This window comes from Alligator mississippiensis, chromosome 7 (genome assembly GCF_030867095.1).
Source record: "Alligator mississippiensis isolate rAllMis1 chromosome 7, rAllMis1, whole genome shotgun sequence".
Classification (NCBI taxonomy): domain Eukaryota; kingdom Metazoa; phylum Chordata; order Crocodylia; family Alligatoridae; genus Alligator; species Alligator mississippiensis.
Genome location: NC_081830.1, coordinates 44609610 through 44752443, shown reverse-complemented (window position 1 = coordinate 44752443; position 142834 = coordinate 44609610). Strand labels below are relative to the sequence as shown.

The window sequence follows — 142834 nt, the reverse complement described above, 5'->3', positions numbered from 1 at the left end:
TGGATTCCAGGTGAGACTTAAGATGCTTGTTCAAAGTTCTAAGTCAGTGATGCTCAGCCAGGGTGGCGGGGCACCCTGGGGTGCTGCAGGATCATTTGAAGGGTGCACCAAAGTGTGAGGAGATAAGCCAGATGTGAGGAGATAAGCAGTTAAGAACAGGCTCCGGCTCATCCTTGCCTGGACATTCTCCTGCCCACACTGCAAGAAGATAAGCACTCTAGTAAATAAAGTAGTTTTTTAAACAGGGTGCTGCTCAATTCACAACATTTATGGAGGAGTGCCTCAAATTTAATGATTTGTGAACCACTGCTGTAAATGATTGGGACAAGGATCTGTCTGTTCAGACCAGCTCTCCTCCCTGCCACAGCTACAACTGTAGAGGCACTCATGTTGCTACACGTTGGGCACATCTACACATTCATTAAGTTTAGTACCTCTAATATGCAGTATTAGATAAAGGCACAGTAGGCGCGCTAATGCGCAATTGTAAAGGCAAACGTATTTTTTGCGATGCTTAATGCACGGTAGATTAATTCTACTGCATACTAGTGCATTAGCACAGTGTTTGCCGTGACACGTTAATACACAGTAGAACAGTCCACTAGGATATCTTGTGTAGATGTGCCCAATAATTAGGATATCTAGGATATCTATCATTAGGATATCTTGTGTAGATGTGCCCAATAACTTGCAATTATTAAAGGGCATTCTCTCTGCTGAGCCTCAGACATTGAAATACCACCTCCCCTTGGTCCCAAACAGACTAATGTTGTTGACATCAGAGAATACTACAAGGCCTATCTCTGCCTAGGGAGGGAGGGGCAAGTTTGGGACATCTTCCTGGTGAATTGTATCTGGACATGTTCCATCCCTCCATGTCAAAGAATAACTGCAGGCTTTCTGAATTGGCTGGATTGTTACTTTTTGGCCTACATGCCCAGAGCCCAGGCTGAGTGCTTTACTGTGCTATGAACTGACAGAAAGAAAGACATTTTACAAAAGAATATATTTCTGCTGAAATGTATACCTCCCCTCCATAAGTCACCCCATCTAACCAGTAACCAATTCCCCATGTTCATGCCAGACTCTCATCCAGTTCATCCTCATGACTTCTCTCCATAGAAGAAAAAAGATGGAAGCTAGGGCTCTAAGCACATTCTCTCACCCCCTTTCAACTTATCTCAGCCTGCTCCCTCTTCACGACTGTAACTCAAGTGCTTCTTGAGAGAGTCTACATATTAGAAAACATTAAAGTTTGGTCTCTCATCACTGGAGTGTGGTATAGGGATATTACAGTTATAAACCAGGTATTCATTAATCAGGTAATAGGTTTATCAACATGCTTTTTTGAGTAAGGAGAGAAAATCAGAGTAATTAATATTAATTCTGAAGAACGTCCTACTTCCAGATTAGCCATGCTGAGCTACCTACTTAAAAACGGAGGCTAAAAGCCACAATTCATGTGATTATTTGATGCCAATTAGTAATAATAAATGAAAAAAATGTTACTGCTGCAAGGACAATGTGAGAGTAAAATGAATGTCTATGGTGCACAATTGAAAAACATAATTATATGTCCTTACAGACGTGTGTGTGTGTGTGTGTGTGTATACACACACACACTTAATATAAAAGGTATTAAGTCTGATGCATGTTGATCACCTGCCATTTTAATAGGAATGCAAGCACCGATCCTGATTTGACTTAATCCAATTTTGCACTAGGTCCCCTGGTTTAGAAGGGCCTACTCCTAATTTATGCCACTGTGAACAAGTATAAACACATGCCCATTGCTTTTTCACACACAGATTATTCATCTGTCCCCTTAAATAATGTTAGGGCTGAGTCTATGCTCTAAAAAGGTGCGTCTTTAGCTTGATGTGCCCTAGAATTAGGTAACCTGGACCAAAATAGGAGTAAAGCCTTCAAGGTAATTTTGGAGTTTAGCAGCTGATGTTGAATTTGAGCTGTTAAGTTGAATTAAAACCTAAACCGCTTTATAGATATGGGTGGGGTAAAAGGAGCTAGTGCCCACAGCCAAACAAAAGCCATCATCTTTCTCAGGGGAGGGTCATTAATTTCTTCTCTCCATTATACCCATTAGACATGCAGGCAAATTGTAAGTGGACCTTCTAAAACCTGTAAGACTGTATCTCATCAAATCCAGCCATGACAGACTTCACTGCCAGCCATTTCTCAGACAGCTGAGGTAGGCCTACACTATAGCAATAGAGCAGGTATAATACATACCTGGGCTAGCTTGGAACTAGTTAGCCCCGGTACTGCTAGCAGTGCAGTTCTGGCAGCATGGAGCTCAGCGGCAGTTTTTGCCACATACTGAGCTCTGTTCTGCCATAGCTATGCTGCCAGCAGTTCCCAAGCAAATTAGCTGCATGCTACCTCAGGTACATCTACAGAAGCTGCGTGTGCGCCCTGAGCCCACTTCTGTTCCACTGTTCATGTTTCTCTCATAGATTAAAGAATGAGAACTCTATTGCAACACGAGAGTCATCAGTGTCTTAAATCTGGGATATTACTGAAATATTCCTTTAGCGAATGAAGCCAGCAACAGCTACCTGTATTATAAGCAACAGTAGTTGGTTAAGAATGTCCTATGAAAGAGCAAGGCCAGGGACACAACATTATCGCAGTAAATTACTCAGCCAAGCAAAGAGGACACAGAGGTTTATCTTTTTTTCTAAAAGGTGTTAGAAATCTTCTTCAGGTATAGAAGAAAAATCACGCTCCTCCATACACATAATGAGGACCACAGAGCTTTTAAAATTGACTGGAAATAATATTGTGTTGCTCCACTTTTTTGCAGGATAAGATTTCTTCTTACCATCTTTCTGCTTTGCCCTATCTGTTCTACACTCTTGAATTTATCTCCTTAACACTCCTATAGCATTCTGGTTTAATATGGTAGCAGCCTGCCCCCTAATGAGCAACAATTTGCTAAGATTACTTATCATCAGCTGGTCCCTTTCTTTAATCCTTAACCTGCCTCCTTCTCTACAGAGCAGGGAATTTGTTCACTTGCATGTTTGCTTGTTTAAGTAGGAATTACATGAATAGGTCACTCATTCATTAGGTGGTAACAGGACAAAAAAACCTCAACCCTGAAGTTCCAATATTGCAAACAGAGTATCATTGTGTTACCAACACATGAAGTGTACCTTGTAAAGACAAATAAATTATAGACTTTAAAATACTGGATCATAGAAACTTCTATTTACAAACTATATTAAACTGTGGATAAATTTGTTTGCAATGAAAGTGAGACTTCAAGAGCTCTGGGCTGATAGAGGCCTTCATTGAAAGATTTTTTTTCAGTTTTCCCCATGTGACCCTAGCAATACACTTCAATTAGAACTTGGCTTGGGGCCTGATCACAATCTCTTTATAATGAATGGGGGTCCTCCAAGGGGCTTTGGATCAAGTCCTTAAGCTGCAGACAAATACCAGGGTCAACTCTGAACAACTCAGATTTTCTTTTAAAATGTTATTGGCTCATCAGAAATTTCTGATTTGTTAACTGACACAATCTGCCTGTAATGGTGAAACTGTCTGTTTTTTTAAGACATATTAAACTGGCTTAGCCTACCTGTGATTTCTGAGATGCCCAAAAAGCTTATTAGGTATCCTAGTTTTTTTCATCAGTGTTGTAACTCTTCTGTTATGAATGGATTCTCTGCAAAACCTGAAGAATTAATTATTTTTGTCACATACACAAGAAAACTTGCAGTCAAAACATACATTTGTAGAAACAAGGCACTCTAAAACAACATCAGGGACGGAAGTTACACACAAACTGGTTTAAGGGATCAGAAACTGGTTTAAACCTTTAACAGAATATAAGTTCAGTACATATAGACCAGTTTCAAAATGGCTGAACTGGTTTAAGATAAACTTTGTTCAGTGTTGTATCACACTTAACTGATTTGGGTCAAACCAGTTTATGAAACTTCTGTCCCAGGCCCCTTCATGGCTTAAGTTAAATCAGATTCCCCCAGCATCCCAGCATGCTCTGCAGCCCTGGACTGAGCTGTGCCGTCTGCTCCAGAAAGCAGAGCCAGCCCTGCCCCTCTGCTTTCTAGCCAGAGCAGGGGCAGGGCATGGCCAGATGCCAGCCAAATGCCAGCCTGGCATGGCCCCCTGAGGCAAAGGGGGCAGGGAAGAGGCTTATTCCCTCCTCCCTCCCTTTTCCCCCTGGGGCCCAAGCTGGGGTCTGCCTGGCCAGGATGAAGCAGCCCCTGTCAAGCATCTCTCCTCCCACTTAACCATGCCCCCCACTGCTGCTCATTAGCCTGAAGCAAGTGGGAGGGAGTGGGATTTAATCCCCCCCTCCCTTCTTTGTCCCAGTGGCGTGGACCCTGGCCGGGGTTTGCCTGTTTTGGTGCGAGCAGCAGAGGTGGCGACCAGAGCTGGTAGACCCCAGATGTGGTCCCCCCATGGGAGAGGGGACAGAGGGGGGATGAATCCCCTCCTAGTCCCCTTCACTGTGCTGGCTGGTGTCTGGCCATGTCCCTACCCCTGTGGCTGAATCGGTGACGGTGGGAGAGCCCTGACAGAGGTGCTGTGCCCCAGCCAGGCAGACCCTGACTAGGGTTCATGCTGCTGGGACTGGGGAGGGAGTGGGGGATTAAATCCCGCTTCCTTCCTCTGTTCAATTTAGGCTGCTGACAGGGCTGGCCATGCCCCTCCGCCACTAGAGTGGGCGGGGTGGGAATGTTTGACAGTGACTGCTCTGGGGTCCACAGGGGAGAGGGGAGGGAATGGGGGGAATAAGCCCCCCTCCTTGCCCCCTTCACATTAGTGGGCCATGCCAGGCCAGTGTCTGGCTGGGGGCTGTCCATGCTCCTTCTCTCCCCCCGACCAACAACTCCAAAAGCCAGGCAAGGGCTGGTTCCTTTCTTCCCCTCCAGGCACACCCTGGCTGGGGTCCCTGCAGGCCGGGGTGGGGGTTTTAAACCCCTCCCCAATCATACTCAAGCCTGCAGAGGCCTGGCCACACACCCTACCTCAGGTGACCTTCCCCCCACCCAGCTACTGTGGAAGGAAAGGAAGGGCTTGCTCTAGAGGCCACCCCCAACCTTCTGGCCTGAGCCACTGCAGGCATGTGGCTGCATTTCTGAAATCAAAAGTGACTATTTTTTCACCTGCAAATCAGTTAAATCAACACAAGTTACATTAACCTGCAAAGATTGAATCAATTCAGGCTCGGGCTGTTTGAATGTCTGTACTTAGCCCAGAACTCTCATCGACTCCACAGAAGCAGAATTCAGTCCACAGTGAAAGAGTGCTTTTGACTGTCTCCTATTTAAACTATCAGTAAATAAATAACTGAGACAGAAGAACAATAATTAAGGGGAAAGTGAATGCTAAGATGGGGGTACTTCAGACTCTCCCTTCATAATTATATGTACATACATTTTTTATAATTTAAAACCAGGCTCTCATTTTCTCAAATGTGAATAATTATGTAGCCTGGGTATACACAGGTTTGTACTTCCCCCTCCAATTGAGGAAATTATTGGCAGGGCAGTGTGTTGTGAAGGGACACAACAGCCCAGCGGCTGCATCTGTCCCCTATAGAGGTCCAGTCAATCAATTACTTAACTATATACAGATTTATTATTACAACAAAACCATTAGGGGGTAAGAACATAGATTTTATATATATATATATATATATATAAATCTATCTATATCTCTATATAGATAGATAGATATCTATGTACAAATTTACAAAACAATAAACCCCATTATATATATACACATACATACACATATACATACACACACCCAGTTATCATTTAAAAAAACAGATGAACAATAGAACAAACCAGACCAAAGGATATTGATTGGGCAACCTTATAACGCTATTCATATACAGACTATTACTTCAAATTATTCACATAAACTGTAAAGCACTGTCCACACATGTAATCAGCAGTTCTTAGACAACCTAGGTGCCCTCCAGGGCAGGAGCCCCACTCCCAAGGTATCACTACAGGAAAGGAGGTGGGGGGAAAGAAAAAGGAGAGGAAGACCCCAAAGACTCCTAAGCTTCCCTGCTATCACCCAGGAGGGGCCCATGTGGTGCACATTCACAAGTCTCCCCTGTGGGGACCCTCTCTCCAGGGTAACTTACTACTCCACAGTCCTGGAGGGTCGTGTCTTGTTCTCCAGGTCAAGCTCTGTTACCTGCTTGGTTTTCCTGCAACCTGACTGTTGCTGCCGTCCTGGCTTAGGGCCACATGCACTGCTGTGTGTAGTGGGTGCTTCGCCTTGTGCTAGGGGTTGGAGGGCTGGACAGCCTTGTTCAGCACTGGGGCTCAGTCTGTTCCCAGACCCTCTAGGCAGCATTGTCTGCACTGAGCTGCTGCCTTGTGTCAGCAGCTGTAGACCCGAGCCACCTCAAGTGGCTCTCAGGGTCTCTCACCCTCCATGCAGCACCTCCTGCACCAAGCTCTCAGCCTTGTTCTGGGGGTTGAGGACCTGAACCACCCCAGGGGCTCCAAAGATCCTGCTCCATGCACCGGCCTTTGCACCTTGTCTCTGGCTGCGTGCCAGAGATTGCAGACCCGAGCCACCTCACACAGTTCCCACGGTCTGGACACCATGCTGCACACTGAGAGCCTAACCACTGGAGCCATCCGCCGCTTCCTTCTGATAGAAGTCTTCAGGGGCTCTTCCTAGGCTACTAATTTACCCTGCTTCACAGTTCTCCTCAGCTCTTCTAAACCCCACTCTTCTCTGTCCCCTCTTCTAAACCCCACTCTTCTCTGTCCCCAACGCATCCGCCCCTTGTGCTGGGCACGCAGCTCCTTTTATACGCTCCAGGGCTCTGCCCCTGAAGTCTTCCAGACCTGATAATTTACAGTCTTCAATCAGTTCTGGAGGAGCTCTTCTCCCCTCCCCTCCCCTCAGGAAAGGAGCGTGATGTTCTCTTGCTGCCTCCTGACTGGTGGATGGGCTCCACCAATCAAAACAGCAGCATCTCAAGCCTGAGACTCAACCCAAGCTCTGAAAGGTAAGCCCGCTACAATTAATTTATGCTTTGAATTTATAAAATAAGGAATGCCTCCTTATCTGTCCTCAGTTGTTATCCTGACTATAATAAAGCAAGCTGTGGATTTATCAAAAGAGACCAAACAATGTGCAACTCTGGAACCAATTCGGTATAAATAGGGATTCTGGTATTTAATTTAAACTGAAAATAAGCTAGCTGATGAAGATTTTTGTTGTAGGGAGGAGGGGAAGGGAGAAGGAACAACTGAGGACAAAATTAGAAATTTGCAAAAGATATTTTAAGCACCCATCAGAAGAATTCATAGATTCATAGATCTTAGGGTCAGAAGGGACCTCAATAGATCATCGAGTCTGACACCCTGCATAGGCAGGAAAGAGTGCTGGGTCTAGATGACCCCAGCTAGATGCTTATCTAACCTTCCCTTGAAGACCCCCAGGGTAGGGGAGAGCACCACTTCCCTTCGGAGCCCGTTCCAGACCTTGGCCACTCGAACTGTGAAGAAGTTCTTCCTAATGTCCAGTCTAAATCTGCTCTCTGCTAGCTTGTGGCCATTAGTTCTTGTAACCCCCGGAGGCGCCTTGGTGAATAAAACCTCAACAATTCCTTTCTGTGCCCCTGTGATGAACTTATAGGCAGCCACAAGGTCGCCTCTCAACCTTCTCTTGCGGAGGCTGAAGAGGTCCAGGTGCCCCAGTCTCGCCTCATAGGGCTTGGCCTGCAAGCCCTTAACCATACGAGTGGCCCTTCTCTGGACCCTCTCCAGGTTATCTACATCCCTCTTGAAGTGTGGTGCCCAAAACTGCACGCAGTGTTCCAACTGCGGTCTGACCAGCACCCGATAGAGGGGAAGTATCACCTCCTTGGATCTGTTCATCATGCATCTGCTGATGCACGATAAAGTGCCATTAGCTTTTCTGATGGCTTCGTCACACTGCCGACTCATGTCCACTAGGACTCCAAGATCCCTTTCTGCTTCCGTTCCACGAAGCAGGTATTTCCTAGGCGGTAGGTATGCTGGACATTTTTCCTCCCTAGGTACAGCACTTTGCATTTCTCCTTGTTGAATTGCATTCTGTTGTTTTCTGCCCACTTGTCCAACCTGTCCAGGTCTGCTTGTAGTTGTTCCCTGCCCTCCAGCGTGTCCACTTCTCCCCACAGTTTTGTGTCATCCGCAAATTTGGACAGAGTACACTTCACTCCCTTGTCCAAGTCACTGATGAAGATATTGAAGAGTATTGGTCCAAGGACCGAGCCCTGCGGGACCCCACTACCCACACCTTTCCAGGTCAATACCAACCCATCCACTACGACTCTCTGGGTGAGACCCTCTAGCCAATTTGCCACCCACCGGACTGTGTAGTCATCCAAGTCACAGCCTCTTGTTTACCAGTATGGTGTGGAATACTGTATCGAAGGCCTTTCTGAAGTCTAAGTATACGACGTCAACCCCTACTCCTGTGTCCAGGCGTTTTGTAACCTGGTCATAAAAAGAGACTAGATTAGTCGGGCATGATCTACCTGCTACGAACGTGTGCTGGTTTCCCCTCAGCATAATTTCTCCTGCTGGGCTCTCGCAATTGTGAGCCTTGATAATTTTTTCGAAGACTTTGCCTAGGATGGAGGTGAGACTGACTGGCCTATAGTTGCCTGGGTCCTCCTACCTCCCCTTCTTGAAAATGGGGACCACACTGGCCCTTTTCCAGTCCTCCGGGACCTGGCCCGTGCGCCATGAGTGTTCAAATATTCCCGCCAGTGGCTGTGCAATGACGTCAGCCAGTGCCTTCAGTAGCCTCGGATGGAGCTCATCCGGGCCTGCCGACTTAAAGGCATCCAGTTCCTCGAAGTGACCCTGCACCATCTCAGGGTCTACGCTTGGTAGTCTGGCGCCTTGCTGCTGCCTCTCTACAACCCCAGTGAGAGACTTGTCGTGTCCCTCACTTAGGAACACAGAGGCAAAGAACTCGTTAAGGAGTTCAGCCTTGTCCCCCCTGTCCGTCACCAATTGCTTCTGCCCATTTAGTAGGGGTCCTTTTCCACCCTGGGCCTTCCTTTTGCTCCCTATATATCTAAAAAACAAATTTTTGTTATCCTTAACTTGGGATGCCATCCTCAGCTCCATGGTAGCTTTGGCCCGTCTAACTGCCTCCCTACAAGTGGGAGCAGAGGAGGTATACTCCTCTTTGGTAATCTCTCCCCGTTTCCACTTTTTATATGCTCCCCTTTTAGCCCGCAGTCTGCCCTGGATTTCTCTAGCCAGCCAAGGAAGCCTTCTGGCCCCTTTCCCTCTTTTTCCTCACATCAGGATCGTCTCCCTCTGTGCCCGAAGGATCATTTCCTTAAGGTACAGCCACCCTTCCTGGGCTCCCATCTCTTCAAAACTCCTACTCTGCAGTGCATCCTTGACTAATCTCCTGAGCTCCTTGAAATCAGCTTTCCTAAAGTCTAGCACTTTCACCCTACTAGTTACCTTACCCACTCAACGTCTTATGATGAATTCTATTATTTGGTGATCACTGTCCCCCAGGTGACTACCAATCTGTAGGTCCCCTACCATATCATCCCCTGTTGCCAATACCAGGTCCAGTATGGCATTCCCCCTAGTGGGACCGTGTACCTCCTGCGTCAGGTGGAGGTCCTGTACGCAGGATAGGAACGTGCGTGAATGGTGGGACTTTGCTGTCTGCATCTCCCAGCAGATGTCTGGGTAGTTTAGATCCCCCATGACTACCGCCTCCTTAGTTTTTATGGTCTCTGAGAGCTGCCTCAGGAGCCCCAAATCTAGTTCTTCCCCTTGGTGTGGGGGTCTGTAGCAGACCCCTACCACCAAATCCCTTTCTCCTTGCCCCCCATGTAACCTAACCCACAATCCTTCTACTTTCTCCTCCTTCAGTTCCGTCTTGTTAAGGGTCGAAGTATATTGCTCATTGACATAGAGCGCAACCCCTCCCCCTTTCTTCCCCACCCTGTCCTTTCTGTACAGCCTATAACCTTCAATGTGTACCGCCCAGTCGTGGGAAGAATCCCACCAGGTTTCAGTTACCCCACTAAGTCGTATGTGTTTTCTGCAAGCAGGAGTGCTAGTTCATCCTGCTTGTTCCCCATGTTCCTAGCATTAGTATATAGGCACTTGAGTCCTGTGACTGGTGACTTTTTTGCCCCCCAGCTCCGATTCCCAAAGGGCCCCTTATTGCTTACCTGCTTATTGCTTACCTGTGCTGTATTGCTGGCTGCCCCAATTCAGTCTTGTTCCTGCTCCCAATCACATCTTTTCTTGCTCCCAATTTGCATTTTACTTTGTAGTCATGCATAGCAGCATCATCTTAAATGTGGGCTTTCTGGTGTAGTTACAGGTAGAATAGAAAACTAGAACACCAAAAATAAATGTAGCAATGCAGCATGTTTCTTAACTGTGTCCTACTGTTTCCTCCCCTTCTTCATTTGTGTATTTATTACAACTTGTTGGAAACTTGAATATCCAATCTACAAGAAATCCAATTTTTTCATCCTAACTAGTAACACAAAAACAACATTTCCAAATTTCCCATGGAATAAAAATGTTAAAAAATCTATTTGGGAACTATTTAATTCAGTGATCCCCAATTAGGGTGCCTCAGGACCCTGGGGTGCCTTGAGAACTTTTAAAAGGTGTCTGGATCTTGGGTTACAGGAGAGCAGCAGCCAGAAACCCCCAGAAGCTCTGGTCCTCAACCCCCAGAACAAGCAGGAAGAAATTTAGATTGGAGATTAGGAAGAACTTTCTGACTATGAGGATGATTCTGCATTGGAGCAGAGACACTGTGGAGTCTCAATCCCTGGAAATTTTCATCACCAGATTGGAGACACTTGCCTGGAATGGTTTAGTTAGGGTCAATAAGGCTCAGCTTCCAGCTATTGAGGAGTTGTGTCAATACTGAGCAACTGAAAATTGAGTCTTTGCTGCTGTCACTGTTCTCTTCCCCATTTACCCCCTCCATCTCCCATTCAACACAGCTGCCCACCAGTTACAAGCTGTGCTGAGGTCCCATCCAGGGAGTGTGGGCCAGGCGAAGTGGTGGTGGTGCAGACATAACTTCCAGCTGACCCGCCTTAGCATGGGCACAGACAGAGGCAAATATATCCAGCTCCACAGGCTGGATCCAGCCCATTGACAGTATGTTGCCAACCTCTGCAGTAGACTATAAACCAACAGTGTGCTCTTGTTGCAAAAAAGCCCAACAACATCCTGGGTTGTATTAACAGGAGTGTCACTTGCAAATCAAGGGAAGTGATTCTTTCACTCGATTCAGCACTGCTGAGACCTCACCTAGAGTACTGTGTCCAGTTTTGCACCCCACACTTCAAGAAAGATGTGGACAGATTGGAAAGTGTCCAGTGCAGGGCAACCAAAATTACTGGGGGCCTGGGAGGCAAAATCTATGGGAAAGGCTTGAAAGAATTAGGGTTATTTAGTCTGGAGAAGAGAAGATGGGCGGGGTTAGGGATTTGGTAGCAGTCTTCAAATGCCTAAAAGGTATTTGAGGATGGATTCATAGATTCATAGATGCTAGGGTCGGAAGGGATCTCAATAGATCATCGAGTCCGACCCCCTGCATGGGCAGGAAAGAGTGCTGGGTCTAGATGACCCCAGCTAGATGCCTATCTAACCTCCTCTTGAAGACCCCCAGGGTAGGGGAGAGCACCACCTCCCTTGGGAGCTACTCTAACTGTGAAGAAGTTCTTCCTAATGTCTAGTCTAAATCTGCTCTCTGCTAGCTTGTGGCCATTATTTCTTGTAACCCCCGGGGGTGCCTTGGTGAATAAAACCTCACCAATTCCCTTCTGTGCCCCCATGATGAACTTATAGGCAGCCACAAGGTCACCTCTCAACCTTCTCTTGCGGAGGCTGAAGAGGTCCAGGTGCCCCAGTCTCGCCTCATAGGGCTTGGCCTGCAAGCCCTTAACCATACGAGTGGCCCTTCTCTGGACCCTCTCCAGGTTATCTACATCCCTCTTGAAGTGTGGCGCCCAAAATTGCATGCAGTATTCTAACTGCGGTCTGACCAGAGCCCAATAGAGGGGAAGTATCGCTTCCTTGGATCTGTTCGTCATGCATCTGCTGATGCACGATAAAGTGCCATTAGCTTTTCTGATGGCTTCGTCACACTGCCGACTCATGTCCACTAGGACTCCAAGATCCCTTTCTGCTTCCGTTCCACCAAGCAGGTAATTTCCTAGGCAGTAGGTATGCTGGACATTTTTCCTCCCTAGGTGCAGAACTTTGCATTTCTCCTCATTGAATTGAATTCTGTTGTTTTCTGCCCATTTGTCCAACCTGTCCAAGTCTGCTTGTAGTTGTTCCCTGCCCTCCGGCATGTCTACTGCTCCCCACAGTTTTGTGTCATCCGCAAACTTGGACAGAGTACACTTCACTCCCTCGTCCAAGTCACTGATGAAGACATTGAAGAGTATCGGTCCTAGGACCGAGCCCTGCGGGACTCCACTGCCCACACCCTTCCAGGTTGATACCGACCCATCTACTATGACTCTCTGGGTGTGACCCTCCAGCCAATTCGCCACCCACCGGACTGTGTAGTCATCCAAGTCACAGCCTCTTAACTTGTTCACCAGTATGGTGTGGGATACCATATCGAAGGCCTTCCTGAAGTCTAAGTATATGATGTCAACCCCTACTCCTGCGTCCAGGCGTTTTGTGACCTGGTCATAAAAAGAGACTAGATTAGTCAGGCATGATCTACCTGCTACGAACCCGTGCTGGTTTCCCCTCAGCCTTGATAATTTTTTCAAAGACTTTGCCTAGGATGGAGGTGAGACTGACTGGCCTATAGTTGCCTGGGTCCTCCTTCCTCCCCTTCTTGAAAATGGGGACCACATTGGCCTTTTTCCAGTCCTCCGGGACCTGGCCCATGCGCCACGAGCATTCAAATATTCCCACCAGTGGCTGTGCAATGACGTCAGCCAGGGCCTTCAGTACCCTCGGATGGAGCTCATCTGGGCCTGCTGACTTAAAGGCATCCAGTTCCTCCAAGTGACTCTGCACCATCTCAGGGTTTATGCATGGATGGAGGTGGACTTTCCTCTGGGGCCATAGGACACAAGACTAGGAGCAGGACTAAGCCTCAAACTGCATCAGAAGAAATTTAGATTGGAGATTAGGAAGAACTTTCTGACTATGAGGATGATTAGGCATTGGAGCAGAGAGACCATGGAATCTCAATCCCTGGAAATTTTCATGACCAGATTGGAGACGCTTGCCTGGAATGGTTTAGTCAGGGTCAGTCCTGCTTTGAACAGAGGTCTGGACTGTGAGGTCTCTTCCAGGCCTGCTTTCCTGTAATCCCGTGTCACAAGGTTCCACACAATATTAGCATTGCTAGGCGTACAAACACAATTCACAAGATGAACCCATAGATTTCAAATAGGAACCCAGTTTTAAAAACATTCTGATCTGTTGTGATCTTTCTGCATTTTTTGCAACAGAATTACTCTATTATTTTTCTGCACTCAAAAAAGATTGAAAACTTAGGAGCAGGCGTTTTTCAATGGATGCCTCAAATCCAAAATGAATGAGAACCCATGGTTTAATTGTTTTATTTTGATAATGTGGATTCACTTTTTGTCACTTACATGGTATGGTAAATGCATATCACATAAGGTTATAAATTCACCAAAATAAAAAAAAAGTTTATTATCAAAGGAAATTTAACGTTTACGTTATCAAAGGACATTTCTGATTTTCCCATCTAACATTTTGTTGAGGTGACCATATTCCTGCAAAATGTTTCAGTTTTAATTGAACTATATCTTCTGATGAAAATCTACTTTCACTTATTACCATGTTTGAACTTACACCCATCCTGCAAATGCTGAAGAACATACAGAATTTTTTACTTACAAATAGTCTCATTGAGGTCCATGTGACTATTCATGTGAGTAAAATTACATGTGTGTATAAATAAGGGTTTGTAATTACATGATCTTCAACATTAGGATTTAGATCCTTTATTCAAAGACTGATCTTCAAAATCCCTCCTAGCCGCCTATGTCTGATATATATATATTAGTGCCTACATTTTCAATATTCAAGTTTCCTAGGTATCTGAAATGTTGCTTCTGAGGTTGCTCAGATCCCCTGGCTTTTTAGCATGGTTGAGTAGCTTGGCACCTATCTCCACACTGATGCCCAGTCAGGATCCTCAGGCTAAATCCCCATAGATGCCCAATCTGGTAGGCAGACAAGGTTCTTTGGGTAAATCTGATATCTTGGGTATACTCAGAGCACATTTAAGGCACATTGACAATGAGCTCCACACACAGCAGCTCTAGCCCCTTTCATTCAAAAATTCAGCCAATAAAGTAAGAGGGGGAAAATGCATAAATAGTGCTTTGAGCAGAGGCAGGAACCCAGGCCTTATGTGTTCCAGATGAGTGTACCAATCACTAGTCTATAGAGCAGGGGTGGGCAATTATTTGGGCCCAGGGGCCACAATGGGAGTTTTGACAAATTGTCGCAGGCCAGGTCGGCACTTCCCGCCCACTGCAACAACTCACCAAAACTCCCTGTGTGGGATGGGGCCATGGGTGGAGAACAGTGTTCAGGAGCAAGACAGGCAGGGGAGGCTGGGATCCCAGGGTGGGATTGTGGGGCAGGTGGGGGGCTGCCTGGGCACACACATGTGTACACATGTGTGGGTGGGGATCTGTCTGGGCACTAGGTCCTGGGAGTAGGCCAGGTGAGGAGAGGAAGGAGGGGGTCTTGGCCCCATGTGGAGTGTCACAGGGCAGCCGCGGGCTGGATCAATTGGTGGGCACCCCCTATAGGCCCCCTCTAATCAGTTGGTGGGCCAGATCTGGCCCACAGGCCATATTTTGCCCACCCCTGCTACAGAATTATGCTCTCACTCCCTCATCCAATGCATTGTAAATTCTGTTTTGCAAGGTGGCTGTGCTTAAATGGGCAACATACAGAGTTCTTCCCCTCCCCATCCTGCCCCATGATAGGTTAGGGCACTCCCCTGGAATGTGACAGATTTGGAATGGACAGCCTCATGGTGAGGGGGGCATTGAATCTATGTGGCACCAGCTGCTCTGCCATATAAAGGACTAGAGAACCCCTCCTGTGTTTTTGAAAAGGATGGAGGAAGTTTCAGGCTGGCAATCCCAGTCTGACAGATGTGCCTGCCTGCAGTCCAGAGTTAGATGTCTAAGCCCCCCTACAACAAGGGCTAAATTTAAGACTTACTTCCCCTTCCATCATTTTCTATGAGCTACCTTTGTCAGCATCTGCTCAGCATGTTGTCTGTTGTGAAGTCTATTCTAAGATACCTGACTTCCTCCATGAATGTATAAGGGGTTTAAATGTCTTGCTCAGCAGTGGATTCTACTGCAGAGACCAGGAGCCTAAGAGTTAATTTTTGCTCTCTCGCCCTGATTTTCCAAACCCTTAAGCACATGTATAACTTTACATCATGTCCATTGTTTTCAGTATGGTGCCGCTCAGACAAAGTGATCTGACAATGCACAATTAAGTTTGCAAGGTCTCAGGGCCTTTGGTGCAATACCCTGCTACTAGATCAGTTGAAGGGGTACTGTATATTATAGGAACTGGGGTCCTGTTACTACAGTAGTAAGGTCCACCCATATAATTCTAATATTCTATGTATCTTTCTAATATTCTTCAAACAGAAGAGTTCAAGTTTCTTCTGGTTTATTCTTTTTTCTTACATACTGTAGTTGTCAACAAATAAAATTAAGAATTTAAAACAGTGAGTACAGAGAGGGGAAAACTACACTTCCCAGAGTCCTCTAAGAAACCAAACACCAGTTCTGCATCTTCAAAAAGCAGTTGGTTGTGTTGGAGCACTTCTTAAGAGACGGCTGCTTGAGTTGGAGCTCTTTAGCACTTCAGGTATGCTTAATGTATGAAGGAAGTATCTCTAAATGTGAATGACTAATTAGTTTGATAGTTTTTCTACCCTAATATGGGGTCAAAATACCTGACAGACTTTCACTGATAGGGAGAAAGCCTTCCCTTCATTTCTCTTTATGGGACTGGTAATCTTGATGTATTTTGCTCATTAGCAAAAAGGCCGTTTTGGATCTCTGAACCTTATCAGCAGTCAATGAATATTGAGAGTAACCACAAATTTGAGAGAAAGGAGTGAGAAGAGAGTAGGTGAAGTAATTAGGCAGCTTTAGAAAATAAAGAATGAGATGACTCCATCTGAAAAATATGGAAACAATATGGAAAAATATGGATTTCTTTAATCTTTTCAGTTAAAAAATTCCAAGCTCAAGAACAGTGTTTCTTTTCAATCAGTGCTGTCATAAAATTAATTACATGGAAAGTACTGAAAGTAACAAAATAGATGAGAAGACAGTTACTTGAAAGAAATAAGCCTATTTGTCTTCACTAGCTAATCGAGCTGATACAAAAAAGCCCTTAGTAATTCTGCAAAAAGCTTAAGCATTTCAAACTTGACTTCATTCCAAAGTGCTTGAAACTGCTGATTTCCACTGGTTCTAAAATGTTCACAGTATTTACAATATGTTGACATGTATCAAAAACAAAACTGAGTTGGGTTTTCTGATAAACTAATTTGGGCACCCCAATGTTAAAATATAGACAAAGCAAGATTTTCTTATGACAAAGTTTTGATAGCGTTGAAAGGTTTTTCAAATAATGTCTGTTTCTGAAACAGGCTGTTTTTCAGAATACAAAATTTGCATTTGAAGGGGGAAAAAAGACCAGTTGTACTATCTAATCTTTTTGATGCCAAAAAAAGGGTTCTGCACTGAAAAAAAACTGCCAGGGAGAGAGTTGTTACACAGCTTTCTGGATATTGCCAAAGCTATGCAACTTTAGTTATGCTGTTTCTGCTGTTAAAGGGATATAGCATGAGGATGGTAAAATAGATAAGATCTTAGGCCCTGAGCCTGCAGTAAATTGTAGTGATATGGACTACTACTCTCAGAGTAAGGTCATTTGACTCCAATGAAGTCCTGCTTAGGCAGAGAAGTCTGCCTCACATGACCTTGGGGGCCTCCAGTAGAACTGAAAGTTGGACATAGTAAAGGATTATGCCAACTCTCACAAAAGAAAAACTGTTTGTGGGTGGTGTCAGCGTGTGATTTCATAACGTTACATGGTGTGATGGAATACTTTGAGATGAACAAATGCTAGAGTCACACTGTAGATGAAAGATCCTCTGTGAAGGACACTGAGATCTGACACATTATAAATTGGCTTCAACCTGAAAGCGATGTAACTTTGTTTTTAAGACTTTCATGGAAATGTTGACTCACTGACAGTGTCCACATGTAGTATTGTTCTTTTAGAGATTTATTAAAATGTTTAAGGAATACCCTAGCTCTGAAACAGAGTAGACGAAGGTGGGAAATAAAATTGCCTGTCACTTAGTAAGGTTCTTCAAAACTTTGTTTTAATGTAAAATGTTGATTCTGTTCGCACACATTCTTAATTTTACTTGTATGAGTTGCAAAACATAAGATGTATGTGAAAGTGTTAGGAAGATCAAGGCTTTAGACATTACAACAAAACTATTTTGTCCTGCTTTATTTAGCAACCATTTTGTTTGACTGTGTTTCTAGTAAGAAAGGAGCCAATGTGGTTGTTTCTGTGCCTGTGCACTAGAATTGGTGATGATATCAGCAGGGAATGTGTGCTGCTATAGAAATAATGGACCTGATTGATCATTATTATATATCAGTGTATCAGGAGTAACTTCCTGTATTGATATGAGTGGTTGAAACCCTTAGAAAACTAAAGTGGGAAGAGACTCTACCCCAAACTTAGTACACTCTGCAGCAAAGCAAGAGGAGACTCATATGTCATATTTTAAAGTAGTAAATGACTTTTTTCAGTTTACTTTTAAATAATTCGGCGACAAAAGGCAGTGCATAAAGGGAAAGGGAGGAGTTTAAAACTGGACAGTATTCCTCAGATGTTTATAGCCGAAGTCAAAATAATTGAGTGGCATCCCTTTAAAATTAGTATGATCTAGTGATGCTTTTAGATGTCTGGAAAGCTATTATTAACAAGCTTGCTCCATGCAAGAAATATCCCTCTACTTCCCCAAAAAGTTGACTGCTTTAAAGTAACCTTAAGTCTGAGGATTTAAGTTCACACAGACCAAGACATTTAGAAGTTAAAGTTCCCACAACACGTTAACATAGGCATGCTCTCCGGAACTTTTAGTTAATATTTGCTTATCTACCTGAGAACAAACCAAAAATTAGATCTGCATAGGTATACCTCTGCATCCACACAAACCTAGATGAAGAAATTGTGCTTCCCACTGTCCTTTGGAATTAAATCCATTACAGAATGTTACTTATATCATAGAAAATGCCTACTTATTACTGAAATATCAGAGCACCTAATGCACAATAATGAATTTAGCTTTAATACCCTCATGAGGTGGGGAAGTAGTATTAACCTCATGTTACAGACAGAGATTGAAAGTACTGGTTGATTTTTTTTTTCTGTTGCTGCCCAACTAATGCAGCCATTCCACCTGTGAAAGTGAGCGTAAAGACTGCTGTCATACCAGATTGCTCCACTCTTGCAGGTGATAGTCTTAGACACCTGCTCACTTCTCTTTTCACAGATGTAAATATTTACACAATGTGCCTTTCAGCTCTAAACTTCTATGAATCTGTGGGAGTAGGCCCTGTGTATGTCATTCATCCTCTGAGCCACTCTGAACTCCAGCCAACCTCCAAAGATGATGGGGACCAAGAGGGCAGGCAGCACCTCTGTTGGGCTCCTACGTGATTGTAAGTCTCATGTTCTCCATCTGCAACAGCTAAGGAGATGGAAGGGATGGTGTGTTCTACCTGCTAAGGGGAATTAAATGAGCAGCCCATTTAAATGCAGGTAACTTGAAGTAATACATGAGCAAAGCCTTGAATGCTGGACACTTCACAATCTGTATTTAAGACACAATTTATTTTGACAAGGTGTAAACTGAACAGCAGATGAGCCACATGCTGACTGGGGGGTGTAACAGGGAACCCTAGCCCTGTCACCCGAAGACAGGTCTGCTCCTTTAAGGCCTGAACTTTCTGGGTGTGGAGTACTGGTGAGGAATGGGGTTAAAGGCCGAACCTGTCCAGCTAGTCAGCTGACCAGAAGGGGCAGGCCAGGACTATAACCCTGGGCAGAGTGGCAGTGAAGGCCAGCAGCCAAGGGGGAAGGAGAGCATCTCAGAGCTCCAGGAAGAGGCTTGGTGGGCAGTCCAAAGCCAGGAAGAGGGGAACTATGGAAGCCCCAGAGAAATGACAGCCGCACCGCAGCAAGGACTGGAGCTGATGGTGGGGAGCTGAAACACGAACCCTGCAAATGCAAGCTGACATACCGCTTTCCTTACTCACATTTGTGGGTGGCAGATATTGCCCAGGGATGGGACTGTTTATTTTTCTTTTGGTTATCAAATAACACCAGTGGTTTGGGCGAGGCTATTAGGGGAAGGAGGAGGCCTCCTTTTTGGGGCCCACTATGGAGCGGAGACCCTGGTGCCAGTGAGGACGTGGTTTTTGGGGGTACATAGACCCCGGTGCTAGTGGGGGTGTAGGATTTTAGGGTGCACTGACCCTGGCACCTGAAAACATGATCTTAAAAAGACTGGGGAGTTCTGGTGCACCTAGGGTGCAATTTTATTTATTTTTTTGTTGGACTGGGAGAGTGCAAGTTTGGGGCTGTCCCCTGGCCTTGAGCTTGTGCCCCCTTGGTTGTGGGGCTGGTGGCTGGGCCTCTGGGACAGTGGGGCCAGCCTCTAGATTGGAGCAGGAAAGGGGGTCACAAGCCACAAGACACTGGAAAAGGCTAGAGCCTTGGAGTCAAACCCTGTGTGGTGGGTTTAGACGGGGAGGCCTAGCTAGAGAAAGACAAGGGTCAGGCCCATGTAGACAAAAGGCCCCAACATACAAAAAAGTATGACAGGCAGTCTCCCGCTCGCAAGAACATCATCATCATAATTTTCTATCGAGACGTGGCAGGCGAGAAGAGGGCGGGACATAAGAACTTCAAGGAAGACTCCAAGGGTGCCCCACGTAAGGTGCGGATTACCAGAGAAGATGGCCCTGGGGAGGGCGACCTGTTACAGGGGGAACCCTGCTCTTCCGCAAGAGGGCTGCATTTTGTAACTTTGCAGACAGGAGCACTTCTAGTCTCAGTGTGTGGACCCAGTAGGGCACGGTTCGTTGAGGAGATAGGATATTATTAAACCAATGGAGTAGCTGGAATAAAGTTCTTAACAAGCTTTGGGGCACAGCCCAGGGTCTACCTCACTGAGTCTAACTGTGAATAGTTGGCAGGGTGCGGCAGAGTCACGAGCTTGCCTGTTTCTCCCGCAAACTCTTGATCCTGCACCTGACCGACCCCAGCCTGGCAGGCAAGCTGCTTGAGCCCCTGCCGACAAACTCGGGTGACGGCGGGAGCAATGGCCGTGGCCCAAGGGCCCGGAGCCCCCTCCTGCTGCCGGCAAACGAGTGTGTGTCCGCAGCTCCGGAGCAGTTGCTGCTGCTGTTGCTTCACCCGCCGCGCTGCCCTTGGGCTGGAGGGAGCCTGGCCCCGGGCGGCGGGGCGGGGGCGGGCGAGCGAGCTCCTCTGCCTCATGTCCCTGAGGGGCCGGAGCCCGGCCAGGCCCGGCTGCCCCGCACCGCACCGCACCTGCATCCGCGGGACCGCGTCGGCGCCGGGCCAGTGCCCGGGTCACCAAGCAACGGAGGGGCAGAGAGGCGGGGCCGCCCGAGACGTCAGTAACAGCAGGGGGGGGGCCTATCGGGGCCACCAAGGCCGTGACGTAATCCCTGCCCCCCAGCCGCGCTCTGCTCTGCCCCCCACCTCCGCAAGCAGGTCCCCGCGCGGGTGAGCTGAGCTGAGCCGGGCCGGGCCGGGCCGGGCCGGGCGGAAAAGGAAGGTGCGATGGAGGGGACGCTCCGGCGCTGACCCCGCTCCTGGAAACATGGTGTCGCACGTGAGGCTTATGTAAAATGAAGGACACTCCCCGCAGCCAATGGGGGCGGGGGGCGGCCCAGCCCCGCCCCTTCCGCATGCAGATGAGGCGTCGGCAGAGCCAATAGGCGACGTGGGGGCGGGTTCTGTGGCCGCGGTCACGTTTCTGACTGTATGAAGTGGGATCTGTGGCGAGCGGCGAGGGCTGGTGAGTGCGCGCGGGGGCTCCCGGAGCCGGGCCGGGCCGGAGCGGGGCCTGCCTGGGGGCGCGGGGTCGGGGTGCGACAGGGCCCACGCGGCCGCTGCTGGGGGTCCGCGCCCTAGAGGCGGCGCGGGGCTGCGGAGGGCTCGGCCGCGGGGGCGGGGCTGAGTGGCCGCGTCCTTCCCGGCCTGGAGATGCTCTGTCCCCCGCGGGCGGCCGCTCCCGCTGCTGCGCTTTCTAACCAGCCTGTCCGCGTGTGCGAGCGCCGGGCGCAGTCGGGTGGGTCCTGCCGCCCGCCGTCGCCTCGGGGAAGGAAGCGGCTCAGACAGATGGTGCCGCCGGGTGCGGGCAGAGGGCGGCAGCAGCTCTGCCGAGACGCTGGCTTAGCAGGATGTCAAAGGAAATTTGCGTTGTTAAGTTCCCGAGGGCTCGGGCTGCCCCGTGTGTTTTTGTCTCTAAAACGCGTAACTCCGAGCTCTGCGGTCACACGCGTGTGAGCGCTTCCCCGGGCGCCGCCTGGCACTCGGGTTAGTCCGGGCCTCGCCGTGCGGCACTGCTGCATGCACCGCCTGGCCCGAGCTTGAGCAGGAGACGAATGCTGCTTAAAAGCCCAGGGCACTGCCAGTGCTGGCCTGTTTGCCATCCTGAAACCAGCCCCTCACTTTCAACTGGTTGAATTGCTTGACAGCTGTTTTCCATTCACTGTGCTTATAGGGAGTGCATTTACAATAATGGTTAGGATGTGACTGCATGACAGCAGAGGTTCTCAACTTTTTTTTATTATTATTCCTGAGGCAGCCCTCTTGGTTTTCATGAACTTATAGGTTGCAGAGGGAAAAGTAGAGCGATTCTCCTGTTGTAAAGAGCTGAGACTACAGTAGGTCGGATTGTTTTGGGCGTTACAGATTCCTATTTTAAATCTGGGTTTATTTTCTGATTCATACAGAGGTGTTTGCACACCTAAGAGTGCTAATATTGTGTGACACCCTTCAAAGGATCTCACAGCAGCCTGGTCAAGAATCATTGAGCGAAGTGGTGGTTTTGTAAACCTAAGTGAAGCCAGAAGCCTGGCCTTAAAACATTATGCTTCTAGTCTGAGGAATGGGAATTTGCCCTGTTAACACAAAGCAGATTTCAAAGTTGTTCCTGTCTGTGAAGCCAGAGACTTTGAAGTGAGGGGACATCTATGTGCACAGAAGACTTGGCCTTTATCACTTATTTGTATTATGAGTGTTCCCCTGCATCCCATGAGGACCCACTCATTATTCCAGTTACTGTACAAACAACATAGGAAGCATAGGTGACGTGTAAAGGGGGTATGGGGGGCATGTGCCCCTCCCCTGAGATTGGCCACCTTCGGCTTCTGTGTGGTCACTGCTCGTCACCCCTTCCCTCGCCAGCATCTGTGAGTGGTCCCCGCTTACCACCTCCCACCCCCCTTGCTGCCAACACTGCTATTGGCACCTGCAGGTGGTCCCTGCTTGCTGCTGTGGTGCCCTTCCCCCCCCTCCCCCCCCAGTCTCAGGAGGCACCAGTTGTTTATGATAGGAAGTACCTTGAAAAGCAGAGGGTCTAAGTCAGGGGTGGGAAAAATACTGCCCATGGACTATATCTAGTCTGCCAAGGGAATTTGTTCTGCCTGCAATGGGTCCTTCTGTCCTGCCTGTCCCAGGGGCAGGGGGCAGCCCAAGCTGTAGTGCACGTGGCCTATACTGCTGCCCCCAGGTGCGCAGCAGGGCTGGGGTGGTGTGGTGGCCTGACATGCTTCCTGGCTGTCACTGCCCTGGACCTGGACCTGGGCACCCCAGCCCGTCCACCCCACACTCACCATTGCGGGTGGGACCTGTGCGGGCAGGGCAAATGGCTGGGCAGATGGGATGGGGCTGTGGACAAGCAGGAGGCAGAGCTGGGATCACAGGGCAGGATCATGAGGTAGTAACAGTGAGGGCCTGGGGTCAGGGGTAGAGCCGTAATCTGGCCACATCTCTGATGGGTCTTTGTCCGTTCCCTTGTGCAGCAGTGTTTTACTAGGGTACTTTCTCCAGATCTGAGGGTTTGAGAAAGGAGAGGGTGGATTGGCCAGGGGATGAGACTTAACATAGATAAGGCCAACGTTTGATTTCCACACCCTTCTCTAGAGCCACAGCCTGTCTACCAGAGGTTGATAGTGCAGATGCCATCTTGTGTAGGTATTTACACACTATACAGTGCTGATTCTGTTTGGTACCTTTAAAAGGAGCCTCCTGCTACCATTGTTGAGAACCAGGGAGTTACAGAGTAGACAATGACTGAAGGATTCTGTGTACAGAAGCCATTTATATAGTTAACAGATATGCAGATTAATTTGATGTAAGCTGTAGGTAACAAAGTTGGACTGGCATTGTTTAATGCAGTTTAGTGAATTATGCATTTATCTGCCATGCATACCAGTGTGTTGCATTTTTTTTATTTATTATTTTTCACTCAGTAATCTAATGACCAGGGTGTTTCATACTTAAATAAACAAAAAAGACCTCTTGCCTCCTTTCTACCACAAAGGTCCTTCTTTTTAAAAAATAAGGCTTTGTTTTTGTTTACTGTGGTTTCAAATAACACACAATGCTATTATTACTGAAATAGTGTGGAAGGGGGCATTGTCTGTGTGCGTTTGATCATTTAATAAACTCATTTTTGCTATTCTTCATCTACTTCATGTAGACCTCATAAAATAGAAAGAGAAGGAACCTGTAAGGGCTTCCAGAACGGAACTTGTTGAAAGGACTTGAGTGGCATCTTAGGCTGTTTGTTTGTTTTTATTACACTTATAAATTGACTAGATTTCAGTTGTCAGTGTGTCTTGAACCACCGAGTATGTTTGCAGGTGACATTACTCAAAGCAATAAATAGCTCTGCGTCTGCTTCTAAAGGATGTTGAGGACAAATCCTCAAGGACACTATGATAATTTTGACAGTGAGGCCATAAGTGTGTGTTGAAATGCAAGTAAGTTAAAATTTGGATGTGGAGCTTTGCCAGACCAGAACTTGTTGTGACAGGTTCAGTCATACCAGCAAAGACTTGCTTTACTTGGATCCTGATTCTTTATTAGTAGAGTTAAGAAAGTATTGAGTGTAGGCCTCAATAGGGTATAAAAATCAAGTCTTTAAAAAGCCAGGAGTTAAAACATAAACTAAGTTATTTGTCAGTTAATGTGTTAACCTCTTCAAAAATAATAGTGAAATATGTTATTAAAATTGTGTCTGCATGTGCAAGAAGTACTAGGAATTAATGTCTGCCTTCCCTTGAATTAAACTTTAAAATTAACTTTTCACGGAAACTGTTATACAAGTGAAGGTGACCAAAATTGTTGTTGTTAAAACTCTGCCAATTTCTTAAGTGTAAATAAGAAAGCAGAGGCTTGTGTCTCCCAGCAGAGGTCGTTTTATTGCTAGATCCCATTTGGGTGTTTTGGGTGCTACTAAAATGAGTGACAGTCTGAGTTTTGATTAGAAACTTAATCTCATCATAGTGATGATTTCCTCTGAATAGAATTATATTTCATTTGTTTAATGTCTTAGCTAAAAACTGGTAAATAAGTGTGGATATATCCTGAATGTGACCTGGCTTTTTCTCTGATTTCTTATCTGATGACCAGAAAGTCTAAATTGCATAGTCTAGGTTGATACAGTATTTAAAAGAAACTAGTTACTTTCTATGTTTTCATTTTGTTTTGTTTAAATGCACTTTTAGAAGTCTAAAAAGAGCTTTTCAGTAACACAAAGCACCTTTTTTCCGGTCAGTCATTTGTTTAATTCACAGTACCTTTACACTACTGTCTCAAGAGCTGTTCTAATAGGCCCATGTTAAAAGGGAACAGCGTGATCATTTGAAACTGTTGTGTGCTTGTGCCAAATATTATACTATAGAAAAGTTCCTATTTCCAGAACTGCCTGGTTACCTAGTAATTATAATGCATAGTAACATAACAATTCAGATGTTATAAAAAACTTGTCCTTCAGATTTTGATTCAATGAAGTAAATCCATAGAGGGTTATTTTGGGTTTTGTTGTTGGGTTTTTTTTGGGGGGGCAGGGGTTACCATGTTGCAATTTTAGATTCTGCATGCAGAGTATACACAAGAAGCACTGTTGGTTCTGAAAAGTAGCTTGAACATTTTAGAAGCTGAATTGTGTTATTAGATGTACTATCTGATCTCATCTGTGTGTGAGGGAGAATTGTCTACCTGTGCTGGACTTTGTATTACAGTTTTATTTTTTGTTACACTGTATTCAAGGTAGCAAAGGAAATTTGACATGGGAGAATATGATGATGTTACATTTTTTTTGTTTGATTTAATGTTTAAGGGTCCAGAACTTTTTCACCGCCATTACAATATCCATTTCAAACTCATTTTTGTTCATAATGAAGTCCCTTGATTTATTAAATTGGAGATGCCCTATGTGCAGCCTTGGCTGCAGATCAAATATGTCATTCAGTGGTAGGGAAGGTGTGGCTTCCCTGGGAAACAGACTGTTCTCTTGTCTTCTTCTTCAGCTTCAGGCAGGCAATTTTTTTTTCCTAGCTGTAGGAAAAAAATACAGGGGACAGAAAAAGATGGTCTCCAGGCTGTCTGGGATTCTCCTCCTCATAGTTACTCTTTGTGCCCTAACTGGGAAATAATTGGATACTTCAAGTCTCCTTTGACTTGCTGCTGATTAAGTACCTGCCTGAAGATATTCCTCTGCTGCGAAGAGCCAAGGCCAAACAAATGTGTGTGTTAGGACATGGTTTCTTGTAGCCCCCTTTTTATGAGTAGTATCAACATCTCATCAGGGCCATGTCCTCAGTTTGACAGTAGAGCCCTGCTTTTTGTGCGCGTCTAATCCAGAGGATTAAATGATCATTGAGTTTCTTTCCAGTCCTGTGGTTCTGTAGATGTACCCAAGCTATTAAACTGCCTGATTGGGGAGCTGAGATCAGTCCGATGTAGTCTAGTTGTGGCAGCACAGAGTTTACCATGGGCTAGTTTACTTTTTCTCCAGGAGGTTTTGCAGTGCTGAGTGAGCTCTATGCTGCTATAGCTGGACTGAAGTAATGCCAGGACTATACCTTGGTAAGGGAGTTTTGTCTCTTAATGATACATCTGTCCATCTCTTACCTGAACTGCAAGTTCGTATAGTCTTTTTTTTTTTTCCTATGGGATCACAAGCCAAGGAAACAAATGGCTTGCCTTGTTGCAAAGATGACCAAAGATATTTTGTTATAGACCTTTAATTTCCGCATCAAAATGTTATAAAAATTTGCATACAGGTAGCACCGGTAATTCTGGTTGGAAAACCTTGCTTCTCCAATTTTATTGAGTACAAAGACTTCCCATCTGCTTTTCATCCAAAAGGGAGGTGATATTACAAGTGTCATTCATGCCTCAGAATCCAGATAATCTGTGTAGTTTCCTGGCTATTAAACCCCTGAAACCAAAGGGAAGGTGCAGAAACTATAATGTCCATAATTTTTTGTCTTCCAAGAAGAAGCTTAGCAGCTCAACTTCAACCTGGCCCCTGAATGTGCTGTCAGTTGATACTAGGAAAAGGGTTTCATTATTGTATCTGCATGAGTACCACAGATTTTTGAAATTCTTAGAGATGGACTTGATTGATGCCTGGCAGTTCAAGCATTTGGAGATCAAGGGTATTTGACAAAGCAGCAGCTTGGTTCAGCAGGCAGGTAGTAGATTTCATCTTTTCAGGTGTCCAGAATTTTGAAAGTTACTTCTGTTGTCATTGTGTTTTGGGAGGACTTGGTTCTTCTCTGAGATTTTACCTTGCTTCCAGTGTCATTAGGGCTCCTCTGTTGGAACAAGTCATGACGTTACTTTCTAAGCATTACAAATAAAGCCTTTTTGATAGCAACCAGTTCTTAGGTTATCGTAGATGGGAGATCTTTTTCCTGAAGCCACAATACTGCACCTTCTTAAAATGTAAAGTGGTGCTCGGAACTAACGATGCCTTAATAATAAAGGTTAACTCCAGGATTTAAGGGCTGTTGGAAACTGCCGTTCTGGTCAGGTTTGTGATGTCCCAAAGGGAAACTTAAAGCTGTGGAGACATCAATCATGTATCTTTAGGGTGCATGTTCACTGCACAACTTTAATTCAGAAACTCAAATGTGCTTTTCTGCTGTTATCCCATGTCCAAGGAAAAGAAGCCTTACATTACCTTGACCACCTGGAAGCTTCTAGTTGTAGAATACAAGTACCAATATCAGAGCTCACTTCCTTGGAGCTGTTGTTACTTCATGGGAAGAAAAATAGTGCATTTCATATTATAAGGATATACATAAAGCAGCCATAATTACTGATACCATCCCTAGATTCTACAGGCTGAACAGTGAGGCATCTGATGCTGCCTTTGGTCTATGGGTGCTTCTCATTACAGTAACTCAGTAAATGTTAGAGGAACGTTTTTTGTTCTTTTATTTTTTATCCCATTTCACAACTATGTATAGTTGTATATGCTTTTCAAGCGGGTACTTCTGTGAAAGTCCAAATGTTATCATAGGAAAGTAGGGCTGGAAGAGACCTTACAAGGTCATCTAGTCCAGTCCCCTGCTCAAGGCAGAATCATCCCTGACTAAACCATCCCAGCTAAGCATCTGTCTAACCTGTTCTTGAAAACTTCCAAAGGTAGAGATTCCACAGTTTCTCTAAGTAGCCTGTTCCAAGCATGACTGTGCTTGTAATCAGAAAGTTCTTCCTAATCTCTAATTTAAACTTTCTTTGCTGAAGCTTGAGGCCATTGTTCCTAGTCCTGTTCCATGTGGCCACAGAGCAAAAGTCCATCTCCATCCTATAGTTCTAACAGCCTTTCCTTTCAAGTCTTGCCTTTCAGGCCCCCATTCATTTTTCTTGGTCTGTGTTGGACTCTTTCCAGTCTGTCCACATTATTCCTTAAGTGTAGAGTCTAAAATTGGTCATAGCACTCACAGGTGAGGCTGCACCAGTGCTGAATAGAACAAAAGTATTGTTTCCCTTCATTTGTAAGTGACAGTCCTGTTAATATAACCCAGTACACTATTGGCTTTTTTGTTTTGCAACAAGAGCAAGCTGCTGGCTCAGATCCATTGCAACCGCCCCCATTAATTTCTCCAAATCAAATTTGAAGTCTCCAAATCGATTCGAAGAGATTTGAAAACTCAGCCATAGATACGGCTTTATTTTTTTTTTTTTCTACATACCTCAAGGTACCAGGCGTGGCTTGTGAACTCTGAGATGGTGGAGAGGATGAAGCATTCCATGGGAGCGTGGTGGAGGTCCCCCATGCGCTCAGCAGCAGACCCGGAAGCAGACCAGAAGTACTTTCGGTCCACTTCTGGGTCTGCCATGGAGTGCACTGGGAGCCCTCCACACCCTCCCCCCGGCTCAGAGACTGGTGCCTCCTGGGTCTGGGGGGGGTACTGGGGGTCCCCCTGTGGCCAATTGCCAGGCCACGGGGCGGGTCCCCTGTGTGCTCAGCGGCAGACCCGGAAGTGGACCAGAAATACTTCCAGGCCACTTTTGGGTCCACTGCTGAGCGTGAGGGGGGACCCCCTATGATCCTGTAGGATACTCCATCTGCCCCACTATCTCAGCGTTTACAAGCTGCGCCTAGTACCTCAAGGTATGTAGAAAAACCATACAAAGCTGATCTCTGATTCTCCGAATCAGAATCGAATCTTCAGATTGGGCTGAATTGAATCGAGACAGTGATTCAAGTCAGCGAATCAAATCACTATCCCCCAGATAGGGCCATATCTGAATTGTATACTATCCTCTTTGCACACCCCTACCCATCATCCAAGTTATTAGTGAAGGTTTTAAAAAATACTGAACTCATGATAGACTCCTGGGGACCCCCACTTGTTGGCTCCTTCCAACAGTTTGTGGACTTTATAACAAACTGCAGATTTCATTGCAAACGCAAATAGAGGCAGTCCTTGGACTTGCGACACAATTGGTTCCTGAAAACTGCGTCTTATGTCGAAACGTTGTAACTCGGAGCCAATTTTCTCATACAAAACAATGTTATAAATGGGGGGATCAGTTCCTGAACCAAGGCCGGATACCCTATTTTCACCAAAAATACTCCAGAATTTTGTACTCGATCAGTTATACATGAGTAATATAGCTACATTAATATATTTATATTGTAAATAGCAATCATATCGATTTGGAAGGACTTCTTTGAGGTGACTGCTGGACTTTTTGAAGGGCTCTTGGTTGGAGTCTTCTCAGGAGTCTTGGCTGCAGGTTTTTCTGGAGTCTTGTCTGCTTTTTTAAAGAAAGTGTCCAAGGAAGTTTGGACAGATGTTCTCCAGGGAGATGAGTGACTCAGCAAACTTGTTCGCTGGCATGGCATTGCATTGGATCAAGTATTGTAAGTCGAAACTGGCAATGTGAAGTTGAAACAGGATGTCAATTTATAAACGTTGCAAGTGTGAAATGTTGTAACTCAAAACGTTGGAAGTCGAGGATTGCCTGTAGGAACATTTACTTGCACTTGACCTGGAAATTTCTCTTTTTTGGTGGGGGAGGGTGGGGGGAGTAATGCAATCACAGGTTCATTCTTTTCTAAATAGTCATAGTAATTCCTTTCTTTTCCCAAATAATTGAATTCCATGATTTCCTGCAGGATAGTTTTGTGTGGTCTGAATTTATCTCTGAGATCTAGAGTAGGCTGAGATGTCCTAGATCAGTGGGGACCAACTTCTTTGGCAAGAGTGCCATAAGGATGCCCCATACCCTCTCTGGGTGCCACTGATCCTTTTCCCCTGCCAAATCTATTGCTCTGTCTTCTGCTCCCTGCCTTATCTGCTGAGTGTTCCCTACTCTCCCCTCCCCCCCCCCCCAATCTGCTGCATGCCACACAGGCTGTCTGTGCCATTTGTGGCACACATGCCACAAGTCAGCCACCCCTGGCCTAGGCTACAGCAGTGTTTCAAATTACGATGTCTCAGAAGTAGAGCCACATATGCAATGAGTGTGATCTAGGTCCAAAGCTGCATTCAGTTTTCTGAATTTGTTGATAATGTTACTTCAAAAATAAAAGAAACTTCAGGTAGAGGAGTTTTTCTATTATGAAGTGAAGGTAGATGTATTTGGGATTTAGGAGCAGTGCATTTGTTACACTGCAAAGCTTGACTGAGATCATTGGTAGCATACAGTGTGAGTAATAGGATTATGTTGCTGCCTACACTTTATATTCATTATAACTGTGATACAGGAAGGAAAGGTAAAGTATTAGCACCACCTCTGCATATGACATTTGCTGCTTTTTCCACTTTTTCCTGTGTTTTATCCCTGGCGTGTCTTCTTTTGGCTTCTATGCCCCACCTACTAATTTCTTTGCTTCTTCTGTCTTGGTTCTTGTTAGCTTCTTCTCCTCCCATCCCAGTTTCCCTCTGTTTATAATGTCTTTTATAATGTGCAAAGCAGTTTTATATTGTTCATTTTTCTTTAGACACTGCACAGTGCCTACTCAGTTTCCCTTTTCAGTACACTATGACTAATCCTATTAATTTACCTTGTGTGTGGAGTGCTGTAGCTACTACTGGCATCAAGCCAGAATGTTATGTTTTAAATTGATGACGCAAGGGCTGGAAGAATATACTGATTGATTGGGCTAGGAGTTTGACAAGTATGTGCTAGTTCCTCTAAACACCTCATCACCTTTATAGGAACATCTTGCCATGCACACTTTTGTTTAAAACATCTAGGTAGTTGAAATATCAAATTTTGCTGCTAGCAATATTGAAAGTCCAGTTTTCTACTTAGTGTTCAGATGGGAAAAGACCCTCTTTCCTAGAGAAGGATGACTTGGAGATTGAAGTGTTGTTGTGGGACTTTAAAACCGTTCCTCTGGTTCCTGGTCTGTTATGGGCCTCCTGTGTGACCCAAGTTATGGACATAGGAACAGTTTGCCTTGGGGTAAAATAATGGGACTTGACTGTCATCTATTCTGTGGTAACTGCCTGTGGGCTTGCTCTGATCACACGATAAGTGGAAGCTCCTCTATTAATTTCTACTTTACCACAGAGTAAATGCATGCCCATGGAAATTACTGTAGAGCAGAGGTTCTCAACTAGGAATCCATGACCAGGTTTCAGGGGAGCTGTGTATTTGGCACATTTATGATCTCTGAGGCCAGCTGGGGCAGCCCATGTCTGGGCTGAGCCTCCTTCTGCTGCCAGGTTCATGGAAAGGAGAAAAATGTCAGAAACCATGCATTTCCCCTTTCAGGCTGGCAGTATTCCAGCCTGCAAGGGGCTGCTTGGAGCTGGGGGGAGCAGAAAGAGGCCAGTCTGGCAGGGGGCACCACATGTATGTGTGTGCATGTGCCCACATGCACATGGGAGCCAGGCAGTGGTGGGGAGCAGCTCCCATAGCTCACTGCAGGTAAGTTGGGGGTGGGGGGCATAGGTGGTGGCAGGGGACACATTCCTTCCCCACCCCCCTGCTTCCTTCCAATTTGCCATGCCTCCTCCATCCCATACCTCGCTCCCTGCTGTGGGTTGAAAGTGAAGGGTACTGGCAGAGCCAGGGGGCTGGGGGTTGGGAGTGCGAGGGCAGGGCAAGTCCAAAAAGATTGAAAACCACTGTTGTAGAGCATGTTGATTTAATACCCGTCCTATACTACAGAGGAAGGCAACCCTTGCACCATGCAGATGCACAGACTATGCCAACCTAAGCTAAAGGACATGTCCTAGCATAGCTTCTCTGTTTCATTTGGTGCTGTCCATTTATACCTTTTAAAACAGGTATAGGGGTTTCATTGCTGTTCATTTGTAAAAAGGGAAATTGAATTTAGTAAATATTAAATAGGTCATGCAGGGAAGGAAATTATCCCACAGTCTTATTTTTCAGATGTCAGTAACTGCAAGTTGTCACAACCCAGTTAATCAGTGCCCATGCCACTAGCAAGAGATACCGTTCAAGTAGTCAACTAAGGGTTAAAAGAAATCCTTGCCAAAAACTCCTGAAACAAAATCCTGGTGGAGAGCTGTATATAATTTATTCCCACGTCACAACCAAGAAACGAAACTTAAGACTGGTCAGGGTGAAAGGGGATAGCCCTGCCATAAATCCCTGCACTTAGTCAAGAAACAAGTGTAAGCCCCTCATCATAACCTCATACGTAACAGGCAGAAAACCTAACCCACTACCTTGTAACCTGATAGCAGCCTGAGAGCACAAAGAACTGCTGCTTGCCAGAAAATTAAAGATTCCACATAACGGTTCATCATTGGGTATCTCCGTCAGACACCTCTGTCTATAAATAGTTTAGCAGTTTCCGCCCAAGGCGGAGAACCCCGGAGAAATCTCTGAGGAGAGACATGAGTCCATCACCAGAGTAGCTTGACAGTCTGATCAGCTGTCAATCACTCCCCGTCATCATTAATTTTGACGTAGTAAAGCCCTGCAGGCTCGATAGTCTGTTCTCGGCACGCTTCGTTCGTCATCACTTGATACCGTAATCCAACCTTGTTCGCTCAACTGTAATCGATGCAACTGTAACAGAAACAAAGGCTCAGCCTGCGTCACATGTCACTATCTGGGCGACGTAAGTAAACAATCTCCTGTAACCAACACGCGTCTGTGCCTGGTTAATTTCACACCATCCATCACTACCCGCCTGTCAGGTGAAAGTTTTACTGCTCTGGTGGGGGGTCAGAAAGCAGCTGCCAGCCGGCTGCTCTGATTCCCGACACAAGTCAATTGTGGGTGAATTAGAGTATTTCTTGTTATCTCTGGTTTGGTGTTTGCAGTGTAAAGCTAGACTTTTATTTTACTTTTAAATAGATTTTAATAAAAACTGTATTTCTCAAGTCAATTTGTAGAGTTTACTTATTTGTTTAGTTGGGTTGTTTTTTTTGTTTTTTTTACAGGACAGTATTAATTGTAGTTTCAGACCTTTATTTGGAAAAAGCCTAATTAGCACATTCATTAAGGTGAGTGTCTTACTTATGCTTTTCCCCCAAAAATGATCTGGAGTATGTGCGCTCTTTTTTTATTTACGTCGTTTATGTACTTCTTTCTTTTGCGTTAGATAATACCTAAGAGCAATGGAGCATCTCCATGCATTTAAACCTTTTTATAGATGGATACTAAAGAACGCAGTGAATAAAGTTAAAATTAGACATGTGGCAGTAAGCTGTTTTCTCCCACTAGAAAGTGGAAACCCTCCGTTGTTGCACTGAATACCAAATCCTAGATTTGTGTGTGTGGTTTTGCTCTTTAGTCAGATGGCTTTCTATTACTTTCAATATTCTGGATTCGTCTTAGAATGAAAGAATTGTGGTGAAGACTAATTTTGGGACCAGGGAATATACAGGCCTATCTGAATTGATCTGTGGAGTTGTGGCTCAAAGAATGAAATGGAAACAATTCTGCTGTCTACTTGATTGAAAACACCAAGCAGATTTCAGAATATAAGTGCATTCTGGGTCAGCTTACACACCCCAATATTAGTTTGGATGTGTTTTTTCTTCAAAAGTCCAAAAAGACTTGGTTTTAATTCCTTCCATAAGGACTGTTTTGTACTTTTGAAGAGGAGAGTTGCCTTTCTAAATTAGTTCAATAAGTCTTACATATGAAGATATAAACAAGCAGATTCAAAAAATAAGCTAAAGTTGCTGAAATGGTGAGGGGGGGGGAAGAATACTAGGGGCAAGGTTGTGAAGAATCTTGAAGGTAAGGAGAGGCTTGAAATTGAGGCAGTGAAAAAAGTGTAGCCAATGCAGAGTTTAAATGAAGGGCTGTATGGCCCTTACAGGAAGTGTAGGTGCAACTTCATTTTTTAGTTGAGGAGGATAAGATTTGTGGCTGGTGATACTTGCACAGAATCTGTGTTGTGAATTTTATTTATAAAGAGGCTTACTGCAATGTTCAGTTATTGCAGTTAAATTATCAGAAATATGATCTGTTTTGCTACAAAAACTTTCATGTATAGAGTTTTTAAAGCTGACAGTTTCACAATTCTGTTTTAATACTGCAGGTGTGACTTCTGTTCCCTTCAAAAGGGGATTTGGCAAGGATCCTGTAATACAGGTGTGTCATCTAATGCAGATTGTTGACTTTCTGTTCATATTTGAAGTCTTCCTGGTATGTTGCCCAAAGTCTTTATGAAACTTGGTATTAACATTTCAGATAAACTAATTGTTTATCTTCAGCTCACTATTGCTTGCATGCTTACCAAACTAGATTTCCTCTGGTGGAAGAGCCCTTGACAACAAACTTGCTTAGAGGAGTTTTCCTCTTTTCTGTCAAGGTTGAGGCAGAAGGTTCTCATTTTGGGATGGACTATTAACCAAATGCCATAGCACTAAATAAAGGCACTTGCATATATATATTTTTTAAAGCTCTAGAATTTGTTTTTGGGTGGTTGTTTTTTTTTAACAAACTTAAATGATGTTTGAATTGAAACAAACAGGCCTGAAAATGCCTCCTCTGCAATGTAAGATGCTATGCATCCTCCATATTGCTGTACTTGAAGGTGTAGGTTGGCATTGCCTCTTCAATCTCAGATAAGTCTGACATAACTTTTGCTGCTCAAGTCAACTAAACTGAAAAAAAGTTTTAACACTGAACATTTTTATGAAGGTAAAAAATGTACTTAAACTTTTCCCTGCAGCCTAGGAAGGACTCTGTGAAACAGTCCATCTTCCAACATGGATCTCAGTTTTAGTTGAGTTTAAATGAAAATGCCATGGCTGATGGCAGACGGTTAAACTAGATGAAAAGTATATCACTTCATGGAGAAAAGGCAAGTGATTTTCAAAGGCCTCACTTATTCAAAATAAAAAACCTTTTCAAGTGGAAGAATTAGGGTAGTGTTTACAGGGAGATGGTAAGAAAGGGATGCTGCCAGCCACAAGGTGGCAGGGATGGGAATGGAAATGCTGTATGTTAGGGGTGTGCGAAACGGACCATATTTGACTCGGATTTGTCCCGAATCATGGACAGTGATTCAATTTGTTAATTTGGATCGCTGTCCCTGATTCTATTCAGCCAAATCTGAAGATTCGATGCTGATTCAAAGAATCAGTGATTCGGTCATAGACACAGCTTTAAATGTTTTTTCTACTTACCTCAAGGTACCAGGCATGGCTCGTGAATGTTGTGATGCTGGGGAGTGTCCCACAGGAGTGCTCAGCAACGGATGGGAAGTATTTCCAGTCCACTTCTGGGTCTGCTGGGGAGTGCACAGGGGGGTCCCCTGCCTCCCCCCCAGCCCAGTGATTGGCCATGGGGGGGGGGCCCTGGATGCCAGACCCTGAGGGAGGATGCAGGGGGGGCCCTGCTCCCCAGCAGACCTGGAGGTGGACTGGAAGTGCTTCTGGTCCACTTCTGAGTCTGCTGCTGAGCATGCTGGAGACCCCCCTGCACTCCTGTGGACGCTCCATCCGCCCCACCATTGTAGCATTCACTGCCTGGTACTTTAAGGTATGTAGAAAAAGCATTTAAAGCTGTGTCTGTCTGAATCACTGAATCTCTCCAAATCGTTTCAGAGGGTTCCTATTTGATTCATAGAGATTAAAGGGTCTCCTGATTCGATTCAGATTCGGCCACCGAATCGGGCCAAATCAAATCGGGGACTGAAGCTTCACACAGCCCTACTATATATAAAGATCATGCTAAGTCTTGTGGCCAGAGCATACATTTGGGAAATACAGAAAAGGGAGGTCAAGGATATAAGGAATTAATCTGTCCACAAGACTACATCCTGTAGTTTGCGTACCTCTAATAGAAGAAATTCAACATTACCCTTTCTGATCAAGTCAAAAATGCTGTAACTGAATTTCCTGCCTTGCCCTTCTGAAAGCTGCATTAACTACTATTGCATGTTGTAGACTGGAATGCTGTGAATGAATCCTTCCTTCCCAGTCGGGCCAACGTAATGGGGTGTCCTTTAAGAGCCAGCTGTAAAGATACCACAGTTTAAGATTAAGCTTGCTAACATCAACTGTTTCCTACTTTCATTATCTTGTGCTTCAAATAGTACTTGTAACTTTCTTTTTTCAGCTGTTAGCCCTTGATACTCAAAACAAGTTTGTTTTTTCACTACTGAAAGTATTTTGAAAATGATGTAGCTGTCTGTCACCTAAGGAAACGCAGTGTGTTCTAACTATTAACTTCTCATGCTATCAGTGTGCGCCAGATAACTATTAAATTTTCCAACATGGCTACAGTGCCTTGGGTTTAATAGGAAATTAGTCTGAAATTTGGTCTTTAACTTCTTACTTTTCTCAAAAGATGGTGAATAGTGTATATATGCATGGTGGGTTTATTCTTCCTCCTAAAAGTATGTAACAGTACAGGACTTAAAAAACGCATTTACCAGTTTTAATAAAAAAACCCTTAAACTACCAGTTTTTTGTAGAATTCAACCTTTCATTAAAAAAAGAAAAAAGATTATCCCACAGGGTTACATGAAACAGGATTAAATGAAAATGCCATTATTCAAAATGAACTGATTTTAAAAAGGCAGTGTTGCTTTTTTGGAGTTGACAGGCATGCTGATGATTCACTGCACAGTAAAATTTCTTTTGTCACTTTTATCTGCTGTCAATGAGAACCCGTGTGGCCAGTAATTAAAGTCAATTCGAGTTGTACCGATTTCATTTTGATGCAGAGCATGGAGGATTTGGAGAGGGAAGAAGGAATGTCCAAATCCATTCCAGTATTCCTTGTTTGGGAAAGACATAGGTTTGAAATTGGAATCATGTGCCATGATTCATGGCACCTGAAATATTGCAGGGCAGCCCGCTGGTAGAATCTGTGTTCTCTGCTTGACTTTTTTCAGAAGCTATTTTGGCACGTGAGGGACAGATTCTTACCAAGACAGGGCTGCTGGGCTGTGCTGCTGCTGTTTTTCAATTGTCTAATACATTTTTTAAAGTCCCACACCAAGCCTAATGGTATTGGTGATGAGACACTGAAAATCTTTAGGCCAAACCTGGCTTGCCAAGCAAGTCACCTAACTTTTCAAAGATGCTGAATACCCATAGCCCTTACTGACTCAAATGAGTAATTTGCTTCACTAGTAGCTGCAGATTTTGGCCTTTTTAATTTGAAAGAAGTGATATCTTACTTCAAGTCTGTATAGGCTGAAAAATTCGGGTTCATCAGCAGCATGGTAAGATTCATGTTTTGTCATTTACAGAAGTTTTTACATATCAAAACTTGAAGGAGTTTTACTGAAATCCAAGTGTATTAGAACATACTGCTATAACATCTATATGTTTATTTTGCTGGATGATAACAATAGGCTATCTGAATAGGGTTGGCATAACTGTGGGGAATCATTTTTATATCTTGTGTTCTTCAAAGGTATTTGAATAGGGCACTGTTGAGGGGCCCAGGTATTTCTTTTATATTTTAGAGTTTTAGAGTTTTCTGGACTTGGTAATGGACGAGAATTACCAGTAGAAGAGGAGGAGACAGTTTAAATACGCATGGGAGATTCCGGACCTAGGTAGTTCATGATTTTTGATGCTAGCTGGGTGGGAACCTGATATACACCTATGCCAACCTTTCTTTAAAAAAGCAGGTAAGGAATGTATGTAATTGTTCCAATTTGTACGAGTAGAACGTTTATGTTTTTAATGGTGTTTTATTTCCAATAACATAGGTATCCAACATGGTTTTGGGATTTGCATGTGAGATGGGAGAATTAATTTTTCCCATTACCTTTGGGGGAGGAAAATGAGAGAGAATATCTTAATTTTAAATCCCGTCTTTTTCTCTCTCTCGTAGCGTGTAGCATCTGCTTTGTTGGTTTGTTTATGGCTGAGAATTTTTCTTTTATATATAATTCTAGTGTTAATTTTTCTAATTAAAATTATGCCAACAGTAAGTTGCAAAAAGATGAGATGTAAACAAAAAAATTATAAAGATTCCTTGTTAGTTTTATTTTAAAACTAAACAAAAAAAATCTTTACAATAAACCCTTGCTCCATATTTAGGTATGAGAGCACAAATATCTTGTTACTTTTTTTTAAGTGTCAAAGAATGTCACAATAGAAATAGTGTATTAATTCTGCTTTTCTCCTCAGCTCACAATTTATAAGCCCTGACTGTTTCTGTCATTAGTCTTTTCTAGAGGGACAGGCCACTTGTCTGTTTGCATTAAGTTCCTTCTCATTTTCCATGGGTTTTTTTAATTATTCCTCTCTTGCCAGGTATGAGGAATTTTTTTGTATTGCCTGGTTGCCCAGACAGTATGTGTTCAATATACATTTTAATCCCTAACTCTTTGTTTAAAATAGGATGGAGTATCTAAATCATTCCTAGTTGTATGCCATATAACAATTGGAAAATGATTTCCAAAGTTTCCAAAGCAGCCCTCCAAAAAGAAGACATCTGGAAATCTTAGCCATCAGTAAAAATTACATCTGACTGCACATTTCACTGTTATAAATGTCTTATCAGTACTAACGTATGTTTGGTATGCACTGTTTGGTATTACAGGACTCTGTTTAAAAAAAAAACCAAACAAACTGTCAAGCTATTAATTTCATAGTTTCTAAGATTAGTAGGGACCTGAACAGATCATCAAGTCTGACCCCCTGCCCTGGACAGGAACAAGTGCTGGGATCATAATACCCCAGCCAGATATCTATCCAACTTCCTCTTGAAGACCAAGGTAGGGGAGAGCATAACTTCCCTTGAGAGCCCATTCCAGAGCCTGGCAGCCCTAACCGTGAAGTAATGCCTCCTGATATCAAGCCTGAACCTGCTCTCAATTACTTTGTGGCCATCATTCCTTGTTATCCCAGGTGGTGCCCGGGGGAACAGAGCTTCACCTATTTTCCGTTGTCCCCCCTAGTGAGTTTATAGATGGCCACGAGATCCCCTCTGTCTTTTCTTGTGGAGGCTGAATAGATTTTGGCCCTTTAGTCTATCTTCGTAGGGCCTGGCCTGCTGACCATGTGAGTGGCCCTCCTCTGGACCCTCTCAATGCTAGCCACATCCCTCTTGAAGTGCAGTGCCCAGAACTGGATGCAGTACTCCAGCTGTGGCCTGACCAGCGCTGCATAGAGAGGAAGGATCACTTCCCTGGACCTGCTTGTGATGTAGTAGAAAATGATGTAGAATTTCAGATTTCCAGATCCTAGAAAGAGCTGGTAATTCTAACTGAGGTGCATCATTAGTGCTTCTGTGTTTTGAGGAGATGAAAATTTTTTTTGTTTGGTTGTTGGGGTCTTTTTTGTTGTTTTGGAGATTTTTTTCCCTCTTGGTATATGTGGAGCCTGTGCCTCGCTCCGCCTGGCCTATCGGGGTGTGGCCCCTCCCCTCAACTCGCTTGCCACGACTTGGATGTAATCGGTTACGTTCAGAGGGGTTCCAGTGGAGATCTTTATCCTGGGTGGGACCTCCCGATAGACGGTGTTACTCACGGTTACAGGACGCGGTGCTCCACGGGGCTCCGCCTCCCCTACACCCCGTCCACACGCCAACCGCTGGGCGATGTTGTCCAGATGTTGCCAGGCCCAGTATGATGGCCCCTGACCGGTTCCGGTCGTCCTCCCTCCTGCTAAGAGGGGTTTCTCCTTCCTCCTTCCTTAAAGGTAATACTCCTCCGAACCAGGGGGAGCTGGTCCCCTCTCCTCCCGTCCACAGGGTGCTCTCCTGCCTCCTGTGCGTTTGCCGCTTCAGGACGCTGAGAGAGTGCCTCGGCGTGCACTCTCTGGCTGCCTCTCACTTGGCTGCCGGCGGCAGGCTTCCCGCTCCTGCCTACGCTGCCTGTTTGAGACCCGCAGACGGGGTCCTCGCTGCCCCGTGCGAAAGCCTGCGGCATGGGCAACACACCCGTACTCTCTCTCCCTGGCTCCCGCGCGTTCCCTGTTCTGCCGGCATTCTTAAATCCTCCCGCCGTGGCCACTCCGGCCGCTGGGATTGGCTCAGCTGTTCGCCGCGCGGGGAACAGCTGTTGCCAGAGCCGGCGTAATGGCGGCTCACGCGGCTGCGGCCACGGATGCGGCTCTTCCTCCCGCTGCCCCTCTGACGGTGCGTATGCCCTTCTGGGGGCTTGTTCTCGGGGTCTGGGGTCTGTGGGTTCCCTTTGCTCCCCCTTGCTCGCCTGTGGGGGCGCTTCACCGCCACAGTATATAAAGAGCCATTAGTTTGCATAATAGTTTTGCAGTAGTTGTAGATATAGGGGCATCTGAAATATTTTCAGGAAAGCAACTATGTTGAGGCAATATCCCCATCCCCACCATATGAAATCAATGGCTTCCAGTTATTGTTAAGAAGGTTAAGAGGTTTTGTATCACAAAGACACATATGCAAGTGGAAGTACAGTACTAAGTCCAGTTGATGAGAGAGGACATCAGGACAATCATTTGTTAGAACCAGACCATAGTTATTTGATCACTGTTTTCTATGAGTGAAACACACAATGTACGCTCCTTCCTTGGAGCATAAGGATGATATTTCAAGACGTGCCTGTCACATGCCTTTCCGACCACTATTTTTGGCTTCCTTCTCTACTGAGATTGTTCCTATTTGTAATAATTTGTATAGCTTTATGATTGCTTAAGCATTGTTATACCTCTTCCTTGTAGAGGTGACAAACGAAAGCAAGTAAGACTGAGCAGTTGTGATTTAGCCGTGTAGTAATTATTAATAAGCTTTGTCAAATGGATATTGCAGTACCTTCTAGAGGCCCCAGTCACTTGTTTGGTGCTGAAAAGGATATAAAGTAACTCTTCCCAGTGTTGACAGAGTACAGTATAATAGCTTATTTTACTATCTGCATATGGACTATAACAATTCCTGTCTAAATTGAGATATTTGTGAGAATATGGAGAGACGAGACAGCAGAGTAACTAGGAGTGCCTGAGCAGGGCGCAATAGTCCATGTGCAGGGAGTGTTTGACAGGGGCCCTTCTCCCCCCTACCCGAGGCACTAGGTTTCCTCGTCATGTCTCTGATCTAGTATTCTTTACTTGCTTCCCTCTTGTTTTAAAATAGGCAGATGAAGAATCGTAGGGACTAGGCTGAAAACTTCAATTTAATAAAATGGGGGTGCGTCTCCACCAGATGCTTAACTACAAATTAGCATAATTTACTGTGAAGAAGCATGTGGGACTACACATGCACATGTTTACTTCACAGTAAATCTCCCTAATTCTGAAAGGCATCAGTACTGGTGCCATAGCATTTGTGTAGACATCTAGCCGGGAGCCAAATCTGTTCCCATTCAGCTGTCCGTGAAGGGGCGGGAGATAGCTCCCTGCCAACCTCCATGCTAGCACTGGGCGGGAGCCTGGAGCTGCTCCTGGTGACCACCGGGGCACACTGGAGGGCTGCAGAGAACTGGAAGCAAATCTTCTCCCTAATCCTAGCACGCGTAGATACTAGGAGTATGCAAAGTGGGCCGTGTTCAATTCGGATTCATTGATTCACATCACTTTCCCGATTTTTTGATTTGGCTGAATCCAAATCTGAAGATTTGATTCTGATTCAGAGAATCAGCAGTTCGGCCACAGATATAGCTTTAAATGTCTTTTCTCTGTACCTCAAGGTACCAGGCATGGCTTGTGAACACTGAGACGGTGAATGGAGCGTCCCACAAGAGCGTGGTGGGGGGGCCCCCCCGTGTACTCGGCAGCGGACCCAGAAATGGATTGGAAGTGCTTCTGGTCTACTTCCAGGTCCACCGCCGAGTGCGCTGGGGACCCCCCACGCTCCTGTGGGACGCTTCTTCCACCCCACCATCTCAACGGTAATGAGTCACCTGGTACCTTCAGGTATGTAGAAAAAACATATATAAAGCTGTGTCTACGTCCAAATGATCGAATCTTTCCAAATCAAATTGGAGGATTCCAATTTGATTTGGAAAGATTAAAGGGTCTCCTGACTTGTTTCGGATCCGGATATTCGGCTGCTGAATTGGGCTGAATCTCCACTGAATTAAATCGGTGGCCAAAGCTTTGCGCAGCCCTAGTAAACCCTTTTCTGTGCAGGAGCTTACTGCATAGTAAATGTAGGCTGGTGTAAATGCATGTGTAGACATACCCGGTATGTTTCTAGACATACATAGGTCACATTTCTCAAAAATAATATGATTTGGGAGCATTAAAGTTTGGGATGGGCTACTTGATGCACCTTTTAAAGGAGTCTGGATTTTTGATATCAGCAAATTAGGCCCTTTTTAAGGTTTGTTAATTTGGATAGCTACAAACTCAAGCTAGTTACAAAGACTACATACTTTTGAAAAATGTGGCCAAAGCAATTAACTTTCAAATAATATCTGACCTCAATGCTAACTGGAGAACATGTGGAAGTCATGTTAGGTCAGTTGTTGCACTGTAACCTGTTATTAATGTGCAATTAACTTTCAGCAGAACAACTTTGTTTTTATTTTGTACGTCGGAACCACTGAACCCAGGAATACAGGAAATACAGGAAATGGTGTATACTACAGCCCTGGCATCCATTGTTTTTTGCTTTGTTCTTCAACAGCCTCATCAAACGTTGCTTTTCAGAACCCAATTCAGATTTATGTGATTTTGTTCCCTTGTTCTGACAGGCTTGAGGAGAAGAGATGTGAATAGAATTCTCTACCTCACCTGTGTAAAAACAAAGTTTATTTTCTACCTAGGAAGACTTTTACAATCTTTTAAATTCTCCTCAGCATGATGAAGGGTGTATGTGCCTGAAAGCTTTCAAAGAAAGGAAATTTTTGCTGCTATTTAGTTGGTGTAATAAAAGATATCGCCTCTGACCCAAGAGCTTTGTATACTACTTAAAAACAAGTACTAGAGAGCATACTGTGGTCTGTGTTCACTGGTTTTCCTCCTACCTTTTGTGTCCCTTGAAATATGTCTCAGATCTGTAACAGAATGTCATAAGGGGAATCTTGGCTGGTTTGGCCCTTATTGACCTAAAGGTATAATTATGACAGAAGTTTGCCTTGCCCTATCTCAGTGCCAGCAGTAGGCAGTCCCATGACACACAGCTTTCTGGTTCTTTAAATTACAATCCTGATTCCAAATATAGCTTCCCGAGTAAGCTTGTAGACTGAAAAGGATCTTTCTTTCATTGAGTCTTACAGTGCCTCTTATGCATTCTTTTGAACCTCGTAACCAAGAGTTTTAGAGCTTTGTATTTCTCTTTTGCGCTCAACTTTTTCAGGTGCTTACAGATTTTTGTGCTTTGTGCTTACAGATTTTTCAGCCCTATAAATGCCTGTATTAGAGAGAGGTTTATATGCTATTTGTTTTACAAAAGGCATTTTCCTAGAAATAATTCTTCAATAAGTTGTTACAAGGACTAGATTGTAAGCTTTTTTTGTTTGTCATTGTTTATAAGGAAATTAAAGTTTTTTGCTACTTAAATGAGTTCCAAATGCCAATTTATGAATAAGACTCTTGAAAAATGTAATTCAGCTACTATTCTATGTGCTTATACCTATAGATATAGATATATTTTGCACTTGTTGTCCTGTTCTTGAAATTGAAGCTTTGTGACTAGCTATACCCTTGAACTCAGTGTGGGAGAAAATGAGCCCTCAATCAGAACAAAGGGCGTGTCTCAGGAACAGGTCTAACAACCACTGTACTCCTCTTCTTAACGCTTTCAGATTTCATGTATAATGTGCATGCACGCACGCACGCAAGCACATGATAAATATATTTATATATAATTAGTAGTATCCCTTTGGTCCCCTTTTTTATGTGTTTTACTTAGTTTTAAACATCTTTATTTTATTATTTATTTATTTATTTATTTATTTGGAATATATTGCCTACTGGGACTTTCCTAGTATCATGACTTTAGGTTGTTACATCCTGATACTACCTGGGGTTGATATTAAAATGTTATTCCTCTTGCAAGACACTAGTCCTGATGATGGGCATGTGTGATGTCATTTTTGCTTGGAGGCATCCCATATAACTGCAGTAAATGCACCAGCTACAAGACCTTTTTGATTTCTGTCCCTATGTCTTTGTGTACTCCTTGTACTCATCCTTTATCTCTGTTTGCCACTATGCCTGATGCTGCTGCCCTCCCTGTTTCAGGTGGGCTGCCTTCTGAACTGGAAGCAAAGTACTTGGAACCACAAGGCACTTCAAGTAGGCACACTAACACTGCTGGTTGACTAAACTGGTTGGCCTGCCTGCAGCATCTTATGGGCACGTCTATACTGTTTAGTTTAGGAAGCAGCCATCCTGTATAAGTATATTTTGCTGTGGTGCTCTGAGTAACTGCTAACTCTCCTGTACTCCTTTATCCATCAGATGACCTTCTGTAGAGGGTCTTAGCATTTGCCTGAGTTTAAGTTACCTTGTTTTTCTTTTTGCTTGAAGTCAGATATTCTTATTTTTGCTGCTCTTGCACCTTCTCTTCCTTAAAATAATGAACTTTTTATTACTTTGATCCAAGTTGCCTTCTACCTGTAGGTTTTCAGTCAATTTGTCTTTTATTAGTCAAAACCAAATCTAAAATAGCTGCTATCCTACTAGCCTCCTCTGCCTTCTGAATGAATAGCTGCTATCCTACTAGCCTCCTCTGCCTTCTGAATGGAAAAATATTGCATTTAGTGCATTTTAGGAACTTGATGGACTGTCCAGACATGGTGTTTTCCCAGCCATATGTGTGATTAGAGTCCTTCATTGCTACTGGAACCTGTTTGAATATTGCTGATTAAATTTGGATTTTTTTTCTAATCAACTATTTCTTACTCCTGACTTAAGTCATAGAACCTCCCTACTATCAACCTTCTGCCAAAATAGTTTAAAACACTCCTCACTAGGTGTGTGGGTTAGTGTTAAATGGAACCAGACTCTTTCCATTTTCCTTCTAAACAAAACAGCCTTGTAGTTGAAGAAGCCTAAGCCCTCAATGTTAAGTCATGCATTCATCTTCTAGATTAGTCTGCCTCTGTCTGGGCACTTATTCTCAGTTGAGGATGAGACTATCACATGGGCCCTGAACACCTTCATCTATGCCCCCTCAACCATGGAGTCACCTCTGATATGGTCATTCATACCCATGTGACAAGCATAAAGGTCTGGATGACCTCTACAACTGTTCTCTGGCTCTTGCCTGGAGCTAAAGTTGAAGACTGCATGCTTCCCAGGGAGATGGTCAGATTAGCAGATGGGTAACGTCTGTACTAAATGTATTTTTTAAGCATCCTCCTTCATGACCATTTTCTAAGCTTGATACATAGGGGATCTGGGTGAGGGTTGGAGCACTGCCTGATGGGTGACGTGGTCTATGGCCAGGTTCCATGTAGCACAGCCATTGATGTTTCTTAGCAGGGCCCCTGCAGTCTTCTTCTTTTAAGCCATTTAGCTTCTTCCATCCTGGATACTCTGGTTTCTCTTGGGACTGTACAAATCTTTTGCTTTTTACTAAAGATTTCCTGGATGTCTTGATATATTTCCTGTTGAACTCCTTAAGTTCCCATATGCTTGTCAGTGAACTACCTTCTCATGCAGCTTACCTGCTTCTGGAAGGGATTCTAGCAGCAGGCATCTCTCAACAGGATAGTACCACCAAACTGCCTACCTTTTTGCCAGGGGTGGGGGGAGAATAGGTTAAGGCCAAGACCAGGACCTTGAGTGGAATCCTCTAGGATAAAAACCTCTGTCTTGATGCGCCTCTCCCTGCACTGTGAAAGCCTTTCAAGATTAGTGACATGGCATTTTCCAACCATTACTGATTTTTCCCTCTGCAGTACCTGTAACGGTTAGGAGAAATTGTCTCCTGTCATTGAATTTAACTGGCTAGCTTCTTTTGTCTCAGAGTTGTCATAGCTTAAAGTAATAGTTGTTTTGTATAACTTTTTATAAATGGAATCTACTGTGGAGAGAAAACTGAGTGGTTTTAGTCCCATATCACCCTTTGATAGGTGGATGGAGGGGCATCCAGGGTGCATTCATGGATTGTGTTGGCCAAAAATCTTCCAGACTGCAATGTATGAGATTTTATATATATGGACATCACATCTCTGAAAATATCCAGGTAAGTAACTTCCCCAAATACTTGTATTTCCAAGGAAACTTTTGGATAACATGGAAAAAGATCTTTAAAAGGAAACAGTGGATATTGCTTATCCCTAAACATATTTCTTTGGATTAAATCTGTTGTATTTACTTAGGAATTCAATACATCAAAACTGGCCACAGTCAAGCTATCATGTAAAGAATGTAAAATAATCCTTTGCTGATAATGTGTTGGCTGAGACACATGGGACAAAAGTCTTGCCTGTAATGTCTTAGGAAGGCTAACTGTAAGAAAATTATCTTCATTAGCAGAAGTGAAGCTTAAGAAGTTATGATTTTGGAAGGGCAGTAGCATAGTGATTAGGTAGCTATTAAGTATCAGACCGTTCTTTGGATCTATCACGTCTTATATGAAGGTAGCAATTTAGAAAGTGTCCACTGAGTAATGATGAATAGTATATTTTTGCTAGTTTGAATATCTAGCTGAACAGTGGAGATTACATGCCACCTATTAAATGCTATTGGAGTGTCATCTAGAAGCAAGCTTGCATTTACCATGTGTTCCAATTTAGGAAGACCAATATAGCAGCTTATTTTAGCTCGGCAAAACTGTTAGTGTTTAGCATCTATGCTATGACAACACTCTTCTTATATTGTTCTCTTCCTCCATAATGAATGAATAGGCATACTGTCAACCTCGATTAGTAGATCTGAAAATCTCAGTATGGAGATAGGAAATCATTTCTTACTTTCTAATTGTCTTTTTAATTGGCTATATTGAGTTTCTAGAAAATAATCTAATAGCAAGAAAATACAGCTGTCAGTAGTGATTGTTGAACTAAATGCCCAATTCTTTCTTCATCTGAAATCTAGATACCCTTTATAAATCTTCAGCTAAAAGGAATAAGTAGTATTTGTTTCTGAGAACTCAAAATAAGAGTAAAATGTCTGGAAAATCAGTAATTAGGAGGGTAAGAAAATAGTTTTAATTGGGGAATAAAATGGTAGCGATATTTTAAATGGATATAAAATTAAAAATCTCTGTTAAAAAGCAAAATAATGGGGTGTGTTAGTTTTTGTTTAGTTTTGTTTTTTAACTTCAGTCTTGACAAATAGCATCAGCTACCAGATGACAAGTGCAATGTGGAAGACCAGGTTAGTGATTTAGTGCCCATCTTTTAAGACAAGGGAAAAAAGATCTGAAAAATTACAGAGCAGTCGGTCTGTCCTCAATACCTGGAAAGATCATGGAGCAGGTTCTCAAGTAATCTGTTGAAAGATACCTAGATCAGGCATAGGCAGCCTTTTCTGGCTATGGGCCAGACTGACTCACCCCAATTTAGAAGCAGGAACATGGGCACTAGGACCCAGCTGTCGCCGCCGAGAACCACGGCCCGGGGTTCAGGGCTTTAAGAGCCCTAGTCGGTGGGCGGGTACTTGTGACGCTTGGAGTGGAATCAGGTACTCAAGCGTATTGATTTAACAAAATAAATTGCTTTACTTACACTGCTCGTACAGTGCAGGTCAGAAGCTTGTTTCGGTTACAGTTGCAAAAAGGTACAGGAGTCGGGCAGAAATTACAGTTTCTTTGGTTGGTCTGCAAATGTGTCAGGGTGTTCGAGCCGGCAGTCGTCTTACGTCTCGGGTGGGGGTGTGCTAGGCCCCCTTGGGTCAGTGACGGGGAGTCCTTAGTGGTTGATCAGGCCGCTAAGTTCTTCTCTAAGACACACGCGGAGTTTGCTAGGCTCCACAGTGTGCTCAGAGCTCTCCACGAGGTGTATGTGGAGTTCTCCAACTAGGGCGGAAACTGCTTCAACCTCTTATATGGCTAGCAAGCCAGTCGCTGGCCGCCACGTGTGAATAATTTAGAACTGGCCAACTGCAGGACTCAAATTTAAATACAAATGGCGGGAACTGCCTGCAACGTGCATTTCCTCTCTGCAGCTCAGAAATGCACCCTGCAAAAAAAGCTACGAATTGGCGGGAACTCTTTTGCACCCGGGGTTCTCCTCTGCAGCAGAAAACTCCACCGTGTAAAGAAGCTGCAATTTGGCGGGAACTTTTTCTAGGTACAGACTGTGCCTTCTGTATCAAAGTATAGAATTCTCCACTGTACTATAGGCATATGAACAATGGGTTCTGACACCAGCCACTGCTGCCATTGGTAGTTTCTAAACAAATCTGAAAATAGGTTTGAAAATACAGGCTTTACATGTTTTAAGGGGGGGGGAGAGAGGGGGAGGACAGCAAATAATTTATGGGGGCAGGGGTGATGTGGGAAGCCTTGGGTTTGAGGGGAGCATTATCTGATGTTATGTCAACATTTGTTCAGAGCACCTGGGTTTGTCCAGGTTTCCCATATCTTCTGTCCAAGTGAACTTCATTTCCAGGTCATGTGGCTCTTTGTCATTCTAACTTGCAACTTTTAAAGTTGACTACTATTGGATGTTTTTCACCTTTGACTACTCTGTAATAATTTGTAATATGCATGTTGTTTTGACTAAGTATATTTTATTGTTGGCTCCTGTGGATTTGTGTGTGGGCATGCGCGTGTCTATATAAAAAAAAAAAAAAAAAAAAAAAAAAAAAAAAAAAATCTTAAACACACTTACCACCCTACACGTACAAAGCTACACCTAATGAGCATCCTTGTTTTACCAAGACTTCATATCACAGAAACAATTACCTTACAAAAAAAGTACAACTGCATACATTAAATCCTTAAACAACATGCATCAACTTTGCACAAAAAAACAAACCCTTACAGAAATATTCTCTTCATATAGAACCCCATGGAAAAACTGTTGCCTCAGTAAGTACCTGAAATTCTCTGCCTATCCGTCCTTTCTAGTTTAGTGAAACAAGTATGTCTAGTCCTTTTTCCTCCACTTCTTCTCCAGCTCTTCCTCTGTGATCTCTTCCTTGTCCCAATCGATGTAGTATTTCAATTCATGTAGCCTCAGCTTCAGGCACTCTTTCAGTGAGCTCCAAACCCTTAAAAACCCTGAGCTTGCTTACTTCTCATAGATTAGTTTTAATACATGCTAATAAAGTCCTTAATAATGTTTCCTCATGTCCCTTTGATATAAGTCCATATAGCACCATCTCCCATGCTAATGGCAGGTTTATTTTGGTGACGCCCAGAAAGCAGCGGACCCTTTCCCACACTGCCTTTGCATATGTACATTCCCAAAATACGTCCCACTTGCTTCTTCCCTGCACCTCCTGCTTTAGTACTTGGGGCTCATTAAGCCCCATCTGCGTGGCACCTCTCACCAACAAGATTTCATACAACCATCCACGCTAGGTCAGCATGTTCCCTTTTATTTGCTTACCCATCACTGCTCCCCACGCCTTCTTCACTTGTCCTTGTGTGAAATTTCTCACCAACACCATCCTGTCTCTCTCCCTTACCATTTTCATCAATTTCTTATCTTTCAGGACCTCCAGCCCTACCTTCTGTATTTTATATCTTTGCATGAAACCTTCCATCCTGATTTAATGAATTTGCAGTTGCCACACCCATGGACTCTTCAAAGAGGTCTGATATACTCCCCATTACCTCAAAATTGCAGCTGCATAAAATTGGGTTATACATGCTTCTTTCCCTTCTCCTTCCATTATCGCCTGGCGTAACATGTTTACATATTTTGAATAGAAGAACAATTCCAAGTCTGGCAGCCCCCATTTCCCCAATCTCTCTTGCTTTCTAAAGTTCAGATCTAGCCAACCTTCCTCTTCTGGCATTCCAAAAGAACATGCATTTCCCTCTGTACTTTTGCTATCTGCTGCCATGTTGGTGGAAATACAGTTCCCATATGTAGAATTAATTGGCAGTAACAGAGCCTTGACCAGTACCACTTTTCTGACAGAGGACTGTATCCTTCCCGGACCATAACTAAAATATTTGTTGTAGCCTTGCCATCACCTTTTCCCGTGCTGTATTACCCAACTTCTCCAAGTCCCTCCAGTTCCCCGCTCCCATTATGGTGCTTTTCAGTCTATCTAGTTTTCTTCCTCCCAGTATCTTTACTCCACTTACGACCTTGTCTTTTCTTGTTCTTTGTGCTAACACTTCCATGTCTCACACAAATAGTGGTGACAAGGGGCACCATTGTCACACCCCTGTATGGATTTTAAAGGCACCTCCTTAGGTGCCCATTAATTTAGACTTAACTCTTCTCTATACAATAGCTTATCCAACATATAAGTTTATCTGGGAACTCCATTTTTCCTACCACTTTGAATACACAATCATGATCCATTCTGTTGTATTGGGGGGGGGGGGGGGGGGGGGTTAGGTCCAGGCTTGCTATAATTGTTTTTGGTTTCCTCTCTCGGATTTAGGACTGCATCTCTGATCACTCAGGTAGAAAGATCTCTGAAACCAGGTACAGCACATACTTGGTCTTCATTTATTATCCTCTGGAGGTTTTTCCTCGTCCTCAAAGCCAGCATCTTGGTCATTAAACTTATACTTCATATTAAGGAGCGTAATTGGGCTTCAGTTTTTCAGGAGTTTCTTCTCCCCTTTCTTGCAGAATAAGATCACAATGCCTCTTGTAAAATCTTTCCTTGCCTCTCCTGTTTCCTTGAAAAAATCCATTATATCCCTCCCTACCCATGCCCAAAATTCCTTGTAAAATTCCACTGGCAGTCCATCTGCTCCTGGTGATTTCCTTCTTTTTAAGTTTCTAAACACTCCTCCACTTCCTAATCTTTTCTTTCATCTTTTCTTCCATTGTCTTTGCTTCTTCCTCCTCTACTTTTTCTTCAGTCTCTTCCAAGAAATCTTTCATCTTCTTGTCTATTTCTTCCTTCTTGTATAGCTCTTCATAAAATCTCATCACCTCTCACACCTCCCCCTGCTTTTCCCCCTGGGCACCATCACCTTCCTGTATTACTTTAAGCTCTTTTTGCTGCCTTCCCTCTTGCCAAAATATTGGAACCACTCTTCATTTTCCCCTACCCAGGGTTCTTGTGTTAAGAACACTTTCTCTCTTGTCTTTCTTTTTACTCAAGTTTCTGTCTCTTGCATTGGTTCTTCTAGTTCTTCTCATACCTGTCTTCCTTCTGCAACTTATTTTAGCAGCTCCTGCATCTTCACAGCTCTCTGTGCTCTTTTGTTCTTTTCCCTGCACATCTTCAGCCTTGCTTCCTGAAGACTTCTCTCTTCTTCTTCACCATCATATACCATTCTGTAGTACTCCCCAAATATTTCTTAAGTGTTCATCCGGTATGATCTTAGCCAAAAAGGCCAAGATACTAATAAGAACCTTCCACAATTTTTTTAAGAATGTTTCTAGATAGTTGTATCTATAGAGATATCTCTATAGATAAACAGCATAAGCTTTCCTTCACACCTTAAACCTCATTTAAAGCCTGTACACCCATTAAAATAGATGTTCCTACGCACCCATCCACAGTCCTTTCCCTAACACAGTCTCTTAGTTCTCACCCCAGTGTTGGGGTTTACATTCTCAGCTCATTCACTGTCCTTGGTGCTATCACTTTTGCTATTGCTTCCATTTCTGCTGACGCTGCTGCTATCATTGTCGCTGTCTCAAGGTCTGGTTATGTTGCTGTCGCCTTTTTTATCCCCTCCCCCCTTGGAGTGTCTTTGAAGAGCCTTTGCCAAGTGTCCCTTTGCTAGGTGGAGTTGGCTGCATCTTCTCCATCCTCTCCCACTGATTTCAGGTAGTTGGACTGGAGCTCCCTCAGAAACATTTTAACATGATCTGTTTCCTCAAGCTGCATGTGTACATCGGTAGGTTCCTGTAGTTTCACGGGACGCTGCTGATGCTGGACACGAACTGGTTGAAGTGGGTTGGTTAGTCAGGTGTCTGTCCAGCGCCGCCTCCCTTGTCATCAGCCTGATTCCTGTCACCTCCTTTGCAGAGCCGGTTTACCTTTTTCCACACACCCTTGATGTAGGGACAGCCATAGGAGGTGGTTGATGGTCTCTCTTGCACCTTGGCAGATTTCCCTGGGGCAGGTGGGTCGAGTCCCTTGCCCCTCTGTGTTGCTTTCACTGAGAGTGCGCAGTGAGCCATTAGCCAGTTCAAGTCTCTATGCTCCTTTTTGTAGGTCCTTGTGGAATATCTGGTCCCAGACAGTCTGGCAGTTGTTTTTGGGAAGCAGCTCTACAGTCAATAGCCTGTCTCTTCCTATAGTTGGACATAGTCACCAGGCTTTCCTTTTGTAACCTGTACTCATTCAGGACCCTGTAGAACCAGGGGTGTTCCATGGTCCCTGGTTTCCTGTTGGTTGGTGCATGTACCCCCCACTGTCTCAGGAGGTGATGTGCAAAATACTTGATGAGACAGATAGATAGTTTTAGTCTCTAGCCCAGGCACCAGCTTGCAGATCTGGCTTGTGTACCATGCCTGCAGGAACAGGTAGATGTCTAGCATCCCCTTGCCCCACATCTGTTTCTTCTTGTATAGGGTCTTAATTGCTGCTATCTCCATTCTGGATCACCTGAAATAAAATGCACATGGCTCTGGATTCCACAAGGATAGGTTCATGCAGCCTATCTGAAAAAGCTATGCGGTAGTGTCCATTGTACTCAGTCCCCCTCAGCTCTAACTCTTTTTCATGTCATGGTGAGACATTACAGTGATTACACATCAACTTCCTCTTGACTTCCACAGCTGAACTGTACTGTTCTTTCCCATTTCCCATGATACCTATTGCTTCACTAGCCTTAAATGTCTGGCAAACATCTCCAAATAGGGCCCCAAGCAGTTCACTCAGAATCCTTTTATATCACCCCTTCTCTCAGCCTGTTGAATATGATTAGTGTGGCCCCACCTGCCATGAGGTGGAGCCATTCCAGGTTGGCCTGCACCTCATTTGCATATATATATTTTGGAGGGTCCCAGGACTTGTGACTAGAACATCAAGTTTCAGTCATGAGTGGTGGGATAATTAGCACATGGATCCTTTGAAGGGGTATGTTTACACACACACACACACACACACACACACACACACACACACACACACACACACACACACACACACACACACACACACACACACACACACACACACACACACACACTCTCTCTCTCTCTCTCTCTCTCTCTCTCTCTCTCTCTCACTCTCTCTCACTCTCTCTTTCTCTCTGAGCAGTGGTGAGCTGTGGGGTCACTATGACTGGAAATGCTGTTGACTCTGCTGTGGCCCAGCCCAGTTGAACTTTATGGTAAATCATGAGCCTTTCAGCTTTGGACTAACATTGCATATGGCTTGTCTTTACATATATGTAGATGCAAAAATTCAAAAGCTTAAATGTGTTATGGAGTACCCAAGTTAAAACTTGTAGCAGTTTCAAAAAAAGTAAAAATGCATCAGTTCTCGGTGAACTAAATACTAGAAGCATGTTTATTTCAAAGTCAGTGTTTTCAGATTTGCCCCTCACTTCCATGTGTTCAGGGAGAGCAGTGTCTGAAAGTAAGGAGGGGCAAGAAGCTGGGGGGAGTAGAGGGCAAGGGGGCTACCTGACCCCCTCTCTCTCTCTTCTCTTCCCCCCCCCCCGCGCGATTTATTTTCCCTTCTATAGCAGTGGGAGGGAGACAAATTCAAGACAAATTTCAGTAGTGAAATTGTATACCTGGAAAACTATAACAAATATATACATTTTCCCTATACTGAATCTAATTATGGGGGTTATCTTATATTCAGGGTGCTCTTATAGTCAAGTAAATACGTTATTTAATTTTAAAGGAAGTTGAATGTTACAGCCAACTGTGTTCAGCCTAGTTTTACTTTTCCCTCCTTCTTTTTAGGCTCCTGGATTCATGTTCCAAGACTGAAAATCTTGTATGCAGAGAAAAAGTATGAATATGACTTGACTGATTCTTGATCTCTGAAAGTATTTCTGCGTGTTCAGTGGGATGTATTAAGATCAAGAATTCTGCTGTAGCACTGAGGGAGAAGAACCCTGAGCAACAACTTGAAATCATTTAAATATATTTCTTAGTCTCAGAAAAGCAATAATACAAAATGAATGGATATTCTGAACTTGCAAATAACCATAGTCAAATGCTTGCTGAGGAGACTAATATTCAAACAAAACCTGAACAACATCAGGATGCTCTTCAGGAGGATATTGAGATGAGCAGTGGTTCTAGTGGTAATGACTTCAGTGGAAACGACACAAATGAAAACTACTCCAGTGGGCATGATTCTCATGGTAATGAATCAGATGAAAATGGGAAAGATTCAGCAATGCTTTTGGAATCTTTAGACTGTCATAAAAGGTAGTATATCAATTTAATCTCATTCTTTTTCTATGTTGAATCTTACAGTATAATCTACTATTAGATTAATACCTGCCATGTAACTTGTTTGGCTGTATTTGTATGCTTAGTCTTTATCCTTGTATACATTTATTATTAATTTTTTTCCCTTCACAATTTCACACTGTAATAGGCAGGTAATATATTGTATCCTTTTAGTTCTTTTTAATTTGAGAAAATAGTACTGCAGTTCCTTTTGGACACAGGATGATGTAACGGTATGATAACTTCAATGCAGGAAAACTAATGAAAATATTGCTGGAAGCATGGGCGACTGATACTGCCTTAGTCAGGGGGGCATGTGTCAAAAGGTTGTTGATGGCTAATTTCCACTCTCCATGTCTTAATCCTGAATTTAAAAGGCAGAATATGATTTTATTTGCGTATTAAACCCAAGGCTAAAATGTTGAAATACTGCATCTAATATTAGTCTGTATCAGAACAGGGTGTTAAATTCAAATTACACTTGCCTCATGAAAATCTGTTTTCTTGCCAATAAGTCTAGCTGGTTAACTGCAGGGGTATTGTTACTTAAAGGCTTCTTCTTTTTTTTTAATAGCTTGTGAATCACTTTATCATGGTGGGAAATTAATTCATGAAGTTGAGATAAACTTTCCCATTTAATGATGTCAGTGACACACACGCCTAGTTTAGAATTCTAGGTTTATTGCCTACTAAATGGTGATAGACCATAATGTACCATAAACTGAAGCTGTTTCTTTTGCCAGTTTACCTGGTATAAGCTTTGGTTTGGTATACATTCACTTTTTAATTTTCTACTGTTTATTTTAAAGCTAAACCTAAAGACGGCACCTGACTCTTTATTTAACACCCTGAGTTTTTCTTGCAGCTCAAATGCATTTAACCTGATGATTGCAAACTCTGAACATAATCAGTCTACCAGTGGATGCAGGTAAATTTTAAAATGCATTAAACTTAATGTTTAACATTTTATTTTTGTTCGCAACAATGATGAGCCAATTTAAATTTAGTAAACTTGGTAGTGTAACTAGTTATTACAAACCCAAAACGTTTTTGATGCCATATACTTCTGAAACTAATTAGGGTAGCTCTACAAGGTATTTGGTGTTACGTTACAAGTGTCAAAAGGCTTTGGGTTTCTCTAATGTGTAATATTTTAAACATGAAAATAATCTTTATTTTAATTTTGTAGCAGTGAGCAGTCCACAAAAGCCAAAACACAAAAGGAATTGATGAAAACATTGCAAGAGCTAAAAGCACACCTCCCATCTAAAAAGAGAATTAAAGGCAAATCAAGTGTACTGACAACACTGAAATATGCACTTAAGAGCATTAAACAAGTTAAAGGTAAGCAAGGTTGAAACTTCTAAGAATGCTTGATTTGAGAAAAGCAAACTCTTGAACTAGCATTGGAATCTCTCTTTTATGTAAAGGAAATCATAAAAAATTAGGGTTGGAAGGGACCTCTGGAGGTCATTTAATCCAGTGTTTCCCAACTTTTGCCATCCCAATGCACACTTAAATAAATGAAAAATTGCATCACACTGCCCCCTCCCCCTGCCCCCAACAGATAATGCGGTCACTACCCTCCACCCCACGCTGTCGCTGCTCCACAAAGCTGGTGGGGGAGGGGATTGTGCCTGGCACTGGCTGGAGCTGCGCCCCCCAAGAGCATTATGGACAGAGCGTTCGTTTATTCATTTATTTGTGTGACTTTTCCAAAAATCCGTGGCACACCTGGTCATGTCTGATGGCACACCAGTGCACTGCGGCACACTGCTTGGGAAACGCTGGTCAAATCCAACCTCCTGCTCAAAGCAGGAAGTTCACGATGACTGAAAAGAACCTAAAGCTAGTATAAGTGTGCTTTGTTTGTTTGTGTCACAGGGCATCTCGGTGCTCTGCTCCTGGAGAGGAGAAACTGCCAGGGAGAGAGAGCCCTGGCAGTGCCTAATGAGCACAGCTGCAAGTTGCCGGGGCAACTAATCAGAAGCAGCTGGCCAGAAGGGGGCAGGGCCTGGCCTTTATAAAGCCCAGGGCTGAAGCCAGGCTAGCAGTTCTCTGCCAGCAGCCTGGGAGGCAGGGGCTCTGGGAGCGAGGATGTGGAAAGGAGCCTAGTAGCAAGTACCATGGTCATATGGAGCAATGTTGTTATGGCCATAGGGTTTTGGGTTTGAGTTACAGCCAGATGGCTTGAGCTTGCAGTTGTGTTACAGCCCAGGGGCTTGTGGGTTTGCTTTGATGTTGTGATATTACACCCGGAGGCTTGGGTGAGGCTGTAGGGGTTGGAGGAGGCCTCAATCGTAGAGGGCCCAATGCTGGTGTGGGGAGCCCTAGCGCCAGTGAGGGCGCATTATTTTCACAGCGCCGGTGAAGGCGCAGCTCGCACGCCAGTGCTGGAGCGACTGGCGGCGAGGAGCGCGGCCAGTGGGTCGCAGGCGCAACCTGTAGGTTGCAGACGGGGGACGTAGACCCTGGATCGCATGTGGGAGGACATAAACCCCGGCCCCAGGGAAAGGGGCGGTTTTATTGAGAAGCCCCGTGGGGACACGGCGAGCCCCAAAGAGGGGGAGCGCCATACCGAGCAGCCCTAGAGTGGGGCAATTACCGAGCAGCCCCAGAGCAAGGGGCAATTTCATTGAGAAGCCCCGTGGGGGCACAGCGGGCCCCAAAGAGGGGGAGCACCATTACTGAGGAGCCCTGGAGCGGGGCCATTACTGAAGAGCCCGAGGCGGGCATGCCCTAGAGCGGGGCTGTATTGAGGAGCCTGAGATGGGCATAGCGAGCCCGGCCACAGGCTAGTGCGGCAACACCCCTCAGACCGAGGCAGGGCGCTGCGGTTGCCCCCGAGAAGACAGGGAGTAGCAGCGCGGTGAGCCGGGGTCAGAGAGGGTACCCGTGCGGTTGGCTGGAAGGGCCGGGGCCCGCTAGGAAGTCCCTGAGCGGGACCGCACCATCAGGAGAGTCCCAGTGAGAGGCTGGGTGCGAGAGAGAGAGAGCCCAGAGTGGGCTACACTTTAGAGGAGGCCCGGGAAGCGGGCGTACAGACCTAACAACGTCTATTACATCTGCGAGGCTTGGGGCTGGTAGGAGCCACGCACAGCCCATAAGGCTGGGGTGCTTGAGTAGCACCCATCGTACGGGGCGACCCACGAGGGGTCCAGGAGCTTACGTGCCCGAGGAAACACAAGGCAGCCTCCCTATTACATACTCCAGCAAGATGTGGCGGGCGAGAATGGAGGGTGCCCTCGAGCCGAAGTAGCGCGGTGAGAGGGCCTCAAGGAGATCACGGCCCTCCGAGAGGACCCCGCCGTGACAGTTTTTTTGCTTTAATGAGTCGAATCGCTAACCCCCGATAACTTACACGGTTTTGTGTTTCTTTCACTTGCCGAAAGTACTGGTATTTTTGTTTTGGAGAAACCAGGTAGGGTAAGATACTTAATTCAAATAAAAATACACTTAGCATGTAGTTTGTACAAGAATTGTTATATTGATTGTGAAGCACTCGGTTGATTAACTTGGTGAATTTAAATGGTACAACACTCCACTGAGTTATATAAGTTTCTACAAGTTATAGGTAAGGAAACTGAATTAAAGATAAATTTAATGTCTCTTCTCACAGTAGAATTTGGAATAGAATCCAGATTTCCCAACCACCTGTCCCAAATTTAACCCCCCCAAAATCTTGGTTTCTAACTGGACAGTTAGTGTTAACAAGTACATTTTGAAATGTGCATGTAGACGATATTGAGTACATTCTTTTGTTTATAGCCAATGAAGAATATTACCAATTATTGATGACAAACGAAAGCCATCCTTCTGGTCTTGATGTGGCCTCCTATACAATTGAAGAAGTTAAGAACATCACCTCAGAATACATCATGAAAAATGCAGTGAGTATGTGGATTCTGGACCACATTTTATATTTGTGTTCTTAATTGGTGAGAGTGGATGGAGTTTTTAAGCAAGACATAAATGCATGATGTCCTTATTAACAGCATTTTTTAGCTGGCTGTAAACAGTGTAATCTGAAGAATCTCATCTGCAGTGGTAAAAAATTGATCATATTGGGTACCACAACTATTAAATTTTCCCAGATGTTGCATGACTAAAATTGAAAGGACCTCCCCATCTCTGTTCTAATGTCTTGTTTTGCAGAAGTTGGGGTAAGCAGGATATGCCACATTTGAGCTTGTAATCCCCCTGAAAGCCTGTGTTTTGGCCTGTGGGGGATGGAGAGGATGGGAATAAACTAGGAAACTGGTCATCAAGTAAGAGGGAAGAAACTTGGAAAGAACACTGAGAACGGCAGGCACTCTCTGCTCTTCTCCATCTCAATCCTTTCAAAGAAGTTAAGGGAGGAAGTTCTGGGCTTTTAAGTAACCTCTCCAGTGTGTAAACTAGAAAGGGTGGGGATGAGCAGCAAGCGACCTCTGCACCCTTCTTTCACAAGAGGGAACTGGAGGCAGCATAAGAACTGAAGTATAACTGTTCTTTTCCTCATCTTTGTCTGAAAATGGGATCAGAACAGATATGGGGAAGGAAACAGCAGGGATCCTCTGACCTAGCTTCTTTGGGGGAGACAAGAGGTCACTAGGAAGTAGGGGCTGGATTTTTACCTCTGGTTACTTTTCAGAAGGCACAAAGGGGATTGCCGAGCTTCCTGCATATACCTGACTTTGGTCTGTATAGGCAGCTGGAGAGGCTCCTTCTTTGTATTTCTGGATCTTTTGCATTGATGGAGGGGTGGAGTGAGGATAATTCTTCCTAGCCCACCATTAACTGTTGGAAGTTTACCTCTTGAAATATGAGCTTACAGAGAAGCTGCCTGGGTAGGCAGGTTATTCCAAAACTGTCCCTTGTGGACTTCTTTGCTGCCTTGTGAAGTATGTACTGGTTATTGTCAGGATACTGAACTGTATAATCATATGTGATCAGTCCTGGAAATGATTTCTTCTGAGTGTTGTTCATATGAACATTTTGGTGTGGGGTGTGCATGTACTTGTGCTCAGGGGCTTTAGGTGGCCCCTGGTATATGTTAACCTTACCATTCTGCTTGGTGCACAGGATGTGAAAAGCAGCAAATGCTTGTTGCATCTTGGTCCCTCTCAATCTCCTCTTAACGCAAATCAGTGTTTCTGTTATTAGTTTCAGCCTGAAGCAAACTCTTAAAACCTCACCAATTTAGCTTTTTCCTTTCCTGTTATCCATTAGCAACTTGTTAGCTGCCTTGTGCAACATAACCCCCAGCTTTCCCAGAATGGCCCCTTTCAGTGGTTTCCTGAATTCAAGGTATTGTGCCTCATACAGCAGACCCATCCCAGTGAATGATGGCTAAGAGTGTTTAGTGCCTGGGAGAGTTGTACAGTCCAGGAACATGCTTCATCTGTAAACTGCTCATCTTCCAAACCTGCAAGAAGAGGAAGGTGGGACTATATAGATTCAGGCATCCCTTGAGTATACCTCCAAGTAACCAGAGTACTAGTACAATCTCCTTACTGCAAGAATTCCAACTTCAGTTAAAGAGAAATTGTCTCGACTAAAGAGAGAGGGTAGTTGAAGGGGTAAATCACCACCACAGTGAGCTCCTGGACAAAAGTCTCTTTTGCACCAGCCACTTCCTAACACCTGCAGTTCTGAGTGGTTCTTGATAAGAGCTCATGTCCATGACAGTGGAAATGACTTGGCACTGAGGCATCAGGTGAAGCACCTGATGCTTGAGACCAGAGAATCTGTATGGTGTCCTTCTGAGGACCTAACTCTTAGTCACTGTCCTGACTTTGCTGATGAGTGAAGAATTGTCCTCTACACCAAACCCTGTTACAGAACTGCAGTAAATTCATCATACTTCTAAGCACCATGGTTTATTAGAGTAGTCAATGTTACCAGCCCAGTACACAGCACTGGCACAATTTTGCAGCAGCTTAAGTCATCATTGCTGTTAAAATGAATTTAATGGTTGAGAGGAAATTGAAGCATAGCAGGTACACATTGTCTTTTATGCCTTCAGTACAAAGGTCAAGTAACAGTAGGTTGTGAGCATACCATACTGTGGGTCAAAGAAATGTCTGATCTTGGGTTCATGAGGCTCATGCATGCTCCACATTGGGATGTTCACATGGACAGATCATCTCTAGCTTCAATAACTCTAAAAAAAAGTTGGCTTTTTTTCCCCTGTATTTCTATGAGTAGCTAAAGGTTGTCCAAAAGAACTATAGTAGAAATAATGAGACTGAATTAAGGAAAAAAACCTACAAAACATAGCCTGATTATCAAGAAACATTAATCTGTGCTGAAATCATTTGGACTTTGGAATAGTCACCCAACAGCTGTGCTACCACTTCCTTTTTTTCAGGACATAAAAAATGGGACTGGATAAAGTGCTGAGGCACAAGCTATTTGGAATGCATCTGTGTTGCCACAGATTGGACACCTCTGATTGACCCAATAATTTTCTGTTTTCCAATTTTTGTATCAGCCATTTCATCATTCACTACTCTGCTAAATTATTAAACACTCTGACTCGCATTCAATTTGCCAAAGGGAAACATCATGATGATGTGCCATGTTTGAGACCCTGTATAGCTTTATTTCATGAAATACGTCCTTTGATGTTATGGGAGGAACTGTATTGATCAGTTCTGAAATTATACAGTATAGATTAAGACTTTTTTCAGCCACAGTGGCCACATCTATACGTTCAATTAATGTGCTTTAGATAATGCATATTAAATCTAGTACCTCCATTGTGAAGTACTAGGAAAATGCACATTAGTCCATTTTAATGTGCATTAGTTAAAGAGCATGGGGGGGGGGGTTGTGATGCCTTAATGCGTATTAAAATAGGCTAATGTGCATTAAAGTGCACACATACATGTGGCTAGTTTCTAGTAAAAATCTGCAACCAGTTGTCAAAACAGTAAGTAAAGGCAATAGCACAGGTCAGGAAGTATTTTTTTTTATCCCAGTTAGGTTCATCGTATAAGCAGTTTAAAATGTATCTTGAGGCCTCATGCATCTTACAGCATATTTGGGTGTAATAATGTCTTGTAAATTACAAATATTACTCGTTTTATCTCTGTCAGCATCAAATGAACTCCGGTATGAAGGTCCAAATACTTTAGTGTGTTAAACTCCTTCAGTATATAGGTGGACAATGCTCTTCATTGTCTAAACCATTTGAAATTTTGTTTATTGCTTAGGACATGTTTGCTGTAGCCATTTCCCTGGTTACTGGGAAAATCTTGTACATCTCTGATCAAGCAGCCTCTATCCTCCGCTGTAAGAGAGACTATTTTAAAAATGCCAAATTTGTGGAGTTCTTGGCACCTCAGGATGTCAGCGTGTTCTACAGCTCTACTACTCCCTACAGGCTGCCATCATGGAGTATTTGCAATGGAGCTGGTAAGTATTCTCAGAACTGAATATATATGTTTGACTGTAATTCAGTAATGTAAGTGGGGAGCTGGGGTGGCACGGATGCTATGGTGCACAGTTGACAGCCCAGAGGTTCCAAGTTTGAGGCCATAGCAGATGTGCTCACGGCGTAGCCATGTCAGATTCCAGCAAATCCGCATATTCTGCTAAATACCTCATCACAAAGATGTGGGAAGGACTTAATGTAAGTGCACTCATTTGTTTGAATTTGTTATACCTGTCCCAACAAATGACTCTCTCAACTCATTTAATCCAGTTAACAGATAAAACCTGCTAATTCTAAATCAAGTGGAATGGGGAACTCTAACTAGGTGACTGGACAAGTATGCTGGCACACTGAATTCATTTGCCTTTTTTCTTGCAGTCAACACAAAGGCACCAATTTTTTTTTACTGCAAAACTAATTTTGAAGCATGGAAGAATGGTTTTTCTTTGACTGGCTATGATTTGAATATTGGAGTTTATAAAGTTATTGGATTAAAGCTTTATTTAGGAGAATTTTAGAACACTGCATTATCACCAAGGGTGAGAGAGTTGAAGTAGATGCTGATCCTTTTGGATCATGGTGTGTGTGTGTGTGTGAAAGTTGGCCTATTGAGCAGAACAGAGTAACAATCAGCTACTTGAGTCTAAAGTGCGGGTTGGCTGTTAGATCACCATGGCTTATCTTAAGGGGTTTTGCATTGCTTGAATTTCTTCCATCTGAGCCTTCGCATAATAATACAAATATAACTGCAAGATGCAGTGCATATGTACTTTTTCTGTTTTGATCCAATTGAGGCCACATCTAAATTATCCAATTTATTTTCTGATTTTTGGGAGGGTTTTGGTTTTTTTAAATAAATCCTAGAAACAAGTTGGTGTTCCTTATGAACAGCTGAGATTGCGTTTACTTTTCAACAGTTTTTAAGCTCTCATGTTTCTTTGTTTTTTCAGAATACTCATACCTCCTGTAAGCACTATATGAACCTCTCCAAAGCAAATGGCATCTTTTCTTGTTGTCAGCACCAGATTCCTCTTTACATCTTGCTTATTTTACCTTTAATGATAAACAGTAACATGTATTGTCTACATCAGGGATTGGCAACATTACTGGGCATTATTTGGTCAAAAACACCCACGATGTCAACTTGTAAGATGTTGGTGTGTCGGGGGCCGATGGTGGGGGAATTGTGAGGGAGCGATCCTTGTTGTGGCACTGCACCTGTGGCCCGTTCCCCTCTGTTCACCCAAAGGCATGTGCGCCAAGCAAAATGCTTTCGTGTGCTACGCCCTGGCACCAATGTTGGGGGTTGCCTACCCATGGCCTACATAGGCATAACTAATAAGCAACATAGTTTTAGCACTCATTCTAGTTCTTGTGACCCTTAATCATTTGTTTAACACACACTAACTATATTGTGAGTTAAGTGTACTGTTTCTCTTTTTACATGGCCTCATCTGTTAACTGGCTGTCATGAGAATAGTGGTATTACATGTCTGTGTAAACACTAAAAACATAAGGTCTCCCACAGGCCCATAGAAAAAACTAGAAAAGCCCATTCATATCTAGTATGTTGCTGATGTCTCTGAAATTACTGAAACTGCTGAAAACTCAACTCAACAGAAATAGATGTGCAAAATATTTCTAACGTTCAGATTAAAGCTGGATAGAAACCAGCTGTTGAATTGTTACGTATTTTCAAGCACCAACTTCGTATCTGGTTGACTCCTCCTTTTTATAACTGTATAGTCATTTTTCTTGAGTGATAATTGCTTCGCACATGTGACCTATCTAAATGTATTGTGTGGTTTACCCATTAATTGCATAATGTATACAACTTGCAGCAGAGGCCAAATGTGTACACAGACTTTTGTGATCTAAATTGGTCTTCGTGGAATTTATTTACAGTGCTTTTTTTGCTCTGTATGAGAAACTGTTACATGTAGAGCTTTACATGCTTTAGTATAATGGCCAAAATTCTCTTAATTTTAAAAAATCCATAAGATGTACAAATAGGAAATAGTGCCCTCCTGCACCCAGTTGTATATATTAATTGAACCACAAAATATGGGAATTTAATTATGTTCCCCTCTCCCTGAAAAACTCTTCCACTTCAGGCTTTTCAAACCTTAAATTGAGCATGTTGTGATTGGTATGCCAGAGGTTCCTTCAGATGAAAGGGACAGTAGGTTGCAAAAAAGGTTTTTCAGGAAAATGCTGTCCATCAGCCAGGGGTAGTTTGGGCATCTCTGTAGATGAGAATGTGATAGAATTGTATCAGGAGAGGGACACTGTACCATTTGAAAAAAGAGCGTCCTGGGCTAGCTTAGGTTTTAAATAAAAACTATAAACTGCAAGTGAACGCTAATAAGCTTAGGGGGACTGATTAAATGTGCTCTTGGCAATTTATAGGTAGCCACAGTTTATTAGCTTAAGTTCTGAAAAAGTCTTAATACTCTTTTTTTTCAGAAGTATACTTAAGAAATATGTGACTGATTTCTCTTCATGGAATTGTTCCTACTTTTTTTAAATACCCATTTTTTAAGATGGTTCAATCTTTCTTAAAAGATAAATATTGCCATCTTATAATTGGGAGGGTAATGTAGAAGAATTCCTATAACAAATTTTGAAATGCAAAACTTTGAAATGTGTTGTTCTAACTTGGTATGATATGTATTTATTTATTAAGAGTCTTCCACCCAAGACTGCATGGAAGAGAAGTCTTTTTTTTGCCGCATCAGGTAAGATCACATGATGAAATTAGACTTGATGGAGATGTCAGAATCATGCATCTCTAAAAGCATTTAGTTTTTTTTATAGTATACAGGTACTTAATTCATGGTCTGTGCTTTTGTTATGAACTTGAGGAGAATGTTATATAATATACAATATCTTCTCATTATCTGATTTGCTCCTAGGGATTGTTAACTTAAAAGAAGGACCTGCAAAGCAGATTTAGGCAATAGTATCTTGAATGCTGCTTAGTTTGGAGTTTGATCTTTGCACATGGATACTAATAAAATTGATCCTCTTGAAGTTTTTATAGGACAATTCCACCAATTTAATTCATTTAAACATTTTTAAGCTCTTTCCGGTAAATTTCTGCAACTACTTTGCTTTCCTTTATAGAAAATGCTGTTCAGTGCAAGTTGTTATTATTTACCTATTCTTTACAGTGAGATTAAAGACCCCATTGCTGTAGACAGCATACAGACTGTTAAAAAAAAAACCATGGGTTGTCACCAAAAGTTCATGATGCAGGTGACAGGAGGCAACTGGTGGATGACTCAGACAAGTGAAGAGACATGGGGATAAATGGAAAAAGGGTTTCAATAAGTCAAACAAAGTTTAGAAACCCCAAGCCAGTGCTATGTGTTCTGCCATTCTGTATGTAGAAGTAGCAAGGCAGTCCAAAACTTCTGCTTTTTCTCCCAGACTTTAATCTTCTGATGTTGTGCATTAAGTAGTGAACTCCTCTGTTCTTCATATATGTTCACTTTCTACTTTCCTGGGCCTTTGTGGAAGGTTTTCCTTTTTAATAGTGAATCTCTCTGGGGCCCTGTCTTTAGGCTTTGTCTTTTTTTCTTTTTGCCCCATCCCCCATAAACAGGACCTGCAAAAGAAGCACAAAGCAAAATCCAGAAGTTTGTATTCTATTTGTGCTGACCACATATAGCTTACCATAGAGGAGAACTGTGCCAGCTATGTGCCTGGTACATAGAACCTCACTATGAGAAAGCAAGGGGTATTCTTGATGAGAGTATGTTTTGCTCACTGAACTCTACTTCTCTAGCCAGACAAGGAGCAGAACGTGCCGCCTTGAGAATCCTCACATTGTGCAGCAGAGAAACCCAGGCTGACACTAAACAGTGTGGGTCAGCCAATCAGAGCTGCCCTGTTCACTGCTGCTATCTGTCTTCAGGTAGACTGAGGGAACCTGTAGAGCACTCTGATAGGTGTGCACAGGGCCCCCTTGACTTTTCAGTGGTGGCATTGGAAGCTCTGCTCTTCAGGGACACAGCTTTAGGATATCTGTTCAGGTGTCTCTGGGTAAGATTTTCTACCAGGAAAACAAACCTGGGAGAATTCTCCCAGAACATTCACTATTTACTAGAGCAGACTTCTTAAATTTTTTTTTAAGGAAGTTGATATAGGACAATTAACTTTATTTTAGTTTAGTGTCCAACAGTCCCATTCAGGATGGGGTCCCAGTGTTCAGACAAGAAGACACAAGGTGTTTTGTTTTTTTTTTACAGTGCCTTTAAAAAAATGAAAATGCACTATTTAAAATGCTATTCTTAGTCTTTGCCCTAATGATCTTATTGAAGACTTGAATTTAGAGTTCATGACATAGCAAAGAATTAATGAGTCTTTTATTATAATTATATCAGTGCAGGAAAAGAACATGAAAATGAGATCTGCTACCACCCATTTCGTATGACTCCTTACCTTATCAAAGTACAAGATGCAGAGAATGCAGAAGACCAGCTTTGCTGTGTGCTACTTGCAGAAAAGGTGCACTCTGGTTATGAAGGTAATAAAATGCAGACACCACAATTAGGTCTGCTTAATTAAAAATAAAAGAACTTTCAGTTCATTAAGAAGAATGAGGCAACCAGCTCAGAAATTAACACCAGTCTTTTATATGCCAAATGTGATGGGTGACCAGTGCTGCTCTATCCCTGGGAGGCTGCAGGTGAAGGAGAGTCAGTTAGCCATGCTAAAAAATGCCCTCTTTCTGCTTAAGAAATTAATCACACTGATAGAAAGCACCATATATTTTGAACTGATAGGAATCTGAAAATTACATGCTAATTTGTCTTTATTTTTCTTTTAGCACCCAGAATTCCTCCTGATAAAAGAATTTTTACAACTACACACACCCCAAGTTGTTTGTTCCAGGATGTAGATGAAAGGTAAACTACCAAATTTACTACTTTTCTGGGAATGGTTGGTATATTTATTTGTCCTAAAATAATGTATCCAAAGCTACACAGCAATTTTAGTACTTATACAATGATTTCCTGTCACTGTGGAACATAATTGTATGTGCTTTGTGATGCAGACATTTTGCTATTCTTAAAATGAATGTAACCAAGAAAAATGAGTGAAAAGTCATCAGATTGACTAATTTTGATTAATTCCATATTATGATAGAAATCAAAGCAAGTTTGTCAATAGTTAACAGAAAATATACTTCCCAGTCACTTTGGGTAGCTTCAGACTATGACTAGGCTTTTCACTCTACAAATATAGCAGATCACTAGAAGAGTCCTAAGGTCATAAAGTGTTACATAAAACATTTAACTTAATTTAACTGGGTTGGAGAATTCAAAATGCATTCCCTGTAGGCCCTGAGATAACTGTAAATCTATTCTTTACTTGTCATTTTGAGCCCTTAACAGTAGAGCTTGCAAAAGAACCTCATGGTTTGCCTTTCATGTTTTGTTCTAGAATGTTGCAGTTTAAACCAAAATTTCTGTAGGTGTATTTCTGCTGTCTGGGCTGGAAAGGACTGCTCCAAAGCATTTTGAAAACTGAAGGGGAAAATTTGAAGAATATAGGGTCTATTTAGAGTAATTATACAAATGACAGAGCAAAATTGTGGTGACAACAGGCCACCAAGCTGGAGCTTATGGCTCTGTCTGAAACATGCATGGTTGCACACACAGCAGCAACATCTCAGGTAAAGACTAACTGAAACTCTTTACCAGAGATAGTAAATGGGGTGTGCAGACCTTTGAAGCTTGAAAGTTGCACTATAGTGTTTCTTTGGTAGTGCATAGGTGAAAGAGACTGTTTTATGTGAAGAAGTTTCTCTAGAGGTGACATATCTTCCTTTCTGCTGTTGAGGTCTTTGAAGGGGGAATCCATCTCAGATGGGATAACAGTAGTCTTTGCCAAAGAAGCTCTTTGACCATAAATTATTTGGTACACAGAACATGGATTGTTCAAGTTCATGTGTCAGATAAGAACATTAAAGCTTGGCTACTTTGAGAAGTAGGAGCTTTGTCAGTGAGGTAGTATTTTGGCTTTTCTATCTTTGTGGTGCAGTCCTAACTTTGGGAATATTTTTTTCTTCATGGACTTCTTGCTGCAATTTCCTTTAGATGCAGCCATAAAAGTAAAGGAACAGAGGTGCAAAGGAGGATAGTTTGTATTAGATTAAAGGTGTAGCCAGTAAAATAGAGGTAAACCAGTGTGCTGGTAGAAACAGAGCTTTAGGTGGGGTGGGTTTATCTTGGTAGTGGCACTCAATCTGTTATTTGTAAAGAGGAAGACAAATGTTAACAAGGACTAGAAAACCTGCATGCTGAAGAATGATGCACATTTGACTGATGTTCTGTGCAGATATTATGCATGATACTGTGACATTTGAAAATTGTTAGTGTTGGCTACAGAGAAGTCCTCATTACTGAGCTTTTGTAAAGCAAAGCTTGACTAACTGCACCTTGTCCTGGTACGTTAGCCTTCATTACTAGAGGTGCACTGATACATTGATCTGATATTGGACCAGCACCGATATAGAGATAATTGGCTGTATTGGAAATCGGCCCAATGAAGCCGATAATTTGGCCGATAAATGCCCATGCATGCGTGCAGCCTCAGCACAGCCCACAGGCAGCGAGGAGCACAGCCCAACGGCTTGAAGAGCTGCATGCAGTTGGTAAGTCTGTTGTGGTGGAAGGGGCATGGTGGGGCAGATCAATGCCCCCTGCAATGAGGGAGTGGGGCAGGGGCTGGGACAGACACTGCCCAGCCAGGCAGGGCAGAGCAAAGCAGTGAATGGGGCAGAGCTACAGCTCATGGGGTTGGGGGGCATGTGCCCCTGCATATGGCTGGGGCAAGCAGGCTGCAGCTGCAGGCTGGAGCTAGGGCTGCACCGAGCTCTATTCGGCAGGGGCTGGGCTCAGGGTGGGTGGCAGTGCTGGGAGTGGGGTTACGGGGGAGTGTGCTGCAGACCCCCCAAATTTCACCATAGCTGCCCCCCCCCCCCCAGCCCAGTCTTGCCTGAATGCCCCGCCTCCACCCATGCGCCAGAAACAGCTGGGGCTGTGCCGGGTGGGCAGCAGTGGGAGGGGGGGGCTACGGCAAAATCTCAGGTGGCTGCAACTCCCTCCCTGCCCCGCCATAGCTCTGCTCCCAGCGCTGCTGCTGCCTTCCCCAAGCCCAGCCCCCACCAAGAAGTGCCCAGCGCAGCCCCAGCTCCAGCCTGCCTGCCCCACCCTGTACATACTCGGGGGCACATGTGCCCCCCAGATGAGTCAGGACTCTGTCCTGTGCCCTACCACACCCTGTCTGGGCAGCGTCTGCCCCTGCCCCACTTTCCCTCACCACAGGGGGTGTTGATCTGCCCCCTCCCACCTCTTCCCTCTCCCCTCCCCTTCCACAACAGACTTGCCAGCTGCATGCAGCTGTATCGAAAATCAGATTGGTATCAGCCGATATGCCTCCGTAAAAATTGGCTATCGGTATTGGCCCCCAAAATCTCTATTTGGTGCACCCCAATCTGTTACAGGCTTCCTCAGAAGCCTAGACTGGCAGTGGCTGGTGTCATTGTTGCTCTATGTATAGTTGAGAATGGAAGTTAAAAAGAAGAGAACAACTGTTCCCATGAGCCTGGAATGCTCTGTTCCAAAGGTTGCTTCCAGGAGCTAAATTTAAGAGGTGGGAGGCCCTTTTCTCCCCGGATAGAGCTGTGAGATGGTCGAATTGAACTGAAACAAGACTGACTAACTTGTCTTTCTTGAACAGTGCTTTCCCACAGTCTGGAGCAGATATTGATCCCTAGTTTTTAGGACTTCCTGTCTGAGCAACTTGATTTTGTATCATGCACATTTAACTGAATTCTCACTACTTGCAAGAGTACCAGCATTTTCTCAACTCAGTCACACAAATGCTTTGGACAACATACATATGCAGTATACTATTCCTGGGCTCTCAAGGGTTAAGTGGAATATATTAAGCAATCTCTTTTATAGTAATAAAGCTGTTAAGCTTTAGCATGCAAGTCAATATCCATAATGGGGCGGTTGCTATGAGCTGAACATTGTTCACAATGTAACATTGAAACTATGAACAGGCTTGTACCATGTAATTAAAGCATATCCTGCACTGCATGTTTACAATTAGCAGAATTGGTAATTGTCTTAATTACACAAGTGGATCAACATATATTGGGTTAAAAAAAAAAAAGGCATTTCCTTGTATACAAGAGTAATGACGTCTGTTCTTAAAATTACATGATTCTGAAGAGGTGTGATCTCTGCATATGAATTTCAACATACTGGGCACATCTACACAAGCCTCCCACTGAGCAACTGTTACTACATAGTCATTTAGTATTTGCATAACCAAGTACTAAATGACTATGCAGTAACTGACGTTACTGTGCAGTAGCACCCCGACACAGTTGCGTAGTGACACTTACTGCAAAGTCGCTTGTTACTACTGCACAGGAGCATCGTGTCACAGTTTGTGCCTGGTGATGCTAAAGTAGGACTAAGTGTCTTACGTATTGAGGCCCCCGTATGGAAAGGAGTGAGTAGGGCAGGGCTGGGGCTGCTGCCCAGCCAGGGGGGTGTGGGGCTTGGGGCCAGAATGCAGGGCTGCAGCAGGGAGCAGGATGGGGCCGTGGGCGGCTCATCCAGAGGATGGAGGCCAGCTCCCTGGCAATGCATGTGCTCGTGGGAACATAGAGGGTTTCTGTGCAGGGGTGAGCTCAGGCTTCTCACCCTGCTGCCCTCCCCTGGGGCCTCCACAGCTCAGCAAATTCAACCTGGCAGTGCAGGGCAGCTCCTTGTTACTGGGAGCTCCATGTGGCCCTGGCAAGGCATCCCCTGCCCACACAGCAGCAGCAGCAGAGGCCATGTTGCAGGTTGTGCCCCTCATTGCTGCCATGTGGTTAAAGGACACCTCTCCAGGGCAGCACAGAGCTTGTAGTGGCAAGGAGCTTCCCCATACCCCTCTGCCCTGTCGTACCCACTGGGCTGCAGAGGCCCTGGGGTGGGGGAAGGGGCCCAGCGGGCAGCCCATCCTCACCCCACAGACTGGTGGGGGAAGGGGCACGCTTCCCAGGGAGTACGCACAGTGTCAGGGAGCCGGCCTCACCCAAGCCCACAGCAGGCAGGGGCTGGGCTCTGTGCTTCACTCTACTGCAGCAGCTGCTTCCTCCCACAGGCAGCAGCCCAGGCTTGGACCCAGGTCCCTGACCCTGTAGCCCTGGCAGCTGGGGGCACCCTCCAGCAGGGTTGTGTGGAGCCAGGAGGTGACAGAGGAGGGTTGCAGGGAAGTGAGGGCACCAGCAAGGCCAGGGGACTGTGGGTGAGGAGTGAGGGGCCTGGACCTGTGTTCTGTGAGCTAACCGGGGGGGGGGGGGGGGGCTCTGATTTTTCCATGATAAAAACCCCAAAATTAAATACCAAAACTTTATAGATACTTAACATTTATTTTATTATAGCAATTGAGGCACTGGTAGGCTTTCAAATTGCTTCAAAATTGTGCACTGTTTTATTGATATATTTATAACTGATACCTATATATGTAGGCCTTTCATTTCAATCATGGATTTGGGGGTTTTTAATTGGAGAATTTGCAGTTTTTTTTCTATCGGGGAAAACCAGGATCCCTGTTGATCACTAGCCTATTTTTTAAAAGGAGTCCTTCCTAATTCCTCTGAGCATTTTAAATAGTGAGGTGGTTCCCTTAAAACATTACAGAGCTTGTAAGTATTCATTGGAAAAGAAGGTAAGGCATTGGGGACTCCAAAAATCTTCCTAGGTCTGCTATGGGGAAGTGTGTGTGTGTGTGACCTTTCAGGCTTTTTGGTCACAATCTGGTATTTCCCTACTTCACAGCAATTTCATGACCATAAATCTATTACTACTTGCTACTGACAGGGAGGTGCTTATACTTTGATAGGTAACACGAAAAAAAAAAAAAAGAATACCAAGGTAAGTGCTATACCTAAGGATAGCTTATTTAACTTTTTTCCTGGTCAACTGCTTATTTAACTTTTTTCCTGGTCAACTTTTTTTTGTAAACTGGAAAAAACTCTATAGTATTACACAAGAGGGTTGTTGCTTGTCTTGAGCTCATATCGATGATGTAAAAAAATCAAAGCCAAAGTCTACTTGTGTAGTGCTATATATATGCTCCTATGCGCACACACTTTTTGTAGTGCTATGCTTTCAGGCCTTTTGTAAAGTTACAAAGATTGTGGAGCCCCCACAAGAAAGTTCCTGCTGCAAACCTCTTTGTAGCACAGTTTTTTGGAGTGCCACATGTAACACTACAGAGAATTTCTGTAAAATAAATATAGGATTTTATGTACACATTTATTCTGCCTGACTTCATTTTTTTTTTTTTTTTCTCTCCCCCTTTCCGCAGAGCTGTACCTCTTTTAGGATTCCTACCTCAAGACTTGATAGGAACCCCTGTATTGGTGCATCTTCACCCAAGTGACAGACCTTTAATGCTAGCAATTCACAAAAAAAGTATGTTCCTCTTACCTGTCAGATATATTTTCTTTTTTTTAGCTTTTAAAAAAAAAAAAAAAATTGGGCGTTCAGGGGCTCTAAAGTCTTCAGAAAAATAAGTGGCAAAAGGGAAGCTACTGCATAATGCTATTCAGTTTTCTGATTTTTTAGAAACTGAACTTTTTCATTTGTTTTCAATATTTAACATAAGTCAATAGAAAAGGGAGATGACTCACATTCTTAGTACTAAATCTGCCTGTTAGAACAAATTGGCCATAACCACAAGTAAATATTTCAGATCTTTAGTATAAACATATCCCAAGTATACTGATAAAGTAATAATTATGAATTATTAACTCTTTCTCATTTCACAGATGTACTGGTTGAGAAGAAAATAGGAGTCCCTCTCTAGGAATATTATCTTTTCTTGCTGAAACTTTAGAAATGTAATGACTTCCACAGTTATCTTTCCTTATACTGCTGTGCTCTGGGAATATTTTCCTCAGTGCAGTCAGCTCCCTCTGGTGGCCAAATACTTTTAATTTTCCACCAGATATGAAAGTAGTCAGTTTATTTATTGGATGTACTTCTTGCCTCACATGTTTACTTAAACAAAACCCAAAAGTTTAACTGGCAAAACTGTGTAAAACTATTTGAAACGCACTTCCCATATACAGATATAAAAATGAGATGCATCTAAAACTTGTGTTGCAGTACTTCAGTATGGTGGACAGCCTTTTGACTACTCACCAATCAGATTCTGCACTAGAAATGGAGAATATATAACTCTGGACACAAGCTGGTCCAGTTTCATCAACCCATGGAGCCGAAAAGTCTCATTTATTATTGGAAGACATAAAGTTAGAACGTAAGGAGACACATTTATTAGAATTTCTCATATTTCTTAAGTTTTCACAGCATGTGTGTTAAATTGGTGCAATCAAAAACTGCTATTTTTACTTTAATATTTGGGTTTTGGATTTGTGAGTGTATACTGTGCTATAGGGAATTTTTTAACAAGAAATTTCTAAGTGGTGCAGATTTTTCCAATGTCATCAAGAGTTACTTCAGAAGGGAGAACTCAAGTTCAGAGCGAGTAAGGCTGAACACTTAAGTCCAGAGTTTTGTAGAGGTGGTAGAGTCAGAACAAGAATTTTTTTGTTGAAGATGAATTGAAACTGTTGATTTTTACAACAGAAATGCCTGCATTTGCAAAGGATAGTATATTCTTTTTTCATTTGTACAGGGGACCCTTAAATGAAGATGTGTTTGCTGTTCCTTCTATCTATACAGAGGATAAAATCCTTCATCCCAGCATTCAGGAAATTACAGAGCAGATATACCGACTACTGTTACAGGTACAGGCTGGGTTTTATTCTTAATGGAGTTGCAAGCTCTTTATTAGTCTAGTGTCTGAACACCTCAGTCTTTAAAACATATTCTCATTAACCCTCCTTCAAAATACTATAACGTACTATTTGCATTCTACAGATGTTAGTCACTTAAATATCTGTTGTTGTATTATATACCCCATTACTTTATCATTTAAAAACCTACACCCTTGTTTGCACTCAATTTTTGAATAAATGCAGTCTGATATTGTATGATCCTATTGACAGATATACCCAGTGCTTCTCCTTTCTTGATTCTTTCTCAATTTGTTAGTTTATTTTTCAAATGAAATAGTTGAGTTAATTGCACTGAATCTCCCAGTTCAGACAGCATTGTATCAAACCCTGTTCAGCATTATAATGAAGATCAGAACAACCATATTCTAGCCAAAAGAAAAATATCTATCCATCTGACATTGAAAAGACCATATAAATCCATATATACCCTCAATACATGATGAATTGCTCAACACCTGCGGTTCTTGGATAACTAATAGGTAGCTGGCACTGTTTTATGCATAAGACTTTCAGTTATGTTTTACAGGAATGCAAAGATAAAGTTAAGGTTCATTTTTTAATCCCAGTGACAGGTTTTTAGATCTATTTTTTTTTGTTCATCTAATAGGGTTTTCTCTTAAACTATTTATTTAGCAATTTGAAGTACTGCAAAATACTCTTATTCAGTCCAACAATAAAGACATTTAATAAATAGTTGTAGCTACCTAACTTTTGTTAAAGATAAAAGTTGAACAGGTAGAAATAGTCATGTTGTTGAATTCAGACTTATTCTTTTTTTAACTTGCTGTGGTTTCTCTTGTACTCTGTCTTCATTAAAGTGTCTGTAAAGCTTATGTAGTCCTATATTGAGTTGGTGTCCAGACTGTTAGTGCACCAGATGTTCTGAGGGTTGTGTATATGCAGAGTTAATTGAAAAATTGAGGAATAGGACTGCAGTCTGGGAGTATCATCTTGCGGAGATATAGTACTGTACCTTTGATATAAAGATATACTTTGTTTTCATCTGGGATTTAAGGGAAACGTACGGGCTAAAATCTTGTTAGAGGTTTGTTTTTATCATTGTGTATTGTTGTTATAAACTTCAGTTTTGTTAAAGTTCAGTTGCAAATATTTTGTTTTTAGCCTGTACACAACAGTGGATCCAGTGGTTATGGAAGCTTGGGTAGCAATGGATCACACGAGCATTTAATGAGCATGGCATCGTCCAGTGACAGCATTGGGAACAACAATGAAGACATCCAAAAGGACAAGCCTGTAGGTTTTATTTTTAAAACTCTCTGAATTAAATATGTGATATATAACTCAGAAGAATTTTCACTATTAATGTAGTTGTAAATTCTGGATTGAGTTGGCCTGGGATAAGTCACTGCTCCAATTACAGCTCTTCTAGGTAGCTCACAGACAGAAGTTGGCAGAGGGATGGGAGGGGAGGGTGATTTCCTTTTTAAAAGATGAGCCTTGCATAAAATTAGGGCACCAGTGCAGTATGGCACAATCAAGGTTGGGGGAGGAAAGGGATCAGTGGGTTAAAAGAAGAAACCATCCACAAAACAAACCCCTGTTATTTGGATACAAGGGCCATAACATTGTGTCAATTTATATCCCTGTCCTACCATGTCAGTGGATACATAGGAAAGAAAAGAGGATATATTTATCTTCCTTTGAATTGAAAGACAGTCTCCAGAAGGATAGTAAACTTGTATGATACATCATTAGCTTCTTTTAAGGGAATAACTCCCCTCCATTACAGTTGTGGGAGACTTGCTTAGAGTAGGTTTGGTTTGTGGGAAGAGTTGAGCATGGATTACAGTGGAGATGTTTTTCTTGTTGGTATAACTGCAGTTGATGTAAACAAAGCCAAGATAGCTTTAAACTCACTAATTTGGGTACCCAGGGAAGCAGGGACTACAAAACCTGCCCAGGAGCTTGTGTAAATATTTAAGTCAGGCTGGCTTCTGGAGTTTTCTGCTGCTGAAGCAATGCTATAATTTGTACTCAAACTAGTTTTAAAGCCATCTGGGGCATACCTGTCTGCTTGAGCTACACTTACACCTTTAGATTGTAGCATATACCTACATTAACTTTCTGTGGTGAAAGAGGGTAAAAGAGAACAACTTGTTTTGGAAGAATGGATGACTGGCAGAAGGGAAGGAGGTTAAGCTTACTTTTAAAAAGAGGTTTCTTTGATTTAATCTGTTAATTGAGTGGGAATGGAATTATGGGATATGTTACTGTGAAGCCCCTTTCTTTTTGGTTGATGAAGAGTAGGTGTGAAAATCACTTATCCTTCACATACTTCACTAGAGGTCTGTATTCAGTTGCTCAGCTGCAACAACACTGCTATTTGATAGATCTGAACAACGGGCCAAAGCTGTTGAAGCAAACCTTGATATAAAATTTTTAAAACCCATCACAAAATCGATTATAACATTTTGCTGGCTGTTGTAAATAATTCAATCCTTTCAGGAAATTCTGCATATGAATGGCAGGCATTTGAAAGATTAGCAGTGAATTTAAAATCAGCTTACAGCTTTGGGGGCTGTACGAGAACGGGAACTTATTTAAATTATTCTTAGCTTCTCTAAATTATTCCTACTGCTAACTTATAAGAAACACTTAATTTTATTTATTGTAAATTGGTAATTGTCTTGTATCCTTCTGAAAATAGTTAAGCAGTCGAAAACGATTAACAAGATGCAAGTTTCTTTTTTTGTTTTGTTCCCCACCCTGACCCCACCAGCTAGGTAATGTTATCAAAAGCCTTTAGCAATGTAGGCCCTTTCAGAAGTGTTCCCCCCCCCCCCCCCCCCCCCCCAACCATGGAATATTTTGAGCCATACATGTACATGCAGAGACATTTGTTTGCATGACCTATAGGGGTGCACTGATAGATTTTGATACTGATAGCTGATTTTTAAGGGAGCATATTGGCTGATACCAATCCAATTTCTTATACCAGCCGGTCAGCCTGGAGAGCTACCTGCAGCTGGTAAGTCTGGTGTGGTGGGAGGAGAGAGGGAAGGGGTATGAGGGGGCAGATCAAGGTCCCCCATGGTGAGGGAGGAGTGGGGCTGGGGTAGGGGCTGGGGCAAGCACTGCCTCACTGGGGCAGGACAGGCATGGGATGGAGCCATGGCTCATCTGGGGGGGTGCAGGGAGGGGGGTTGGCAGCTCCCACCACTGTGCACTGTTCATCCGGGATCTGCTTGTCTGGTGGTTCCTGCCGCTCGTCCAAGAGGGCATGGGGGGGGCGTGTGCCCCCAGATCTGTGCGGGCCAGGAAGTCCCATGCAGCTCTGGGCACAGCCCACCTCACCCCTTGCAGATTCAGGGGCACACACCTCCCCATGCCCTCGCCTGATCATCTGGCAGCTTCTGCTGCTCATCTGGAAGTGCCGGACCAGCGGCTCCCGGAAGAGCAGTGCGCAGCGGCAGGAGCTGCCCCCCTGGCCCTGTGAGTGCCATGATCTGCCTCCCCCCTCCCCTTCCACCACACCAGACTTACCAGCTGCATGCAGCTCTCCAGGTTGCTGGGCTGCGCTCCTTGGTGCCTACATGCAGCTGCACACACACACAAGCATTTATCGGCCACATCAGGCTGATTTCTAATATTGTTGACTTTCTTTATGTTGGTGCCAATCTGATATTGGATCAGTGTATTGGTGCACCTCTAGTGTACCAGTATGCTTTGTCTTTTTGTTGTCCTACTTAGCCAGATAGAAGTTTGTCTTCTGCTATTGTATTATCAAGTAACAGCTTTTTCTTTTCCACCAATGAAGCCACACATGAAGCCATCTGCATTTGCGACCAAAAATACAATATTGCTGTACAGCAGTACAGTATTGCTTTGTGTATTTAACGTTCTTCTCTCAAAACATACGTTTCATTGATGGTTCATGTATGTTAAAAAGGTCATGTAAGCAAAGGTCATGTTCATTAGAAGCTGAGCCTTCTAACGGGGGAGAGTCCCATGTGGTGTTCTAGAAAAAATGAAGACTGCATATGCATGACTGAAGTAAACTTTTTTTTTAACAACCATTTTCTCTTCTTATTTCTTATGGCTGTTTTTAGGAGACTTGTCAAGATCCACGAAGAGTCAGAAATAAAGGGCAATATGTCTTTACTGACTGTAGAGCAAAGTTGGAACACAAGAAAAAGCCTTTTGCAGGTACAGCAGTAAGATCTTAGATAAAATATTGATTTGTTTTGGTGGGGTGTAACACAACACAACAGTAGAATTTCAAATCTTGTTGGAGTCCACTGAAAATGCTGCAATAACTACAAGGCAGGAAAACGTTTGTCAGGATATAATGCTAACTAGGAATCCAAAGCCAATATTTTATTTTATTTTATTTATTTATTTATTTAAGAATGTGCTAGTTCAACATATTTAAGTTCTGTATTCAGCATACTAGGAAGTATTCCATAAAACAAAAACAATTAGTATTTATAGCCTTCAACAGGTAACAGCAGAGTAGATATTGAAATAGTTGCCATGGTCAAACAAAGCTGCTGCTCTGAGGTTCTGATGAGATGAAATGTTTGAGCTGGTATAACACTTTGTACATAGATGTAAATTATGCTAAAATCTGGCATAGACAGAATGCAAATATTGTAAGGTAGTTGCATGCAATAAGTGATTATTATGATATCTCACCAGTAATTGACATAGGAGTAAATTACTACCTTGGGATTAATCTCTGAACAGATGGCATTTGTCTTGGTTTAGAGTGTTATTGCTTCCTTACAGGGTAATTCTTCACCAGATGTAAACCAAGTTAAGGGCTTTATGTAATCTGTTCCTTTCTTTACCTTGAAAAAAGGTAAATTACACCTAAACTTCAAAGAGTTAAATAAAAGCTTGAAATTTTATGAGGAAAATTTACAGAAAAACTAAAAACAAGTAACCTTTCTTTCTGTATGTGAATTCTAAAATTAATCTAATTGCTGATGAGATTTAAAATTAGGAGATTCAAGTACCAGCATGTTTAAGAAACTAATGCCAAAATGGCTAACGATGTTTTAGGTCGGTGACAGTGGGCAACTGCACAGTAATGGGGAGCACTGATGGCATTGTCAAACGCAACCATTGTTTATAACCATGTAGAGAGATATGTTCCAATAAATGATCATTGTACATGAAATGGTGCATTTGGAAACTGTCATTTTTTTTAAACACCCTTGTAATTTAGGCTGTTTCTTCAGTTAATTTGTTTATTATCTGTATCTGACACCGTGATCCTTAGATCTCTGTAAATCTATTTTGATGCTACTGACTGTAACTATGTAGCTTGCAATTGCATTTTTGTTTTCCTCTTCATTAGCCCACTAATCCAAACAAAATTCCATATTAACATTAAGTATCCATAATCCTTACTGTTTGCTAAACACATTTATTCAGCATTTCTCAACACATTTGTGCTGTCATTGGTTTAGTATAATAATTTTCCTGGTCTAATTGGCTGGAAAATAATTTGCAACTCATCCAGAAAGATTTGTATTAAGAGCTTGATTTATTACCGTTTTAACTTGGCGTTATGAAGGATGGATTTGTAACAAGTGTGTCTTTAAACAGAAAAACCAAATGGTCCCACTGTTCACATGAAAGATGCATCTGGAATGAATGCTGTAGCCATTGCTGCTCATAAGAATGTGATTACAGAGGAACTGGCTTGGAAGGAGCAACCTGTGTATTCCTATCAACAGATTAGTTGTTTAGACAGTGTCATCAGGTAAGCAGCCACCCTGTGTATGTTGCTAGCATGTAAATAACAATTTATTAACACCCAGGTTTGCAAATGTCCATGTGTTAATATTGTTTAAACCCTTACCATATAGGTACCTGGAGAGTTGTAATGTGCCTGGTACAGTGAAGAGGAAATGTGAACCATCATCAAATTCCACTTCACTGAATTCTGATGATCATGAACAAAAAACAGTTAATGCTGTACAGCCTATGAGAGGTATGTAACTTTCTTCATTATGTAAAGAATCGGCCAAGTTATTACCACAATAATATGCAGAACTATCACAGGTGTCGTTTTTTACAAAAAAGATAAGGGGAAATGCCTTTGTCACACATTAGCTTCATTTCCAGCAAGACATCATGTGAAGTCAAAATTCCAAATAAACTTTGTGAAATCTGCCAATTGTAGGAGTTTTTTTTATATACTCTGAGCAAAATACATTGATATTAGATAATATAGTTTGTATTAATCTCTACCATTTCAGTAGTTTATTATTTTTGAGGTTTGATAATCTGTTTGCGGTTAGGACTCTTTCATCAGTAACCCATTCTAGGAGGCCCCAATTGCCAATTATAAATAGCACTAGTCTTAATCTCATTTCAGTTTTGGCTTTTGATCAATTGCATTTATGGTCACCAAGTGTGTTAATATGCACAATTCATTTAACACTTAGCTTGGCATTTGCAGTTGAAGAAACTAGCACTGTACATGACTAGGTGTAACTTCAAATTGCACAATTACACTGTGCTCTATCTAGAATTTATCTGTGAGGCTGAAAAATATCTGTGCAAGAACACTGAAAGAACTGGCACATTTGCCTTACAAGTACAATAGCAGAGTTTTTAATAAGCGTTAAATTGGGAATGACCCCATGTGACTTGAAACTAGCAAATGTGGCACATTCATTTAGGGGAGAAAGCATTTTTTGTTTGCTTTTTTAAGTAAAATTTCTCATTGGTATGCAAGGCTCTACTCTATTTAGTATTTACCCAAATCCAAGACTGAATTTCTGAAGACCCTCTCAGTAATTAAATTCTCTATATAGAAAATTATAAATGTTATAATTTTCTGTGTATATAATCTATGTAATAGTGTCCTCTTAACTTCATTCTCTCTCCCTTCCCCATTGCTATGGCTGGAAAAACAGCAGTGGGGGGCAGGCAGTTAGCCCCTGCCCCCACATACCCCTCCAGTGCCTGCCCTCCACTGCCACGGGAACGGTAACAGATCTTGTCTAGCTGCAATGCAGTAAAGCACTCAATATGATTATCACATGGGGGATTTATTGGGTAAGATGTAGTTTGGTACAGGAGATGGTTGTGAGTTCTGTAAGGAATTGGTTGAAGACAAGATGACAGAAGAGGGTTAAAATGGGAAGTATTATGCTGGAGTTAGGCTAAGTGAGTTCCTCAAGGATCAGTCTTGAGACCTGATTTTTATTTATTAATTTTGTTAGGACTTTATTGCCCAGGTCAGTAGGAAAATTAGACAATAAAAACTGAGAGGCATCATCTGTACCAGGGGCATAAAACTCATTTGGCACTGCAGGCTAGTTCAGTGGTACAGGGCTGGTCTATGGACCAGATCAAGCTGTAGCAAGTGCTGCAGGTGATGCAGCCAGGGACCCAGCCCCAGTGAGCACTGCAAGCAGTGCAGATCCCAGACACTGCATGTAGAGATGGTCCAGCACAACAAAAGGGGAAGCACCAAGGGCCAGATACAGCTGCAAACTGTATGTTTGACACCCCTGATCTATACAGAGGAGGACTGGAATACCATAAGAAAGAACTAAGTGTTCTTAAGAACTTAAGTGATATAAATGAGAGAAAATGTAGCTGTACAAAATACCAGGTCATGCACTTAATGGACTAAAGAGTTCCTGCTGTAAGATGGGGATTCTGCAGTTGGAAATGATAAAAGGAAGGAAAAGACCTAAGAGTACTAATTGGTCACTGGACAGTAGTGATCTAGCAAAGTGGTATGCTCGCAAAAAGGGAAATGTATTTTTAGAAGATGTATCAGATGAGGTTCATCTAGTACAGAAATGAAAATACTTGTGTGTTTTGTATGAGGTCAGATGAGACCTTATCTAGAATACTGTATGCAATTGTGGTCGCCCATCTTGAAGAAGCATGAGTTCAAACTGAGACAGGTGCATAGAAGGGTGACCAGGATGATTAGAGCAATGATAAACCTATCTTATGCAAAAGAACTTCACTTGTTCAGCCTTGCAAACATGTACTTTGAGAGGGTATTTATAGACCGTGATCACATCTGTGGGAAAGGAGCAAGAGGTAAATATCAGAGAGCAAGAAGAACTAATCAGAGTAAAAGACAGTAATGCACAACAACAGATGGGCATAGATAGGCCTAATAAATTTAGGCTAAGAAGGCCTAAAGTGATCATGGAAGAATATTTATTAACATTTAAAGGGAAGGAAAGTTTTGGAACACTTATGGGGAACAGAAATGGAATTGGTCTCCAGGTGGAACTAGATAAGCTTAGGAAAAAGATTATATGATATGGGTGCCTCAGGACTGGCTTAATGACCCAAGAGTTTGATTCCAATGTTCTTAAAGAGTTCTGGGTGGCAAACACAAATCGGGTAACTGAATCTTCAACGTTATCAAAATTGTAATAACCTGGGGGTGGGAGGGAAGTGAAGTCGGTCAGAAAAAGTAGTGAATTTGAATAACTTCCATTTTTCTAGAATTAATTCAGTCTGAGTTACGACTGCAGACAGATTGGTTTTTCATTTGTATATTTTGTTTAATCTGACAAAGTCTTATTAACTTGTTCATTTCGTTGAAAATTAATGTAGACTCTGCTTTGAAGACATCTAAAAAGTCAAATGGTCCTCCAGTAGTTGGTGCTCACTTGACTACTTTGGCTCTACCTGGAAAACCAGAAAGTGTTGTGTCTTTCACCAGTCAGTGCAGCTACAGTAGTACCATTGTTCATGTTGGAGACAAAAAAACGCAACCTGAATTAGGTACAGTACTTATTTATTATGCAGAGGGATAGCTGAGTTAAAGACTTCTGGGTTTTGGGGTTTGTTTTTTTGTTCGTATGTTTGTAAAGCTTGTGGGAGTAGTTGCATAAAATATTAACACTCATCTGTAGCTATAAAACCCCTATGGAACCAGAGTAAACATAAATGAACATTTTTTAATGGTTACAGTGAAGCCATTACAAAGTTCTAATCACTTTAAAATGAAATTGAATTACTTTATCAGCATGTGCTTTAATTTTCTACTTCGATTTTTAGAAATGATAGAAGATGGTCCAAGTGGAACAGAGATCTTAGACTGTCAGCTTTTTGCCCCTCCATCCAATAGTACTCATGTAAACCAAGAAAAGGATCCATTTAAAAAATTGGGTCTTACAAAGGAAGTCCTTGCAGTGCACACACAAAAAGAAGAGCAGAGTTTTCTGAATAAGTTTAAGGAAATCAAGAAATTCCACACGTTTCAAAACCGCTGCAATTACTACTTGCATGACAGACCTAAAGGATGTCCTGGTGAACATGGTAAGGCAACAGATGCTGTCTTAGAAGGCTCATTGTTAGACTAAAGTCACCTTTTGAATAGTGTGTGTGGAAGGGGAGAGGGGCTAGGACTGGAGTTCCATTTTTAATTATTGTCAAAGGCCAGGGTGTGTGTTTACAGTTTGAAACAGTAATCTGTCAATCTACCATTAGTAGAAGAGAGCTTCATTGCATATAATCTTTTTATTGTTATTATTTGGTATATTTCTGTCTGCATGTAGTATTTCTGAAGGGGACAATCTATTTTTAGCACACTTTTTTTTCTCTCTCTTCTCCTCTCTTCTTTCCTCCTCCCCTCCCCCCACCCCCTTTTTTTCTGTCTAAAATTTTTTTTCACCTTCTGTATTTTCCCTCCCTTCATCCACTTTCATTTTTCCTTGTGGGTTTGCTTCTGATGTTCTTCCATTTGAAGAATACTTCTTTCAGTGGTCGGGAGTTGCTAAAAAGCGAGATGCATATTCCTCCAAAAGCTGCAGCCAACACCTACGAAGCAAACAGGGTTTTGGTTATATGGGCCACATTTCCCACTCCCCTGCCCCAAACCTCCATATTTGTACCAATATTTCTGCTGCTGCAAAGAGACCTAATCACTTTGCCAGTGGCAAAAGAATAAACCTGACTCCTTCCTGTTTGGTTCCTTTCTGTTGAAATAAAAGTAGTGAAACAGACAAGGTTTTAAACATCTCCTGAGAATAGCTAAATGAGGTATCATCAAATTGCAAACAGCTTTCTCCTGTTGTTTTCCAGGTGTTCGTGGTCAAAGAAATGGTATTTCTGGAATGGACCAATCTTGGAAAAAAGGTGGAAAAAACAGGAAATCAAAGTCAAAACGAATAAAGCCACAAGAATCCTCAGATAGCACAACTTCTGGAACGAAGCCCCCTCACCGATTTCCACTACAAGGTCTAAATAGCACAGCTTGGTCACCATCAGATACGTCTCAAGCAAGCTATCCAGCCATGTCTTTCCCTACAGTTATGCCTGCTTACCCACTTCCAGTTTTTCCAACATCAGGAACTGTGCCACCATGTCCTGAGACATCCCTCGCAGGTTTTAATGAATTACCAGACACTGGCAGTAGTAGTCCCATGCAAACATCACAGTTTTCTGCACCTCTTGTGACACCAGTTGTAGCACTAGTGCTCCCCAACTATGTATACCCTCAAATGAACAACAATTTGCCACAGACACTTTATCATGGCCAGCCTAGTTTTCCTGCCCATCCCACTCATTCTTCACCATCAATGTTTCCCCCTCAGCCTCCATTTGCTGCTCCCAACTCTCTCCCCCAACAGACATTTTTTCCACCACAGTCATTCCATTATAGTCCACCAGCAGAAAGTGAAAAAGTTCCTGTCGTGGAATCGCGAAATGAGCAGTCTCGTTCCTCCACTCCGCAGTCTCTTGGCCCACGAGATCAAGCCTCGCCCCCTTTGTTTCAGTCGAGATGTAGTTCTCCTCTACAGCTAAATCTTCTGCAATTAGAAGAAATCACCAAAACTGCTGAAAGTGGTACTGCTTCTGGCTTAAATGGAGCCTTGATTGAAGGAGCTGCCACAAGCAAAACCATGTCAACGGAGGAGTGCAGCAGAAAGGGTTCTTTACCTGTAAGTGAAAAATGTAGTCCAGGGCATCTTGAAGAGATTAAAATTTGTTATCATTTTCCCAACTGCCATTTAACTTTTTTTTTTTTTTTTTGCATCTTTTTGCTTTAGAAATTAAAGAGGCTATATTGACTTAATAGATTGACCTATAACTTTAAGTTATTAAATTTGAACTTCACCAAGTTCTAGCATAATAAACTTTAAACCCAGTCCTTCCTGAGGAAAGAAGGAAAACCTTAAATGTGTTTTTGTACTAGATAGAAATAGCATGTGTTCTTGTTCCATGACATCTTACTTTCTTAGAATTACATTTAACTATATAGAGTTTAGAATTGGAAGCTTAAAAACATGTTGACCTCAAAACCAATGCATTTTATTTGATTAAAGTTAACACAAAATACTGGCCTTTTCAAAAGCACTAGAAAGGTTCTAAGAACTTTTTTAACAACTTAAAATAAAATATAACATTTTGGTTAAAAGCTTTAAAGGTCATTGGGAGAATATCAAACTGGACTAGGGAAAAAGCATTTTAAAATAATAGTTTTCTGTAAAGTTAAAATCTAAACTATAGTTAACTAACAACAATTAAGAATGCATTAATACAGGTTTTGGTAATGCATGGACTGTCAGCCAATTTTTCCTTTACCTCAGGTTCTTCAAATTTTGAGAATTGAGCAGGTATTGGCTCAGCGAATTTAAAATCTGAAGAAAAAGCCTTTCGAATAATGTAGGATATACAGGCTCCTACAGCACAGGTTGGCTAATACTGAAACAGTATTCATAGATTCATAGATGTTAGGGTCGGAAGGGACCTCAGTAGATCATCGAGTCCGACCCCCTTCATAAGCAGGAAAGAGTGCTGGGTCTAGATGACCCCAGCTAGATGCTCATCTAACCTCCTCTTGAAGACCCCCAGGGTAGGGGAGAGCACCACCTCCCTTGGGAGCCCGTTCCAGACTCTGGCCACTCGAACTGTGAAGAAGTTCTTCCTAATGTCCAATCTAAATCTGCTGTCTGCTAGCTTGTGGCCATTGTTTCTTGTAACCCCCGGGGGCGCCTTGGTGAATAAATACTCACCAATTCCCTTCTGTGCCCCCGTGATGAACTTATAGGCAGCCACAAGGTCGCCTCTCAACCTTCTCTTGCAGAGGCTGAAAAGGTCCAGTTTCTCTAGTCTGTCCTCGTAGGGCTTGGTCTGCAGGCCCTTAACCATACGAGTGGCCCTTCTCTGGACCCTCTCCAGGTTAATCCGCATCCTTCTTGAAGTATGGCGCCCAGAATTGCACGCAGTAGTACAACTGCGGTCTGACCAGTGCCAGATAGAGGGGAAGTTATCGCCTCCTTGGACCTATTCGTCATGTATCTGCTGATGCACGATAAAGTGCCATTGGCTTTTTTGATGGCTTTGTCACACTGCTGGCTCATGTTCATCTTGGAGTCCACTAGGACTCCAAGATCCCTTTCCACCTCTGTGCCACCCAGCAGGTCATTTCCTAGGCTGTAGGTGTGCTGGACATTTTTCCTCCCTAGGTGCAGCACTTTGCATTTCTCCTTGTTGAACTGCATTCTGTTGTTTTCTGCCCACTTGTCCAACCTGTCCAGGTCTGCCTGCAGCTGTTCCCTGCCCTCCGGCATGTCCACATCTCCCCATAGCTTTGTATCATCTGCAAACTTGGACAGAGTACATTTGACTCCCTCGTCCAAGTCACTGATGAAGACATTAAAGAGTATCGGTCCAAGGACCGAGCCCTGCGGGACCCCACTGCCCACACCCTTCCAGGTCGAAACTGACCCATTTACCACGATTCTCTGGGTGCGACCCTCCAGCCAATTCGCCACCCACTGGACTGTGTAGTCATCCAAGTCACAGCCTCTTAACTTGTTCACCAGTATGGGGTGGGATACCATATCGAAGGCCTTCCTGAAGTCTAAGTATACGACATCCACCCCTCCTCCTGTATCCAGGCGTTTTGTAACCTGGTCATAAAAAGAGACTAGACTGATCAGGCACGATCTGCCTGCCACGAACCCGTGCTGGTTTCCCCTCAGCATAATTTGTCCTGCCGGGCTCTCACAAATATGAGCCTTGATAATTTTTTCAAAGACTTTGCCAAGGATGGAGGTGAGACTGACTGACCTGTAGTTGCCCGGGTCCTCCTTCCTCCCCTTTTTGAAAATAGGGACCACATTGGCCCTTTTCCAGTCCTCCAGGACTTGGCCCGTGCGCCACGAGCGTTCGAATATTCCCGCCAGTGGCTGTGCGATGACGTCAGCCAGTGCCTTCAGCACCCTCGGATGGAGCTCATCCGGGCCTGCCGACTTAAAGGCATCCAGTTCTTCCAAGTGACTCTGCACCATCTCAGGGTCTACGCGTGGAAGTCTGGTGCATTGCTGCTGCCTCTACAACTCCAGTGAGAGACTTGTCGTGCCCCTTGCTTAGGAACACAGAGGCAAAGAACTCGTTGAAGAGTTCAGCCTTGTCCCCCCTGTCCGTCACCAATTGTTTCTGCCCATTTAGCAGGGGTCCTATTCCTCCCTGGGTCTTCCTTTTACTCCCTATATATCTGAAAAACAATTTCTTGTTGTCTTTTACTTGGGTTGCCATCCTTAGCTCCATGGTAGCTTTGGCTCGTCTAACTGCCTCCCTAGAAGCACGAGCAGAGGAGGTATATTCATCTTTGGTGATCTCTCCCTGTTTCCACTTTTTATGTGCTCCCCTTTTGGCCCTTAGGCTGCCCTGGATTTCTGTGGTCACCCAGGGAAGCCTCCTGGCCCCTTTCCCTCTTTTGCCTCACTCGGGGATCATCTTGCTTTGTGCCCGAAGGATCGTTTCCTTAAGGCACAGCCACCCTTCTTGGGCTCCCATCCTTTCAAAACTCCTACTCTGCAGTGCGTCCTTGACTAATCGCCTGAGTTCATTGAGATCAGCTTTCCTAAAGTCTAGCACTTTCACCCTACTAGTTACCTTACCCACTCAATGTCTTATGGTGAATTCGATTATTAGGTGATCACTGTCCCCCAGATGGCTACCGATCTGGAGGTCCCCTACCATGTCATCCCCTGTTACCAATACCAGATCCAGTATGTCATTCCCCCTAGTGGGACCGTGTACCTCCTGCGTCAGGTGGAGGTCCTGTACACAGGTTAGAAACCTGAGGGAGCGGTGGGACTTCGCTGTCTGTGACTCCCAGCAGATGTCTGGGTAGTTTAGGTCCCCCATGACTACTGCCTCTTTAGCTTTTATGGTCTCTGAGAGTTGCCTCAGGAGCCCCGAATCTCTTTCTTCCCCTTGATGTGGGGGTCTGTAGCAGACCCCTACCACCAAATCCCTTTCTCCTTGCCCCCCATGTAGCCTAACCCACAATCCTTCTACTTCCTCATCCTTGGATTCTGTCTTGATGAGGGTTGATGTATATTGCTCACTGACATAGAGCGCAGCCCCTCCCCCTTTCTTCCCCGACCTGTCCTTTCTATACAATCTATAGCCCTCAATATGTACTGCCCAGTCGTGGGATGAATCCCACCAGGTTTCTGTTAGCCCCACTAAGTCATAGGTGTTTAGTGCAAGCAGGAGCGCTACTTCATCCTGCTTGTTCCCCATGCTCCTAGCATTAGTATATAGGCACTTGAGCCCTGCGACTGGTGCCTTTGCTGCCCCCCCGCTCCGAGTCCCAAGGGGCCCATTGTTTCTTACCTTCTCGTTTCTTACCTGTGCCGTAGTACTGGCCTCCCCATGGCTTTCAGGTTCCCAATGCTCTCTTTCTTCAGGCTGGGCTGTCCTTGTGGGTGCCACATGGTTTGGTGGTCCACAGCTTCCCCCGCCCTCATCTTCCCCTCCCCCTGACGAGCCTAGTTTAAAGCCCGCCGGAGGAGATCCGCCAACCTAGAAGAAAACACACGCTTACCTTTGGGGAACAGGTGAAGCCCATCCCAGCTGAGCATGTCCCTCGTCATGATGTGCGGGTCATTGTCCAGGAAGCCGAAGCCTGCCTCGAGACACCACTGCCGGAGCCGCCAGTTGGTTTCTCGGATGCAGTTCTCATGCCGTCTTCCTTGTCCGCTCACAGTTAGGATGGAAGAGAATACCACCTGTGCCCCGAACTCCTTCAGCACGCCGCCCAGATCACTGTAGTCCGCTGTAGTGTGGTCATTTGTTAAGCCTTAAACATGTACAGACTGTGTGCAGCACAGTGTATTTGTGTGTGTGAAGTCATAAATATGTAAGATATATGTATTCACTTTATAAATCTAGTTAAGAGTCATTAAATATCTAGTGCACTTAACTTAGTAGTTAATATGAATGATTCCCTAGAATTAGGAATTGTGATTTATTTATATTTTTCTAAAATGCGCTGGTGCTTACACATAAGTCCCTGACTTCATCTCCATAGGTTTGCCACTTGACATTACCAGTTTAGTACTGTTACATCTAAGAACCTAAACATTAAATATGACTGACTCGATGCAGAAAGTAAAAGCCAAATACATGTCTGATTTAGCACTGGTGTTAGCTGATGGGACAAATTTCTGCAAAGAAGAAGTTTCTATGCTATAGTAGATAATGTCCCATTTTTAATATCTTCTGCTGAAAGGTTAAATCTTCAAGGATTCCTGAAGTGTAGCACAGCAACACCTTTCCAATTGGGTTATACCTTTCGGGAAACTTTTCAGTTGAAAGTCATTGTCAGTCATGCTGATATTAGGGTAAAAAAATCTTTCAGTATGGGACTTACGAGCAAAACATCAGTAATTGTTTGCTTTCATGTTAAGTTTTTCTAACCTCTCTGAACTTCTGAAAACGATAAGCTGCCATGTTTTTCAAAACCTACCAAGTATAATTTTGTTGTGGCTCCTAGGAAATCATTACTGAAGTACTCTTCTTAAGGAAGATAGGTAGATAGTACTTCATAGAAGTCTAATTATGTTACTGGAAATAGCTCATGACAATACTTTGTCTAGCAGCAATTTTTTTTGCCCAGCCACATGTTTTTTTAGCCTCCTCTTTTATAAACCTTTTGGGTAGTCTACTCTTAAGTTTTTCACTGCTGAATCTAAGTTGATTTAGAAATCAATATAAAAGTGGTTATACAAATAAAACTCCTCCTTTAAAGCAGTTCATGCAAGCAAGCTATTTATCATCCTCTTCTACTCAGAAAGGGCAGGACAGGATTTTATAGGCCTCCAGAAGACCTTCAAATAAAATAATGGTGCGATGGGATCTGATTCCTCGATCCCAGCAATTGCAGGTCCTGCCATGCCACACATGCGTGGCAGGACATATGATACTTCTTTCTGGATTGGGGACTAATCCTAGCTGTGCCATGAAAGATGGGATGCTTTGAAGTATCAGGTTACAGCGAGCCCCAGAGCTAACCCCCACCGGGCACTTCAAAATCCCAGACTTGGGCAGCCCCAGGTCTAGAATAAGTGGTGATGCAGGTCGTCAGCTGAATACTTCATGAGGCGTGCCATACAATTCAATGTATGGCATCATATAAACTAGTCACAAAGATATGTTTTATGTGGAGTATCTTTGTGACTGGGTTTGCCACTTTATGGGGCCAAAAGTTGGCCAAACCTGCGGCATGTTGCTATTTATGGCAATGTGTTAAGCATGCTATAAATGTAATATATGCCTGGGGCCTTAGACTAACTGGTCCAGAGAGGCATGAGTTTTCATGGGCAACAGCATACTTCACCAGATGTTACTATTCACTCAGTATAACCAACAGTGTAATTAGCTCTTACAGCAAATGTTAATTTTGTAGATAGATCACAGTAGAGAAGATTCCAAAGTCATTCCCGTACCAGTGAATTCTAGATACTGCAGACAAAGGCTCAGGTTTCTTCACAATGAAGTCCATCAGTACTGATCCACTAACACACCTTCCTCCGCTGACTGTTTTTAAAATAAAACTTTAAATCTAAATGAGTTATTAGATTAAAAGTTTACTGGCCAATCTGAACAGTCTATTTCTACCACCTTCAGTTTAGCATACCAGTTAGTCTTGTCATATTTTGTACAGACTTTCTTTTTTCCTCTGAATTAGCTGCATTTACTCATATTATGTAAAGAAGTGATGTCTGTCACCACTTTAACATAAATAAGTTTTGAATGCACCTTATTCCATCCCCAGGTGGAATCTCTAATGGAAGCTCAGAACAGTGATGCGCTTTCTATGTCAAGTGACTTGCTTGACATTTTACTTCAAGAGGATGCATGTTCAGGCACTGGTTCAGCTTCATCGGGTAGTGGTGTGTCAGCAGCTGCTGAATCGTTAGGATCTGGATCTAATGGCTGCGGGATTTCAGGGAGTAGAACAGGTAACATTTACCAGTGGCCTGCTAATGTCTCATGGGGGATGGTGCACAAGATATCGTTGTGGCTATCACTTTGAGCTCAAAAGTTTTACAGGAAAATCTTCTATTTAGTCTTGGCTACTTAAAAGGTTTATAAACATAATCTTATTCCTTGTTTAAGAATGTCAGTCTTTGATTCAGAGGTTACTATTTATCTTTCTTGTCGTTACATCTGTGGTAACTTGCATATGCTTTTTTAGTTGCATTGGGACTGTAAGGTCAGTTAAGAGGGTATAAGCAATTTTGACAGGTAAATGAGTATGTCGTCTTTGTTTCCTTTTAGAAAACAGTTTAAGAAGCCTTGATTCTTTTAAACATAATTTTAAGCTCCAGATCTAAATTTTAGAAAAATTCTAGGACACATCCTTTGCTCATTTATAAACTTTGTTTAAAATAATCTTCTTTCACAATCCTATTTCAAATGGTTTAATTAATTTTCTTTTATTCCAGAGTTCCTATTTGATATTTAGTAGTAACAGCTGTATGTTGGAAAGTTTCATTTCTAACAGGTTAAATGTAATGGCATGTCTAGAGACTAAATGGTTGTCCAAGTGTTTTACCAGTGTTTTTCAACCTTTTAAGTAGCAAGTACCCCCTAACTTCTGAAAATTTTAATAACTACCCCAACACTCAATTTTCCAGGGAACTTTATACTTACAGACTAACATGTGCCATATGTTGGAAGAAGGGCTATGTATATTAGGCTGTGATATGACAGATATCTGATCTGGTGTAGGTAGGGTTGCTATCTTTTACACCAGGGGTGCACAACTCAAGTATGTACCTGGGCTAAAAGTGGTGTTGGCCAGAGCTAGGAGAGTTGAACCCAGTGCTGCACACCAAATTATTACTGGAGAATTTTAAATTTTTTGCCATACTTTTGAGAGAAGGAAGGGGCAAGAGAGAGGAAAAGAGGGCAAGAGAGTGTTGGGGTACCTGCATACCCCCGCCTGTGTCTCACGTACCCCCAGGGGTATGCGTACCACAGGTTGAGAAACTATATTCTGCCACATACTTCCATCATGCATATACACGGAATATAAAACACAAACAAACAAGGCTCAAACAGATAATTTTATATGAAATATTTGACCTTTATTATGAAGTTACGTTTTATTTTTAAAGGCAGTAGTGAAACAAGTCATACCAGCAAATACTTCGGGAGTATTGACTCTTCGGAAAATCATCATAGAACAAAAAAGACAACAGAAATGGAAGAAAATGAGCATTTCATTAAATGTGTCCTTCAGGATCCTATCTGGCTACTGATGCCTAATACAGATGATGCTGTTATGATGACATACCAGATACCATCCCGGTAAGTCTCACTCCTTTCGTAAGCTGCATAGGTGTTATGGGGATAAATGTATAGATTGCTGTTTCAGTAATTTTCTTGACCTGGAACAGACAAGGTGGTAGTAGCATTCTGCTTTCCAGCATGTAGCCTTTTCTATTGTTTCTTCTGCTAACTAGAGTAAGCGATATGAAAGATGGATATGTATTAATTGCTAAGTGTGTGTGTTTTGTAAATCCTGCACTCTGACTGGCGAAGGTCTGCTAGTCAGAGTGCCTGGAATACTGTGCTGGGAAGTGTGGGCAAGTCCCTATACTCTAGTAGGCTCTTGCCCATGACTTCCCATTCACATTCCATGATTTTTCTCAGTCTCTTGCCTGATTGTAACTTGCTGGTGTCTCTTGCCCTTCTCAAAGCCCAAAGAATTAAGGACCCACAAGCAAGGTGTAAAACCTTCATCAAAATCACTGGTGTACATTTTTATCTTGCTGTTTTGTCAGCCTATATTGTTAAGGAACCTAGTATGAAGTTTTGAAAAAAGCAGGCTTTTTATAAGAAATACTGATATTGACGGACTTGCAATAAGCAAAAAAATTATTTCTGAAACAGAAGAAAATAATTTTTCAAAACATGAAAAAGAACTCTCATGGAAGTGCTGGTAGGAAAAATGAGGTGGATAGTACATACAGTAATGACTTGCGGGTTCTCCCTGTTACCCTAGATGTAGTAATACTGTCTTGAGCTAAAAAGTACCTTGGCTTTTCTGAATTTTGTATAGCTTTGGATGGATGCTCCCTGTTAATGTAATGTAAGTAAATATACCTAGAATTGCTAAGAGTAGAAACAGGTGCAATACTTCCTTGTCTTAGTGTTGTGTCACTGAATAGCTTGTGTTAGTCACAGTGTCAGAGGTTGACAGAAAAGACTAAGGGAAAGGGAAAGTGCCATACCCTGGTGAGGTGCCAACCTGTTGCAATTCCAGCTGCTAGATAAAGAAGTACATTTGGATGGTTGCTGGAGTGATGGTCCCAGACCCTGCTTTGTTTCATTTTCTTCAGTGGCATATGGCTAGTAAACATTTCATTTTAAACTTGAGCACTCCTCAGTCAAGGGGGCACACTTTGGCCTCTATAAGGAACAGTGTTTTCTGTCTCAGCCCATTCAGATAACTGGAGTTGCACACTCCTACTGCCATTCATGGGGGAGCAGGTTTCCTTTTGTAATATTCTAACCCGTATCGTTAGGGTGATCATACATCCCAGTTCAGACAGGACAGTCCTGGATTTCATAGGCCATGACACCGTCCTGGCTGGTTGGCTAAAACCAAAGCAAAAGTCCTGGATTGGTGGCATTACCCTGCCCACATATGCCTGGCCTGTCTCCTCCTTAGCAATGGTTGGAGGCTGCTCCACCTGCCTGGGGTGGGAAGTGGCCAGGGCTGGGGCTTGGGCATCTGTGTGGGATGGCTGCTGGCAGCCTCGTGCCCTGCTACTGCTGAGGCTAGGGATGCATGTGGCAGCCCAGGGCAGCTGCCAGCAGTAGGGGGAGGTGTCATGTGGCCGTGCAGTGCAGGATGGCAGAGCCTGGGGCATGCCGCACAGGGGCCACTCCCAGCCGGGTCCAGCCTCTACATGCGGGGGATGGAGCCTGACCATAGGCCTCCGCGTTGGCCCACCCCACCCAGCCTTCAGGTCTCCTGGAAGCCCCACAAGGTTTGGGGGGTGGGGGGGTATCCCTGTCCTACATTTCCTTACTCTGTCCTGGATTTCCTTCAAAATTTAATATGGTTGCCCTACCTATCATGCGTATTCAGCCTTTGTCTAAAGTAATTCTCCCTTGTGAATACTTTAAACATATGCAATGGCTACTGTATAGAGCTTTCATAAGAAACAGCAGCAGCATGAAATGGAAGTTCTTGCCCGTTTTGCTGATGCATGCATCAGAATAACTGTCTTCATGGGTGCTCATTGGAAAAATAGAGGTCCACCAATCATCAGAGGTATTGGTGCTTTCTGCAAATGTGGGAAGGTTCTGTCACAACCATGATATTTTTCCAGCTCTCATTTCAAGTTTGATGTGGATTCCACAACAAAATTAATGCCTTACATCTTGTGTTTTTTCTAAGTTATTTTGCCTGTACAAACTAAATAAATTTGAGGATAATAAAGACTCAGTCTCATTTTAATTTCTGTATCAACTTCATTTTAGAAATGTGGAAGCTGTTTTAAAAGAGGACAGACAGAAGCTAAAGCAAATGCAGAAGTTCCAACCAAAGTTTACAGAAGAACAAAAAAAGGAACTTATTGAAGTTCATCCATGGATCCAGAAGGGTGGACATCCAAAAGCAGTTTCTAACTCAGTAAGTTTTAAATGAATTAATATTGCTTTAATAATACCTAATGGTCTTCCATTATTTGAATTATTTGTTCTTGATGCTTTTAAATTCATGTCACAATTAAAGTTTGACACCTACTGTACATTGCAAGTTTAATTTGGAAGTTTCATTGCAATACACTTAGAATGAACTAACTGAAATTCTGTCCATAACATTAATTACCGATATTAGAAACGTGTATATATTCTTCTCATGTCAGATCTCCAGCCAAGATCATTTATCATCCTTTTTTTTTTTTAAACAGAGACCCCTTCAGTTCATACACTTTCAAGAAAAACTTGAATGAGTAGATTCTAGCTTCAAAAGCCTTCCACTGAATTACTTCCTACCTGATGTGTCTGGGAATGATCTGGGCTAGTGCCTTGGCTCATGTGTTTGTTCTTCAGTCCATCCCTTCTGCAGTTAAAGGGGACAAACTTAAAAGGGCTAACAGACGAGGAAAATAACTTGAATTGCAGCTAATAATGGAGTAAATGAGCCACATACATTACATGAGGAATAACTTTGTGGCTTATTTGTAGTATGCCTTAAATTGAACATGTGCTTGGGACCTGTCAAAACTCCATATGTCACCCAGCTGAGTGGCACACTGGTTTTTGACAGGTCTTGGTGTATGGGGAGCCCGGCATCAAGCTGCCGCATCCCAGTGCCGGGCTTCACTTGCACTAGCAGCTGCATAAACCCTGTGTGCCACCCAGCTGAGCAGCTAGCATAGCTTTTGACAGGTCCTGGTACACAGGGAGATGCACCAGGGTGGCACATGAGATTTATACAACTCTTCATATACAACTGGGTGGCACACATGGCTTTATAGCTCCCAGTACATAGGAAACCTAGCACTAACCTGTTGCAGCCTGATGCTGGGCTCCCCATGCACTGAACTGATTGTCAGGTGGGGTTGGGGACCATTTGGCTCCTAGCCCCAAATGACATTTAGCTGATTGGTTTTATCTTGCTTGTGCATGGGATCGTGGGCTCCTGCTGCACCAGCAAGCAAGGTGTAGTTGGGATCTAATCCCTGATCCCAAAATCATACATCCTGCCATCAGATTAGATCCCATCATGTCTTAAATTAAACATCTATCATGGGCCTCGAAGAAAGAGACAAAAGGCCTTACTGGCCTTGAACAGTCTTCCCCTTTGTGAACTGGGCTCAGCTCCAGCTTTCTAGATTCTCTTTTGTTTAATTGGTGTCAGATGAAACCAGCAAAAAAGGGAAAGTAATTCTAGAGATTCAGGAAAGAACACAACATCTCTAAAGGGCAGAAATATAGGTCACTTTCCCCAAGACCAAGAAGGGAGCAGAGATTACTTCATCCTATCAAAGGATACTTCATGGCTCAGAATGGGTCCTTCTGAGGCCCTTGGAGCAGCAGCATTGTCTCGGGAGCTTTGTGCTGCACCTGGTACAAACCCTTCAGTATACTTGCCATGGTGTACTTGGTGCCACTGGTGTAGCTCTTGCAGTTGGAATATTAGTAACAACAGTACAGTTGCCCATGTCAATTCTCAGCACCAAAGTTTATTGTATGGGGCAACTTAACAGTGACTGCTCTGCTTGCATTGCCACTGTTGTCCTCGGTAGTGAGGTGTTCTTTGTATTCTCAGCTTCTAGCACCGTAACACTCCTAAGCACGTCCTTGGTGCCAGCTAGAGCAGAGCTTATAATTTACTTGGAGCTTCATTAAAATACTACCATCTAGAAAATAATACTTTTACCCCTTCTCCCTCCCCATGCAGACATCTTTACCTTTTTAACATAAAAACAGATTTAGCCCAGTGGTCACTAAAAGTCTTGAGTTGCTCCATTATCTTTGGGACCCTACACCCCAACCACCTGCGGGGGGAAAACAAGCCATGTCTCAGTTTTTTCTAAGCAGAGAACCTCCACTGCATAGGATCAGTCAGCAGAAACCCTTCAAGTTGTCAAGGGAAAGGCATCAGTTCTGACAGAGGGTTTATCTGATATTCTCTCTGAATCTGTCCAAGGACCAAGGTTGCCTTGGTCAAGAGCCATTTGGAGTTTCATGGAGTATTTGGAACTCTCCTTCTGCCCTTGGCATCTGTCTGATTTATTCTTCACGTGGCCTGAAAACATGCCATCACAGACTCCGGGGGATTATAGAGCATCAAGAGGAACAGTACAGATGCAGCTGTAAATTAAATTGAATACAAACCCTTGTAAACAATAAAGCAAACTTTGGTTCCTCACCTGCAAATGTAGCCTTCATCCCCTCTGTTTTCATTTGAGTGTCCTAACCTCATGCTGCTTTCTATCCTGATTTGTTTCAGACAGTCACGTCTCCTAAGAATCTAGACAATGGTAACTAAGCAGACTCAAAATGTCTACTTCAGCCTTCACTGCATCTAGGGAAAATAGGTAGTATCCCTGGTGGGCAGAAATAACCGCTAGTACCCATGACCAGCCATATCTATCTCAAACAGACTCAATAATGAATGCCATCTACACTTGTTACATCCAGACAAGACTATTAAAACTTGCTACTACAACCCACTTGAAATGCACCTTCTGAGTTAATTAAGCACTGGCTTTACACTTTTTTTCCCCTTGTGTGTCCTGTTCAGACTTTCCACCTCTACTTTCAAGGCTTGTCACAAATCTACTTTTCTATGCTTTTCTCCAGTACTTCTATTGCTGTTGGCTTTGTCTATCTGCTGATCAGTTTCTTCAGTAAACATCTGCATATGGTCTTCTACACTACACCTTATGCATATAGCACCCTAACTGTATTGATCTGTTAGTCTACTGTTCCTTCTTTCAGATTTATCCTAAATACTCATTCCTGTCATGATCAGTAATAAATCAGTGAGTCCCTTGAGCAGGTGCGGATAGAATGGCAGTGGATTCCCAGTGGAATCATAGTGTAATTTCAATCTAAATAGTAATAGGGCTGTGATATTATTAATGGAAACTGTAGCTGGTAACTGCTAGTCTGCAAGTGGAAATAACAGGCATGAACATACCACATCTGTGTTTTTACACTGCACCGATAGTCAGTTGTTAAAATGGAGATTTAAAAGGAAATTATTAAAATTCACTCAGCATTTTCAAGTCTGAAATGGTATGGCATAATACCTTCTAGAAGTCTTTGTCCTGATTCCTGTGTTCAGATTAAAATGAATCGTTAAAGCCATTGGGTCATATGCTGAAAAATGTCCCAGCTTTTGTTGCCATAATACATGTGGTTCCTTACTGTTTGTTATTAATTATACTAATAACTTGGGATAACATCTATGATAGGCATGAGGTTGGGAGTAAGAGCTGGAATTATTAATGTCTTATGAGAGACTCTTTCTCTTTTCAAGGAGTGTATCTACTGTGAGGACAACCTACAGAGCAGGTTTAACACATCATACAATGAAGAAATCCATGAAATGGAACTTAATGAAATGATTGAAAACATTGGAGAAAACAATTTGTCTGCCTTAACTCAAGCCAATGAAGAACAAATGTAACCTTTGACATTTTAGAAAAGCTGCTTCAAGCCCTGATGTTGCATTGGCAGGTCTTAAAGGTTTCGAACCTTGTTTCTAGTGAAATGAACCTGGTTTATAAAACAAATGGATTTTTTGTTCTAGAAAAGTCATTTGTGAAGGAATCTCTTTGAATAGAGGCATTCCCTTCCCTCCTCAGAAAGGACATTGTTGAAGTTGGTGTGCTATTTATGTAAAAAATAACAAAAAAATCTTTCTTTTTATATATAAATTGTCTTTCACATCAGAATGCCTCTTATTTTATTCTTTGAACGGTAAAAGGTTTCATGACAGCCTACTGAATTGGTAGACTAACGAATGTTGCAAAATACACTAGTGCTTAATTTATTTTTTCTTCAACTCTTAGTAATGATGCATTGTATTGTTCTTGTAATTTCTAAACAACTCTTTAAACCTAGTTAACATCTTGGAGTCGCTCTTTATTTATTTTTTTGTAATTACTCCAACATTATGGAGAAACATTCCAATTTGCAAATAATTTGATTCACAATTCTTGCCCTTACTCCAATTAATCTATCCAGTCCTCTTGTTCCAGTTTATTATAGTTAGATGCTGGAAATACTTTTGATAGCTTATTACAAGCAACCACATCTCATCATGTAATTTCTAGGAGGACATATATTAAAAAGTGTTATGAATATATTAAGTGTGAGGGTTGACAACTTTTTTTGTTTGTTTGTTTTTTTAAGTCTCGTATTTTAGCAAGCATTGAAGTATTATGGACTACTTGTTACACTGACAAATTACCTTTTGAAAACTTGTGTCCAGGATACCTGGAAGCTTATCAGTTAAAAAGACTGAACTGCAGAGAAGATGCATCTGGGCAGCACTGACTGGAAAGTTTGCAGCTAATATGTACTATTCCTTCAGTGTTGTTCCTTCATGAAGTTGGCCATCAGCTTTTCTGTTCTACCTAAATAAACATTAACCTTGGGAACAGATAAGAGATTGTTCCTTTCAGGATAATTGTTACATACAGAAGAAGTTTTGAGAAAAGTAACGACTTCATATTTGAGTTGAATGAACTGAAGCTAACCAGACAGAAGTCCTTTACTTTCTAGGGTTTTGTGTTAGTGCCTCTAGAGTCTAAATGACCTAATTTTTTTTAATACAGTAAGTGAAAATATAGTCAAGTGTTGCAGATTGACAATGGCAAAAAGAAAAGATGGGTGATTTTGCTAATAATTGTTTTACCAGAGGATAGTTAGAACCAAGTTGTCTCATGTCAGCACTGAAACTTGGGGTGGAAAATGTATAGAGCAATTCAGGTGTGATTAAAATTGGAACATAACTTTTAAATATATTTGCACTTAATATGCTCCACCTAATGCATTTTCACTCATTTAGGTTTAAGATTATTTTCCATTTTCAAAACTTTTTTTTTCTGTTTGATATGCAAAAAATATCCTGACAGTTTAAAAAGGGGTGGGATAGGGGAAATTAACCTACAGAGATCACTGGTAGTTGTGTGGCAGTTTATGAAAAAATTCTGTGCCCTGGAGTACAGCATTGTCTGGTTTAAATAGTTCAGAGAATTTGTAAGGCTGGTAGAATTACAACTTGATCAGTAACCATTTCATCTTAATGTTATATAAAATACTGACCAGCACTGTCTTATGCTTCTGTTTTAACAGTAGAATGAGATCAAGCTTACCTCTGCATAAACAGGAATTCAAACAAGAAACACTAATTTTGGGTGTGTCTTATAAAATCCAATGTTTTAGGTATTTTAGATATAAATGGAACAGTACAGAGATACACCAGCATATTACATGTATTGGTTGCTACATGTGAAAATATTGGTTATATCTGGGCAAGGTTTTTGGAAAATAAAGCTTTAAGTAAGAGTGCATTCTAAATGTGAAAATAATTTTCAGGGACTTCCCATCTACTTTGGGAGCTTCTTTGTCATTAGCATACTTTTCTCCTTTGTTTATTTTTTCAATGACTGTCTTGTACCTGTAACTTAGTGAAACTGAGACATGGGGCAGAGAGAGACAGAGGTGTACTTAGAGCATTTTGTGGATGTGTTTACACAGGAACATATTCTTGCATCTGTTAAAGTGTTTTTTGCATTTTCAGAGTGGTATTAACAGATTTTCTTGTAACTTTAATATTACAAGTCTCCATTTTTAGATCAGATTCTGAAGTTGTAATTTTTTTCCAAGCTATGTTGTAATATGATTTTTTGTGACAAGATATTTTTGTCAACAATGTTTTCTGTACACTGTGCAATATATTTGAGTTTTGTCACTTGTGACTAATTTTTAAGACTTTGCTTTTTAGAAAACTGGTAAATAAAGCATATATTTTTAGATTTCTTTTTATTTATTGATCTTGCTTATGGTAAAGTATTACATAATACATCTAAAATAAGTTTTTTTGAATAGATGGAGTATATTATACAAGCTACAGCCTACCATATCAAAGTATAGAAAAGAGAATCTTTGCCAGCTTCTTTGGACAATGAAACTAGTATTCAAAATATAAGAATTAGTGCTGTGTTGATTAGTGGTTATTGGATTCTGGGTTAAATCAATGGCCAGAGCGGTATCTGAGAGTATATTTAAATGTGAATTAGTGACGTACTAGCTACTCAAAACCACTACAAGGTAAGTTACCTCCTTGTTTAAGTAAATGTTAGTCACACTGCTATTATGATCTCTTCCTTCTCATGCCTCTTTGAATGGGCAGGTAAAGAAATCAGATTCTAGTTGCACACACTTACTCTGTTACAGTCAGTCGCTTTGAAAACCTGCCTGTTGTGGTATTGTTGTTAAACATAAGTTGTTAAAACTATAGGGGTGTGTGTAGACAAAACAGGGGCCCTAAATTGAAGTGGTGGGTATTTAAAAATGCTGCTTCAGTTTAGGACTGATTAAACCCCTGTGTCGTTCACACCCTGCTGACTTACCTGCCTCTCCGGTGGGGAGGGGAGGGCAAGCTGCCAGTGAACAGAGCGGTCCCTGGGCTTGGTTGGGGGGGGCTGGTGCTTCCCTTTGCGGCAGTGGTGGCCCTCCCCAGGCAGCATCCATCAGCAGGCACCTGGCTTGGGCAGTCCCAGGGGGCACCACAGCCACAGAGGGAAGCACCAGGCCCCCATGCAGCTCAGGCAGGCTCTGGGGGCAGGGGGTGAGGGGGAAAAATCAGGCTCACTGCTTTTCTTGGGCAGAGCCTGCTTTCCCGGGCTGCTGCCAGGCTGCCTGCAGGGCTTCCTTCGAAGTCATGGACTGCACGGAGCCTGGTGCATTGCTCCGCAGCTGTAGGGGCAGCAAACTAAAACTCATCAGAAGTGTTAGTTTGCTGTGCCCCAAGTCATTTAAGGCGCATTACGCTGCTGTATTTCCTACAGTGGCTAGAATTAATGTGCAATACACTGCCGAGGCATGCAAACACCGACACCATTAAAGCGGTGCAAAAGCATTTAACCTGTTTTAAAGCGTCATGCACATGCCTCTCGTTTCATTTACACATGGCCCTAGTCACTTCAAGTGACTTCACTGTCTTAAGAGTTGTAGACATGATGTTCCAGGAAAAATGCAAGGTGTGGATTCTTATGGATGGTATCTTTTTTTTTTTTTTTAAACAAACTATACAATTGGGAGGGATATAAACAAGCTTTCAGGTATGAAGTACCTTTCCTCAGGTCTCTGCTCAGGTCCCAGAGATCTGAGGAAGGTGTCCTGAAAGATCTGTACCTGAAAGCTTGCTTATCTCTCCCAACTGTATAGCTGGTCCAGTAAAAGGTGTGACCCACAACAGTCCTTTTACTTAAGTTTTTCCTTTTAGTTGCTTTTAAACTTAATGTAGCCTACTGACTTGTCTCCCCTGTCAGGAAGAACTGATAACCTTCCTAATCTGGATCAGGTCCCAAAATGCGTGCGCATGTTGGGCAAGGGTTCCTTCCACCCTCTTCTTCCCTGTTCCCTGTCTCTCCCCAGCACCATCTTGTTTCCTGTAACTCCTCCCCAGTCAAGTCATTTTCTGGGTTTTTTTAATTACTTGATCAGTCTTAGGTGAGGCTGGGCCAAGCTCCAAGAAAAAGTTTAAGATTCCGGGCTTTTCTAAAGAGGTACAAGAATTGTCATTTAGTGAGTGTAGTCAGCCCAATCATCCAGTCACAATTTTCTACCTCCTGCTCCTCTCCCGCTGCAGCTTCCAGCCTTCTAGGGTAGGAAATTCTGGTTTAGAGACTGTATGTCTACCATGTTCAGTACCTACTGATGGGCTAATAGGTACATTTTATAAAATGTACCTTATGCTGCCAAGTGCTTTCAAAGCTTGGCACTGTTCATAGTGACTAAACCAGCATCTATCTTCTGTAAGCAGCCTCCTTTTATCTGGTCTGCTGGTTGGATTTGAGGCAGGAAAACTGCGGCTTGGATCTCTTTCATCTTTCCTTAGTTTAGCTCACTTGTATCCCCATGATGCAAGTTCAGGCAGAAATAACAAAAGAAAGAGGTAGTTGTAGTGCAAAAGCTGATGTGTTCTATGAAGTTGGGTTGTTCTCTGCTATGGTGAAGAAATAACTTGTATAGAGCACAGAAATGGAAGCCAGGAATCCTAGATGTTACTCTTCTGTCATAATGCAACTTGAGCAGTTTGAGATTGTGCTTGACAGGTGTAATATTCACCTAATTTCCTTGTATTAAAGCCCACTTGCTGTTTGATAAGTGTCATTTGAGGCTCACAAAGCAGACCTGGAACTGCAAACTATTCAGAAAGGCTGATCTGAAACTGAAATGGAGGTCCTGGATTTTTCTATCCCTCTTCCGCATGTTATTTTTAGCAGAGTATTTAAGTGGACACTTAAGTGATTTGCTGAACAGGGATAACTTAAGTCCTATTCTGTACCTAAATGTTTTGCTGAATCAGGACCTAACTTGCAAACGCAGTTCAGTTAGAACCCGAAACCAATTTACCGCTTTTTTTTTCTTACTACTTTTCTCTTACTTCTCAATACTGCTTGGTATTGAGCCCTTGGCTAACTGTAAGAACCAGCAAAGGATTTTTTTAATTGACATCTTCATCAAACTATCCATATCAAATTGTTTCCAGAATTGCAAATTGACTCTATAGGGGTTGCTTCAGTTTGGTGCAATTCTGCATGATTTATTTTTAGTGGAACAGAAGAATGCGGGGGGGGGATAAAACTTGTTTGTAGTTGTGTAGCAAAGGGAGAGGCTAAATGTCTGCATTGTTGCTGCTTTTTCAATTAGCAAGATTTTTCAAAATTGGTAATTGCCTGAATAATGCATGATATGATTGACAGCCATTTGCTTTTAACGCTAAGTTGATGAATCATGTATCTGCAATTGTAAACATGATTATGGAAGCACGGGTTATGTTGTGTGAAGTATGCATGTACATAATCTTGACGTGTCATTTTCTGACACTACTTGAATTTATCCCTTACCAGTTTACAGTGCACAAACCTTCCACTCACTTTTATTTGAAAACAGGAGCAAAGACCAAAGGGAGTAAACAGTTTCTTCCTTGCCTGTGGCCTGTAGGTGTCGCTCCTTACACATTTGACTTTTGCTACAGGTTTATTTCAGAGAGAAGTAAAATTCTTCCTTTTCAACTGGGCTGCTACTTATTGATGGTGTTGATGATGTTTATTTGATATAGAGCTGTTAGGACAGTAACAGCGTGAAAAACTTATTCTGTAAATTTAGAGCTAGATTTTTCCATTTAATCCATGGGCTAGATTTCAAGTAAGTAGTTCCTAAAAAGTTACTTTTAATTAAAACATGAAAATGTTCTTCCAACAAATGTCTGTTCTGAGTCAATGTTTGGTCTGTCTTACATTTGCAAGCTACCAACAAGGAATTTGTGACCATACAGCTATTGTAGCGTTGGAGGATTTTGCTTTTCTTTTGCTGAATGCTATGATCTCTGGATAGGAATATGTTCCTATCTCTTGGTTCTCACCTATTCTATGTTGCTAAATTGGTCTGCGCTGGGTGAGGCAATGTGGCTAACCAAAACAGGCTCCAGCTCTAAACAGTGGCTAAATTGTATGCATAGATTTTAAAAAGTTACATGGCAGTGAATTCAGCACATACTTTCCAAAGTGGTGAGGGCCATGGCAATACCTTGGGTCTCTTGTTGAAGGAGGTACTAGCTCCTGCCTCTTCCCCAGGGGTTATGGCACTTCCAAGGGGCATGTACCAAGTATACAACAACTTGAACAGGAATGTGTCCAAACAAGATGCTTTACCCATTTGTTGTTGTTATGGGACCTGTTAAAAGAACTGAGGTGGAGTATGCTGAAAAAGGAAGACGTATGAAGGGAATCCAAGCTGCATTATTTTCCTGCCTCAGTTCTACCCGGTGGAGCTAGGAGGCTGCTTAGTCTCTCTGAAGACTACGGTGCTTTGAAAGCATTCAGCAGTACAGCATACATTTTACAAAATGCATCCATCTAGCTGCAGAATAGCTATCTCATTTTAAGGCATTTTGAAACAGCAGTTCAGGTAGTAGGCCACTATTTTTCTTGCATGAGTCATAATTATACTCCTACACTAATTAAAAAAAATAATAATAATAATAAACTTTTCTCATTGCTGAATAAACCTGAGAAGGCAGACCTTGTTCCTTGCCACACTAATGAATTCAGTGCATGCAGCAGGAGTTCTGTGTAACACAATGCCACAGAATAATGGGATTGAGAAAGGAGACAAGATTTAGGCACCTGTTGCTATGTCTGTCCTGAGTGATTGAGTGCAGTCTTTGTATGAAGGCCTTGTTCTAACCATTCCTCAGCAAGAGCCAGTGTCTGTGCTTTTAGCTAGGACATCTACTGCTTTATGCTTTGACATGTTTGTACAGTTAAGGTAACAAGTGGGCAAATAAGGAATGAGGGAGAGGAATTCCCTGGAGCAATTAGTAGCTGTGTGTAATTAGTGCTTCCTCCTGTGGCCCCCTTGCCTCTTGACCCAGTTACCTTTGTTGTGTATTTTAATGCCTAAAGCTAATGTGCAAGCATGTGTCCAAATGGCCTAGGGTCTTCACCTTGGATCACTTGATTACAAGATTCAGCTTACAGGCCACAAGCTGAATCCAGGTTATGCAGCCATGGGTCTTTGCCTATGCAGCCACAGAGGAAAACAGTGGCACCACTGCATGACAGAGCAGTGACCATTAGGGCTGTGCAAAGCTTTGGTCCCCAATTCAATTTGGCGGAGCTTCAGCCTGCTTCGGTGGCCGAATTGGAATAGAATCAGAGGATGCTTTAATCTCTCTGAATTGAATTGGAACCTTCCAAATCAATTTGGAGAGATTCAGGAAGATTCGATGATTCAGACATAGAGACAGCTTTAAATGTTTTTTCTACATACCTCAAGGTACCAGGCGGCTTGTGAACGCTGAGATGCTGGGGCAGTGGCCAGAAAAGGAGGTAAATCAGTAACTTGCCTCCAGGAGCAGATGGCTCATGTTTGAGACTTCCAAAGGATCGGCTGGCTTCACTTCAGCACCAGGTAAACTTGTTTATATTAAAATCACATTGAAGGATGTGACATAATGGAAAGGACCTAGTACAGTTTGCTAAAGAAAAACAATATGTACTAGAACTATTCTGCTTCTAACGAAGCCCAAAGGAAACCCAGTTTCTAATTTTTGTTTGGACTTTTGAGTAACCTTTGACAATATTTCTCATGAGCCTCTTGAGTCATCTGAGCAGTCATGGGCTGAGAGGTAAAGTGTCATTGTGGATCAGAAACTTAAGACAATGGGCTAAGAAGCAGTGGTCAAAACCATAAAAGGTTAATAATAAAGGTTCCCTATTGATACTGGTGGTACTTGGCTAATATATTGGTGGGTTTAGGAAATGGGTGAGCTTTCAAGTCACAAAACTTTGCAAATTGTGCAGTTATTTAAGCTAGTTGAACCTAGGGAAGACTAACTTGGAAGAAGCCTAACAGAGCAAGGTGAATAGGCCAGAGAATGAAGAAAATTCAGTATTGAAAAATGTCAGCTAGTGCAGGTTAGAAGGAATAATCTGAGCTAAGCGCACATTTTACTTGAAGGGCATAGAGCTAGGTAGTATGCTGATCAGTGCACAAACAAGGACCAAAAAAATCCCATAAGCCCTACTCCTGAATTGATGCGTTGCCCCAACGATGTTTTATTCTGTTATGCTGAAGCTGAGACAGAGCATTCCAGGCCATTTGAAATGTAGAGAGAGCCAAAGTAAGAGTTGGAAGGTCCCTATTTCTCTGTCTGGTTTAGTAGACAGGCACTGTATGTTTGAAATGCCCAGGCTTTCTGGAATTACTGTTTTGAATCCTTACAGGGTTGACTTGGCTGTTCGTACTTTCCAGGTAAGATAGATATCTAATCAGGGGAGTGTTCAGGTGCCCCTACCTGTTTGTCCTTGCTTTCTACTGAGAGCTGTGTTCTGGTTGGCTGCCTCTCCATCCTGGAGGTGTTTACATTTATGTTGGTGTTTGTATATAGTCAATGAAATATGGAAGGACTGTAAATATAAAACTGGGCTCCTTGGTATCCTTCTGCCTGTACATATAACCTCTCTGCTTCCAGGCCCTCAAATTTGAACTTAGATTTGATAGAACTAGAAATTCGACTTTCTCCTGTTTGTGATAAATTCAGATATTCACCACTGAGTTGCATTTCTGGTTCTAGTAAACCCAAACGGCTCAGGATGAGAATATCTTTTGTTTTGGTATTACATAATAATTCTTCTTGTGGTCCCAGGGTCTTGCAATTTTAATTATTCTGACATGCAAGGCATAGCTCATCTGATTATATTTTAAAATAAAAATAATGGTACTAAGGTTGCTAAACATTAAGCTATACTCTTTGCAGTCATCCTAAAACCAAAATAGCCTGCAGTTTAAATACTTTTTGCAGTGACAGAAGTACAGCTTCTGTTGCACTAACCTGCATATGTTGAGTCAGATGGTATGTACTTGAACCTTGCAATATTTCTCAACTGTGGTTTATAATAACAATCTACTTGATTCTACTTCCTCCCATTCAACTAAGTTGACATTAAATTTAAACAGAAACAATGTCTCCAGGAAATTGTGGGATTGAAGTTATGTTCTCACATTAGGTTTGTGTGCATGACTCCACAGTCTATTTTATTTAATACTGGTGGCATTTAAAATATATACATAGCCTAAAATTATTTTTATACAGTGTGGGCTGCAGAGAAAATAGGCAGTGTTTAGTAGAGGTAGTACATTGCCTTTCAAGTAGCAGACATAGTATGTTGCCTGAACTGGCAGAGGGGCTGATTTTTGTCAAGTGCTCCTTAACCAGTAGCTCCCACTGGGGCGTTTAGAGCTAGACTATTTAAAAAACAAAAAAAAACAAACCCAAAAACAAACAAAAGCACTCCGTATCCACCTAGCATGCTGACCACTCCTGAAATGCAGCCAATAAATGCCAGTGTTGTTCCGGGCAGTATTAGCATTCCAGTGTAGAACTGCCTCCAGTGAGGGTATTCAAAATGGAGTCTTGATATGCTGGCCCTTAGCTGCTGCTCCACACTTACCTTGCCTAAATTCAGGCATCTGTGGGCAGGCAGCAATTGCACCAGAGCACATGCTTACTCAGCTTGGCTCCATGTCATCAGCAGCTCCAGGAGGGCACAAAGTGCATGGTCAGAAAGCAACAGCTGCTGAAAAGCCACAGGACTTGACTTGAGGTGTGGACACATCTACACATGGCTGCCAGGCAATGACCTCAGAAAGGTAGTGTTACTCTGCCAGTGAGATGAAGATCTTCTGCCACATCAGAGGAGCTATGAGTGTGGGCTTGAGTTTGGCTGACAACCATGCTGTGTAGCTCAGGCCTTGTACTAACAGCTTTTCTGAAATGCTCGGGAATTGTTTCCCCAGCATCCTACACCCAGTTTTCCCTATTATCCCAAAAATCAGAAAACAAACAAAAGCTCTTGAGTTGCCAAAAACCAACCTAATTATAGATTTCTTCCCAGATATGAAAGAAAGTCCTGATCTTGTAGCTGGGTCTGCACTGAGGACCTCTAGCACCCATGTGTATCCAGATTTGTCAGGAGAGCTCTGTTCATCTGCAAAGCTTGTGAGTATGGATTTGGCTGCAAGAATGAAGCCCAGAGTAATTTTATGTCATTTGCTTTTTGTAAATTTTCTAAAGAAAATAACAAAATTTTGAAAAAGACGTAACCAATACAGTAATTGTTTCAGGAAGTGGCTACCGCAAATGTGTGGTGGTTGCCTTGCTGTTTTCTTTTGATCTGAGAGTGGTGTTCTCTCGAATGCCTGAAGAACATATTCCAGCTATTCAGCATGGGCTTCCTTATGGCAGAAAGGGTGCGATTTCTATGCAAAATCCTACCCATACTGAAATTCCATCTCCACGCAGCAAGCCCCATGGTTGTATGGGTTTTCTGTTACCCTTATAAACAGATCAGAGATGTTCTTAGCAATTATTTGGCACAAGTAATCTGAAAAAAATGATGTCCAGACTTAAGAAAATGTATAGATATTCTTGAAATCCATCATTAAATTACATAGTATTATTGGAGAGCTCCTACTTCCTCTAGTTACTAATATTGTTTCCTTTACTCACTTAACTCTTAGGAAAGGATGACAACCTTGTAAAACAGAGTCTTATCAATCTTTGGGATTCTGTCAGCCAATTTCTTTAGTATAGTTTGTTTGTTTGTTTTTAAGTAATTATTTTGAGAGCTGAACATTTTAACTCTAATTAAGCACAATAACTTGCTTCTGAAAATATTTATGCACAAACTTCAAACATATACATCAGTGGCTTTCAACCTGTGATCCACGGACCCCTGGGGGTCTGCAGACTATGCCTAAGGGGTCCACAAAGGAAAACTATGATTAATCAAAAGTATGTGAATACTCACACTTAGAATTCAAAGGGGTCCACATCTCCATTCAAAATTTCCAAAGAGGTCCTCAAATGAAAAAAGGTTGAAAACCACTGTTATTATTCATCCTATTCGTGGACCTAATAATTTCTCTCCTTCATGTATTTCATTGTTTTGGGTTTATGTAAAAGTCATCATTTTTCAATTGAAGTATTAACTTGGTTGCAAAATAATCTGATGTAAATTTTTAATTAGAACTTTCTTTGACAGATTTCTTTGTCATAAGCTGTTAACAAGTCTGCTTGGTAAGATGCTTCCCCTCATTTATCTATAGTCTTTTGTAGTCTGTTTTAGTGTTGTGGCAAAAAAATAAGATACAGTAATCAGTCTTACTCAATTTTGTAAGTGGGTTGATTACATTTGATTTACTCCAAGAATTTGTCGGATGAAGTGATATATGACTGCCCTTGCCACCTAATTTAGGGTTTGTAGGCCTGTGAATTTTATGGTGTTAACTTTTACTCATTAACTTTTAACGCATTTGAGAGGACCAAAGGGTCCAAATGCTCAGGAAGTTGTTGAATAATAACACTATATGTAGTGCCTTTGAAGGGTTCTAGAGCTACCAGGGTAAATTAAGTAACCCAGAATAAGGTAGTGCTGTTTTGACTGACCTAATGTAAACCATCCATGTGTCCAAGTCTCCCAACAATAAATTAGATGCGGAAAGTAGGATGTTATATTCTGATATAACACAAGAAGTATGACAAAGCAAAAGGAAAACATTAGTTATAATTTGTTGTGCCTTATTGCTTATTTGTTTGGCGATTTAATTGTAAATAAAAATAATTAAAACTTGTTTTCTAAAGTAAACATCATAGGTCTTAAAAACATTACTATGTATTGATGTATTTTACTGCTTTACAGTAGTTGTTAGATGGGTACAGGCTGAAAGTCTCCATCAAACTTACTTTATCTGAACACATTTAAACAGACCCTCACCTCTTTCTGCAAATATTTTATACCTAGTAACCAAGAACTGTGACTTGTCAGTAAGTTTAATGTAAAGCAATCTACCAGACACTGAAGTACATTGTTTCTAAAACATTTTGATACTGGGCCAACTGAATTATAAACACATGGGTTACAAAACATGACAATTTCCCACTCCAAAAATTATTATAATGTATGAACTGCTTTGGCATTCCCTTGCAAGAATCGAACTGGGAGTATATAATAAGCAATTTTCAAAGGGTATAGGATCTATATAAAGAAATGGAAAGAGATGGAAATTTATATTTCTATAAAGAAACATACAAATTGCCTAAAACTAAGATTAAAATCATTTTTTACTTTTCTGATTATGCACCCTTAGAAGAACCCAAGTGTTATCTATAGGGATGAAATTTTGACAGATGTGTTCAATGCTCTGTTTCGTTAACATGGATGTCTGGACTTTTATGAGCAAGTTCAGGGGTGTGCAACCTACAGCCTGTGGGCCAGGTCTGGCCTGCAAAGCCATATAATCTGGCCTTCAGGTCTCCCCACAAGCACAGAAATTTGGTGCTAGGGATGTGGTAGCAATTAACAATGCCACTGCTCCCCTGCCACCAAATTTCCCAATACCTCACCACTGGATTAGTACCAGCTGGGCTAGCCCTGTGCAAAGGGATTGGGCTTTGTTCCTGCATGGCTGGATCAAACCGGGGCCTGAGCCAGCCACAAGGAAACTGCCTGGCCAGGACCCATTGCAGCTGCAGAGGAGGGCCTGCTGCAGCCACAGGGCTGCATTGGCCCTGGCCAGGCTGTTTCCACGTGGCTGGATCAGGCCTTCTGTGGGCCAGCACCGTGTGCTGAATCTAGCCTGCAGATGGACCTGGCATCACACATTAGCCTTCAGGCCAAAAAGGTCATGTACCACTGACTTAGTTCAATAGATATTGTACCCTCACAAATCTCCAATACCATGGGGAAAAGTGCATCTGACTTCCTGTGCGTCTCATTTATAAAGCCCTCTGCATCTGATTTGGAGTATGACCACAAGAAATGTCATGACTGAGAGAGCTGGAATTAGACCCTAGGTCTGTTTTTTAAAGATGAACCAACCAAGTACATGGATAAAGTGCCTTCATCCTTAAATGAAAGCTGCCATGTAGGTCTATCTGAGTTTTGTTAAGGGCTGATCCTTTAGCTAGCTGAACCCAAATCCTCTGAACACCTCTGAACTTTGGAGCTACCTCCTTCTAGATGTGGATCTCAGCCCTGCAAACTGAGCTCTTTAGTTTTGTTTAGAAACAAGACCCATGCAAAACCATGTGCCAAACCCTTCTTAATTCTGATGCCATAAAATCTAGAACATTTACAGCTTGAGACCATTTCTAATTTGTCATGCAAAATGCACTTTTTTAATACAGATTATTCCAGAATTGTATTTGTTTTCACTTAATGTCACTACAAGTGACCTTAGCATGTACAAAGCCACAGCTGCAGAGAAAGGAATAGGTACTTTTCCCTATCTTCTGGGTCTTGATGCTCTTTATTTCTTAATGCTCAGAGATAGTAGTAATACCATTAGCTGGGTTGTCAAACAAATTATCTGATGCATTGTGGAAAACTTTTATTAATGATTTTGCTATTGTGATTTTACAAGAGATGTGCTATGGGAAAATGGTGTCCATGCCTGGATTTATTTCATTTTATAAAAATGGTTGGAAAGATGGAACCAAAGGCAAAGGTGCCAAGTGCACGGGGTCCTAGTATCCCTCAGGAAGAAAGCTGTCACCTGAAATGCATAAAATTTTCCACATGTCCATCATCTTGGGGGCCCCCCTGGCAAAAATAAGTTGGTACCTATGACCAAAGGACAGCAATGATGCGTGCTACATAAAAATGACCAACAAATAGGTAATCTCCAGACCTGATGCTAAATAGAACTCTGAGGCTGCATCCAGACTAGCACAGCCATGCAGTATGTGGTACCACGCACTGCACATTCATGCATTTCCTGCACTGCTACATTGCACTTTGTGTGTGGAGAGAGGGGAGATCCCCAGGACCCAAGTAAGGCTGCTGGGGCCAGCACAGTTTCTGGGTCCAGACTCCCCTATCCCACCTAGGGTAACCTGCTGTGTGCCATAGGATGCATGGCCTAGGCGTTCCCTGGGAACAATTAGCAGTGGCACACCTTGTGCCACTGCTAGTTGTCCCAGAAGAACCAAACATCTGTGCTAATCTAGATGCAGCATAAGAGTGTTTGTTTCTGCATTGATATTAGGTGGATTTTAACCAAGTGTTGAGGGAGAAACCTTTGATAATACTTGAAAATTTTGATTTCCAAACCAAGCATAGAGAAGAGACTCCATTTGTGATTCAGGGCTCAAGGGGCTCATGCCTGTTCCAATCAGCCTCCATCAATTTGTACAGCCATTTTTGCTGATGCTTTGTAGAAGCTCTGTAGAATGTGCAGCAGTTTTACTTTGGTTGCTCATAGCCAAGAAGCAGGGGAATGGTGAAGAAGCCAATTAAATGGCGATTTCCCCAGAAACCTTCAAAATTCTTCCAAGGATCAGTTGCAGGATCTGAAATCCCTGAAGTAAGGTAGTGTATGAGTGGTCATAAAGGTAGAACTCATTTTTATAACTGGAGCAAAAAAATAACCGCCAGAAGGGGAGGGAGGAGAGTTATGATATGGTAATGTTTTAAGCATAATTTGCACTAATGGGTAGAAAGTGGTATTGAGAGGTTTGCTTTTGGGAATTGTCTTGTAGATATTGTATTAGAATAATGGTCCAGAGGAACGGCAAGGATTAACTGATTTCTAAAAGCCTGTTTGTGACAGTTTTCTTCGAGACCCACTGTGCCTGACACAGGCAAGCATACACACACGCTGGGAAATTGAAAACATGTACCACTCTGTCCCATAACATGAACAGTGTACCCAGACAGTACTAAACTGCAGAGCCCTTGGGATTTCTGGTTTTGGTAGATAGACCAAATTCTGAGGACATTGGAAGGAACCAAATTAAGATGTGTCCATGGGAAGGGTTTGTGAAACAAAGGAGTATGCTGACAGGACAGAATGTGGACAGTATGATAACCACAGAGACCAAACAATGAGGCCTAGAGATGAAGAGTCATCAGAGAAGGAGAGAGAATATAAAAAGAGGTTTCAGAGCAGCAAAGGGGAATCTGAGGCCACCATGGCAGAGAACACACCACCAGCCCGGCTCACCCATCCCACTTGACCTCCAGGCTGCTGCCATCTAATATTCAAGAGAGAACCTCAGGGTGAAGCTCGTGTACTGGCCAGATGTACCTTCCCTCTGATGACAGCTCTATGACTGGTAGATGTAGAATTATTTGCATATTCTTATATGCCATCATTGTGTATCAATAAAATTTGCCTATTATCGAATAGAGAGGTTGTGGTTAGTCTGAGGGTTTGGGTTTGCCTGGAGCAAGGTATTTGGGTCATAAATCCCAGTGCCAACATCACCCTCCTATAGAAACCATTAGTGTTACAGTTTCCAAACAAGAGCATCCATCTCTTTTTATATGGGAAAACACAAAAGTTAGCTAATCTTACAACATAAAATCTAGCTAATGTCAAAAACTGAGTTTAAAGTAGTGTTGGTTAAACTTGCCCTGGAGCCTCCCTACCAGTGTGCCATGGCTCTGTTCTACCAAACTGCCTAACACAGCCTCTCCTTGCTGTCTGTTCCACTTCCACCCTTGCTCTCAAATGCTGGCTTTGCCTGGGATACAAATAATTTGGGATGAAACAATACCAAGACTGGGTATTTCATTTCTCTGTTTTATTCTCATTTTTCCATCACTTTACTAACTTCAGTGGGAAAGGAAGGGTAGTGAGTGAGGCTAAACAGGTTGCGCTCCAGTGTGTTCTGACCTCCAAATAACTTGATTAAATAAATGTACAGGTGTGCAAATAAAGCTGAAGTCAGTGTGCAACTCTGTTACAGAACATACATGGCATTCTCAACCGGCTATGTAAATCCTAGCTTTGCAAAAACAGCTTAAATGCAAGTCTTATGATTTTGTACAGTTTCTGCAGAAAAAATTCTATAGTCCCATGATCCAGCTCCCAGTAAAAAAAGAAAACGGAAAAACGAGAGAGAGCCCACATGAGATCAATCCTTTAAAATCTTCACCATCTCCTTATATCACTTCTACAATGACAGGAATAGCAAAAGGAAAGGAGGAGACCCTAGTGACAGATTTTTTTTTCCTACCTAGGAAAGGGCAAAACCTTTGCTTCCTTTGTGTCCCCCCTGATAGGAACCTGCTGTATGATATCAAATCGGATACAAAAAATGCAGCAGCAGTGTTTTAAATGCAGCAGATGGTGGTCCTGACGGCAAGAGCCCCTTTATTTCGGAAGAGGTTTGATAATGAAAGGTAGTTACAAATGCCCGATCCTGATTCCCTCCCCCCACCCAACCTCCTTTTTAAGGGAGGTCTACAAATGCAAAATTCTCAGTTCACCAAGAATTTTTCTTCCCCCCACCTCTCCCTTTTTTGGCAAATACTAACAATGAAAGAAGTGGAAAATTTAAGTTTTTGTAAAGGCCACTTTAATAAGCTTCGTGGTTGTTCTCTTTAATAGTTATGTTTTGTTTGCTATAAACAGTGGAACACACAATAGTACAAATTCAGAGAAGGAAAAAGCAGTGTGTTCACCTGCAAAATTATTGGAACCACTTGAGACCCATTTGACCAATGGGTAGGATGCTAGCCTGGGTCTGGACTCCGTCCAGGTACTGCCATTAGCCTGTTGTGGAACGATGGGCAAATCGTCTCTGTGCCTCATGTTCTACACTTGTAATTGGAAATTGTGATATTTACTCTCCTTTGTGAAGCAGTTGGGGAACTAGGCATGAAGAGATCCATCTCAGAGCCAAGTATTATTACATCTCTGCCCACCACAAGAAATGTCAACTGCAAAGCTTGCTCCATTGTAATTGCACATTGACTCACACAGATGCCAAATTTGGCTGGCTCAGCAAAGTGCATGGCTTTTCAGCAACTCTATGGAGACTCGAGAATTTTTAGGAGAATATATATCTCAGTTCCTTTACTGCCACTTTTTAATTGATACATGCTTAAAGTATATGGTGTTTCTGTTAAGCACCTAGCAGAAGTGGTGATGCACTGTTTAACAAATCTTTGAACGTGCCTAGAAACTTGTTTTACTTTTACATGATCTCATTAAATAGGTCATTTGCAAATTCTGACCCAGCATGTCTGACAGGCTGTATGAAGTTGTTGTCCTGCTGTTTTGGAGTCCCCTACTGCAACATGCATCATACATGGGTTGGATAGCTTCTAACGCTGTGTGAGAGGTAATTTTTTTTGCTTTTTGGGAAGTCGCAGGAGGATTGGTGAGGGATAGTGTCCTAGTAGGAAAGTATTATAATGTTACCTTAAATACATAAATCCTCCTAACATGCAGACTGAAAGGCAGGAAAGAAATAGCTTAACATTTTTGTAATGTCTGAGCAATCTGAGTAGAATAAGGAGAGGGTTGCCTAATAGAAGGAAATAGAAAGAAAGAGTGATAGAGAGCACTTGGAATATTAACAGCAAAAATAAAAAAAACTTACATGCCCTGCTAAATTGGGATTCACACCTTTTGCACTGAATGCCCAGTCCCTTAGGCCAGCATAGTGACAAGATTATATTAATGCCAGAGGGAAGAAAGGGGAATGATGCTGCTTTGTCTTGTAATAAAGTCTAGTCAGAAAAATACTAATGACTTTTTCATGGGAAATTTTGGAAACATGTCCATTTTTCTTCAAATGGTGTCACAAAACATTTGGCTTTGATATTTAAAAGGTGATAAAACAAAAACCTCAGAACTTCAGGAAAGACAACTTGTCAAAGAACACTTTTTTTAAAAAAACCTGTGGGTTTTACATGTTTAACCACCACTGCTGCTTCTTGGGAAATGCTGACTTGAGTTAAATGTTAATTTTTGGTTTAAAAGAAGTTGATAGAGGGAGGGGGGGAAACATTGACCAGTTCTATTTATGACTTAATTGCAGAGCCAGAGGAATAAACAGGGTGATTACTTTAATTAGCTCTTATACAAAGGCATGGTCCTGTAACACAAAGGGGAAAAAATGCATCTTCAGTTTGGCAAAAAAATTAGACCAAAGTAAGAAAAACTAAAGAACAAATTTATGTTGATAGACTTTAAGGCTCCAAAGGACCATCCAATCATCAAATTTGATTTGATGTGTAACAGTATCAAATTTCTCCCACCTTTGCATTAATTGAGCCTAATAACTTGCATTTGGCTGGTACATGTCTTACAAAAGGCACCCAGGCTTTATTTGAAGACATCAAGATGAAGAATCCATTGTTTTTCTTTGTAGGTTGCTCACAGGTTGATAATCTTCTTTGTTAAAAATGTTTTACAGTAAAAAAAAACAACCAAAAAAAACAAATCCTGTTATCCAGCATGAAGGGGGAATGGGGGGTGCTGGTAACCTAAAAATGCCAGTTATCTGAGAGAGAGGAGTTTCCAGCCTGATGCGGGGAGGGGAGGGTAGCAGCAGCAGCCACATACAGAGTGGGGGTGGAGGGGGTGATGGCAGCCACACATGGGGTGGTGGCAGCGCAAGGTGATGGGTGGCAGTGGCTGCTGCCATGTGCAAGCTTCCCCCTCGCCCTCTTGTGTCTGGCCAGCCAGTTGGAAATTCTGGTTAATAGAAATGCCAGTTAGTAAAATGCCAGATAGCAGAGCTTTTACTGTTCATTGTTTCTAATTTGACTTGGTCTTTCTTTGGTTTCCAGACCCTAGTTCTTGTTAGGTTTTTTAATGCAACAGAGAAACACATATCAACACCTGAGATTTTTCCCCTTGTGAAAGGTGTTTGTGCTCTGCAGCCAAGGAGTCCACCTCTTAAGTCAGTTTTTTTGACAAAACGAATGGACTGAACCCTTGCAGTTTGTCTGACACTTTTTCTATTCCTCACATTGTTTTTTTACCTTTCTCTTCTATTTCATTTCCAACTTTTCACCCTCCTTTTTAAAATGTGAAAACCCAGACTTGTGCACTGTATTGCAGTGATCATCCCCATATTGCATCTACAGCAGGGGTTGGCAATGTTTTTGGGCAGAGTGCCAAAAGCACCCTCAACCTTGACTTGTAAGATGTTGGTATGCCAGGGGCAGATGGCGGGGGAGCCACATGGGGCCTGATCCTTCTTGTGGCAGTGCAGCCCTGGTCCCTTCCCTGCTGTCTACCCCCAGACACGTGCCAAGCAAAATGCCTTTGTGTGCCATACTCTGGCACACATGCCAGGGTGCCTATGCCTGATCTAGAGCTAAAATCAGCGAAGGAGAGTTTCTTCCTCCTTTCCCTTCATCCCAGCCCTCCCCACATAGCAAACCAGCAGCCTGGCATGCTTAAATGTTAAGGTGACTGAAATCTACTTAGAGGGACTACTTATACCTAAGTGTGCATTTTATATAAAGATTTAGGAGCTTGAGGCCCCCATACAGGACCAAAGACAAATACTCCAGTGCAGCATTTCTCATCCTGTGGGTTGCAACCCAAAAGTGGGTGGCAGAATATTTCAAAGGGTCACAAGCTACAGCAGGGCAGTAGGAAGGTGCCTGCCCCTTCCAGCAGGGGAAGGGGTAGGGAGGAGCTGTATAGCTAGGCTGCCAGCACTAGGGCCAGTGCCATGCTTGTGGGAGCAGTGCGGCCAGAAGATGCTGCTGGGGGAGTGGAAGGAGGGCAGTGCAGGAGGGGCTGTGACCAGGCTGCCTGGCACAGCATGGCAGCCCCAGCCCAAGGCAGAGGGGGAACCAGAGGTCTCTCCCTCCAGCCCATGCTGGGGCCGGACTTACTTCACTGACACCCACATGACCCAGAGTTGCCACAACCCCTGCCCTATGGCTTGAGTGGAAGAGGGGCAGCTGAGGCCCTCTCGGGGAGGGCAGGGGGTTGCAGATTGGGAGTAAGGGATACCAGCATGGCCCGGGGGGCAGGGGACTGGAAGCTGGGCACCAGCAGGGTCAGGGGGTGTGGGTCAGGATAGGCCATGGATCTTTGCAAATGGGTCCTGGTAGGGAAAAGGTTGAAAACCAATGTTCTAGTGGACCATGGGTCATCTGCGAGGAAGTGGTAATTAAGCCCATCCTTCTTCCATTGATGTTCCCAAGGGCTAAGTAGAGTGACCATAAAGAAAACCAGGACATCTGGGACACTGCCCTCCACCCCCAAGTCAGCAGGGCTGTTGCAGGCAGTGGCAGAGGCCAGCAAACAGGGGAGCAGGTGCAGGCCAGCAGGAAAGCAGAGCTGCCCAGCATGCCATGCTACTCTGCCTCCCTGCCAGACTGCACCCCATGCTCCTGCAATTCCAGGACGCTTGTTTTAATTTTTGTCAGCCAGCTGGAACTGGCTTTCAAAATCTGGGACTGGGCAAACGGGGACGTGTAGTCACCCTAGGCTTAAGGTGGAGGCATTGAACTGAGATTCGGGTCTGGGTTCAATTTCAGCTCTCACTCAAGTCTGTCTCCGTTCCCAATCCATAGAAATAGAAGAATAAAACAGAATAAAAGTGTTTTCTTTTGCTCTTTGACTTGCTGCTCAAGGAACTGTCTTTTTTACTGTATATAGTATACAGCACCTAGTATGGTTGAACCTTATCCCAACCGGGAACATCTAGCTTCTATTGTAATACAATAAAATGCTGTAAGTTATAGGAAAACTTAAAGGGGGAATCTGAAGAAGTGTGCCTTAGTGGAACTTATTCCTGTAAGTTTCTTGTGACTGTTGCAAAATGTTAACTCTCCTCTAGATTTAAAATCCATTTATAGTGACTTGCATCTATTGACCATCAAGACATTTTAAGAAAGTGAGTTGTTACAGTAAATATTGGTCAGGCTGAACTCATATCTATTAATTAATTAAATGTTTCTTCTGTTGCTGTTTGTGTAGGGCTTGGCTTGTTTCTTTAAAGCAATTCACAAGTATTAGGCTGCTGACCTGACTTGCAGTTAATTCCTTTCATTTCATTTTTAATTGAGGGAGAAAGGAAGAATGAATCTTTTTGGAGGCAAAACCCCCATAGAGACTGCCAAGGTGTTAACTTACCTTTTCCTCAGTTATTCCTTAGTAAATTTTGGGTTATACTAACCTTGACTGTGAACTTTTTGAAGGCAGAGAGATAGTGGCACAAAAGTAGCTGATGGTTTCTGCCACTGATGCCAAAATGTTTGAATCCTAAATGGTCCTAACTATCCTACTGTAACAAGGGGCAATTTTTCCTGCAACAGGTGGGAGTTACTGACATACTGTAAAGAGGAGAGAATGAGTCCTCCTTCATGATCCTTCTACTGCATATCAAACGGGAGCGCCTCTTTCACAATGCAGTGCAGTGTCAGATCAGATCGTGTGTTTATATTACTTTGGAGTGGAAAAGAATAAAGGCAGTTTCCACAGAGGAACTTGAAAAGGGCTGCGTCGGTTTTTTCATCAGAGCTGTTGGAAACCTTCCCTCCCCACCCCTTCTGGAAATGCTCACCTCTTCCTGCCTTTGTCAGGGAAGTGCCAGATTCAACACCTTTCCAGTAAGGGACTGAAATGCAAATTTGGGAATCGAGCAACACCTCATCAAAGGATATAAACTTTCTGTGAACCTAATTTGTGGATTTAAAAAAAAAAAGCCCTATTTCTGACACGTTTCTAAAACGTTTTTGACACCCTTTCCCCTTAATTGCATTGCTTTGGCCTTGCTGGTTTTCCTTTAAAGAAGCGACTGAAAATCGGGAACCAGCAAAGCAGATGCTGGCCGCCTCCCCCGAGAGGAGCGCGGCCCGGGGCCGAGCGGCGGAGCAGACAGACGCGCGCGGCTGCCGCCGCCGGCCCGGGGCCGCGCAGCGCTGAACCCGGCTGCGGCGCTCCCCCCTTCAGCCAGAGCAGGCGGGCGGGAAAGTGGCTGCGTACAACAGCTGAGCTGCACTGCTCTGGGACTCGTAAAGGCCAGCCTTTTGCCTGCGATCTGGTGTCCTTTCAAATAGACTGGGGGGGGCGAGGGCAGAATGACTTTGTCGCTGGTCACAAGAGCAGCTCCTGCCCCCGAGCTGGGTTTGGGTGGTGCGGACTTCTAACGCGGAAGTGTCAGAAGTTGCACTTTGCTTTCACAGGAGCATCAGAAGAACCCTAAACCCGGGTCCCTTTCATCTCCTGGAGGTGAAACCAAGCGGGGCTGCCTCTGCCATGCTCCCTGGCCCCGTACGGCGGGAGAAACCGACTCTCGCCACGGAGCTGACCCCTCTGCCTGGCCCGGGCTCCCGGCTCGCTACGACTGACTGGAGCCGGTGCGTGCGCATCTGTTTCTCCCCCTGCTGAACGCTGATTTGACCCTAGGGTTTCTTTCACACGCTCCTGTTGTTAGTGAGGAAACGGCTTGGAATTTGTTTTTCTTTCCTTTCCCTTAAATATTAGGAAAGAGACTATTGACTGGAAATTTAAAGACAGGATAAATGTGGTGGGATAATGGGAATGGTTTCCTGGGAATTACTATTAGACAGGGTTTTCCTTAAACTTAAATTGATTTTTGAATATTTCGTTCTATTACTCAAGGGAAATGGCACTCCTTTCAGTAAACCTAGCCTTAGATTCGCTCTGTGAAACCTCAGGCTTACAAAAGACATGCTGTTTTGCATTTAGGATGTAACTTGTTGTCCCGCTGTCCACTACCACCCCTCCATTTGCACATCAAAATGCTCATCTTGTTCCCTAAAGCAGAAAGGTCTTAAAAGGAAGGCAAGAGCTTTGCCCTTCTGAATAGTTCAAAGGCAGGTGAGAATTCAAGGGGGGGGGGAAATAAACATCTCTTGCAATCAGCTTTGAATGAAAAACACCCCTATCAGAGAATGAAAAGAAAAATGCAAGTCAGAGGTCTGGCATTAAGTTTACAGTTTTATTGTTCCATAGAGTTTTTAACAAAGGAAAGTCACATGCCTTGTCCTCTAGTTTATGTTTTGCTTCCCTTCCTACTGGTTCTTAATAAGTGAATGTTCCCAAGCAAAGATATTTTACAGTGCCCCTTAGTACAAAGACAGCTCTGTGAAAGATAATATCAGAGTCTATAACCCTGCTCTTCCAAAAATAGGAACAATGAGGCATCAGGCCTTGTGTAGGAGAATGCGTAAGTCCTAGAGGTAATTAGAAATGTTTGTCTAAAAAAATCCATTGCACTCCCTTTGTAGTCTTTTTTTTGTCCCCTTTTATATTCAGCAGATTAATGTACAAGTTAAGTCAAGTCCAGCCCCCATTAGCAGTCTGCCTTGGGCTGATGAAGTTAGAACTGTGGGGGAGGTATAGTTTCTTGGGACTGGTATTGAATAAGCAAGAGTAGAAGTTGTCAAGTCCTAATATCAGCCTACAACCATCTCTATATTGCTTACTGCAATATCTTAAATCTCTCTCAGTATTAAAAGAAACATTTGAAGTCCAGTACTGCAGCTAACAACAGTTTAGTACAAGAATTAAGTGCCTGATTTCCAACAGAAGACAATTCATTAAATACCCAAGAGTATGGAACTGAGTATTTCAACTGTAAAGTTGAAGTGTCAGACATTGGGGCTGATCCCTTCCAGCCTTAAGTGTCTATGAGATCTAAGAAAGTGGTTAGAAGTGTATCACACTCCAAAATACTGAATACCCAATTGATTGCATGTATTTTTTTTATTTAAAAAAAAATAAAAATAAAACATTTGATACCCTAATATACAGACAGTCGTGATAAACTCCAAGTGTGCTAAAAGCAAAATGTGCAGTTCTAAAAAGGCACCCTGCCACCAGTCTTTTAAATCTTCATCTAACTCCAGCTGCTTTTCTAGTTTGCTCAGCCTTCACTGAAGGCAAGAGGCTAGAGGGCTAACAAGCAGGATCCTAAACATGTCAATCCCTTTCAGGGATCTCTATCTTCAAACTGTGCATGCACACACATGTCCTATCCTTCTCTGCCAGTCAGCCCCCAAAGTTCAACACAGGCAAGGCCCTTTCTTTAACAGAAAAAAGGTAGTAAGATTTGAGCCATTTATAAGGGCCCAGAAGGAAAGTTAAAAAGACAGAGACAGACAGACAGGGCTAGGAAGTTTAGCTGCGCATCCACACAGGAGCTTTGCTATAGAAAAAAACAGTAGCACCCTTTGTGGGGCATCCCTACATCCCCCAAGTTACAGGAGATCAGCCCCACCACACACACTAGTAACACATGTCCCTATTAACCTGTCAGGCTTCGACAGTGTAAGAGTGCCACAGGTGTCCTGAAACCTGGTCTGGACAGGCACGTCCAGGTAGACTCACTGCCTACACAAACAGCTCTATACACCCCCCCCCCCCCCCGTGTACAGATGCACGCACACACACACGCACGCACGCTCGGCCCCGGGGGCGCCCGGGTCACCACGGCCTCCACATGGACTTGGGCGTGGCGGCGGCGGGCGGGCGCGTCCGGGCGAGGTCCGGCTCGGTGCGCCCTGGCTCGGCCTCGGGCTCCTCCGCATCCGAGCAAGTCTCTTCGCTAGGGGCGGCGCGGCGCGGGGCGGGCCAGGGCGCGGGGGCTGGCGCGGCGGGGCTGAGCGGCATGGACTCCAGCAGGTGGTTGAGCAGCTGCGCGGCCAGGGCGGCGTCGATGGCGGGGCAGGCGGACACGAAACTGTGCACCTCGTGCATGCACTGGATGTAGCCGGCCGCGAAGCGCTCGCTGGCTTCGCGCTGCAGCAGCGTGTCGGCGTCGCTCCCTGCTGGCGGTGGGTACGGCACGGTCAGCCCGGCCCCCACCCGCACCGCCCCCGGCCCCGGCCCGCACTCACCGCGCGCGCGGCTCCGCAGGACTCGCTGCACGCGCCGCACCGTCAGCTCCAGCACCTCCGCGTTCTCCAGCTTGCTCTGCACCTGCCGCGGCCGCAGCGTCAGCGCCGCCCGGGCCCCGCGCCACGCCCCTCCCGCCCGCCCGCCCGCCCCGCGCTCACCTCCGCGTCCGCTAGGATGAGGCGCAGCTCCTGCAGGCTCTCGTTGATCCGCGCCCGCCGCTGCTTCTCCACCAGCGGCTTCCGGGCCTGCGGGCAGCAAGCAGCGCCGTGAGTCCCCGCCCGCTGCTCCCGCCCCGCCCCGGCAGCAGCGCCCCGCACCTTCCTGTCCCCGCGCCGGCTGCTGCAGTCCTCGTCCCCCCGGCCGAGCCGGCCCTTGCTGCGCCGGCAGGACGGAGCCATGGCGGGGCCGGGAGGAGGGAGGCGGCTCCGCTCAGCGCCCGCTCCCCGCCCCGCCGGCACCCGCCGACGCCCCGCGCCCCTTTATACCCTGTGATTTGCATGTCAATGAGCCGATTGGCCGCGGCGCGCCAGGAGAAGCCTGAGCGTGGGGCGAACTGGCCAATGGGAGGCGGTCGCTTTGTCTATCCCGGGGCGTTCGGAGCCTGCCGCGGTGCGGTGCGGTGCGGTGCGGTGCGAGGGGGGCCGGGCCGGGCAGGGCCGGGCCGGCCCAGGGCACGGGGCAGTTTATGGCTGTGGTTGCGGGGTCCGCTGCCTCGAATTTTTTTTGCCTTCTTTGTGCTTTGCAGGCCTACAGGCCTTGCAGTAGCCTGGAGCCGCGCACATGAATCATAGGAAGTTAGGGTTGGAAGGGACCTCAGGAGGTCTAGTCCAACCCCCTGCTTAAGCAGGAGCAACCCGAACTAAATCATCCCGGCAAAGGCTTTTCTACCTGGGTCTTGAAAACCTCCAAGGATGGAGAGTCCACCACCTCTCTGCATAACCTGTCCAACTGTTTTACTACCCTTCTAGTGAGAAAAGTCTTCCTGATATCTAACCTACATTTCCCTTGCTGCAACTTGAGACCATTGTTCCTTGCTCTGTTGTCTGCCACCACGGAGAACAGTCCAGCTCCAACTCCAACCTCTTGGGAACCGTGCAGAATGAGCGCAGCGCGGCGAGGGGAGATGAAGGGAAGACTTTCACTGAGGGCCTTCCTGGTAGCAGGGCAGGCTCTCCTGCCCCTTGTCCCACTCACTGCTTAGCGGGCTATTAGCCATGCAGAGGGACTCTTCAAAGAGCAGAAGGCATTTGTTCTGGTGGGCTAACCCCTGCCTGAGGTGGTGGAGCCTGTGCAAGGCTGCAACTGAAGCCTGGTCAAATGGGGAAAGTATAGTCCTGTTTTGCAAAGAAGGGAATGGAGGGGTTTCGAAGAGCTCCCTGAGAAAGGAGCATCCTAAGTCATGGAAAAGAGAAAGTGAAAGGCAGGGGAAGCTTTCCTTTCTTGAGAAGTGTCAAGCCTGGCACAGATTGGGGCTAGGAGTTCAGCAAGGTCAGAGGAAGTTTCACTGCAAATACATTGTTCAGTGCTTTCTTCCACATTTGGGTCAAATGTTAAGAAGTAACCAAAAGAAGCTGCTTCTACACCTCAGTTTGTGTTAGGAAAACAAGGGTTAGGGGGGGAAGATTCACTTAAAAATACTTGAGTATAGCTCCTGTGAAGGCTCAGTATGCTTTCCAGTGGCATTATTGCAGACTGCTCCAGCATTGGTTATAAGGAATTTTAATGGTCCTGGCTGTGACACCAGGTATCAAAGGCTCTTCCCATAAAGAACTTCTCTTTCTCCCTGGCAAATCTTCTAGGAGAACCTCTGACAGTTCCCCTTTCACCAGACACCGCAGCACCAAAGATGCTTGTCATCAATACAGTATTTAGTGAAAAGTTCGTAATCCTGAGAACGAAAAAGCCAGTTCCAGTTAGTTTTCACTGCCTTTATTAGGTGCTATGGATGGATTTCCATTTACTTTTCTGAAATGTGCACTTTGCATTTTAAGTCTCCCTCACAGTCATTGAACAGTACATGTGATAGTAGTAAAGACAGGAAGTAAGAGCTGTATTGTACCAACAATCAGGGTGTGCAGAAGGCAATTTATATATAAACAGGAAACTACTACATCTAAATATTTGGAGCCGTTGCATAATCAAAACTCTTACTGAACTCAAGGACTCAGGATTGGGCCCTCATCATGACTCAGAGGGATTTGAGTATCAGCATAAATTCATATACCAAATTTAAATTTTGCAAAGTAACGTAATTTGTTTGAAATATCCTTCAGCATTTAGCACAAATCAGTATGCATGTGTGTTTCAATAATCCAACAGCCATCACGCAGTCTAAAACAGTCAAAGGAACCAAAATCTCTTCCCTTCCTGCCTGGATTTTTATTGCTTTTTCTAGTCCTTAACCTAAAGAATGAAATAGTCTGGCTTTGTGATTGTAACTTGATCCTGATGACAGTTGGCAGCTGCAGTCCCCTCAACAGACTGAATCAAATAAAAGCATTAGGTCTTGTCCCCAAGGAGAACGACAGGTGTTCACTCTTGCTTCTTTGTTTCCCTCCCCTTCTCCCCCCCGTCCCCCTCCCCTCCCCCCCCCCCCCCCCCCCCCGTTGGTAATGTATGTCATATTTCCACTACCCAAGAAAATGAGCAACACATTGCTTCTGTCTGCATCAAAAGGAATAAGTGCAGCTCTGCAAAAGTATATGCATCTGCCGGCCTCTGTGGACATGTTTAACATAACTCTCTGTTCTGGACTAGTAGTATTTATCTTGCCAAGAAAAAACACACAGTGCATCTTCACAGTGTTTTCATGCTGTGACTTTCATTATAGTGAGTGTTTGTGCACCCTGATAGCACATTTTATTTGTGCAAACATACCGACAGAGAAACAGGAATCTAGTGTTCACACAGTGAGCGCATGCTGTCTGAAGGCACAGCTGAAAATAATACTGTACAAAATCAGCATATTTCTGACTTACCTCCCTGGACAGTTTTTGTTTGTGGCTGTATTTTGTTATACACACTTTTCCCCGGGGGACATATTTGAGGGTATGTATGAATGCACACATTTCTTTTTTGTCGATTATCATCCACAGGTGTAGCTGATTGGCCCAGTACAATCACTATGTAATTCCCTACTCATTGAAAAAAGGGCAGTGATAATTCCTAGATTCATTATTACATTAATGTAATAATAACACTTAGAGACTGTTTTCCGTATTCAAAATGCTTTATAAATAGTAATCCTCCCAGTGTACCTAGAAAGTAGGAATTGCCTTTGTTTTACACACCAGGAAATTGAGGGAGACTGTAAAGGCCCCTCTAGATGGTCAAGAAAAGTCATGATAGGATCTGATTCATGATCCACATAATTGCACCTCCTGCCATACCACACTTGCATGGCAGGAGGGGTGATTGTGGGATCCAGCATAAGATCCAATAGTGCCTTACTGCCAGTCAGGGGGAGCCTGGGATCTCAATCTGGGGCTCCACCTGCACTAGCCAGTAGAAAGCTCCCATGGCTGAGTGCCTCATCAACTGTGGGACTTCCAGCTGGGGCAGCACGTGGTGCATCCCCACGGCTGGGATCACTTTCAGATGATGGAGCTCCCAGCCACCAGGGTGCATGTGGCCACATGTTCAAATAATGACTTGACAAGAAGGCACCACAAAGTTATTACACATTTTTGTGGAATAACTGTGGCTTATTCCTTGTTCTATCATGCCATTAATTGATGGAACATGTGGCTAGGTCACAATTTAAGACATGATTAACTGGTTAATCACATCTTAAATATAACACGTAGGGATTCCCTGCTTATTGTAGGGGAAAATCAGTATCAAAGATGAGACTGGTATTGAAGACCTTCTAGCTAGACTTCTCCTCAGCCCATTCTCTGTTTTCACTGTAGATCGTAATAGGTGGTTTTGTTTTATTTCAGGAGTACAACGTCTTTACTTTACTTCTATTGCACTCTTACCTTCCTGCAACAAGGACTGGTGTTTGCCCATCTGCTCCAGTGGAAGCAGAGTTAGGCCAGTTCTGAGCACTTTGGAAAATCCCATGTAAATCACCTCTAGAAATCTTTTACACATGACTTAATTTCTCCTTGTTGTAGTCTTGCAGAACTCCATGTACTTTGCATGTGCTGTGGGAACAGGTTAATTTTACTCTGACATGATTAATACAGACTATTCACAAATGTCATTTGGGCCAGGTAGGTAACATTTTAGACTTACAAATGGATAGATATTGATGACCTATGGTTTTTGCAGTTTTTGGCATTTTATTCATGTTTGGCCTAACAGGGAAAAGAAACATCAGTCAAGAGGAATAGCACAAGCCATAGATACAACATATAGGAAAGTAACAAATATTGGTCATTTTGGGGTGAGTTTTATTTTTGTCAAAAAACTAGGTGCATAGAGAAATATACATGCAGCATAAAGAGGTTTTCTTACATGTAAGGAATTCTAAAGGACTCCATGTTTACATATTAAATGGCTGTCTCTTTAGTCACTTATACCAATGAAATTCCAGAATGTCAATGTAGCTATACCCAACACACACCATGACAACAGACTCAGTCCCCAGATATTATCTTGTGTCAATCACTCAGGGCACATCTATACATGCATATTAATGTGATGCAATACACTCTGGTCCATATTGCACTGGAGTTTATTGTTCCCAGGCACCATGTTTACACAGATGCCTTGGATTGCTGGACATTGAGCTCAGTTAGAGCAGCCATGGCTGGCAGGAGGCTCAGGGGGTCAGCCTGCCAGCCTGGGGCTGCTCCGACCCATCTCACATGCTGCAGAGGGGTTGACTGGGGCCTCAGGTCAGCCTCGTGCTTCAGTCAGCTGGATCAGTATCTATCTATATGTACACAGTTGCAGAGTAAAAAGCTCTGCTGTAGGGTAGTTCTTGTGTTTACAAGTACTAACCTGTGGTGGAGTTTATTAGTTTTACTCCAGCCTAATAGCCCTGCACGTGTAAATGCTAAGACATTTACTGCAGAGCTAATTAGGCAACTCCTCAGTAAACGCCTTGTGTAGCTCTGGCTTCAGTGTCCATGTCTATTCTTACTTCCACTGATGCAATTCAGAGGTAACATTGAAAACAAGGGCGTTCCAATGCTAATTTGTTGAAGCAATATGAAGTAAAGGGACTCTTAATTCTACTGACTTCTGCAACTGTTGGCATACCACTTTCTCTCTTAGATGCCTCATCTAGATAGAGGGGATGGTAATACGACCCTTATTTCTTAGCTGCTGTGATGATCAACTAACATGAAAAGACTTGGAAAATGAAAAGCACTGATTAGTGCCAAGAATTATAATTTTTCATGAGCCTCAAATGTGACAATTTTGAAGCATTGAGAAACAGAATTTCAAAGATACTGCAATCAACATTCAGATCCTTCAGGGCTTTGTCAGGCCTTACAAGGTAGAGCAGCATGCAAATTGAACATTTCCAGAAATGATCCTCCACCAAACTTAGAGAAGCTGTGGAGAAGATGTGAAAAAGAGACAAGGTATCAGGAAGAAACAAACCAAGCTTGAATTTACAGCATAAGGGGGGAAAGGGGTGGGAAAGGAGATATTTATTTTAGCTATATTTATTTTAGCTTTCATTTAGGGGCTGATCAAAATCAATTGATGTTAGTGAGGATGCTTTTTATTGCTACCATTGGACTTTGGATCAAGCTGTATCAAAGACTTTATTGCCTCCATTGGACTTTTGGATCAAGTGTGAGTGTCTACATGAGATGCTTTACTTAAGATTAGAGCGAATTACTGTTCAGTAAGCATCACTGTCTACACATACAGATGCTTACTGCACAGTAGGTTGCTCTAATCATGAGCAAATTTCTTACTTGCAAATGTAAGTAGCAATTTTACTTAAGATTACTTACTTACTGCATAGTAGCGCTCATATAGGCACCTGCCTGAGAGCAAGTGTGCTCCTGGGCAGCAGGGGCAGGAGATTGTTTCCTGTGCCCAGGAGCTGCCTGCTGCTGAGGCATTCTCTGCCACCAGAGCCTGGGTGGGGACTGTGTCCCCCTGCCCTGGCAGCAGGTAGCTCCCAGCCCCTGCTCTATGGGACTGGGAGATCCTCATCTCCCAGCACCAGCTCCACAGATGGGAGGCCCAGGCTGAGAGATTTTTGTCTCCCAGCACCAGCTCTGTGGTTGTGGGACTGGTACTGAGAGAGAAATATCCCCCAGTGCCAGTCCTGTTACTGTGGGTTTGGGAAATAAGGAACTCCCAGCCCTGGCTCCAGAATCACAGAGTAGGGGTTGGGAGTTCCCCACTGCCAGGGCAGGGGGACATTGTCCCTGTCCAGGCACAGTGGTGGAGCACCAGGCATTGTGGGTGCATCTACATGTGCAAATAATCTGGGAGCAGTTCACGCTAAAGTACTCTAGAGTAAACTCTCCTGGGCATGTGTCTACATGTGCAGGGATAGATTTGCTAATCCTAACAGCAGACTCTTCCTACTCCCTGTGGCCCTGCACTGGGCCCCAGCAGCAGCAAAGGGGAGCTCTAGGCTCCCCCCAGGTGCTAGCCCAGGGGCCAGGAGACAGCTCTGTCCTGGCAAGGGCTGGGACATTGCTCCCTGCCCCCAGGAGCTGCCTGGTGCACATGTAAACACATGCCCAGGAGACTTTAGAGTACTTTAGCGTGAACTGCTCCCAGATTATTTGCACATGTAGATGCACCCATAATGCTACTTTCTTTCCATCCATTCTCCTCAGAGGAGGTACTATATATGCAATGACCATAGGCACGCTCTTGAGTGAAAGGGATAATCATTAATCTATTAAGAATTTCAGTTGAGGATGAGAACAAGTGAGAATACTTTAACATCCACATAACATTTCTGGCTCACTTTATAGTTGTTTTTAACTGATAAATCTTTAAAATTTACACATCACTATCACATATTCAGGAATGTCGCTTTTTATAACCCCAAAGAAAAGCTACAAGTAGGAAGAACTGTTAAGTGCTGGAGCAGTCTTTCTTGTACATTAAACATGTATGTGACATAAGTACAAGGGTATTACTGTACCTGTCATTCTGAACTGCTTGGAAGTCACCACAGGATATCTGCTTCTGCCCACGGGGATAATATGACATTTTGTGCCATGTTAAGTGAGCTACATCACTTTGGGTAGAGCAATTCAAGATAACCTCATACATTTTAATGTAAACATCAGCTTGAATTATACAGAAAAAGAATCCCTCAGCACCTCTTCACACCTCCTTCCCAGACACAGAAATCCCAGAGGAGGCTGCAGTCCATTTATTATCTATAGAAATTCTTAATGGGCTTTGGACAGGTACTGCTGATGGCCGAGTAAGCGTGCATGGTACTGGTCTCTCCTAGATGGAGTCAGATCTTCCCAAAAGCCTGGAACTCTCACCCCCCAGTTTGCAACCACAAAAAGGATTCAAGCCTTTAATGCAGTTGTGGTTAAACAAGAAGCACCATTTAGGTAAGTCACAGTAGGGAACGTATTCTAGGGAACAGAGTCAAATGTGTTTGGTGGCAGGTTTCCTTTTGCCCCTGGGATCTGGCATTCAGTTATAACTCCGAACATAAATGAAATAAGCATCTTAGCCAAAGCCTGGTCTCACATGAAAGTAAACTTGAATCACAAAGCCAGCCTGCAATATAGCAGCGTTAGAAGCTGGAATGGCGGAAGGTGGAAGGTTATAAATGAAGTGCATTAGTAGAGCAGTATGGAAAAGCTTCCAGTGTCTCTGTCAGCGCTGCACCTGGGTCTTTCTAGTGCTGCCATTCTCCCTGCTTTTAACAGCATAAACATTTAACCCGGGCTCTGTAATCAGGAAAAAAATCCTCTTCTTTACTGAGTATTTCTATTTGTTTGTTTTTATGAACTGGGGTGGCTTTGTGTCCTGTGTGTGGACTCAGGGGTCATTTTGAACTTCTCAGAAACACACAAGAGATTTTCTAGCCAACTCATTTACTGGGAGATAGTATTAATATGATGGCTGTGTTTGTCAAATTGTACAAGGAATGATGATTCATACCAGCAAAAATCTTAACAATGGATAGCATTCCAATGATTCGCTTGCCCATTGACAGGAAATCCTGGCTCTGTGTGCATTTCTGGTGTTGAGGCTATATTAATATTTTTATGAATGTCACTGATCAGGGGCTGATTTTACCAGGAAAACTCTTTGTCAATTCCCATATACCCTTAATGTTGTCATTAGAATACAGCAGATGTCTTGTGGGGTTCAATCATTACTCACTCCATTCCCCCTCAGTGTTTAAGCATTGTATAAAGAGAACCTCTGCAGAACAGAAATGGTCTCTAATTGGAGCTTGTAAGTTCTTCTTAAAAGTACAGAGCATTCCACATCCTCCTTTCTCAGTCAACCATAGCAGTAACACTTAACAGATATCATTAACATAATAAAGAATGGCACATAAATATAAACAGTTTATGAGCATAAGTGTTTGGCTCCATCCTCCTTGATCTGCTGTGTGTCACTTGTGGCTGCTGCTGTCACTTGTGGCACCAGGTCACAGGCTGTCCACCCCTGCCCTCTGCTGTTCTGTAGACCTGTGAGTTTCCCTTGAGACATTATGTGGTGTTGTAGTTCTGGTTGGGCCATATCTGGGGTCAGCCATACCAACCCGCTCTGATTGGTGCTTTCTTGGAACAGCTGATTCGGTGCCCTGCATATTCCTCTCTTCTAGGATTTGGAGAAAGTGTTTCCTATTCTTTTGCAGGATGTGTCTGGTGATGATGTCATAATGCCTACATTTTGTTATGTCACTGTTGTTTGGTACTATTGTTTCCTATTGGAGATGCACACAGTGTCATTTTCATGAAGTGGTTAGCAATTCCTGGGACCTCAAATCATACTGAATTTTTTTTATCTCTCTGTGAGTTCCTAGTAATTTTAATATTAGTTTCTAACAGTGTAGCTGCTCCTGTTTTCAAGGGAAAGTTTTTGAACAAAATTAGGAGGTGAGTCATAGGTACTGCCCTATAATTTGACAGTGCTGTGTATTAGGGGTGTGCGAAGCAGGCCCTATTCGATTCGGATTCGAATCGAATCAGGGCAGTGATTTGATTTGTTGATTCAGATCACTGTCCCTGATTCAATTTGACTGAATCTGAATCAGAAGATTCAATGCCGATTTGGAGAATCAGCGATTCGAACATAAACATAACTTTAAAATGTTTTTTCTACATGCCTCAAGGTACCAGCACAGCTTGTGAATGCTGCGATGCTGGGGCACATACAGCGTCTCACCAGAGTGTGGCGGGGGGGAGGCTCCACATGCTCAACGAACCCAGAAGTGGACCAGAAGTACTTCCAATCTGCTTCTGGCTCCACTGGGGAATGCATTGGGGAGCCCCCCTGCACACCCTTGGCTCAGCGATCAGCTGCAGGGGGACCCTGGGTGCTCCCCCAGACCCAGGAGGCACCAGTCACTGAGCCAGGAGAGTGTGGGGGTGGGGGAGGTCCCAGCTGCTCCCTGGTAAACCCAGAAGTGGACCAGGAGTGAGTGCTTCTGGTCCACTTGTGGGTCTGCTGCCAAGAGCACTGGGGAGCCCCCCTGCACTTCTGTGGGACGCTCCATCCGCCGCAGCATCACAGGATTCATGAGCCGCCTGGTACCTTGAGGTATGTAGGAAAAACATTTAAAGCCGCGTCTATGTCGGAATCACCAAATCTTTCCGAATCTCTGAATCGATTCGGAGGGTTCCTATTTGATTCAGAGAGATTAAAGGGTCCTCTGATTCGATAACAAATCGGGCCAAATCTCCACCGAATCGAATCAGGGACCAAAGCTTTGCACAGCCCTACTGTGTATGATTTGGTATCTGATTCTTCATCCCCTTTTTAGTAACCACTTTATTTAACACAGTTTTCTATCAGATTATTAGATTAGGAAAAATGTGAACTAGCAATGATATGTCAAATCTTTACTTCACATCTAATATTTTAAAAATATGCTTACTGAGGTATGACCCTTTGTCAGATATTACTATGCCATATACTATGTGTATCAAAAATTGATTGTGTGATGCACATCTACCTGCATAGCTGTAGTATCTTCTAATAAAGCTATCTCAAGGAAGTAAGAAGAGTCTGAGACAAATATATATTTTTTCTTTAAAATAGTATAAACCAACTTATGCCTATTTTATTCTAGAGGATCAATTTTTTCCTGGTTGGGTACATACTAGGGACATCAAATTTTTGGAGGTCCCTGAATGGAAAAGAAAGATGATCTGGCAGGCCATAGAAGGATTTCTTTCAATCTATCTGATGAATCATGGGTGAATGGTGCCTCCTGAGTTGGGGGGGGGCACTTGCCCCCCTGCGGCCAGTCAGAGACTGGGGGGGATTCCCCTGAGGCTGATCGTGCTGACTGAGGGGTTCCCCACATCTGATCACACCAACTGGGGCAGGGGTTCCCTCACGGCTGATCATGCTGACTTAGAAGTGCCAGCAGTGTGCTCAGAAGTGCCAGGGCGATCAGTCGTGGGGGAACCCCCTCTCCAATCAGCTGTGGGGGGACTGCAGGGATTGCTTCTCCTGGCATCCCCACTCCCCGGCCAGTGCTCTCAGGGGGAGCACCAGCACTCTCCCCTCCCCCCCTGCCCATTACCTAAGCATGGAACATTGGCTGTCAGGGTGTGCACCAGCACTCTCAGGGGGTGCACATGCACCTCCGTGCACCCCCTACACATCGCCACTGTAATGAACATTTGTAAGAGCATAGTGACTAAAGAATATACAGTAAAAGCTTTGTTAAACAGCGTGTGTGGGTTAAGAGGGGTGCCGGCTATCTAAAAATTCTGGTTATCTGGGCTTGCACGCAGTGGTGGTAGCGGCAGCGGTGTAGGGTGGTGAATGTGCTCCCGCTTCATGCAAAACCCTTCCTCCCCACCCCAGCTGCATCCAGTCGGCTGGGCAGCGCCTGTGCGGCCCGCAGAAGGGTGTTGCTACCCGTCTCACCCCCCTCCCCTGGCCCTGCTTAAGAAAAACTTGATGTGCGTGCCAGAAATTCCAGTTAATAGAGTATTCCGGCTAGTAAAATGCTGATTAACAGAGCTTTTACTGGATAATTAAATGGAGGGTAACTGTAAGCTATGAAGGAGGACTGACAAATCTTGCTCTGTCAGCTAAATAATTTGAGGAAACATCCACTCCCAGGAGTGGCAAAAGATCATAACCATGCATTAGAAAAATATGTAACAACTCCTGAGAGGCATGTGATCATGTAATCATAGCATTGACTTATCAATTCTATGAGGCATTTAGCACAGGGGAATTTTTACCCTAATCAGCAGCCACCTTGTAACATGCATAGTGTGGAGATAAGGAGACCTGACAGACGTGACGTTTTGTCATGTGATAGGCCTCCTCAAGTGCTCTACAGCCATGCAGTGACAGAAGTGCATGGCTACAGAGTGCTTTAAAAGTGCCCGATCATGTGACAATCTGAACCCTCATTACATGGGGGAGCTGCATATCTGTCAGCAGGAGACCAGGCTGCTGCTTATGCAGCCACTTATGTGGCTTCTACCCTGAGCCAAACCCTATTACACCCTAGAAGGCCAATCCTTTCTCATACTGCGCTCATTGGACATCCACTAGGAAATCATCCTTCCTCATACCCAAAACTTCCACCATAGCAAACATGGTGGTTAGCACTTACTGGGTTCATAGAGCATGGTGCCCATTACTTCATAGCTGAACTGGTCCTCAATGAATTCTTCCAGGATGTCTGAGCAATCTGCTTTGAGTTTATTATGGGTTGAGGTAATTGCATAATTGAGGTTGGGACCTCTCAACAAGACACGTCTTTCCTCCGCTCTGTTAGAAGGTCTGTTGGGAGAAGAACAGGCTTGGAATTTCAGTGCTTGGATCACTGGCAAGAGGGGGCCTGAGTCATTTTAGTTCTCTGTGAAGTAGTTGAGAATGAGAAATCAGAACAGAGGAGCCATTTGAGCAGCGATTGCTGGGGTTAGAAAATAATGTGAATCTAAACCTGGGATCATTGTAGAACATGTAGCTTTGATTAACAAATTCCAATATAGCTTTTCATTAATAGAGGGTATTGGAATTTCCCATAGCAATTAGTCTTTGGGATACTGGATTTGCTAACTTTTGGAAAAAGGAGGACATGCTCTCTCTCTTCAGAGAAACATTTCTATTGGTATAAAATGAGATACTACATGTCTGTACCAATTTATTTTCCCAAATGAAAATTCTAATATCCTGTTCAGATTGCTTAGCTCTTAGGTTTGGTTTGATTTCTAAATCTTAGAGAGCTCTTCTAAACAAGCCAAGTTTGAAGACAACACACACAAATGATACAAAGTCATATCCATGCTTAGCAGGGCAAGGCTGGTGAAATATCACCCCTCAGTACTACTTATGTTTTTAATCACCTCAGTGACAGTAGGAAATATGACAAGCTTTTAACAGTTGTCCTATGAAATTTATGTTGAATTCCTGCTATTCAGATTGATAAAAGAGGTTTGTCTTCCACAAACAGGGCGAAGTAATATATAAATTGGCTATGGTGGGATTCCCTTATATTAGTTTAAACCAAGTCTTTACTGTATTATAAAGCCTGAATAGCCATATTGGGGCTAGGTATGAAAAAATGCATCACACTCCTGTATAAGCATGTAAACAAAATCCTTCCATAGCTTAACTTGTACCAGGAGAAAAGTCCTTTTGCTTGTTTAAAAAAAGCCAGTATCATTTAGGGAAGTGGTTTAACTATACTGGCAAAATGAAAAAAATGCCAGAAGAAGATGCATCTCCACTAGGGGGCTTTGCTCATCAAAGCCTGTGTTACTTATGTAACACCCACACACACTTGTGCTGTGTATGGCAGAGGGTGTGTCTTTGGTTGCTGTGATGGGGTTTTTTCTGTATTTACCTTTTTTTCCCCTCCTTTTCTCCTCTGGCTTATTGTTTTAAGGAGAAAACATATGGTCTGTCCATGTGGGCAAGATGTCCCCTGTTGTTCTGGCCATGTGCTTTGTACATGGAAAGCTGGGACTTTCTAGCTGGGTAAGATATGTAAAATCCTTTAGCCTGACTGGCCAGCAGGAGCAGAAGCTTCTCCAGGCAGATTGGTTAAGAGGGAGACTGAAGTGTGGCACTCCCTGACTGGACAAGGCCCAGGTGATGTTATGCTATGGGATATAAGGCCAGCTAGGCTGGTTTGGAGGGGGGAGAAGCTACTATGAGCTGCTGAGGAGAGAAGTCCCCTCCAAGGGGAGAAGGAATCTGCCGCTAGAGAAAGGGGAAATTCAGTTCAGAGAGAGAGAGAGAATTGTCCCAGTGTCTGGGAACTCCTCTTTTTCTTCCCCCCTTTTTGAGGTTATAAGGGATTAATACTGGGGAGGAGGGTATTTATTCCTTGGGTTGGTTAGCCAGGAATTAGGCCTGGCAGTTTTTAAACAGGGTTGCAATCTGGGAGTTTCTAATTCTGCTAGATTGGCAAGGGTTGGGGCTCTGCCAGCTTTGGGCCAGGGTTGAAGTTTGTAACCTGCTCCCAGGGGAGCTCTGTGATCCAGACTACCTGCAGCTGGGGCTGAGGGTAGGCTTGGCTTTCCCCCTTTGTTTCTTTTGATGGTCCTCAGCCGCAGCCAAGCTGTGTGGGTGGGGCCAGCTTTAGCCAGTAATCAATCTGGCTCTCTTTTGAGTTTGTCCTCCAGTTTCTGTTTCAGTAGGCTATATAATCCAGCCCAGAAGTTTTGGAGGGTGTATATGCTAGTTAAAGCTAGCTCTCTGCAGGAGCAAAATCAGCACCGTACCACTTCTACAGGAGTGGCGAGGGTCCCCTTGCACAACAACTAAACCATCGGCTACAAGCAGCTTCCCAATGTGTGGTGAACCCCAGTTGTAAGACAGCTCTGGTGTGGATTTTGCAACTGACCATTTGGGGAGCCCCAAGTCCCAGACTGGCCTGGGCTGTGGTGAAGTCTCTCTAAAGGGGTTCAACCTATGCACTGTAGTTGTAAAGATAATGATTATATTGTGTTTAAGGTTTTGTTTATTTGTTTTTGTTTGTATTTTTGTAATAAACTTGTATTTGTTGGTTTATACTGCTTGTGAGAAACCCCAGTCAAATTTGGTGTTACTAGATTCCTGGGTGGGGGCTTGAGCCACTGGTATAACTTACTGGGCACCGCAGAATGTGAACCCAGCCTTCCTCATTGCCAGCCTGTGCCTGGCAGAAGGGTTACACTTATATACTAACACTTTGAGTCCCTTACATCTCCTTATAACAGTGGTGCTCAGCCAGGTGAGTGGTGTGGGGCCTGTCCATGGTCCAGATCGGGCCCTGTGTGCCCAAATTGGGCCCTGTGCACTCAGACTAACTTACAGGGTGTGGCAGGGCACTGTTGGTGCTAGGCCAGGGAGAAGGCAGGTGCCGGATGAGGGCAGCCATTTAATACCCAGCTCTCTGTACTGAAGGGGAGAAGTTTGTGACCAGCCAGCAGGTAAGAAACATCTCCCTGCTGAGCTCTGCTGCTCCAGGAAGACCTAGGAGGTAAGGGCAAGGGCTATGGGGATGGAGGAGGCTCCTGGTCCTGGCCTAAAACTGCACCCTCCCAGGGATGGGTGGCGTGGTGGGGCTCCTGGTGGCATGGGAGCCCCCAGGAAATGCCAGACCAGTTACCACTCTAGTGAAAGGCGGGTTGGGATGCCTTAATAACCCCAGTTCCCTCAGCCAGGTGGGTAACCCCATAGTAGGGCCCAAGAAGGCAGACCCATGTCAGAGAGTGTAGGCTAGTTGCTCAGAAGCCTGCCTTGAGGCCACCTTGACAAGTCAATGCCAGGGCCAGGACCAGAAGGGTCAAAAGGGACAGGGGCCCACCACGAGGGATGCCCAGAGCCAAGGGCCTGGGGTTCCGACTGGCCTTGGGGGTGAGGCCAGGGCCGGTGTGGGCAAAGGTCCCGGGAGGGCCACACCCAAGGGGGGGAAGAGTGCAGAAAGCTAGGCAGCCCAGAATGAGGGCAAAGTAGGCCACCTGATTAGGAGGCATCTAGGTGGGGTCCAGACTGGAGGATTATGGGGCCCAGTGTGGGGCTGGAGACATTAAGAATTTAGATGCTATCTGCAAGGCATAGGCTGCAGTATAGGGAAGGTTCGGACCCACAGATAACTCCCCCTGGCATCAGAGCAGGAAATGGGCAGCCTCCCACCTGGGTAATATCTTAATCATTTTCCAGCAAGGTGTGGCAGAAGGGAGAGGCGGGCAGTTGGCCCAGAAACAGGTGGGCAGGTCAACATCCAACTGGCCCCGGGACAGCCCCCTGTTACACAGGGCCACACTATCTGGCCAGCAGGGCTCTCCATGGGTCTGGCAATTTGGCAGCGGGGAGCAGCAATTAACACTACCACCTGTCTCCTGCTACCAATTTTTCAGACCCATAGGGAGCCCTTTGGGCTGGATGACAACTCCACAGGCTGGATCTGGCTTGTGGGCTAGGGGTTGAGCACCCCTGCCTTGTACATAAATATTAATTTCACTTTCAACAGTAGAAAAATATGCCTAGTCAGGACACCCAGCTACTAATTCATAATATCATTGATGCCATTACCAGTATACCCTGCCAGGGAACACCCTGCCAGCGAACACCTACCTGCTCATAAATGAGAGAGAGAACAATATTCACTCCTTTGTAATGCACATCCCCTTCCATCTCAGGAAAAGAAATGGGTTTTGGAGTGTGAATGCTGGTTATCTGCTCCTTCAACTCTGTTTACACATATTCACCAGTCAGATGCCTGCTGGGGGGCTAGAAGGTGTGTTATATTTTACCTTCTACCACTTTTTGTCCGGCTGTTTTTCTTACTCCGATTCTCTCTTTTGGCTTGGTATTTGATTGAAGTCAGAGGTGCAGTTAGAGAGAGGGTGAGGACAAGTAAGCATGCCCAAGGAATTTGAGAGGGAGGGACATGCATGTAATATGTATGTTGAGGTGTTTGTAACGTGTTGAATATAAAACTGTTGAATGAGTGAAAACACATCTAAATGATTACTTCTAGTTTACATCTGTGTGGGCCGGGAGCGGTCCGAGGCCCTTTTTTCGTGCGGCGGGCTGTGGCCAGCAGCCCGGACACACCGGGTCGGGGAAGGCAGGCGGCACGCTAGAATTAGGCACGGACGCTTAATGGTTGTTTAAGATTGTTTACTTACACCGTAGATGGTCGCGGTGCAGGCTGGAAAGCTTCCAGGAATACTTTGCTTAAATCCTAGTTTTAGGACTCGGACAGAGCTCTGGATTCACTCACAATTCACTCACACGAAGTTTGCTAGGCTCCGTGGAACTTGCGCGCAGGGAAGGGTATGTCGAGGGATCGTTCGGCGACGGGGAGAGGCGAGAGGCTGATCAGACCCCTGTTGCCTTCTTGATATTCATGCTGGGTCCAATAGGCTCCGCAGCGCTTAGAGATCTTCACGAGATGTGAAGTCTTCTCCTCGTGATGTTCGTGGAGTCCTCCAACTTGGGCGGAAGCCACTCAAGCCTCTTATATGGCTAGCAAGCCAATCGCTAGCCGCCACGTGGGAATAATTTAGAACTGACCAATAGTGGGGCACGAATCTGAATACAAATGGCGGGAACTCCTTGCAACGTGCATCTCCTTTCTGCAGCTAAGAAATGCACCCTGCAAAGAAAGCTACAAACGGTGGGAAATAATTCAGCAGTGCCGAAGCACACACAAACAAAAATCACACCCTTGGGTTGTGACAACATCCCTTTGGTTTACATAGATTCACCTCTGAATCCTGCCCAGTTTTTTCAGCTTGATTATTGGGTCAGTTTTTGAGGGTTTTGAATTAATTAGGGTTATTTGATATGATCAGAGCTCTGTGCGTTGTCAGCATTTGTTAGGCACAAGAGACACAGGAAAAGAGTAAGGACTTACCATAGGGACCCATGAAGTCTGTCACAGTGCCCTTGAAAACAGTTCACATCTTCCATGTTGGAGGAAGCGGGAGTATGAGGAAAGAAAATAAGGCATAATCAGTTGCACTATGTGGTAGGAATTCTTTTCTGACCCAGCAATGCAATGAGTTTGATCCTGAAACCAAAGATTTAAAATGTCCTGTCCCAAATTCAGCTTGTTACATCTCAGGTAGTGCTCCGCCTCTTATGGTCACAGTCTGCTCTTTAATTGGGGAGGGAAATGGATCACATAAATATGAACTTTTCTTTTGCCTTCAGGCATGCTGGACAGCTGCATCTTCTTGTAATAAAGCTTGATATCTGAGGATCTGCTCTCTGGGTTCATAGCATATGTGTCTACTGATGGTAGTTGTGAACACACAGCCCTTTATAATGTTCCTTTAGTAGTTGATCATTGCAACTTGAAGAACTAAAATTGAATGCATCTTCTTCACTATTCAAGTAGTTAGATGCTTTGTTAACACCTTCCATTCTGTTATTTCTTTCTCTATTTCTGGAGAAAGTGTTGTTGCATCACAGCATCCCTCACACCTCTGGACATATAATGGGATTGATAAATTCCAGTCTGGCTCAAGCAAGAGGAATAGCTTTGAGGTGGGCCTTTTGAAGGGCTGTGACAGTGTTTTGCTGCTAGGTGATTTAGGGGAATGCTGTATACTAACTCTCCTTGATTTGTCTGTTGGTTTTGACACCGCAGACCCTGATGTCCTTTTGAAATGTTCAAAGCAGATGATGTGTCTGTCTAGAGTTGCTTCAGCTTGATTCAGATTATATCTTAGATAGCTGCTAATTTGCTAGTTACACATTCCGTTCCTCTAAGGAGCTTTCTGTCTGCTGTAGGGCTCCTTTAATGAACTCTTGCATGTTGGTGTCTAATGTAATCCATCTTGCTTCAGTTATCCAGTGGTATTGAATGGTGCATTAGTAGGAGCTTTGTTACATTAGTAGGAGCCTTCCTGCATTAAAGAGAGTGTTGCCAGCAGATTGAGGGAAGTAAATATTCCCCTCTATTCAGCACTGGTTAGGCCACATCTGGAGTATTTTGTCCACTTTTGGGCAACCCACTACAGAAAGGATGTGGACAAATTTGAGAGAGTCCAGTGGAGGGCAACAAAAATGGTTCAGGGGCTAGGTCACATGACTCATCAGGAAAGGCTGAGGGAACTGGGCTTATTTAGGCTGCAGAAGACTGTGTGAGGATTTGATAGCAGCCTTTAACTACCTGAAGGATGGTTACAAAGAGGATGAAGCTAGACTGGTCTCACAGGGTACATCTACACATTCATTAATGTGCCTTTGCTACTGTGCATTAACTTAAGTACCTCTAATAGGTACTACAGGGGTTGTCAACTGGAGGTACTTGGTAAGGCCCTAGGGGGTACACATGGGCAGGCAGGATGGATTGCCATCACCTACCACCCTGCGCCGCCACCTCCCCAGAGCAGGGCTGGGACGGGGCAAGGGTAGCAGCCCCCCTCTGTAGGACACACAGGTGCCGCCCGGCCAGCTGGATGCAGCGGGGAAGGGGAGGGGGAAGCTTGTATGTGGTGGCAGCAGCTGCTGCCACCATCCACCACCCGATGCTGCTGCTGCTCCACGTTTGGCCGCGCGCCTCCCCCCGCTCTGCGTCCAGCGACTGGGGGTACACTTATTTAAAAAAGTTGAAAACCCCTGAGATACTAGATAAAGGCATATTAGCCTGTGCTAATGCACAGTAGCAAAGGCAAATGGTTTTTTTGTGATGCTTAATGTGCAGTAGACTAATTCTACCGTGCATTAATGTATTAGCATGGTTTTTGCTGTGATGTGCTAATGTACAGTAGACTAGTCTATTACACATTACAGCATTTCATATAGCTGTGCCCAGTGGTGGCAGGTGACAAAACAAGGGGCAGTGGTCTCAAGTTGCAGCCAGGGAAGTTTAAGTTGGATATTAGAAGCATTGGAAGCAGTTACCCAAAGAGGTGGTGGAATCTTCATTCTTGGAGGTTTTTAAAGCCCTGGCTGAAATGATCTAGTTGGAGATGGTCCTGCTTTGAGCAGGGGGTTGGACTAGATGATGCCCTGAGGTTCCTTCCACCCCTAATTTTCTATGATTCTCTATGTCATTGCTAAGCTGATACAAGTCACCTTTATCTTTTGCATGCGGGGGGGGGGGGGGGGGGGAGGACTTTCTCTATTTGCTTTTGCAAATAGAGTATGTACATTCAGAGGGAATCCATTCCTCTGAGTGTATTCCCCGTTTTTTCCTGAAAACAATCACTCCAAACAAAGAAGGGGCTGGACTTGGCAACTCCTGTAGTACAGCAGAACTTTTGATTATTACCTCAAAGCATTGGTGACACGTAGGGAGTGCACATGGGTGAGCGTACACCCCCTGAGATTGGCGGTGCACCCCCTGAGATTGACTGCCGCCAGTGGTGCCAGCATCGCCTCCAGGCAGTCACTGCTCACCACCCCGCTTCCCTCACTGCTGACACTACTGACAGTGTCTGTGGACAGTTGCCAATTGCCGCTGGCCACCACCAAAACTGCCAGCAGCATATGCAGGTGGTTGGCACTTGCCACCCCACCCCCCAGCCACCTGCGGGAGCTCTCCACTCACTGCCACCACACACCTGCTGCCAACACCACTGCTTCTGCCACCTGTGGGCGGTCACTGTGCCCCCCCAGCCTCAAGAGGCACGCGACATTCATGCCTCAAAGAACTGACCATGAATGTTGTATGGTTTTGCCATGCTTTGGAAATGAGGGGCTAAGATAACTTCTATCTGTTCCTTATAAGTAAGTAGTAATACAAAGTGGGCATGTCTACACATGCTATTACTGTGCATGAATAAACTCCAGATCTTATTGCTTTGGAGTTTATTGCTCCCACA

The 142834-nt window shown here is 43.5% G+C and overlaps 2 protein-coding genes across 8 annotated transcripts; one reads left to right on the top strand and one right to left on the bottom strand.

Annotated features, from left to right (window-relative positions):
• Positions 1 to 21146: 21146 nt before the first annotated feature.
• Positions 21147 to 100556, top strand: PER2 (period circadian regulator 2). Of its 4 annotated transcripts, XM_019478728.2 has the most exons (24): positions 21170 to 21219; positions 34219 to 34271; positions 53977 to 54450; positions 55340 to 55402; positions 55664 to 55818; positions 58243 to 58364; positions 61674 to 61875; positions 64581 to 64632; positions 66283 to 66425; positions 66729 to 66807; positions 72281 to 72387; positions 73084 to 73237; positions 73616 to 73727; positions 74901 to 75032; positions 77849 to 77945; positions 79353 to 79509; positions 79616 to 79740; positions 82347 to 82517; positions 82794 to 83054; positions 83820 to 84679; positions 90814 to 91000; positions 92162 to 92354; positions 94539 to 94689; positions 98053 to 100556. In XM_019478728.2, the coding sequence occupies exons 3-24, from the start codon at positions 54194 to 54196 to the stop codon at positions 98200 to 98202; spliced, it is 3930 nt and encodes a 1309-aa protein (XP_019334273.1). In that variant the 5' UTR covers positions 21170 to 21219; positions 34219 to 34271; positions 53977 to 54193; the 3' UTR covers positions 98203 to 100556. The 4 variants fall into 4 exon arrangements, with proteins under 4 accessions (XP_014458372.1, XP_019334273.1, XP_059586906.1 ...); XM_014602886.3 differs by lacking the exon at positions 34219 to 34271 and having other exon boundaries at positions 21147 to 21219; XM_059730923.1 differs by lacking the exon at positions 55340 to 55402.
• Positions 100557 to 121033: 20477 nt separating this feature from the next.
• Positions 121034 to 123420, bottom strand: LOC102559184 (transcription cofactor HES-6). Of its 4 annotated transcripts, none has more exons than XM_019478735.2 (4): positions 123266 to 123420; positions 123107 to 123193; positions 122948 to 123029; positions 121034 to 122878 (listed from the first exon to the last, which is right to left on the bottom strand). In XM_019478735.2, the coding sequence occupies exons 1-4, from the start codon at positions 123344 to 123346 to the stop codon at positions 122535 to 122537; spliced, it is 594 nt and encodes a 197-aa protein (XP_019334280.2). In that variant the 5' UTR covers positions 123347 to 123420; the 3' UTR covers positions 121034 to 122534. The 4 variants fall into 4 exon arrangements, with proteins under 4 accessions (XP_019334280.2, XP_019334282.2, XP_006270030.2 ...); XM_019478737.2 differs by having other exon boundaries at positions 122948 to 123023; XM_006269968.3 differs by having other exon boundaries at positions 121034 to 122875; positions 122948 to 123023.
• Positions 123421 to 142834: the final 19414 nt, after the last annotated feature.

What these genes read in the sequence shown, in the direction of transcription:
- PER2 (XM_014602886.3), top strand. Translation starts at nt 54,194, where the DNA reads ATGAATGGATATTCTGAACTTGCAAATAACCATAGTCAAATGCTTGCT. An exon ending in TGTTTAGACAGTGTCATCAG is followed by an intron (nt 79,510 to 79,615) that starts GTAAGCAGCCAC and finishes CTTACCATATAG; the next exon opens with GTACCTGGAGAGTTGTAATG. An exon ending in GATTTCAGGGAGTAGAACAG is followed by an intron (nt 91,001 to 92,161) that starts GTAACATTTACC and finishes TTATTTTTAAAG; the next exon opens with GCAGTAGTGAAACAAGTCAT.
- LOC102559184 (XM_019478735.2), bottom strand. Translation starts at nt 123,346, where the DNA reads ATGGCTCCGTCCTGCCGGCGCAGCAAGGGCCGGCTCGGCCGGGGGGAC. An exon ending in TCATCCTAGCGGACGCGGAG is followed by an intron (nt 123,030 to 123,106) that starts GTGAGCGCGGGG and finishes CGGCCGCGGCAG; the next exon opens with GTGCAGAGCAAGCTGGAGAA. An exon ending in CCTGCGGAGCCGCGCGCGCG is followed by an intron (nt 122,879 to 122,947) that starts GTGAGTGCGGGC and finishes ACCCACCGCCAG; the next exon opens with CAGGGAGCGACGCCGACACG.